General features: G+C 46.3%; 2 long non-coding RNA genes across 2 annotated transcripts; both read left to right on the top strand.

Annotated features, from left to right (window-relative positions):
- Positions 1 to 29,262: 29,262 nt before the first annotated feature.
- LOC150021767 (uncharacterized) lies at positions 29,263 to 88,372 on the top strand. The gene is made up of 4 exons (XR_016511268.1): positions 29,263 to 29,345; positions 30,243 to 30,372; positions 43,483 to 43,555; positions 85,461 to 88,372. It is a non-coding gene; the product is annotated as an uncharacterized LOC150021767 (long non-coding RNA).
- A 4,293-nt stretch (positions 88,373 to 92,665) lies between these two features.
- Positions 92,666 to 95,372, top strand: LOC150021766 (uncharacterized). Its single transcript, XR_016511269.1, has 2 exons — positions 92,666 to 92,816; positions 93,723 to 95,372. It is a non-coding gene; the product is annotated as an uncharacterized LOC150021766 (long non-coding RNA).
- Positions 95,373 to 144,179: the final 48,807 nt, after the last annotated feature.

Genomic DNA, 144,179 nt, shown 5'->3' with positions numbered 1-144,179 from the left:
GACTACACAGCGTGGAACTGTTTTGTGAAGCTGAACATGTATACACTTTACCATATACTTTGAGGTATATGCCTAGAGAAGTTCATACCATGTGCACTTGGACTCAGGTTCACGAACAGCCCCAAATTGAAAACAACCCTTATGGCCATCACAGTACACTAGATAAACTGTGGCCTAGTGATACAAGTGGAATACTATACAGCAGTGACAAGGACAAAGCACAGATACTCATAACTGGATGAGTGACAAAGCCACAATTTTGAGCAAAAGTAACCAGACAAATATCTACAGCTGAAGTTTATTGATAGAGAGCTTGAAAATAAGAAAGTCATATTGTAAAAAGTTGTTCAGATAGGTGATAAGACAGTAAGAACAAGAATAGTATGAGGTGGTAAGACAATAAGAACAAGAATAGTATGTCTTTCTATCTTTTTGTTGGACAGGTTACATATCACATTTAGGTATGTGTATGTGGGGTATGGGGGCATGGGGACAAGCAGGGACCCCAACCTATGACTGTGGTACCACCCGGTGGTATAGCCTCATGATAGCCATCCTAGCCACACAGGGCTTCTGAGCTGATAGGGGTCCTCCCACTCTCTCATTTCAAGAACAGAGGACCAGAGACAGAAAGGAACTTTCCCAAAGTTGAACAGCAAGTCAGAAGCCAGCAGACAGGACTGGAATTTAGGTTTCATGGAGCCCAAACGAGGGTTCTTGCCTCTTCCGTTGCAAATCATCTTTAACACCAAGCGCAGCAGACTTCTTTTTAGCACTTAACATTCTCTGAAATTCTTTTATTTGCTCACTTATTTGTTGTGGGTCTCCTGCTGCTAGACAGAATACTCGATAGATGGGGTTTTGTCTTTTTGACTCTTTTGGTATTATAGTTGGCACTCCATAAGTATTTATTGAATGAGTAAATGAATGAAGCTGACACTTCTATTTAGACTTTGAGTTCCTAGAAATACCTACTGGCTTCTATGATATCCCCAAAGGAGAAAATAAAAAATTACTGTATGACATTGATACACTTTAATAGAATTATCTTCATAATTAACTTAGGAGGTGGGCACTATTATCACCTCCATTTTAAAGAGGAGAAAACTGAGGCTCAGGGAGGTCTGGTGACTTGTCCAAGGTCACAAAGCTAGGAAGTTGAGAGCTGGGTTTTGAACCTAGTCCCAGAGGCAGGCTGGTTCTCAGCCAGTCCATACCTGAGACTATCAGGATCTGCACACTTCAGCCCTTCTTGTCTCCACACACACCCCAGACCTTTTGGGTGCTGATTACAACTTCCAAAGTACTTTCTGGTCTCTTCCAAACTCATTCAGCTCAACGAGGAAGAGGGATTTGCTGAAGTCACATGAAGTTCAGCTCTCTGGTCTCCAAGCTTCCCAAGTTGGTGTGTAGGATGATGACCACAGCAGATGCTCATGGATTTGCCACTGAACACTAAATTTCCTTCCTGCTTTGCTTCATACCAAATCCTCAGGGCCCTTGGCTAAGTCACATATTTGATCCTAGTTCAGCACCTGCATGAGCTGAATAATGAAATGTTCTCATAATACTCAGAGGCAATTGGCTTTATTAAAACCTGCTGACACCTAACATTTTTAAGAAACAATATTACCATCCTAGAAGTCAGAAGAGAAAGTCAAATACCATGTAATTTTACTTATAGTGGAATCTAAAGAACAAATTAGAAACAGACTCATAGATACAGAGAACAGACTTGATGGTTGATAGAGGGGAGGGAGGTTGGGGGTGGGTGGGTGAAAAAAGGTAAAGGGATTAAGTACAAATTGGTAGTTACAGAACAGTCATGGGGATGTAAAGTACAACATAGGGAATATAGTCAATAATATTCTAATAACTATGTATGGGTACTTGAAATATCGGTGAGACCACTCTGTAAAGTACATGACTGTCTAACCACTATGCTGTCCAGCTGAAACTGATACAGGATAATATTGAATGTAAACTGTAATTGGAAAATATATAAAATTCAAAAATGAACATATATTACCATCCTGATAGCTTTCACCAAGTCCTCAGTTAATAATTTTTAAAAACTCATTTAGCTCTGGCAGTCTTGGAGCTAAAATGACCCTCCAGGGCATCTAAACATAAATCCTCTCTCGGGCCTCAGTTTACATATTTCCAGTGAGAGGGAACTCACTACACTGTAAGGCAGCTTATTTCTGGTTTGGACTCAGCTAAGTTGAGCACAAAGATACCTCATATTAGCCCCTGGTGATAGGGACCAGGAGATGCCTCACCCACCTTTCTACCCTCAGGAAGTTCACAGTCTTGCAGAGGAGGCTATGTCATCTCAACAGTATGGGACACAGTACAGGCTGGAATTACCTTCTAAAGAGGCATTATATGAGGCCCAAGCTCCTGTACAGGATTATAAGTTCCACTGAAGGCACTGTGGATTTATGTGGATCAGCCTGGACTCTCTGCTCACTTGAGTCTGAGCATGCCTCCCAGAGAAATGGCCCCTCTGAGGATGTCTGGGCACATAGATACAAACTCAAAACTGTTATGAGTAGCTCTGAGAGGACTATCAACAGTGGTGGGTGAGAGGGTGCACTGCTGGCTTGTGGGCCTGACATCATTGTTTTAATATTAAGCTTCTAGAACCTTCAAATACATTTATGGGTGATTTTGTGGTTTTGCAGATGAAATGGGATAATATATGTGAGGGCCACCCATGACAGGGTCTGGCAAAGAGGAGTACAGGCTTTTCAAAATGTTTACTGGGGCCTTGACCAGTTGGCTCAGTTAGTTGAGCATCATCCCGCAAGGTAAAGGGTCGCCAGTTCGATTTCCGTCAGGGCACATGCCTGGGTTGCGGGCTCAGTCCTGGGTCCAGGCATGTATAAGAGGCAGCTGATGCACTTGATGTTCCTCTCCCTCTCCTCCTCACTCCTTTACCCTCTCTCTAAAAATACATAAATAAATAAAATTTTTATATTTTTGCTGGGTTTGAACTGCAAACACGCTAGATCAGAAGACCACGTATACACTGTTCTTCAAAGAGTCACCAAGAACTTGGCTGCTTGCATTCTGCTTTTCCAACTTGGCATTTGCTGTGGTAGCTTCACTGAATAGCCCAGGGAGGAGGATGTGAAAGAAAAGGGACCACAAGCGAGACCTAACAAGCGCAGGAGAGGCCTTACAAACTCAGAGACCTAAAGGAACTACACAGGATGGTCTGAAATTAAAACTTTCTAACTAAAAGCAGTTCATGGTGGGTATTCATGTCCTAGGCTAGAATCTTCCCTGACAAAAATCAGTCTTTACCTTAACTGAGCCTGTCCATTGTCTTTTTGCATCTATAATAGCATACGTCTAGAAGGTCAAATTTCCTTTTTCTGGACTCCTCAAAGCACAGGCACCACACCAGGGAGAGAGCACAAATCCCCTCATTGTTATTGTTATATTAATTGACTGTTAACTATCCTGTACTCACCTATATAAAAGTAATTATCTATCATTTTACTTTCTATCCAACCCCAGAGCCCCCCACCCACCTACTGCTTTGCTTCCTCTCACCTCCCTAATATATCACCAATGGATTTCTTGTAAACCCCTTATGCCTCCTCTTTTGGTTGTAATGTATAAAATAGGGTGCTATACTGACATTTTCCAGAGCATTTTCTCAACTTATTGGGGTTTTGCTTACTGGCAGTTGTCATCAGTTTGGCTCAGATAAACTCATAAAAATTCTTACGGGTTTAGACGTTTCTTATGTTGACAAGGCGGATCTTGAAGACTGGTGTCTCACCAGGGATCTAAAGTCAGTCCTACCTGTGTTCCTGCACACTACTCTCCTTTTCAGTGATAGTGGTACCCTGAGGGAATGATGCAGGCATGAGAGGGATAAGGATGAATAGAGGTTTCCAGGTGGCAGAGTGGGGTGTGCATTTTTGTAGCAGCCAACACAGGGCATGTCTGGGGTCAGTGGGAAGATGGTGGGCACTAGGAGATGCTGCTCCTAGAAGCAGGTTTGAGTCACACTTCATGGTGGCAGTAAACACTATGGCTGAGCAATGGCAATATGTGGAACCCCAGTACACACAGACCTCACCAACAGGATAGGCCTTCACCCAGTCTCATTCAAGTAAAAAATACCTCTTGATAGGAGTGAACAGCCCCGCTCCCTACCTCTAATTATGAAGGACCTTTGGGGACTGATGAGACATCAGGTTAGCCTTACAGGTTCATAGCCTCCTGACCAGTAAGTATTCAGCTCTAACTTGTATACCCCAGTGACAGGGAGCTTACCACAAGAACAAAGGATGGCTGTGCTCTTCTTGGCTAGGGATGCTTAGGTGCTCAGCTTACCCCTTGCCCCACTAATTAGGACACTAATGTGGAGGAAAGCTGAGGACACAATAGTTCCCAGCTCTGGCTTGGCCTTGGCACACCCCTCTGCACAATGGGGAAGAGACATGGCTGAAACCATGAGGATTGTTGTGAGGCCAGCAAAAATGGGGTTAGTCAGAGCAGTGGCTGTAAGGGCAGGCAGCCATGATTCCCTTCGAGCAGCCTTGAGAGAGTATGGCAATTCTGGTCATAAGACCTCAATTTACTTAATGTTTGCAGACTGTGCAGGAGCTAGCATCACCCACAGAGTAAGGTACCAGTCCTCTTCCTTGTCCCTCCACTGCAGGGACCTCTATGGGAACACTGAGTCCTCTGAGTATTCCCCAGGTAGTAACTCCCCAAGGATGGCTGGATTGCTGGAGAGCTGAAAACAGTATGATGTTGTGTGACCTTGGACTTGTCTCCACCTCTCTAAGGCCTCAATTTCTCCATCTCTAACAGGGTCCCAAGATGCTCCCTCCAGTGCTGATGCTCAATGGCTGGACTGAGGGCATTTGGGCACCTCTTAGATCATCTTTTCCTGCTTCTTGGGCCATCTGGAGCTGTTCCTCTTCTCTCCTTTAGAACCCAGCTGTTGGGCTCTGGCCACCACATGTGGGTGCAGAGGACTGGCCACCTTGCCAGCCCAAGTGAGAAGCCAGACATAATGTTGGGGGCAGGGGAGGATAACCAAGTGGCCATTCCTTTGTCACCTCAGTTCAGAGCTGCTCTGAGGGGGTTGCACAGGCCAGCAAGTGCACTGTCTGATGAGGACTGACCACAGAGTGGAGGAACAGTGGCTCATCCAAGTGCACAACCAGACTCCTGCTTCTAGTGCTGAATAAGTGCCCATCCCACTCCCCAATTATGGAGCATGCCCAGAGCAAAATGCACAAGTTGACCAGGCAGAGTGGACTGCTTTTCCCGTGCACCTGAGCCTGTGGACAAACCGGGGAGAGGGGCCACTATTTTGTCCTGTTTGTCTCAGGAACAGATCAGCTGTGACACACTTGAGAGTATGGCAACTTAAAGTGGCAATTGCCTGGCAGAAGCATGAGGGGGACTTTCCCTATGACTGGGTGTGGAGGAGACAGCCTTGACTTACTTCTGCCAACTATCCCTGCCCCGTCACAGCTGAAGAACAGCCAGTACTGGATAGGATGGGGTTTTCCCATACTGTAATCCCCTGGTCCTGGATGATCCCAACTCAGGCTGGCAGGTAAGACAGTCCTGACATCTGAAATAGCCCCATTTGTGACAGGGTCAGGAGATTGCCATTGGTTGTTTCAGCCCCCTGCACCATTTCCTAAACCGATTCCCAGCCTCATAGGGGTCTGACCCAGAGAGTCCCCCTCAAGACTAAGAACCAGCGTTTGGCCCACGTGATACCAGGAGAGGCTGCCCAAGGTCACATTGGGAGTCAGGGGTAGGTCGTAATCGGACCCTGCCCCTCCAGCTCAGACGAAGCTCCAGACTCCCTTCCAGGAGCGTCTATCAGATTTCCGGCGAGTTCCTGAGACGCCTCAACGACCTGCCTGCAGGGCCCGGACCCAGGACAGGGCTGCGGGATTTCTCCGCCAGGAGGCAGGAGCAGGGTGGGAGCGGAAGAGGAGGGCGCCTTTGCCCGGCAACCCTCCGAGCCTGGATTCACGTTTCCCCGCCCCCGGGAGGCAACCAACTGCATTAACGCGGAGATGGAGCACCCTGATTCCCCTTCCTCAAGACCGTGCTTTCAGCGTTCGCTCTCACGGTTTCACACAGCGTGAGGCTGGGCCGTCTGCATCCGCACCGCAGAGCGACACCCGCAGAGCCCCAGCCCGGAAAGGCCTGCGTTACCTCCCCGAGGCCCGCATACCTGGGAGCCCGACGGCCCCTTAACCCCACCCCTGTGACCCTGTGACCGTGGCCTGGGAGCCTCCCGCAGGGCCCGGCTCAGCCGCCAGCGACCCCCCACCCCTCCCGGGTTGCCGATAGCGACTCGCGCGTCCTTGCGGCTGCGGCCTCAGGAGCGGAGCTGCTGCCCAGGCTCTCAGCTGAGAGCTCCAGCCGCAGCGCCCCGCCGCCCGCAGCCCCTGCCGGCCCGCCCCCCGCCTCGCGAGTCTGCCAGCAGCAGCCCAAGCCGCGCAGTCCTCACCGCCGGCGCGGGTCCCAGCGCGGAGGAGGGGGGCCCAGAACCGCTGGAGAGCGCGAGCGGCACCCACCCCTCCTGCCGGCTCCACTACCTGCGCACAGTAACCTTGGCTGTGGCCTCCCGGCGCGCTGCCTCAGTTTGTCCCCTTCGAAAAGGGGGCGGAGGACAGGAAGGTTGGTTCCACCCCAGCTGCGGACATCACAAGAATCCGTGCGAGTTGATTTCTTGGGGGGTCGATGGGGCCGCTGCACAAAAGGGACCCAGGAGCTGGGTATGTACAATCCAGGCGTTTTGGAGGTCATACTGTGGCCCCAGCACTTCCCTCAGACTCCCCAAGACCCCTAAGTCGTTGGCAGCCGTCCGTCTCAAGAGACGATGGTGTAGCTTCTTAAGAGTCTATCTGCACCGCCGAGAATGGCTGTGCAGTCCGACTCGGGAGTGACATGGTATCTGTCTCCTCTCGTGTTGAATCGACATCTTGCGATGACGCTGGAGTGTCCTCTCCAGTGAAGCTGAAGCTACAGAGCCTGGGCAGGGTAATATGGAGGGTCTGCTGTTGCCCATGCAGCAGACCCCCCCCTCTCTTCGCAGCTGAAGGGTCCAAGGGAAAGACGGAGTCGATACAGCTTGGGTTCAGGTGCGCCGCAGGAGTTGCCGGTGTTGACTACAACGTCAAACCGCCTTAGGGACTCCGGCTCCGGATTTTCTGTCGGGGTTTACTCCCTTAGCCTTTCCCCTGAAGAGGTATGCCGCAAGGCAGCGGAGGTTTTTTGGAGTCAGAGTTTTCCTTCTCTGATGTGCCCTGACTGGAAGATCGAACCAGCGACACTTAGCTCGCAGGCCGACGCTCAATCCACTGAGCTAAACCAGCCAGGGCCAAACCCCTAAGTAAACACCTAGTAAACGCAGCTCAGGCCAAGTCCTCTGACTTCTACCGAGAACTGCAGCCCGGGATTGCAATGCCCAGTCCCCTCGTTCCCAGCCTCCCCAGTTCACGGATGAGAAGACTGAGGCTAAGAGGTGGGCAGCCATTGGCTCAGAGTCGAACATTATGTGGGGGTTGTTCGCATCCACCCTGACACCACGTCCCTTTGAGTCCTCTCCAGAACTGGAGCTCCTTACGTTTGGGGGAGGAGGATCGGGGCCTGCCGGTAGCACATCTCATCCTGCAGCAAACATTGACTCAGCACCAACTGAATGCTGGGGCTGGGCCTCCTTGACCTGGCAAGCCTTCTAGAGAATGGAATGGCACCGTCTTAACCGTGGCGAAGAAGTAGCAGAGATAAGGAGATAGGAGAGGCTGGGCCTAGAAGAGGCGGGAAGGGGAGGGTGCTCCAGGATGAATGTACCTAAGGAAAAAGCAAGGATGAGAATGCGCGTTGCCGGGTTTAGGGAAGAGGAGGCGGGTTCGAGAACCTTGAACACCAAAAGGACAAGGAGGGGCTTCCTTTCTACCCAGCACAGAGCCACCAATGGAACTTCAGTAGCCAGGTGTGCCCCCTGGTGGCCAGAAGGGGTGACACAGAAAGTCAGAAAAGCAAAGCTGCAGTGGTCCCCCCTGGCAGGAAACTAGGCAAGTGATGTAATGAGTCAAGAGACTGGAGTTTCCACTTCCCTCCAAGATGGAGGCGTACGTAGATATGCTGTCTCTCCCTCCACAACTAAGAAAGAATACAACTACCTCAAAGCTGGAGACAACCAGAAGTTCCATAAGATGGAGCTGCATCAAAGTGCAATCAACAAAGATATAAAGAAGAAATACTCATCCAGACAGGTAGGAGGGAAGGAGCTGGGATAGAGAGGACCTGGTGTGAAGGCAGCAGTACCAGCGGTGACAGCAGCTGTGGGCTGCAAGGGAAAACTGTCACACATTTTAAAAAAGTAGGAACACCCGGGAAGCACTCCCAAAATCAGACCAGACGGCAGAGCTCAGGTTTCCAGTGCTGGGGGAAAAAAAGCCTCATTGCTTCTGACTGTGAAAACCAGTAGGGGTTGGGGGGGGGTAGAAGAAACTGCAGGTCCCTCAGCAGTCTATTTGTTTAGAGGGCCCTCATGGACCTAGAACACCCATAAACCCACCCATTCTCGGAACCTCAAACATAGCAACGGCTAGAGAGCGGCAAGTCCCATCCGGAGGTAGGGCCTGGAAAAGGGGCAAGTGCTGACCCCTTTCAGACCGCTCACCACATACAGTGCCACAACATGGTGAAACAGGTTGCCGTGTACTGATGACTAGCTAAGGCTCCGCCCGTTATAACGTAACAGGTGCGGCACTTCTACCTAAGACACAAAGGAAAACACAGGAGGCTGCCAACTTGAGGAGACAGAGAAGTATGTCCCAAAAGAGGGAAAAGATCAAGATTTTAATGGGAGAATTAAGTGATGAGGAGACAGCCACTTAACAGATGAGGAGATAGTCAACCTAACAGACATAGAGTTCAAAACACTGGTGATAAAGATGTTCACAGACTTGACAGATATGCTTAAGTATGGTAAACGCATAAGGGAAGAAGTGAAGGCTATGCTAAATGAAATGAAGGAAAACCCACACAAAACCAATGGTGAAGGGAAGGAAGCCAGGATTCAAGTCAATGATTTGGAACATAAGGAAGAAAGAACAGTCAACCAGTACAGAATGAAGAAACAAGAATTGAAAAAGTGAGGAGAGGTTTAGGAACCTGTGGGAAAACTTTAAATGTGCCAACATCCGAATCATAGGGGTGCCAGAAGGAGAAGAGGAAGAGCAAGAAATTAAAAACTTATCTGAAAAAATAATGAAGGAAAACTTCCCAAATTTGATGAAGGAAATAGACATACAAGTCCAGGAAGCACAGAGTCCCAAACAAACTAGACCCAAAGAGGACCACACCAAGATACATCATAATTTAAATGCTGAAGGTTAAAGATAGAGAATCTTAAAGCAGCAAGAGAAAAGGGTTACCTACAAAGGGGTGCCTGTAAGACTATCAACTGATTTCTCAAAAGAAACTTTTCAGGCAAGAAGGGACTGGCAAGATATTCAAAGTGATGAAAAGCAAGGACCTACAATCAAGATTACTCTATCTAGCAAAGCTATCATTTAGAATGGAAGGGCAGATAAAGTGCTTCTCAGACAATGTAAAGCTAAAGGAATTCATCATCACTTAAGCACTTTTTATCCATGTTTTTAATTGTTATTCTATTACAGTTGTCCTATATTTCTCCCATTGCTTTCTCCTGCACTGCAAGCCTCGCCCCTCTCCTACAGTCAATCCCTACTCTGTTGTCCATATCTATGCGTCATTTACATTAGTTCTTTGACTAGACCCTTCCCCTTCTTCCCTCCATTCACCCCCACACCTCTGGTCACTGTCAGTCTGTTCCTTGTTTACATGCCTCTGGTTCTATTTTACTCATTCGTTTGTTTTGTTCATTAGGTTCCTGTATTAGGTGAGATCATATGGCATTTTTCTTTCACCACTTGGCTTATTTCATAATACTCTCCAGTCCCATCCATGTTGTTGCAAAAAGCAGGAGTTGCATCTTTCTTTCTGCTGTGTAGTATTCCACTGTGTAAATGTACCACAGTTTTTTTTATCTACACCTCCACTGATGGGCACTTAGGCTGTTTTCAGCACTTGGCTACTGTAAATAGTGCTGCTATGAATGTAGGGGTGCATAGATTCCTTTTGAATTGGTGTTTCAGAATTCTTTGGGTATAATCCTAGCAATGGAATTGCTGGATCAAAAGGCAGTTCCATTTTTAGTTTTTTGAGGAAATCCCACACTGTATTCCATAGCAGCTATACCAGTCTGCATTCCCACCAACAGTGCACTAAGGATCCCTTTTCTCCACATCCTTGCCAGCACTTCTTGTTCGTTGATTTGTTAATGATGGCCATTCTGACTGGTGTGAGGTGGTATCTCATTGTGGTTTTAATTTGCACCTCTCTAATATCTAGTGATGTTGAGCATCATTTCATATGCCTATGGGCCCTCTGTATGTCTTCCTTGGGGAAGTGTTTGTTCAGGTCCATTGCCCATTTTTTGAATGGGTTGTCTGTCTTCTTGGTGTGGTGTCATGCAAGTTCTTTATATATTTGAAGATTTAACCATTGTCTGAGTTATCATTGGAAAATATATTTTCCCATACAGTTGGTTCCCTTTGCATCTTGCTGATGTTTTCTTTCGCTGAGCAGAAACTTTATTCTGTCATCCTATTTGTGTATTCTTTCCTTTATTTCCCTTGCCTAGGAGATATATCAGCAAAAACATTGCTACATGAGATACTGAAATTTTCCTGCCTGTGTTTTCCTCTAGGACTTTTATGCTGTCACAGCATACATTTAAGTCTCTTATCCAGCTTGAGTTTATTCTGGTGTATGGTGTAAGCTGGTGATCTAGTTTCTTTTTTTTTTTTCTTTTTTTTTGCATGTCCCTGTCTAGTTCTCCCAGCACCACTTGTTGAAGAAGCTATTTTCACTCCATTTTATGCTCCTTCCCCCTTTGTCAAATATTAATTGACAATAGAGACCTGGGTTTATTTCCAGGCTCTCTACACTGTTGTATTGATCTGTATGTCTGTTCTCATGCCAATACCAGACTGTTTTGAATACTGTGGCCTTGCAACATAGTTTGATATCAGGTATTGTGACTGCGCCTACCTTTTTCTTCTTTCTCAAGAATTCTGAGGACATTCAGGGTCACTTTTGGATCCATATACATTTTTGAAGTATTTGTTCTAGGTCTGTGAAATATTCATTGGTATTTTAATAGGGATTGCATTGAATCTATAAATTGCTTTGCGTAGTGTGGACATTTTAATGATGTTAATTCTTCCCATCCATGAACATGATATATGCTTCCATTTAGTATCTTCCTTAATTTCTTTTTCCAATGTTATGTAGTTTTCTGAATACAGGTCTTTTACCTCCTTGGTTAAGTTTATTCCTGGGTGCTTTATTTTTCTTGTTGATATACTAAATGGGATTTTTTTTTCTAGTTTTTATTCTCTGGTATTTTATTGTTGGTGTACACAAATGCCTTTGATTTCTGAATATTGACTTTGTACCATGCTACTTTGTCAAATTCACTTATGGGGTCAAGTAGTTTTTTGGTTGAGTTTATAGGGTTTACAGGGTACACACACTATCATGTTGACTACAAATAATTACTGTTTTACTTCTCCCTTTCCAATTTGTATGCCTTTAATTTCTTTTTCTTGTCTGATCACTGTGGTGATAACTTCCAAAACTATGTTGCATAGAAGTAGAGAGAGTGGACATCCTTGCCTTTTTCCTGATCTTAGGGGAAAAGCTTTTATTATAGTTTTTGCTCATTGAGAATGATGTTGGCAGCAGGTTTCTCATATATGGCCTTTGTTGAGGTACGCTCCCTCTATTTCCACTTTGCTGAGTGTTTTTATCATACAGGGGTGCTGAACTTTATCAAATGCTTTTTCAGCATTTATTGATATGATCATGTGATTTTTGTCTTTCATTTTGTTTATGTGGTGTTTTACATTTATTGATTTGCAAATATTATACCATCCTTGCATCCCTGGGATGAATCTCACTTGATTGTGGTGTATGATTTTTTTAATGTGTTGCTGGATTCTATTTGCCAATATTTTGTTGAGGATTTTAGTATCTATGTTTATCAGCGATATTGGCCTGTAGTTTTCTTTCTTTGTTGTGTCTCGACCTGGTTTTGGAATTAGGATAATACTGGCCTCATAGAAAGAGTTTAGGAGTCTTCCCCCTTCTCGGATTTTTTGGAGTAGTTTGAGAAGGGTAGGAGTTAGTTCATCCCTAAATGTTTGGTATTATTTGCCTGTGAAGCCATCCAGTCCAGGGCTTTTGTGTGCCAGGAGTTTTTCTTTTTTCTTTTATTATTGCTTCAATTTTACTAGTTGTGATCAGTTTATTCAGATTTTATGCTTCTTCTTGATTCAGTTTTGGAAGATATGTATTTCCAGAAATATTTCCATTTCACTCAGATTGTCAAATTTCTTCTCATATAGTTCATAGTAATTTCTTACAATCCTTTGTATTTCAGTGGCATCAGTTGTGATTTCTCCTCTTTAGTTTCTGATTCAATTTTCTGTAGTATTGGTTGTGATTTTTCCTCTTTCTTTTCTGGTTTTGTTTATTTGGGTCTTCTCTCTTTTTTCTCTTGATGGGCCTGGTTGAACCTTGTCAATTTTGTTTATCTTTTTAAAGAACCAACTCCTGGTTTTATTGATCTTTTGAATTTTTTGTTTAGTCTCTATGTCATTTAATTCTGCTCTGATCTTGATAATTTCCTTCTACTTTCTCTGGGCTTTGTTTGTTGTTGTTCCTCTAGTTCTTGTAGCTATAGGGCTAGATTTTTAAATTTGAGATTCTTCTATCATTTTTAGGTAGGCCTGTATTGCTATGAACTTTCCTCTCAGGACTGCTTTCACTGTGTCCTATAAGTTTTGGGCTGTTGTGTGTTCATTATCATTTGTTTCCATAAACTTTTTGCTTTCTTCCTTGATGTCATTGTTAACCCATTAATTATTTAATAGCATGTTATTCACTGTCCATGAATTTGGATTTTTCTGAGCTTTTTCATTGAGGTTGGTTTCCAGTTTCAAGCTCTTGTGATTGGAGAAGATGCTTGATATAATTTCAATTTTCTTGAACTTGTTGAGGTTCTTTTGTGTCCTACCATGTGGTCTATCTTTGAAGGTCCAAGGCACCCTGAGATCTGCCTCTGTCTGCCAGATTCCAGTGAGGCTCAATCATAGAAATAGCCTCCAGCATACAGAAGTTGCTAGTTGTATGAGGCAGTTTCTCAGCGAGTCACCACGTAGGAGCGAATGGTGTTTACCATGTTGATATAAAATCAGATTCAGTGCCAGTGCTGGTCTGAGGCTCTGAAAAAGTCTCAGGGTGCACCAAAGCCAGCCACATCACCACAAATTTTAATTATTTCAACCAATGTAAAAAGAAACCCATCTATTTTCTGTCACTCTCTTGTCCCGCCTGTAGCCCCCAACAAACACATTTTCTTTCTCTCTTTATATATTTGCCTTTCTTGGCATTTCCTATAAGTGGAATTACATGGTATGTTGTTCAAAACCTGCCACTGGACAAAGGTCATTACAGAACAATAAAGGGATCAATCCAACCAGAGAAAAACCTTTGTAAACATCTATACAGCCAATATAGGAACACCTAAATATATAAAGCAAATCTTGAAGGCATAAAGGGAGAACTCAACAGTAAGAGTAAGGGATTTTAATGTCCTATTTATATCAATGGATAGATCTTCCAGACAAAACACCAACAAGGAAACAGTGACTTTAAATGATCCATTTGACCAGATGGATTTAATTGATATTTTCAGAGCATTTCATCCCAAACTGCAGACTATACATTTTTTTTCTAGTGCACATGGGATATTTTCTAAGATAGGCCACATGTTAAGCCATAAAAAAAGACTCAATAAATTTAAGAAGATTGAAATTATTTCAAGCATCTTCTCTGACCACAATGGTATGAAACTACAAAACAAAGAGAAAAACTGAAAAACATACAGACACATGGAGACTAAATAACATGCCCCTAAAAAATGAATGGGTTAACAATGAGATCAAGGAAGAAATCAAAAGATACCTTGAGACAAATGTAAATGCAAACACAGAAAACCAATATCTATGGGACACAGAGAAACCAGTCTTAAGAAGCAACACATAGCAATACAGGCCTACCTCAAGAAACAAAAATCTCGAATGAACAATCTAGTCTTAAACCTAAAGGAACTAAAAAACAACAAAAAACAAAGCCCAAAGTGTATAGAAGAAAGAAAACAATAAAGATCAGAGTGAGAATGGAGTCTGAAAAACAAAATAAAAGATCAATGAAACCAAGAACTGATTCTTTGCAAAGATAAACAAGATTGATAAACCTTTAACCAGACTCAACAAAAAAGGAGGACCCAAATAAATAAAATCAGAAATCAAAGAGGAAAAGTAACAGCTGACACAACAGAAATGTAAAGATATGAACAGACCAGTTAGACCTAATAAAATTCAATCAGTAAAAAACAAACAAACAAACAAAAAAAACCTCTCAACAATATGTGGGCCAAAAATTATACACCAGGATATTTCTCACAGTGGCAGTATAATTTAAGCATTGACTATAAATATAATGTTTGTTACAACCTAAATATTCATTAACAGGGAGTCGAATAACTGAATTACCATGCATCTATATATAAAAATAATATGTATACATTACAAAAACCTCCCAACAAACAAAATTCCAGGGGCTTCACAGGTGAATATTACCAAACAATCAAAGAACTAACACCTATCTTTCTCTTTAAAAAAAAAAATCTTTATTGCATTTTTTTCCATTATCATTTAGTCCCCTTACAACCCCCTCTCTCCAGCAATCACCACACTACTGTCCATGTCTGTAAGAACATGGAGGCAGCTAGAATGCCCACCTGGATTTTTGATATATGCAAATCAACTGTATGGAAATCAACCTGGTCCTAGCCGACTCCCACAGGAAATGCTGATGGATTTAGCTTGTTCCCAGAGGAAATGTTAATGGACCTAGCCTGATATGTTAACTAACCTGGTGGGGGAAAAGCAGAAATATGTAAATGACCTACTGAATATGTTGATAAGCAAACTCATCCTCACCAAAATGTGTGTTTGGCAGAAGCCCAGGCAGGTGATTCCTACAGGCCCCAGAGGTGGACCAGGAGTCACCTTTCCCCCACTTCCCTTGCTTCTATGGGCCCTTGAGTTGGTCTGGGAGTTTCCTCTTCCCTCCACCCCCTTTCCCCTTTTCCCTCAATAAATCCATTGTCTAATCCTACAGTGGTCTCTGGGTGATTTCTCAGAGCAAGTCTACCTGACAATGTCCATGAGTCCTTTTTCCTTTTTGCTCAATCCCTATACCTTCTAATCTCCCTTTCCCCCACTGGCTGTTATCTGCTTTCCATCTAAGAGTCTGTCTCTGTCTTGCTTTTTAGTTCAGTTTGTTCATTAGATTTCAGATATGAGTGAAATTGTATGGTATTTGTCTTTCTTTGACTGACTTACTTGACTTAGCATAATATTCCCCAGGTCCATCCATACTGTTGCAAAGGGTAAAATTTTCTCCTTTTTTACAGCCAAGTAGCAATCCATTCTGTAAATGTCCCATAGTTTGATCCACCCATCTATTGATGGACACTGGGCTGCTTCCATATCTTGACAATGGTAAATAATGCTGCAACGAACATAGGGGTGCTTATATTTTTTAAATTAGTGTTTGGCTTCCTTCAGATATATTCCTAGAAGAGGGATTGCTGGGTAAAAAGGCAGATCCATTTTAAATTTTTTGAGGTATCTCCATACTGTTTTCCACAGCGGCTGTATCAGTCTGCATTCCCACCAACAGTGCAAAAGGGTTCTCCTTTCTCCACATCCTCGTCAGCACTTGTTGTTTGTTGATTTATTGATGATAGCTATTCTGACTTGTGTGAGATGGTTATTTCATTGTGGTTTTAATTTACATTTCTTTGATGATTAGTGATGTTGAGCATCTTTTTATATGTCTATTGGCCATCTGTATGTCCTCCTTGGAGAAGTGTTTATTTAGGTCCTTTGTCCATTTTTTAACTGGGTTGTTTGTTTTTTTGGTTTTGAGTTTTGTAAGTACTTTATAAATTTTGGATATTAACCCCTTAGAAGATGTATCAGCAAATATGTTCTCTCATTCTGTGAATTGTTTTTTTTTAAATATTTTGTTGATGATTTCCTTTGTTGTGCAAAAAGTTTTTAGTTTTATGTAGTCCAATTTGTTGATTTTTTCTTTTGTTTCCCTTACTTGGGGAGGTATAGCTGATAAATTTTGCTATGAGCAATATCTGAGATTTTGTTGCCTGCGTTTTCTTCTAGGATTTTTATGGTTTCAGGTCTAACATTTAAATCTTTGATCCACTTGAATTTATTCTTGTGTGTGGTCTAGTTTCACTTTTCTTCACATATCTGTCCAATTTTCCCAGAACCATTTATTGAATATACTATCATTAGCCCATTGTATGTGCTTGCTTCCTCTACTGAATATTAGTTGACAATAAACATGTGGGTTTACTTCTGGGATCTATTCTCTTCCATTGATCAAGTATTTCAAAAAATTCAAGAGGAGGGAAGACTACCAAGCTTATTTTATGAGACAAGCATTATCCTGATTCCAAAACCAGGTAAAGACACTACAAAGAAAGAAAATTATAGGCTAGTATCCCTGATGAACATAGATGCAAAAACCTTCAACAAAATACTATTAGCAAACTGAATCCAAAAATCCATTAAAAATATTATACACCATGAGCAAGTGTGATATTTGCAAATCAATTAATGTGATGCACCACATAAGCAAAATGAAGAATGAAAATCATGATCATGTTAATAGATGCAGAAAAAGCATCTGACCAAATCCAGCACACATTAATGATAAAAACTCTCAGCAAAGTGGGAACAAAGGGAATATACACCTCAATATCATACTCACATCATATTCAATGGGAAAAAACTAAAAGCATTTTTGTTAAGATCAGGAGCAAGAGAGGGATGTCCACTTTCACCACCTTTTTGCAACATAGTATTTTAAGTCCTAGCCACAACAATCAGACAAGAAGAATAAATAAGAGGTATCTAAACTGAAAAGGAAGAGATAAAACTGTCATTATTTGCAGATGGCATGATACTGTATATAGAGAGTCCTAAAGATACCAGCAAAAATCTGGAACTGATAAATGAATTCAGTAAATTAGCAAGATACAAAATAAACACTGAGAAATTTGTGTCATTTTTATACACCAGTCATAAACTATCAGAGAGAAAAACTAAGAAAACAACCCCATTTACAACTGCATAAAAAATAAATTTAACCAAGAAGGTAAAAGATCTATACTGAGAAAATGAAAAGACATTGAAGAAGAAAGTTGAAGAAGATGTAAATAAATGGAAGTATACAAGGTTTCTCCAGAAGGTATCCAGCCAAGTAACATGAAAAATAAAGACATTTTTTGAAGAAGATACAAGATACAAGAAACATTGTACACAGGACAATCATACTTCAGTGCCCTTCAAAGTAGGCACCTTAGTTCTCCCAATTAACATCAGCTGCCCCGTTGTATTTTCCTGAATCTCATTGACGGTCTGAAATTTCTTCCCTTTCAAAGGTGATTTTAGTTTTGGTAGAAGCCAGAAGTTACAGGGTGCCAAATCTGAGCTGTAGGGGGGCTGAGTCACCTGGGTGATTTGATGTTTCATCAAAAAAACTGTGCATGAGACGTGATGCATGAGCAGGCATGCTGTCATGATGAAGCTGTCAATCACCAATTGCCCAGAGCTATGGCCTTCTGAATCATCAAAATAATTTCTGCCGAGGAATGTTCAAGCTTAATGCAAAATTTGATGCATGTTGGTTGCTCTACTTGCTCAGTCATTTTGAATGCAATGGCTACACAGTACACATGCTCACTCAACAGCATATACCACCCCCACTGACTAGTATAGTGAAGTCATCATTGTTTCTGCATGCACATTCCAGTTCATTCTCCTTGGCTTCCAGGTTACATAGATGTCGCACATATCTCATATACTATGCTCATGAATAGTAAGAATTAACATCATTAAAATATCCAAAGTACTCAAAGCAATGTATGGATTCAACATAATTCCTATAAAATACCAATGATGTATATCACTGAACTAGAAAAAATAATCCAAAAATTTGTTTGGAAACACAGAATACCTGGAAGAGTGAGAGTAACCTTGAAAAATAAGGACCAAGTGGGAGGTATCATACTACCTGATATCAAATAATACTTCAAGGCTACAGTAATCAAATCAGCATAGTGATGCATAGATGAATGGAACCAAGTAGAGAGTCCAGAGATAAACCCATACCGATATAGTCAATTAATCTATGACAAGGGAAGCAAAAACATAGAATAGGGTAAAAATTTAATAAATGGTGTTGGAAAGGTTGGGCAGATACACACACAAAAAATGAAACTAGATCACCTACACCAAATACAAGAATAAACTCAAAATGAATTAAAAGCCATAAATGGAAGCCCTGAAACCAAAGAAATCCCAGGAGAAAACATAGATATCATATTCTTTAACATCACTATTAGCAATATCTTTTTCTGACATATATTCTTCGGCAAAGGAAACAAAAGAAAAAAATAAACAAATGGGACTACATCAAACTAAAAAGCTTTTGTACAGCAAAGGAAGCCAACAAAACAAAAGACAACATATCAAATTAAAGAAGATATTCACTAATAATACATTCAATATGGGTTTAATATCCAAAATTTGTAAACACCACAGACAACTCAACACCAAAAAGCCAAACAATCCAACTAAAAATATGGGCAGAGGACCTGAATAAACACTTCTACGAGAAAGACATACAGATGGCCCATAGACATATGAAAAGATGCCAACCATCACAAATCATGAGAGGAATGCAAATTAAAACCAAAATAAGATACCACCTTATACCTGTCAGAAAGGCTATCATCAATAAATCAACAAACAAGTGTTGTTGAGGATGTGGGAAAAGGGGGAGCCTTCTGCATGCTAGTGGGAATGCAGATTGGTGCAACCACTATGGATAAAAGTGTGGGGTTTCCTCAAAAAATTAAAATAGAATTGCCTTATGACCTAGCAATTTCACTCCTGGGTATATATCAGAAAAATCAAAAACACTAATTTGAAAGAATATATGCACCCCATGTTCAATGCAGCATTATTTACAAAAGCCAAGATATGGAAGCAACCCAAATGTCAATCAATAGATGAGTGGATAAAAGTCAGTGGTATATACACAATGGAATATTACTCAGCCATAAAAAGAAATGAAATATTATTTGCAACAGCATGGATGGACCTGGAGAACATTATGCTAAGTGAAATAAGCCAGACAAAGAAAAGCAAAAAAAGTGAGCGGATAAGAAATATTTATTTGAGACTTCCGGCCAAGATGGAGGCTTAGACAGACACGCTTGGTCTCCCTCTGCAACTAGAAAGGAATACAGCTACCTCAAAACAAAAGATAACCAGAAATTCCAGAAAACAAAACTCCATGGAAGCCCAACGTATGAAGTTATAAACCAGTGGTGCTCGTCTGGACGGGTAGGAGGGGTGAAATCGGAACCAGAACAGAAAGGTTGGGCGGCGCTGTTTGTGAGAGCAGTGGGGATAGCGGCAGGGGGAGCAATCCTGGCTGCAGTCGAGTCCCGGCAGCTCATGACCCCAACACTGGGAAAAGCAGCCCCACCCCATTGCCTCAGACGGAGAGGCCCAGAGGGCGGGGGAATGGATCCCAGTCCCCCAAGGGAGAATAATGGCAGGAATCCAATTGGGCCCCTGCCCCCACACAAAGCGCCACAGCTCAGCGAAATAGGTTGCGGATCGCTGCCGGTCGCCAGATAGTGATGGACGAGTACACAGGGCTCCACCCCCTACAGCCTGCCCAGGAAGCAAAGCAAAACACAAATATGTCAAAATGAAGCAGACAACGATTGAGATCCCAGTGATGCAGCTCACCAGGCAGCAGATGAGGAACCTGACAGATGAACAAATAGGAAACTTTTCTGAGGCTCAGTTCAGAGCTATTGTTATAAGGTGGCTTACAGAATTAAAAGATTTGGAACAAGACAGGGAAGGAATGAAAGCCACTCATACTGAAATGAATGAAAACACAGGAGACAAGTGGTGAAGAAATAAAACCTAGAGATCAAATCAACAAACTGGAACATAGGGAAGAAACAAACAGTCAACCAGTGCAGAAAGAGGAAACAGAAAGTAAGGAAAGTGAGGAGAGGATCAGAAACCTCTGGGACAGCTATAAAAGACCGAACATTCGGATTATAGGATTGCCAGAGGGCAAAGAAGAAGAACTAGAAATTGAAAAATTAAGTGAAAATATAATGAAGTAGAACTTCTCGAATTTGGGGAAGGAAATAGACTTACAAGTCCAGGAAGCACAGAGAGTTCTAGAAAAACTGAACCCAGGGAGAACCACTCCAAGACACATTATAATCAAATTTTCAAAAATTAAAGATAAAGAGAGAATCTTAAAAGCAGCAGGAGAGAAGAAAAGAATCATGTAGAAAGGGGTCCCAATTAGACTATCAGCTGATTTCTCAAGGGAGACCCTGCAGGCAAGAAGGGACTGGCAAGAAATATTCAAAGTAATGAAAATCAAAAACATATAGCCACAAATATTCTATCCAGTGAAACTGTCATTCAGAATAGTAGGGCAGAGAAAGTGTTTCTATGTTGGTGGAAATCAAGTCTCTGGGTAGGGGCATTTCTTCATGCCCCTCCACCCAGGTGTCCTGTGACTCAGATAAGCAAGCTGGACTTGCTGACGCCGGCAGCTGTAAGCTGTTCTAGGCCACTGGGTTATGGTATCCTGAGAATAGAGACTTTGCTGAACACTCCATTACTCCCTTGTCCTATCATCTTGTTTGAAGCTTAGCCTTAAGGATTTATAGTTTGTTTTGTATCTAAACTAGTTAATGTTTGAACCCTGGCATCCTGTTTGCTCCTTAAGCAATATGGTGTGTATTCTGTAATTGCCACCCTCAGATTTCAATAAAAGGACGGTGCTTGCTCTGCTCAGTGCTGACTTGCCTGAGCATGCAGCAGCCCCCCGTTCGTCCACATTCTGCCTGCTGGAATTACCTCAGTGTCCTCGATCATCTCACATTTAATACAACACTTCCAGGACAAAATAAGACTGGAGTTCATTAGATCCAAACCACTATTATATGAGATGTTAAAGGGACTGGTTTAGAAGAAAGAGGATCAAAGCTATGAACATTAAAATGAAAATTGCATCACAAGGACCAACAACAGAAGCTAGGGAATCGAGACAACTGGAGGGAAGGGGGCCACCGGGTGGAGGGGAGCAGAGGGAAGGGAAATTGGGACAACTGTAACAGCAAAATCAATAAAACATATTTTTTTAAAAAAGAAATATTTATTGGTAGTTACAAAACAGGCATGGGGATTTTAGTTAAAACTTAGGGAATGTAGTTAACAACATCGTAATAACTATTTATGATGCCAGGTGCGCATTTGAATTATCAGAGGGAACATGTTGTAACCTATATGAATGTCTATCCACTGTGCTGTACATCTGAAAATAATACAAAAGAGTGTTGAATGTAAGCTGTAATTAAAAAATAAAACAAAAATTAAAAATAAATAAATAAAAATTTGGTGATATACTAGTAATCGTAAAACTATATACTTCAAATGAATGAACTTTATGGTAGATAAATTATACTTTAATAAAGCTTTAAGAAAAGACATGATGGACTTCCAGCCAAGATGGAGGCTTAGACAGACACGCCGTGTCTCCCTCCACAACTAAGAAGGAACATAACTACCCCCAAACTAGAAACAACCAGAATTTCCAGAAAATCAAACTGCATGGAAGTCCAGTAAACAAAGATATATAGAAGAAATACTCATCCAGACAGGTAGGAGGGGCAGAGCCAGGGCAGAGAGGATGCAGTGTGGTGGTGGCAGCAGCTGCGGCAGCAGTGGCAGGCTGGTAGAAAGCGCAGTCACATGTTTTAAAAAGTCAGGAGGGAGACCTGGGGAGCGTTCCCAGCTCCTCACTGGACCTCGCAGTCCATGGTCCCAGCATTGAGGAAAATCAAGCCTCATTGCTTCTGACTGTGCAGACCAGTGGGAGTTGGGGTGGAGGAAGAAACTGCCGGTCTCAGCAGAGTCCACTTGTTTAAAGGGCTCCCACGGTCCTAGAACATCCGCAGACGACCCCACTCTGGGAACAATGGCCATGGCAGCAGCTAGATGGGCGCGTGTGTTGCAGAAGTAGGAGAGGTGCCTGGAAACAGGGCAATTGCTGGACAGGTGCCATTGTTCCCTCTCAGACCCCTCCCTCACATACAGCACCACAACGTGGTGAAACAGGTCGCCCTGTACTGATGAATCCCTACAGCTCCACCCCCTTACAACGTAAGAGGAGTGACAGCTCTACCTGGGACGCGGAGACAAACAAACACAGGAACCTGTCAGAATGAGGAGACAGCGAAGTAGGGCCCAAAAGGGGGAACAGATCAAGGTTCCAGTGGGAGAACTAAGCGACAAGGAGATAGCCAACCTAACAGATGAGGAGACAGACAACCTAACAGACACAGAATTCAAAACACTGGTGATAAAGATGCTCACAGGCTTGACAGATATGCTTGAGTATGGCAAATGCATAAGAGAAGTGAAGGCTATGCTAAGTGAAATGAAGGAAAATCCACACAAAACCAATGGTGAAGGGAAGGAAACTGGGGTTCACATCAATGATTTGGAACATAAGGAAGAAAAAAAGTCAACCAGTGCAGAATGAGGAAGCAAAAATTGAAAAAAAAAATGAGGAAATCTTCCCAAATTTTGCGAAGGAGATGGACATACAGGTCCGGGAAGCACGGAGGGTCCCAGGTGAGATGGACCCAGAGGGGACCACACCAGAATGCATCATGACTGAGATGCCAAAGGTGAAAGATAAAGAGAGTCCTGGGGGCAGCAAGGGAGAGGTGGAGAGTTGCCTACAGGGGGTTGCCTATAGGACTATCAGCTGATGTCTCAGAGGATACTTTGCAGGCAGGAAGGGACTGGCAAGCAGTATTCAATGTGATGAAAAGCAACCTCCAACCAAGATTACTCTATCCAGCAAAGCTATCACTTGGAATGGAAGGGCAGATGAAATGCTTCTCAGACAAGGTGAAGCTAAAGGAGTTCATTATCACCAAGCCATTATTATATGAAATGTCAAAGAGACTTACTTAAGAAAAAGAAGATCAAAACTATGGACACTAAATTGACAATAAACTCACAACTATCAACACTGAATATAAAAAATAAAAACAAAACCCAACTAAGCAAACCAGAGTAGGAACAGAATCATAGGTATGGGGATCATTTGGAGGGTTATCAGCTGGGAGAGGGAAGGGGGAGAAATGGGGAAATGGTGCAGAGATTAAGAAGCATAATTTGGTTGGTACAAAATAGACAGGGGGATGTTAAGAATAATACAGGAAAGGGTGAAGCCAAAAAACTTATATGCAGGAGCCATGGACATGAACTAAGGGGGGTTGGATTGCTGGAGGGAAGAGGGGTACTGGGCAGAGGGGAGCTAGGGGAAAATAATTGGAACTACTGTAACAACATAATTAATAAAATATACTTAAAAAAAAAAAAAAAAAAAACACATGATGACTAAATGCAATGCAAGATCCTAGACTGGGATAAAAACTTATCTTAAAGGAACATTATAGGGACAACTTGTAAAATTTGACTATAAATTATATGTAAATTCTAGTATTGTGTCAATGTTAACCTTCCTGAATTTGGCTATTGGGACAAGGTTATATAAGAGAACGTCCTTACTCTTGAGAAATACAAGGGTGGACCCCAAAAAACCCAAATTTTATTTATAAAAAATTGTGTATTTATTCTTGCATGTTTAAACTTCAGTCACCTTCAAAATACTCTCCATTTGATGCAATACCCTTATCAAGATGTTTTTCCACTGCTCAAAAAAGTTTTTAAACTCATCAGTTTTAATGGCTTTTAGTGTTTCTGTCATTTTTTTGTTTCACGTCTTCTACATAAGCAAAACGTTTCTCTTTGAGGACTTTTTACATCAGAGGGAACAAAAAAATTTCTTGGGGAGAGATCTGGTGAACAGGGAGGGTGGGGCACAGGGGTCATGCCATTTTTGGTCAAAAACTGCTGAACACTCAGCACAGTGTGGGCAGGTGTGCTTGTAAATCACCCATCATGAAATGGGCAAACGTGTTGAAAGAATCTTCAAAAGAAAAAAACACCTGCCAGATGGTATGCTGATACAGATATGTTCCTAGAACACTCACCTAGTATTCTAGGTGGAAGCCTGTACTACAAAGAGCCCACTCTCCAGAAGATAATTCTGAGTTTTTTTGGGGGTCCCTCCTCATATACGCTGAAGTATTACTCAGGAGTAAAAGTAATCACATTGCATGTTTAAAACTCCCTTTCAAATAGCTCTAGGAGAAGAAAATGAGAGAGCAAAGTTCAGTAAAATGCTACTGATGATGAATTTGGGAGAAGGGTACATGGGAGATTTGTTCTGTATTATTCTTGCAAGTCTTATTGAAGACAGAAATTATTGTACAATAACTCAACTCTTTAAAAATCCACACATAAAAAAGCCATGTAACGCAAAGGAGAAAAAGCACTGATTTAGTTGTGAATACAGCTCCCACAGGTGGTGCCCCTTCTTATCACTTATCTGTGGGACCCCCCCTCCAAAAGAAGACATAGCCAGAAGCCAGAGGGCAGGGTTGGGACACAGGCTTTTGTGCCCCATAACATCCAACCATCCATCCACCCACTCATTCATCCACCAAATATTGACTGAGTGCCTACTATGTGCAAGGGCTCGAGGGAAGGGAAACATCTCAGCTATGCTTGGGCTCCAGCTCCCACCAGACACAGTGCCCTGGAGTGCAAGGATCAGTGTCTGAATCATCTCTGTTCCCTAAATTATAAAAAAGTCAACTTCTGTCCCCATACAGCAAAGAGGGTCAGAGCTTTCAACTCAGGCCCATGGCCTAGAGGGAACAGGCAAATACGCTGGGCCACCTCAGATCAGCCAGAGTTCAGAACATAAGCAGCGAGAGTGGGCTGTAGGGAGGGGAGCTGTGGGCTGTGCATGGGAAGGGATGCATGGAGGGGGCCACCTAACTGTCTACCATCTCAGAAACCAGTGTGAAACTATCCAAAGGGCTGGCACAAGAAGATCCCATAAGGTGACTTCCCCCACCCCTACACTTCAACCCTCCCCACCTCCAGCTGCTCATGCTCAGAGATTCCTGCTCTTGGAGGTTTCATAGAATCCCAAACTATGAGCCCTGAATTATTTTAGGGAATCTTGCATCCTATATGTATACTCAGCATGACTGATAGACAAAACAGTTATTATGTTTCACACATTAATACCTTTCAAATCAAAATACATGCTGCTACAATGAATAAAATTTATAGATTTCAAGTTCATCTGAAATGGATTCTTAGTGGCTCATTACAATTTTTTGGTCATGGATACTAACCCTCAGGTGTGTGTGTTGCGGATGGGGCTGAGGAAGTTTCTCACAACTTCTGGTGATGACAAGACACCCACCTTCCCATTACTGGGGAATGTACATGGAGCCCTTTGCTAGCGGTAGGAAGTACAGGGTTGGAGACAGGGGCTCCAGAGGGTGAGGCCATAGAGCCTCAGCTGGCCCTGTCTCCAGCAAATGTTTAATAAATGAGATGAAGCATCCCCCAACAGGACCCTCTCCCTCTCGTGCCTGGTGGAAGCAGGACCCAGTCTACCCAGATGCCCTCCCTTGAGAGTGGGAGCTGGAAGCCCTTGGCCCCTCTTACCTTTGAGCCTGAGTTCCTGGATAGCTATCTACTGTGCTCCTCCTTCTATAATCAGGCCCATCCCTTATCTATGCTGTCCACCTCCTATTTTGCTGGCTTCCAGCTGAAGTAGTCTCTGCCAAGTCATTTCCCACCCTATCCACAGTCTTTATCTTCCTCACTGCAAGTATGAAAGCATCTTGTTCTATTGTTTGCTTATTTCCTGTCAGCCCTGGTGAGGGAGGATCTTGGTCTGACTTCCTCATTGCTCTGATTAATGCCTGGCACATGGTAGGCACTTGGTGGGTATTAGCTGAAGGGTTTAATAGAATGACTTCATGTACTCTTAGGGCAAGAAGGGAAGCCATGGAGGGAAGGTGTTGTCCAACTGTCTAGTGGGAACATGACATGCCAGAAAATCCCATCCCATGAGCTGATCCCAGAGGTGATGACTAGTAAGCCACTTCCCAGATAAGGTAACTGAGGCCCAGAGAAATGACCTGCCCAAGGCCACACAGCTTGTTCACAAGAGAGCTGGATTTGGGGCTCAACTTTCTGAGAGCTCACCACACAAAGGAAGGAATTGTAACAGCCAACGTTTACTAACACCTGAGAGGCACCAGGCACTGGGTAAGGTACTTTCCAGTTTGTTCATTTGTCTACTCCATAAAGGAGTTATAGGTCCATTTTGCAGATGTAAAACTGAGGCCCAGGTTATCCTTGTAATTTGCCTCGGTCATACAACAAGGCAGCATCCTACTTTCCCATGTGATGACAGCCAGGTTAAGGTGTGCTATGTTCTCACTGCCTCAGTTTCCCCTTTATGGGCAGGATGCTCTCTGGCATGGTGTGATGCTACCAGGGACTCTTGCATGGGAAGTTTTAGGGCTGAAAAGGAAGCAAGGAGTGGCTGTTTCTCCATCCAGCCTGCTCCCCTACCTGACCCTGAACCAGGTGGGCAATCACCTCCTTTTGAGTACTTCTCCCAGAAATTCCCTAGGAAATGTCCCTGTGCCCACAGCCTAAGCATAAGTCCAGCTTACAGGCCCAGGAGCCTCACATTTTATATCCTCCCGCAAAGATCATCCCGAGTAAAAACTAGTAAACACAATAATCATTATGCATATATATTTGTGTGTGCATGAGTGTGTATTTACATATTGCTGTATGTATGTATGTAAATATATTGCTGATGAGTTAACAAAAGTATTTATCTATATAAGAAAATGACACCAAAGGCTAAGCTGATGATGGGTCAAGAACAAGGAGTTGTAGCGTACAACAGCTATATCTCTTAGAGCTCCCCTCCTCTTTATAGGCCTGGCACTAGCCTCCTGCCCCATTGTCCTCTTCCTTCAGTCTCCCCGCTGCCAGTCAGTCCTCCATTCAAGCTCCAGAGGCATCCTCTTCCAATTCAGACCTGATTACTGAAAGGCAGTGGGGCAGATGGCTAAGAGCCCGGGCTTTGGGATCAAGAAGATTTGGAGTTTGAGGCCATTTGCTAATCGTGTGACGTTGGGCAAGTGACTGCATCTCCTTAAGCCTTGGTTTTCTTATCCGCAAAACTGGGATCACAAGAAACCCTACCTGATGGGGCTAACAGGAAGGGATGATGCATGTCAAGTCACCTACCCCTGTGCCTGGCAGGTCTTGTCAGATTACAGTAGTGGATGCTGGAGGTATCTGCCTGTCCAGCTTTAATTCTCACTCAAGTGAGGCACCCAGTTTTCTTTTGTGAACCCCCTCCTCCACTCTTAGTCTATGTAGTTTGTGTCAGCTGACTCCATCCCTAACTACAGAGTATTCTGCCCCTTTACCAAAGTTATTAATCCAGGGATGGGTATGTGACCAAAGCTAGCCCACTGGCAGTCTGTCCTGAAAGTCCTGTTGAAATTGTTCCTGCTGGCATTATCAGCACTAAGACTACTGTACCCTGCAGCAGCTAGAGCTGCCCCAAGGAGTGAAGTCATTAGACATGAAAGAAGAGAAAAAAACACGAGGGTCTGGGGAAAGTGTATTCAAGCACCTGAATCAAACTGTACTAGAAGCTCTGTCTATTTCAGAAACAGAAGGCTATAAACCCAGCCTTTGGCTTAGACCAGACTGGGTTTTCTTACTTTTTTGTTTTTATCACTTGCAACCTTTTTAAATGAGCACTTCCTAAAGTACTAGTTAATACAACCTCCCCGCTCAAATCCCCTGACAGCTCCTCCGTATCCAGAGTCCAGCATTTGTCTCTGGGCTCCACCTGCTTTCCTTTTTGGCCTTAGGCTGGCCACGTGCCCGCCTAATCTAACAAGCTATTCCCTAAACATAACATGGGAACTCAACCTACAGGTTCCAACGAAAGTCTTCTTCACTCTCTCCACTTGGTCAGTGGATGTTACCTCCCCTGGAGACCTTCCCATAAACATCCCTTCACCACTCCATTATCAATGACATCTACTTCTGGCCTCCCACCACTCTTTATCCTTGGGGTAAAGTTCACAAGTTTTTTCTTTTTTCCCTTCAAAAATAATTGTCTCACTGTATCATTTGAGAAATGGACACATTGGATTGACTTGGGATTCAACCAATTCAAAATTTGGTTTTAACTCACCAAGTGCATCTCCTGAACCCCAGGTCTGGCTGGTGCGCACAGGGCTAAAGGACCCGGCACGTGCTCTCGGGGCTTATCATTTGACCCAAACAATTTCCCACCCAGCTCAAGTCCAGGATTGCAAAGATGACAGTTTTAAAAATGTTATAATCAAACCAAGAACATTCATTTTGGGGGTGAAAATAATCACTGACATTTATCGAGCCACTGCTTGATCATTGCATACGGGCAAGTTTATGCATATGTTATTTAATCCCCACCCTGTGAAATACTATCCTTATTTTACAAATAAGGCAACTGAGGCTCAGGAAGGTATCCCCAAGGGATTACAGCATGAAATGGGGAGCTTGGATCTGACCTCCTACCCATCGCTCCCTCCCAACACTGTTCTTCCCCTGGTCATCTCAGCAACACATAAACACACTGTTTGGCGGCAGCTTGGCAGTGGTTTAAAAATATACCACTTAAAGCTCAGAACCAAGCTGGTTGCCCCTGGTTACTCACAAGCAGGCGATGTGTATACCCACTTCTGCTCAGGAGTCTTTGGCTTCCCACTTCACGCCCAGCCTCTGGTTATGACATGGCCCCTGTTTTGCAGGCATCAGGTTTCAGATTTACTGTGTCTGTTTCCGGCTGTTGGTGTGATCAGAGTCTGGGTGGTTAGTCTGCTGGGAAGGTGTTTCAACACACAACTGTTTTGAATATGGTGACTTCCCCATATGTCCCTGCCATGGCTGGCATCCCAGTAGCCTCTTGATGGAAGATCAGAAGCCACTGAATCCAGCAAGTGGGTGAGTCCAAATTCTAAACTAATGGGGAAATATGCTTGGTTAACTTATTTAGAAAAAGCCTTCAGTTTCAGCACTTGTTTCATTCTCTGCAAAGTAGAAATGAAGAACCTCCTGGGGCTGTTGTGCGGATGAAATGAGGCATCATATGGATAGTTACAGATATACAGTAGGTGCTCACTATGTGCTCATTCTTTCTTATCCTCCCAGCCTTGAAGCTGAGCCATCTTTCATCCACATGCAGCCCCTGGCTCACTGGAGTCATCAGGAACTCTACACATGAACCAGAGGATGCTTTGCTGACTGAGCTCAGAGAGCAGCCCTGGGAGCTATCATACCTGATGCTGAGCCTCCCCCACTCCACCCCGATTCTTGAGGGCTGGTAGGGAAGATAACCCCTTTCTTAACACTGGAGTCCAACCCATTACTGATGGAAAAACAGAGACCTAGTGATGGGGAAGTCATGAGATCATTCACTCCTGCCCACTACAACCAAGACAGAGACCACATGATGCACTGAGGGGCTTGGACTCACTCTGGGTTCAAACCCTAGCTCCCCAACTTATACCCACAGTGGGATATTGTACAGACACACTAACGTCGCTGGGCCTGGGTTTCCATATAACCAACAGTGGTAGTCATTCTCCTTTTTAGGTTTTTTAGGTTGTTGTGACTGTTAGATGGAGAAGCAGGACTCAGTGGGGAATCTCTTTGAAGGACAGGTGGTCCCAGGTCCCCATCTCATCAAAGGGAACTTCCCAAGGATTAGTGCCAAGGAGCCTCATAGAATCTCTTAGTCTGTGTGTCCAAAGCTGCTTACCCACCCAGACACCCTCTCCCAAGTCCCTCCCAGCCTTGAGGAACTGCATGTCCTCAAGGTTATACTCTGTATCATTTCAGAAAGAAGCTGAAGTTAGTTGTCAGTGAGTCATGGGGGCTCCAGAGGAACACTGCACAGATGTGGAAATGGCCCTGAGAGCACCAAAGGAGAGACCTGTCAAAGGCAGTGTCATGTCCTCTCAGCACAAAGGTAACTCCGATGGACTAACAAATGGCAGGAACCACAGATTGTGGGTCCTGGGGAAACCCTTTGCTCCCTCTACCTGAACCCCTGTGTGCTTAAAGCTTATGGTCTGGGGAATGAAGGAGCAGAAGCTGAGGAAGGAAATTTCACCAACCACACTCCAGGGGCCTTGGGCATCTGTGTGACCTCTGCAGGCCCCAGTTTACTCAGCTGTAAAATGAGGTTGTCAAGAGCCTGTCTTTCTTAGGGTGGTTGTGAGTCCCCCAGACAAAGAACCATCCAGGGCCTGAGGGTGGTCTGATGCCCAGGGGTGTGAAAGAACTTCCCTCCTGCAGCTGAGGCCACTTTTCCAGGCAGCTGTGGAGAAATAGGTGGGGTTCCTGAGCCTGAGTACCATCCAGGCAGTGAGACGAGGTCACAGAAAACAGTTCCAAGAAATAGCATAAACCCTGACAAGAGCCCAGAGACCCTAACCATAGAAGGCAATCCTAATAGTCAGCAGCCCCTCACAGGTTTCTCAGGAAGCTGAGACCCCCTCCCTGCCCTGGGCCAGGTGGCAGGTACTCACAGTGTCTCAGGGGATGGGGTGGAGGTCTTCCTGAAGCCCCAACACTCTGCCCACCTCCACGGCCCCTGGGGACAAGCTGTGGCTCTCCCCAGCTGCTGGGCCTGACGTCTGACTTCCTCCCTGCTCAGCCAGGCCAGCATCCAGGAAACCACACCCCAGAGAGAGGGTGCCAGGCACCCTGGGGCCCCTGTCTGCCCTCCCACTGGGTCCCGGACGTGGCCCAGGGGGCTTCTGCAAGGTCTGGCCAGTCCAAATGAACTCACCAGGCAGGCCTCAGAGGCCCTGGTCAATAAATAATACAGCTCCCTTCTTGGCTAGTCTCTCGTGGCCGATCGAGTTTCAGGGCCACTCTAGTTTCCTAAAGCTGCTTTGTTCAAAGCACTGGGCCACACTGGGTCTCTGGCCATGTGGGTGCTAACACTCTCACTGAGGGCCAGCCTGAGAATGCAGGACAAAGGCAGCCCTGGAGAAAGACTGCCCTACTTACTTTGAAAGCAGCATCAGCCCAAATGGGACCCGAGGTGGCAGGGACAGGGCCATCAGTTAGAGGCCTCCAATGCATTCAGCTCACTACCCTGGTGATACCAACTGGAGAGCCTTTTCATCACTGCCCCTCTGTCTGACCCATCCCCCCATTCCTGGAGGTCATGCCCAGGCCCCTCCTCCAGGAAGCCTCCCTCCTCTTCCATCTGAATGACCACTATCAGTCTGCCAGTCTGTCTCCTTTGGGTATCAATCATCATCTCTCTAGAAGTGCCACTGCCTCCTGACTAGTCTCTCTCTCCCCTCAGTCCCTGCCCCTCCCTCTCCATAGCCTCATTTCCTCACAGTAACCTCAACGATGGGGAAAGCACATCTTGTCATTATCTTGCTTAAAACCCTTTCCTCTCTCCCCTCAGGACCCTGCCAACTGCACATTCCTTCCCAGCCCCTGCCTGGCCTTCCTAATGTGCCTAAGGGCCCTTGCACGGGCAGTCCCTTTGCACAGAATGCTTTTCCCAAGGCTTTACATCATCACTTCTTTCTGCTACTCTCAACTCAAGGCCACCTTCTCAGACAGAACCTTTTTGTTTTTTTTAAAAAGGATGTTTTATCAAGATATAATTCACGTTCCATAAAATTCACCCCGTTTACCACGTACAATTCAATGATTTCAGTATATTCAGAGTTGCTCAAATATCACCATAATTTAGAACATTTTCAATATTCCCCCCCAAAACCCCATACCAATTAAGCAGTCGTTCTTATTCCCCCTGCACTCAGCCCTAATACTTGCTAATCTACTCTCTACTGCAGACACTCACTCTATGGCTTTTTATAACTGGCTCATTTCACTCAGCACAATGTTTTCAAGGTTTATCCATGTCATAGCATATATCAGCACTTCATTCCTCTTTATGGCTGCATAACATTCCATTGTATGAATAGACCACATTTAGTTAATTCATTCATCAGTTATGGGAGTTGGGAGAGGTAGTTCTCAACCCAGATCACATGGTCCCTTCTGCCTCTCTAGCACCCCTCCCACTTTTGTCCTCTTGCCTCCACTCCCTGTCTGAACATCTTCATCTACTTGTTTTGCTTATTGTTTCTCTCCCACCTGAATGGCAGTCCCATGAGACAGACCATCCACCGTACTCAGGGCTGTTCCGCAGGGCCTAGCACAGGCCTGGCACACAGCAGATGCTAAGCCTTTTCCTCCATCTGTTGAAGTTGCCTATGCCCATGAAGCCTCCCTGCTGGCTCCGAGCTCTCTGAGGACAAGTGTCATACCCACCAAGGAGGCCTCACCAATAACCATGGCAGGAAACTAATCATGCAGGGCACTCAAGCCCCAGGTCCCTTGTCTATAGTACCCTTCACAGGTAGATGTTAGCATGTATATTGAGCACCTGACACAGTGCCAGGCACGGAGTGAAGTCCTGGACCCTGAATAATGAGTCTATGTGGGAGCAGGCAATGGAGCAGCATGGAGGGGACGGAGAGGGAGGGCAGTCTTGCTGTGCTGACACAGCCATGAGTCCCATGATGCAAAGGTACAACAGCCACAATAAGGACCCATGTGTGATTTGGGCAGTGCCCAGAGCAAAAGGGTGCAGCTTGAACTCTGTCCTGTGCTATAGTCAACTCTGAGTCCTGCCCAGAGAGGGGCAGGTATAGCCAAGGTGTGTCCAATAGAAAAAGGAGGTAAGGAGGATACTGAAGACCTGACCTCAGCTTCAGGGAGTCCTAGCTCCTGAAAGCTGTGCCCGGACAGTGGAGCAGATAAGTAGGGGACTGGGAGTGCAAGCCTGGGTGTGGCTGTGGTGGGGGCGGCATCATGGGGAGAGAGGTGTGGAATCTAAGCAGGGGCGGGTTTCCCTGCACCAGAGCCGCTCATACACGGCTCAGGCTGGGGGCCCGCGGGTTCTGGTCCCAGGCGGCACGTGCACACGGCCCCCTGCTGAGGGTGTCAGACGGCTCATTGCCTGGGAAGCCCCCTGGAGGCTCCCAGACCCCGGCTTCCAGTTGCTCTCCACTCCTCTTCCCTAGATGCACCACAGAGCCAGAGAGACGGGGGCAGGGTCTGCTTGGCAAAAGCCCTGCCCTGTTCCCATCTAGCATCCCAACTGAGCTACCCCTGACCATCAGGCAGCTCAAATGCCCCATTGGGCCTAAGGCACAAAAAATAAGGTTTTGTTCCCAACCTAAGGCCAGATGCAAAAGTGATTTTCCTATCTGGCCTCAGAGGCTAAGGATTACTGGTATCACAGACTAAGGCTTGTGACAGACAGGGGCCTGGAGGAGTGTGCTTAGAAACAGGGCCACAACACAGCACCAACCCTGCTCTGGTAGGCTCACAGTATCAATTCATTTAATCTCAGAGCAACCCTAAGAGGCTTTTATGCAGAAGAAAGGGGCTGAGACAAGTTCAAATTCAGGTAAGCCTGACTGCCAAGTCCATATTCTTCCCACTTCATCACTCTGCCTCCCTCAATGCTGAGACTCAGAGGGAAGAAGAGGACAAGGATTTCAGGGTTGCTTTCCGCTGGGTGCTGAGCCAACAGAACTCATTTCCCCGAAAGCCCACCCAGCTGGTACTGCTCTTCTCAACTTTACAGCAAGGAAGCAGGCCCAAAGTTTAGCAACTTGCCCACCACTGCATGGCTTACAACCTACTGTTGCTGCCTTTGGACCTGGAGTGCCCAACTCCTAAGCTATTCTGTCCAGTAGATGACCCAGAGCCAGAGAATCCCCTCTCAGGGATCTCAGGACAAAGACCCAGAGTCCCTGCCCTTGGCTTCTTGGCTGCAGTTACCAAACCCCTGGGCAGAGGGTCAGGACTGGCCAGCAGCAGTTGCTCCCCACTCACACCTCCTGCTTTTCCAGATGTAAGTGGGACCCGGCCAGGGGCAACAGGCTCATGTGGAGGGGAATCTGAAGACGCAAGTGGAAAACTATGTATTGTTAAATCGCACCCTCAGATTTGTCCCTGTGGCTGTCGCCAGCCCTGTCTCAGGCCACAGAGCTGCTGACTCAGGTCTCTCCTGGCAGCTGAAGGAGCTAGGATCCTGGGAAGGGCCAGATTAGTCTGTCTGACTCAGGGAGTGCTCTTAGCCCTCTTGGAGGTCCCAAACAAAATCGAGTAGGGGTCTGGACAGCAGAGTGTGTTTCCTGGAGCCTGCCCCCTAAAGCCTATTCTCCCCAACTAACTTTGGATAGGCTTTGTACTTACAGGTGCTAAGTGGGGGTTTGGGGCAAACCTAGTGCCAATTATGGTCCCCACACTCATGCTGACTGGCCGTGAGGCAGCCACCCCGCCAGTGCTTACAACAGCCTTTTGGTGCAGGCCTGCCCATCACCAATGTCTAGCTAGCAGTAGCCACAAAATTCTGCCACCATTTACCATGAGCCATGCAAGGCTCTACCCCACAGCCCTATTAAGTAGCTCTGAAGTGGTCTCCACTCTAGAGATGAGGAAACCGAGGCATGGAGAGGCCAGTCTGGGGTTCCATGAGGTTGTGCTACTCCTTGTCAGAGGGGGTGAGGACCTGGCCGAGCAGTGGGGCCTCCCAGTGCTGGACCCACTGCATCTTCTAAACAACCTCTGCGGTTTTCAGAGTGCCAGTATCCAGAAAACATGGAAAAGAATGAGATGTGGGAAAATCCAGCATGGTTAAGGGGGAGATACAGGGGATAGCTGTCCGTGCCCAGGGACTCATCCCCGGCCTGCTCTGGCCTCCAAGTGGTCTTTCCCAGGGCCTAAGGGGGGAAGATGGCTACTAACTCACTCTAAGGCGAGCTTTTTTCTCGCTATTCCCACAGCCAGCCAGCATTCCCATCCCAGAGAACCCCTTAGCCTTCACTTTCTGCCCTGTTTCCCTAAAGCATGCTCAGGCCTGAGGCCTATCCCTGCAGTGTCTCCCATCCTCACCCACCCACCCACCCAGGCAGAGGCCAGGGTCCCAGACACTCTCACTCAAAAGCAGAGACAGCTGTGGCCATTGTAAAAATGGCTTTATCACAGTGAGAGTGAGACACTGTCTGGGTCTCTCCTTTCCCTTTGGCTGCCAGGAAGCGTGGCAATTTTCACAACAGAAAGACCTCAGCATGCTACATATATCTATTATGTTCCATCCCACCTGCCCCCTGCCCCAGGTCATGACATCCTATTCTAAATTGTAATTTTCCTGCTCCTGATGTTTTATTATTTAATTTATTATAGGTGTTTCTTATAAATTGTTACAAATATTTTGGGAAGGAAGAAAAAAGGGAAGGAAGGAAGGAAGGAAGGAAGGAAGGAAGGAAGAAAGGAAGGAAGGAAAGAAGATGTAGTTTAATATATACCAAATAATGAGAGTGGCAAGAAAGAGGGAGAATATTCTAATTCCTTACCTTCGCTAAAACTCCTTTTCAAGTAAAAAATGTGCTCTTTGGTGGTATCTAGGTAGATATCTTCCAAGCAGGAGGCCTCCTCTAAGCCCCTCCCAATACCAACCCTGGCACCCACCAAAGCTCCTTTAGAGCTGAGACTGACCCCAGACTTGCCTGAGATCACGCAGGACCTGGCTTCCTGTTCCCTGGTCTGAACCCTTGTGCAGAGGCTGGAGCCAACCTCAGGGCTCTGCTCTGCCTTCCATCTCCACGGGGCCTCCGTCCAATCACACCTTTCATCCGTCCAGCTTACGGGCAAGTAGAACAGCAGCAGTAATCAGAATTAACACTTACCCAGCCCTTGAGGTGTGCCAGGCCCTGTTCCTTATGTATCACATCATTTAATCCTCACTAATCCTGTAAGGATTGCAGGTGAAAACTTTGACCAGATAGGTGAAGCCACCTCACACTGCTGATAATGCCAGAGCCAGTTTTAAACTTGGGCAACCAGGAGCCCAAGTCTGCTGTTGACAGTCATATAAAACAGTCCTGCACTGTGCTCTATCGGAAAGAGTGGGAGTCCTAATTTGATGATGGGTAAGGCTTGGAGAAGGTAAAAAATGGCCAAAGTCAAACAGCTGTGCTCAGTGACTCTGCATTATGTAACCAATGCCAAATTCCATGCACACTGGGAGTTTGCCAACCACACCATATTTGCCACTGGCACCCTCCATTAGGCACTGGGGTCCCAGCCTAGTGCCTGCACACTCCCTGACCACCCATCTAATTCTCTGCCCTCCCCCCTCCTCAGTAAGATTCTGAGTTTCTCCAGAGAGTGCCTGGCATGTCCTTTCCTGCCCTTCACCCCTGCTCCCCCCAGGCTGGGGCTTCCCTGGACCTCCTAGAGCAGCAGTTCTCAACCTGTGGGTCGCGACCCCTTTGGGGGTCGAATGACCCTTTCACAGGGGTCGCCTAAGACCATTGGAAAACACATATATAATTACATGTTGTTTTTGTGATTAATCACTATGCTTTAATTATGTTCAATTTGTAACAATGAAAATACATCCTGCATATCAGACATTCACATTACGATTCATAACAGTAGCAAAATTACAGTTATGAAGTAGCAACGAAAATAATTTTATGCTTGGGGGTCACCACAACATGAGGAACTGTATTAAAGGGTCGCGGCATTAGGAAGGTTGAGAACCTCTGTCCTAGAGCCTATGCAAACTGACTAGCCTGGTGCCTGCTTGTCCCCACCCAACATATGGTGGCCAGACAGAGCACTGGCCACACACATCCCCGGTACCTGAGGGTCCTCACAGAAATGCAGTACTTCCACATAAGGCTCCACATGGCGCTGCCACCACCCTTCATGCCTGGGTAGGTGGGGGAGTGAGTGACCAATGGACCCAAAGCCACTGCCCTCTGAGCCTGGTCTCCTCCTAGTCAGGACCTGGTTCTCCTTGTCAGCTGTCAGGTCACTTGCTTCTTCATGGTGGGAAGAAGAAAGAAAAGACCCAAAAGCTGGGGTGAAGGTGAGGCGTTGGCTTCCACAGGCCCTGCAGGGCCCAGCCGGTATGTGCTGACTGTCTGCTGCTCCAGACCCTCCCGGCTGAGTGGCCCTTGCACACCAGACTCCGTGACTTCTGCACAACCTTGTGCCTTCCTCCTGTCAGGAGACAGCAGTGGCGGGGGGCCAGGGCAGCAGTGAGTCACTTGGAGTGGGCTGGGCAAGGGGCATCTGCCCGCGAGGGAAAGCCTATGGGCCCGTCCTGTGTCCAAAGGCAGGCCTAGGAGGAGTGAGGCTGAGCCTAGAAGGAGGAAGGTGGGCGGGGAAGGAGAGGGCAGGCCCACATCCTCCCCCATTTCCCCAGAGGCCTAAACCCAACACCCGCCTGCCTGCCCACAGCCCTGCCTACCAGAAGCACTGGGCAGGACAGAAAGGGACTGTCTGCCTTCTTGGCTCCTGGAGGAAGCTTGGGGTAGACAGAAAAAACAAAGACAAAAGCGGGGCTGCTTCCTGGGATAGTGGTCAGCCCATGAGGATCTCCATCTAATGAGAGAGATGATGCTTCTAGCCCTGGCCAGGTCACCTTCTTATGTGAGGATGATGGATGAGGTTGACTTTTCTTTGGCCTCTCACCACCTCGGGCCCACAGAGCCCTGGACAAAGGTCCAGACTAACTCATCTAATTCTCCCAACAGGCTTACAAAGTGTATTTTATTATCAGTCTACTTTACACAAGACAAAACTGAGACACAGATAGGGGAAGTCACAGGCTTAGTGATGGAGATAGGATTTGAACCATGGCAGTCTGGCTGTAAGCCAGCTCTTCTGTGTAGAGATGGGGGTGGGTGGGTAAGAGATGGGCCTCTTTGTTCAGCCCTGGAGTCTGGGTCTAAGCTGGGTTTGCGTGTTTCCAGATTGGGGCCCCACTGGAGTCCCCACCCCTATACCCACCAGCTGCTCCCAGGCCCAGCCCAGGGAAAGCAGCTGGGGCTTCCCAGGCAGAGCCACCAGGGACAATGACTCACAGCTCAACATCAGTGCTCATAGAACCTACTTATCCCTACCCACAGCCCACCAGAGGAAGTCCCCCAGAGTGCAGATGGGCCCAGATCTGGGCACCCTGCAGGGCCCCCAGCATAATGTACTGCTGCCAAAGCCATCGTGTCCTCATTTCACCCACAAAGAAACCAAGACTCAGAGACGGGCATCACCTACCCACAGAGTGATCTCCAGGTCAAAGCCTTGCTCTGGCCTGTACAGGATGGGAATTCCATCTCAGATTCCAACCCAGTTCCCACAGCAGGGAGCATCAGCTGAATACTCATCTATTCCTCAAGCCAGGAAAGAACTTTTTATCTGAAACCAAGACGGGTTACTACAAAGATTGTGGCCTCCCGGGGACATAAGCCCAAGTTCCCTCTCTGCATTATAAAAAAAAACCTGCCACAGGCATTCCTCTATAGCACCCTGGGAAGTAGCTGCTCAGCCTTAGCTTGAATACCCCCAGTGATGGGAGGATTACTACCTATCAAAGCTGCCCATTCCATTATGGGTCTCTACTGACCTAAGGAAACTCTCCCTTGGACAGAACCCCCCCCCTGTACTTTTCATGCTGGCCTCACTTGCTTGTACCACACAGAGTAAGAACTCCATTCAGGTTTATCTGATCTGTCCTACTAGTGAAAGTTTTCCCACCATCTTTTGTGAGTGGAAGCAGCCTCTGTTTACACATCTCTATTCACTCACTCCCATAATCACACATCCATCTACCTGCCTACCTCTCCAACAAACCACCCATGGATTCATTCATTCATTCACATATACATGCACATTTTCTTCTCTCCCTCTTCCCTCTCTGCTGCCTTCCCTCCCTCACTCCCTTCCTGCCATGATTCATCTACTTATCCCCTCATCAAATTTTCCATCCATCTATCTATCCACTCATCCATCCCCTCACTTACTCCCCTCTGGCCTGAGCTGGCCCCTTGTCCATACATGATCAAGAAAGAGGTTGTAATAACCTCTTTCCCTTCCTGAGGCATCTTCTGGAGCCCATCCCTTCAGTATTCCTGTTAGCCCTTTGCCTCTCATGGAGGCCCCCCCAATTTCCATGCCTTTCACATCTCCAGCAAATTTAAGGCTTTTCTCTCTCTACCCCAAACCCTCATGTTGGCCACCAGGCTCTGACTTCCCATGTCTCCCGGGACCTACAGCCCCATCCTCTGGAGCAGACTTCCTGGGCATGGACTCAGCCCCTGGGCCACTCATCATGGCCGGCACCTATGGAGAGAGGCTAGTGGTACTTTTTGCCTCAGAGGTGATCTCAGATACAGGCGTCATTTTGAGGACCAGAGGCCCAATATGCTTGTAGGGGGTCCCTTCCAAGTTCCTCTTCTGGAAGATGCACCCTCACCAAACCTCTTTAGGGCCTGGGACCTCACTTCTTTGCTCCTCTTCTTGGCTGCATCCACCTGTGTTCATCACCTTTCTTTCTAATCATCACTCAAGGATATGTTTATTGATTTTAGAGAGAAAGGAAGAGAGGGAAAGAGAGAGAGAAAGAAACACAAAGAAGAAATATCGATAGACTGTCTCCCATATGCTCCCCAAGTGGGAATCAAACCTGCACACCCCTAGACAGCCCCCACCAAACACTCTGTGGTGTGACAGCCTTAGCTTCCATAAGCACCCTGGGACACAGCAGGGTTCTCATCATGTCCTCTCTCATTCTCTCAACAGTCCTGAGGGGCGCATCATTATCCCCATTTTATGGATGAGGAGATTGAGGCTCCCAGTGCTCTGAGGTCTCCTAAATGTCAACTGTTAGACTCCATCTGTCTTCACCACTGACAGTGGCTTATCCTTGAGAATGGAGCAGGCTCCTTATTTATCACTGACTCCCCAGTCCCTACACAAGTCATCTCATCTATCTGAGCTTCAATTGATCCCTACTATCTTGGGTGTGGTGAGGAGTAAGTGATCCCAGTCCTGTAGAATGGTGTGACCCTGGATGTGAGACTTCATCTCTCAGGCTCATCTTCTGTAGGACAGCAGGACCTACTATCAACTGTCATTTCAAAAGCACCTGGCGCTGCTGGATATATATGTTAGGTGCTCAGGGACTGGCTGTCCTTACTATAGGGGGACCAACAGCAGGAGGGCTTCTGTGGGCCATCAGAAGGAGGCACATCTGCTTGAAACATTCACACACTTATCTGTTCCTCTCCCCAGCCTCACAGCCAAAGCCAGGCTCTACAGAGAGCTGGCCTGCCCTCCCCACTCAGCCCAGTGATGCACACAGCCCACAGGGGATGAAGTCACTGCTGCCCAGGCAAAGAAAAGAATACATTTGATCCCTGGGAGATGGCAACACTATGATGAACTTGGCCAGCTCAGGGCTTGTGGTCACCTGAGGGAGGCAGCAGCTTCAGGATGGGTGGCAATGGGTGAGGACTCCATTAAGGAGGACATGGCCTGGGAGTGTGCCACTGTTCTGGGGGCCAAGTGACAGGCTATGAGCCTTGGGCCAGCCTCCAGGCATAGATGGGTTTGTCTCCTCTGTTTGCCTGGGGAGAATATCTGTGGTCCTTCGGACTTTGAAAGCCGCCTACTCTCTTTATGTCTGCCTGTCTCATCCACAAAATATGTGCATTCTACTCCATTCCCATCCTGTGAGCTGAAGGTGATGGTGGGGTTTTGAGGCCTAAATCAACCCCCTACCCACTCACTGGGTCTCTATGTGCACTCTCCAGTAGTCTTCTTGCCTCAGGTCCATATCCCACTGCCCATCATAGGGTTTTCTAATACCCACCACCCTCGCTCCCCATGGCAGACCTTCACTTACAAAAGAAAGACCAAGCCTTGGCTGGGCATACAAAGCCCTTTGCCATATACCATCTGCGCTGAGCTTCTGAATACCTGCAAGATATTTTGTTGTAGCCACAGACCAAGAACTCTTGGGCCTCCTGGTCTATCCACCGGGGGCCAGGAATTCTGCACATCTGGACCAGTTTCTCTCCACATGCCCTGCAGACCAATGCTTCATTCTGCTGTGGGCCATGGACAGCATAACTAGTCTCCTGTGCCCTCTGTCTCCTGTTGAGTGTGGCCATTAGGAGGCCTAGGCAGGAGAGCAGGAGGCAGAGGAGAGAGTGGTCAGCTAGGGTGTTCCAGTTCTTATCTTCTCCTGTGCTCCTCTGCAGCCACAGCGCCTGGTGAGCAGCCCTGTGCACACAGATTTCTCCTTCTGGGTTTATGTAATAGCTCCCTCCCACACCCTCAGGCCTGGGGTTGGTAAGGCCTCCCCACTGTTGCCAGCCCAGGTGCCACACCTTCTCCTGCAATCTTCCTTAACCCCCACCCACCCAGCCTCCTCTGCATGATGAAGCCCCAAAACAGCTAGCACTGCAAACTCAGTAAACCTGATGTATCCTGCCACGACCTAATACACTACCCTTGAAGGTGAAACTCAAAGGCCATCGCATCTAAGAAGCCAGTTGTTTGTTTGCTTGTTCCTTCCTTAATTTGGTATATTATATATTGACTGCCTGGGCTGACATTCTGGTGGAAGGCAGAAGGAGCACCACGTGAGCAAATAAATAAAGATGGTTTTCAGTTGTAATTTGTGCTATGAAGAAGACAAATAGAGCAGAAAATTTCTTTTGATGATAAGCTTCCCCTGATGTCCTCCTTTTTCACCCCATATACTCCCCATTCCCCGGGCCTGGGCTGTAACCATTTCTCATCCTGCACGCACATTACCTGTGTCTGTGTCCCTCCTTTCACTGTCTGAGAACCCATATGAAGGTAGGGAGAATTTCCATGCAGCTTAGGTCTTGGCACATATTATCTGAATGAGACTCCACAGTAACCCTGGGTAGTAGTAGCAGTCTTCATTATCTACTTTCACAGATTAACAATATTTGCCTAGGATGATCTCTAAATCCATCAGTGCCTATCTGACTTTAAAGAACAAGCTCTTTCTCCTGCTTCAGGCTGAGAACAAAATGAATCACCATCATTTACATTTGTAGTCTTCCATTGGTGCCCAGAGCAGGGCCAGGCTAAAAATGTGGACACTTGAAACACACCAAATTGGCTCTATATCGAAACCCTTTATCTTCTTGATTCTTAAATAGCATTTGCCTTGTGAGGAGGGGATGCTGGGATATCCCTCTTTCCAGATGGGACAGTGGCTAACAGCATTGTGTTATGTGGAACCACTGGTGGGTGGCCTGAGTTCTACCATCTTGTCTCAGGCCTAGGAGGCTACTAACACTTTTCTCAAGCCACTAGGAGGCTTAAGGAGCATGCAGTGCTGGTCACTGACTCAGGCCAGGTGTTTGGGAAGAAGCCAAAGAAGTCATTTTGGGATGCACAAGTGCCAGCATCCAGGTCCCTGACTGGCCATGCAGAGCCTTGCTTTGCTTGCCATGCAGAGAAAAGGCTGTAGGGGGAAGGGCAGAAGCAAGGACTAGGGAAAAGCTGATCCTTGCTCGGCCTAGTGGGGTAGGTAGCACTGGAGGTAGGGCCAAAGACTATATTCCATTTTTTAAAATTGACTTTATTGGAGTGATATTGGTTAAAAAATCATATAGGTTTCAGGTGTACAATTCTATATATAATACGCTATCTGTATATTGTAGTGTGTGTTCACAACCCTGAGTCAAGTCTCTTTTTACCACTATGTATCCCCCCTTTACTCTCTCCCACCTCCCTCTCCACCCTCCTTTTCCCTCTGGTAATCACCATATTGTTATCTGTGTCTTCGAGTTTGGACTGTTTTTTCTTAATCCCTTTGTCTTTTTAACCTAGCCCCCCACCCGCTCCCCTCAGACTCTGTTATAGAAACACTCTCCAAGTGTAGCTAGTAGGGTTTGCTGATAAATAAATGAGCAAGGCAGAGGAAAAGAGGAGCAACTGGGAGAACAGACATTCCACCAATGGTGATGGGGACATGGGGACAGTAAGTGGGGAGCAAGTGTGTTGGGGGTGATCCGGTGGAGACTATGCCTAGTCTAAAGAGAGAGTCGTTGTTCTGTAGGAATGAAATATCTGTTTTTTGCATAAAATCCCTTGAGTTTTAGATATTTGCAATAAACTCAAATTTAAAATGTCTAATCCCATGAAGGCTAAATAAAGCACATCTGCTTTTTTTGACCCCTATCCTTTGCAGAAAGGTCTAAATTCTTTGGATCCTGGATCCCAGCTACCTGAATTCTGACATGCTTGTCAAGACACTCAAAACAGTAAGTCTTGTCTTGGCTGTGTGTGTATGTACGCACATGCACACACAAAGCTCCTTCAGAGAAGACTGGTAAGGATGCACCACCATGGGCCAGGACATTACCTCCTCGCTGGCTTCCCTGCTTCCTTTCTTTTTTGTCCCTGGTTCAGGGTTGTTTCCCAGTACCTAGACCGGTCCAGGTCAGTCCCCTGCCTGACTTCGCCATTGCTTTCTCCATGTATAGACAGGTCCCCTGTTCATCTTCACCCCACCTTTATGGTTCAGACTTGCTCTGTGGGCATTCTAAGATTTCATTTAATAATACTACTTAATATTTTCTATTAAAAGCAACTAGCTTAAAAAATTGGACCTAAGTCTAAACAAGCTTCCTGATCTAACTCTTAGTTAATAGGAAGAAGTTAAATGACACTACTGGGAGAGATAATCAGGCCAAAACTGATGGTGGGACATGCTAAAGGCAAATGCCCAGTTTCCTTAATAAATAAATGGCAGGAGTGAAAAAGGAGGGGGTACTTCTAGATAAAAGGTGACTTAAAAGACACATGCAGTGTTTCGGTCTCATTAAGATCCTGGTTTGAACAAATTGACTGTAAAAAGACATTTTTGGAGGCCATTTGGGAAAGCTGAACATAAAAAATATTGTGGAGTGGGTGGAGGAAAGATGAAACACGCCCAGCAGAGCAACCACTTAGGGTTCAGCTATGGGATTCATGGTGGTATCCTCAGGAGTTGTCCTCTCTGCTTCCAACTGTGTTTCAAATTTAAAACAATAAAAAGTTAAAAACAATGTACAAAATACCAAATTAACTAGTTTTCACCCCTGAATATGTTTGTTTCAAAAGGAAACTTTATCACTCTTCCAAATGGAAACCTGGTATCACTTGCTGTAAGTAGAAGGTTACTGTGAAAACAAGACAATGTTACTCAATTTCAGGCAGATACTGTTTCCTGCCAAAAGTGCTGGGCTTAAAACCCGCCCTGTCTTTGTTTTGAAGAAGCTCTGGTAGAGGAGTGAACTTCCTCTCATGGGCCCACCTGTTGCACAATAACACAGGTAGTCAGTCAGACAACAACAGTCCGTCTTGTTTGTTTGTTTTTTGTTTTACTATTACAGTTGTCGCATTTTTCCCCCTTTGCTCTCCCTTGCTCCACCCACCTCCCCCATCTCCCATAGTCCATCCCCATCCAGTTGTCCATGTCCATGGGTCATTCAAACTAGTTCCTTGTCTAGACCCTTCCCTTTCTTTACCCTCTTCTCCCTCTTCCATCTCCCCTCTGTTACCTGTCTCTGTTCCCTGTTTATAATTCTGCTACTATTTCTCGTTTGTTTTGATCATTAGTTTCCTATATTGGGTGAGATCATATGATATTTATCTTTTGCAGACTACCTTATTTCACTTAGCGAAATACTCTCAAGTTCCATCTATGCTGTTAGCAAAAGATAGGAATTCCTTCTTTCTTTCTGCTGTGTAGTATTCCACTGTGTAAATGTATCACACTTTCTCTGACCCACTCATCCACTGATGGGCACTTAGGCTGTTTCCAGCACTTGGCTATTGAAAATAGTGCTGCTATGAACATAGGGGTGCATATGTTCTTTTGAACTGGATTTTCAGGATTCTTTGGGTATAATCCTAGCAGTGGAATTGTTGGATCAAAAGGCAGTTCCATTTTTAGTTTTTTGAGGAAATTCCACACTGCTTCCCACAGTCGTTGCACCAGTCCTCATGCCCACCAACAGTGCACTAGGGTTCCCTTTTCTCCACATCCTCACCAGCACATGTTTGTTAATTTGTTTATGATGGTCATTCTGACCATTGTGAAGCGGTATCTCATTGTGGTTTTAATTTGCATTTCTCTGATGGCTAGTGATGTTGAGCATTCTTTCATGTGTCTATGGGCCCTCTGTATGTCCTCTTAGAAGAAGTGTCTGTTCAGGTCCTTTGCCCATGTTTTAATTGGGTTGTCTATCTTCTTGGTGTTGAGTTGTATAAGTTCTCTATATATGTTGGAGATCAAACCCTTGTCTGAGGTATCATTGGCAAATATGTTTTCCCATATGGTTGGTTCCCTTTTGTCTTGCTGATGTTTTCTTTTGCTGAGCAAAAACTCTTTAGTTTGATGTAGTTCCATTAGTTTATTCTTTGCTTTATTTCCCTTGCCCTAGGAGATATATCAGTGAAAATATTGCTATGTGGGATGTCTGAAATTTTCCTGCCTATGTTCTCCTCTAGGAGTTTTATGGTGTCATGGCTTACATTTAAGTCTTTTTATCCATCTTAAGTTTATTCTGATGTATGGTGTAAGTAGGTGGTCTAGTTTCATTTTTTTTTTTTTTTTGCATGTCTTTGTCCAGTTCTCCCAGCACCAGTTGTTGAAGAGGCTATTTTCACGCCATTTTATGCTCCTTCCCCTTTTGTCAAATTTTAATTGAACACATAGACCTGGGTTTATTTCTGGGCTCTCTATTCTGCTCCATTGATTTATATTTCTGTTCTTATGCCAGTATCAGCCTGTTTTTATTACAGTGGCCTTGCAGTATAATTTGATATCAGGTACTGTGATTCCTCCTACTGTGTTCTTCTTTCTCAAGATTGCTGAGGTCATTTTTGGTTCCATATACAATTTTGAAGTATTTGTTCTAGGTCTGTGAAATATTTCATTGGTATTTTAATAGGGGTTGTGTTGAATCTATAAATTGCTTTGCGTTGTATGAACATTTTAATGATGTTGATTCTTCTAATCCATGAACATGGTATATCCTTCCATTTATTTGTTTCTTCTTTAATTTCTTCACTGTTCTGTAATCTTCCAAGTACAGGTCTTTTACCTTGTTGGTTAAGTTTATTCTTAAGTACTTTATTTTTCTTGTTGCTATAGTAAATGGGATTGTTATTTCTGGTTTCTATCTCTGATATTTTATCATTGGTGTACAGAAATGCCTTTGATTTCTGAATATTGACTTTGTACCCTGCTATTTTGCCAAATTCACTTATTAGGTCGAGTAGTTTTTTGGTGGAGCCTACACAGTTTTCTATGTACACTATCATGCTGTAGGCAAATAATGACAGTTTTACTTTCTCTTTTCCAATGTGGATGCCTTTTATTTCTTTTTCCTGTCTGATTGCTGTGGCTAGAACTTCCAAAACTATGTTGAATTCAAGTGAAGAGAGTGGACATCCTTGTCTTGTTTCTGATCTTAGGGGTAAAGCTTTCAGTTTTGCCCATTGAGTATGATGTTGGCAGCAGGTTTCTCATATATAGCCTTTGTTATGTTGATGTATGCTCCCTCTATTCACATTTTGCTGAGTGTTTTCGTCATGAATAGGTGTTGTACTTTATCAAATACTTCTTCAGCATCTATTGATATGAGCATGTGATTTTTGTCTTTCATTTTGTTTATGTGGTGTATTATGTTTATGATTTGCAAATATTAAACCATCCTTGCATCCCTGGGATGAATCCCACTTGATCGTGGTGAAAGATCTTTTTAATGTGTTGCTGGATCCAGTTAGCCAATATTTTGTTGAGGATTTTAGCATCTATGTTTATCAGCAATATTGGCCTGTAGTTTTGTTTCTTTGTTATGTCTTTACTTGGTTTTGGAATTAGGATAATACGGGCCTCATAGAAAGAGTTTGGGAGTTTTCCCTCTTCTTGGATATTTGGAAATAGTTTGAGGAGGATAGGAGTGTCAGAATATGGCAGTAAGGTCAGCGCGACCAGCAGGAGAAAGTGCGGCTTCTACCGTGGCTGTGCAAGCTCCACTCATGGTGGCTCATCCCTTCCTAAAAGGTTGTCCTTCCAGCCCAGTTCCTTCAGGGCATCTGTGTTGCCTATACTTTCTGTTCTTTCATTGTCAAAATATGGTGGTGGCTGGACTGCTGGCCAGCCTTTGACATATGCAAATGAGCCATATGCAAATTAACCCTGTTCCCAGCTTCCTCCATAGGAAATACAAATGGATTTTGCTTGTTCCCAGAAGAAATACTGATGGACCTAGCATGACGAATAGACAGGGGAAAAGCAAGGAAATGTAAATAAACTGTTGAATGTGTAGCTGGGTAAAACTCACCCTAACCAAAATGTATGTTTGGAAAGATGTGGAGACAGCACCTGCAAACACAAAGCAGGAGGCAATTTCTATGACCCACTCTGGGTGACTGGGAGTCTCCATTCCCCTTTCCTTCCCCCCTCTCGCCCCTTCCTCTCGCCTTTCTCTCCTCTCTCCCCTCTCCCCTTTTTCACCTTCTTTCCCTTCCTCCAATGGGACCCTCAAGGAGGACTGGGAGTTCTTCTCTATTCCATCACTTGCTCCTATGGGTCCTTGAGGTAGACTAGGAGTTTCCTTCTTATCCCTAATTCCTTTTCCTCTTTTCCCTCAATAAACCTGGCTTAAAAACCTAGACTGTTCTCTGGGTGATTTCTCAGAGGAAATGCAGCCTGGCAAGGAGTAAGTTCTTTCCTATATGTTTGGTAAAATTCTCCTGTGAAGCCATCCAGAGTGGAGCTTTTGTATGCTGAGAGGTTTTTGATTACTGCTTCAATCTCACTAGTTGTTATTGGTCTATTCAGGTTTTCTACTTCTTCTCAATTCAGTTTTGGAACATTATATGTTTCCAAAAATTTGTCCATTTCCCCCAGGTTGTCATGTTTTTTTTTCATACAGTTGCTCATAGTAATTTCTTACAATTCTTTGTATTTCTTGTGGTATTGGCTGTGATTTCTCTCCTTTTGTCTCTGATTTTATTTATTTGGGTTCTCTCTCTTTTTTTCTTGATGAACTGGTTAAAGGCTTGTCAATTTTGTTTATCTTTTTCAAAGAACCAGCTCCTGGTTTTATCGATCTTTTGAATCATTTGTTTAGTCTCTATCTCATTTAATTCTGCTCTGATCTTGATGATTTCCTTCCTTTTACTCTCTCTGTGCTTTTTGTTGTTGTTGTTGTTGTTGTTCCTCTAGTTCCTGTAGCTGTAGGGTTAGGTTGTTTATTTGTGTTTCTTCTATCCTTTTTAGGTAGGTCTATATTGCTATGAACTTCCTTCTCAGGACTCCCTTTGCTAGTCCCATAGGTTTTGGGCATTTGTGTGTTCATTATCATTTGTTTCCAGAAACTTTTTTATTTCTTCCTTGGTATTATTGTTAACCCATTTGTTATTTAATAGAATGTTATTCATTCTCCATGAATTTGATGGTTTTTGAGTTTTTTGCTTGAGGTTGGTTTCTAGTTTCAAAGCACTGTGATCCGAAAAGATACTTGATATAATTTTGATCTTCTTGAATTTCTTAAGGCTTGTTTTGTGTCCTATCATGTGGTCTGTCTTTGAAAAATTTCCATGTGCATTTGAAAAAAATGTATATTTCCTTCTTTGGGGTGAAAGATTCTGTATATATCAATTGAGTATATTTGATCTAGAGTGTTGGTCAATGCCTCAATATCCTAGGTGTTTCTTTGCTTGAAAGATCTGTCCATGGTTGACAATGGGGTGTTAAAGTCCACTACTATGAGTGTTCTGGTGTCGATATCCTTCCTGAAGTCCTCCAAGATTTTCCTTATATATTTGGGTGCTCCTATGTTGGGTGCATATGTGTTTACAAGGGTTATGTGTTCTTGATGGATTGTTCCCTTAAGTATAAAGAAGTGTCCTTCTTTGTCTTTTTTTTTATGGGCTTTGTTGTGAAATCTATTTTGTCTGATGTAAGTAATGCTACCCCCACTTTTTTGTGTGTCCATTTGCTTGAAATACTTTTTTCTATCCCTTCACTTTCAGTCTGTGTAGATCTTTTGTTGTGAGGTGGGTGTCTTGTAGACAGCATATATATGGGTCATGTTTTCTAATCCATTCAGCTACCCTATGCCTTTTTATTGGAGCATTTAATCCATTTACATTTAAGGTTATTATTAGTAGGTACTTATTCATTGTCATTTTTTTCCCTTTGTATCTCTATTCTCTCTCTCTCTCTCTCTCTCTCTCCATCTTCTTAAAGCAGTCCCTTTGGCATCTCTTGCAGTGCTGGTTTGGTGGAAATGTATTCTTTTAGCCTCCTTTTGTCTGGAAAACTCCTTATTTCACCTTCCATTTTGAATGAGAGCCTTGTTAGTTAAAGTAGTCTTGGTTGTAGGCCTTTGTTTTTCATTGTGTCTTGTAGTGTTTCTGTTGAGAAATTCACTGAGAGTTTTATTGGAGCTCCCTTGTATGTTATTTGCTGTTCTCTCTTGCTTCCTTTAGGATTTTCTGTCTTTGTATTTTGCCATTTTAATTATGATGTGTCTTGGAGTGGGCCTCTTTGGGTTTATCTTCTTTCAAACTCTCTGTGCTTCTTGGACTTGTGTGACTTTTTCTCTCCTCATGTCAGGGATGTTTTCTGTCATTACTTTTTAAACAGGTTTTCTATTCCTTGTTCCCCTTCTTCTCCCTCTGGTATCCCTATGATACAAATATTGTTATGTTTCATGTTTTCCTGCAGCTCTCTTAAACCCTCTTGATTCTTTTTCAGTCTCTTTTCATTTTGTTGTGCTCTGGGAATTTTTTTCTACGTTGTCCTCCAGCTCGCTGGTCTGATCCTCTGCTTCTTCTAGCCTGCTTTTTATTCTGTCTACTGTGTTCTTCAGTTCAGAAATTGTATTCTTCATTTCCTCCTGGCTCTTATTGATAGCTTCTATGTCCTTTTTAATGCTGGTGTAGTTAGAAGTAGGTTCCTTGTAGCTTCCTTGGAGTTGTTTGTAGTTTCCCTGGAGTTCTCTGTAATCCCCCTGGAGCTCATTGTAGTTTTCTTTGAGTTTGTCAAGTTCATTGAGCTTTCTTATAACCATTCTTTTGTATTCCATGTCTGATAGTTTGCTTCCCTCTGTTTCATCTAGCACTCTTTCTGGGGATTCCTCCTTTCCTTTTCTTGGGGGTTTGTTTCTTTGTCTCCTCATTTTAGGTAACTCTTCTTGTTTGTTTGTTTTTTTCTTAGATTTGTCTGCTTTGATTTCCCACCTTCATGGTGTGACCTTCTTTAATAGGAGACCTGTGGGATTCAGTGGTGCAGTCTCTTTGGTATCCTGAGCCTGGTGCTCTTGGGATGCCCTTTATACTGATTGTGTAGGCTATCTGGTTGTATTTTGCTTTTGGTTGTTTTGTTGCTCTTTGGTGGAACCTTCCCTTCAGCTCGCTGATTGAGAGTCAGTCTGCCTACCACATCTTGAATTCTTTTTTGGAGGTGTCTTCACTCTGTGTTTTTACTCCAAGTCCTCCTGCAATAGGAGCAAGCAGACAAGACTGCTACTTACTCTGCCGCAATCTTTCCTCTCAAGTATAGGAATTTTTAAGTGCATATATTAATGTATGGTGGAGGGCAGAATCGCTCAGGCAGCTGCCAGATTGAACAGTGCACCAACAGACTGTCTTTATGTACAATTTTGACTTTTGTTTAATTGATTGCTCAGATTTTTGGTGCCCACTCAGATTCTGCATTTGAAGTGCATGCCGCAGTCACTGCTCCCTCACTCATTGCACCCTAATCCCAGTGCTGACCACCACACACCAGACACATTGACTCTGCTGAGTGTATAGAGAATGTGCGTATACTTTGTGCTCAACAGAGTCTCATGATGGGCCTGAGAATGGGTCCCTGTACCACTTCACAAATGAGAAAGAGAGGTCCTATAGTAGTCTGTTTGGGCTTCCATAACAAAGTATTATAGGCTGGGCAGCTTAAACAACAGAAAAAAATTTTCCCCCAACAATCCTGGAGGCTAGAAGACTGACATCTAAGTGTCTTCAGAGATGGCTTCTTCTGAGGCCTCTTTCCTTGGGGTGTAGACAGCCATCTTTTCACTGTGTCCTCACGAGGTATATTAGTCGGGGTTCTCAAGAGAAAGAGAACCAAACGGATCTATGTGTATGTGTGTACTTACACGTACACACACATTTTTGTGTATTTGTGCACACACATATGTATGATGCATTTATGCATGTATGTACATCTATCTATCTGCATGTATGTGTTCACTTATTTATTTTAAGGAATTGGCTCATGTGATTTTGGAGGCTGACAAATCCCAAGATCTGCAGTTGGAAAGCTGGAGATCTTGAATTTCAGAACATCTAGGAGAGCTGATGGTGCATGTCCAAATACCAGGAGACTTGAGACCCAGGAGAGCCAATGTTTCAGTTTGAGTCTAGTTGCAGGAAAATACTGATGTCCAAGCTCAAGGGCAGTCAGGCAGGTGATGGTCTCTCTTAGTAGCCCCTTTGTTCTATTCAGGGCTTCAACTAATTGGGTGAGGCCCACCCACATTGAGGAGGGTAATTTGTTTTGCTCAGTCTACCAATTTAAATGTTAATGTCATCCAGAAACACCTTCACACACACACCCAGAATAATGTTTAGCCAAATATCTTGGCATCTCTGGCCCAATCAAGTTGACATACAAACTTAACATTCAGACCTATGTGTGTCTGTCCTAATCTCCTCTTCTGATAAGGATATAGTCATGCTGTAATAGGGCCACCCTAGTGACCTCTTTTCACCATAATTGCCTCTTTAAAGGCCTTATCTCCAAATATTGTTGCATTCTGAGGTACTGGGGTTAGAACATCAAAATATGAATTCTGAGGGACACAACTCAGCCCACAGTAGCAGAAGTGACTTAGTTTGTAAGTACGTGGACTCAACTCTTTCCTCCTCTGAGTTGGCTGGGCATTTGGAGCGCCTCAGTTTGGCATGTCCCTCCTGAGGCAGGTTGACCCATTCATCCATTGCCAAGATATGGCTGAGGTGCAGACAGTAACTCAGTATGGATTAATCTCACATACTAAATCTGACAACTACTGAAGGCAGGAAGTGTTTGTTAGGGACAGCCCAGTGAGGTCTTGTCACCCAAAGAATATTTCCCTGAATAAAATCTCCATGATCTTAACATCCATTCCCTCCCTCCCCACCCACCCACCTTCTGGCCATCAGTGGGATCTTGCTAAGACAAAAGGCTATTGGGAGAAAAGAGGTCATATATGGAAGACTGAAGCCTTGGGGCCTACCCATTCCTGCTGTGCCCACCTTAAACACTCTGGAGATGTACCTGGTGAGAACATGCTAATGCAGGCAGGCACCTTGTCCCACTCAAGGAAGTTAATTTTTCTCTATACATTTGGGCTAGATTTGGCTCTGGCTGCTTGATTCTTAAACATTTACTAATAATTTTGCTGAAGACAATTCTCAAGACGCCTGACAATTTGGTCAAACTGAGCCTTTTGGCATATATTTCACCCATACCATACTCTGGTCTGGCACAAGTAACTGAAAGAGGAGGACATGCTTGCAGGGGACACAAGGCATTCTGCCCTGTCCAACACACAGACTCCTTTATAATGGTCTTCTCATGTTGCTGTGAGAATGGCCTCTCCCACACAGAGTGCAGTGTTGGTGGGGTGGAAATGTAGAGGACTGTGTTTTGGGTAGAAGCTAAGGAGTTCCTGGGGCTCCTTCCTATAGACTGCCCAGCATAGTCAGTGGGTAGAACATGACCCAAGGTCAACCAATCAGACTCTCCTCTGAGATTTTTGCATCCTGAATGGAGACCTGTGGCTGTGGTTTCCCTTGGTGTGTGGACCATGTCATCATTCTGCACAGCTGGGGGCCTGAACCAGGAGGTACAAGATTCCTGTTCAGGGCCCCGACCCACTTTTCTAGCACATTACTGATCCTCTGAATTCCCAAGAGTGGTGCAACAAGGCAGACTGAACTTCCCAGCTGAGAGCTGAGGCCTGGGGCATTTGTATGTATTGAGGGCATTCTTGCAGCCTCTACCCAGCCCTGGAATCACTGCCTGTCCAGCTTCCTGAGCTGTGTGCTCAGAGCTACCAGTCCACTGATTTTGCTTACTGTGGCTGTGGTCTGGGAAGCTCTTCTCAAAATGAGTTTTTTACACTGCATTTTAGATACACCTAGCCTTGATTATTTCCAACAGAAGTGGTCTGTGAAAGTTGCTCCTCAGGAAATAAATTGACACTGGTATAACCTGAGCTAGTACTACATCTGAAACAGGACAGTGGCACACACAGAATGCTCGCTGGTGAGGATTCAAAGTCAGCTTGTGGGGTAAGAGAATATGCAGAGTTCCAATTATCCTTGGAAATACCTTCCATGGTGAATGTAGAACTATGCAGCCTAATGGGACAGCACATGCTTGTCTCCCTCCTCACTTTGGGGTGCTTGATACTGAGTAGACTTACAGGTGGAGTCTCACATTAATTACTGTTCTCCTCTCTTCACCTTTCTCTCTTTCTCTCCTTTATACATTAAAGGTATCATCTGGATTTTAATGCGAAGTGTAGGTAAGCATGTAGAGACACGGGAACTCTTACCCACTGCTGGTGAGGACACACACCGCTAAAACCACTTCTGAAAATAATGTAATGTTGAAGCGCTACAGAAACTCTGCACATGAGATATGTTCAAGAATGCTCACTGCAGCCCCACCTGTAGTTTCAAAAAATGGGAAACCACCTAGACACGTATAAGCAACAGAAAACATTTATAAATTAGGCACCATATTCTCCCGTTACCAGTGACTTCACTTTCTATGGTTTCAGTTATCCATAATACAAAAATATTAAATAGAAAATTCCAGAAATAAACAATTCAATTGAGTACTGTTCTGAGTAGCATGATGAAATCTCATGCTGTCCACTCTGTCCTGCCCACTGTATCATTCCTTTGTCCAGCAAAGTTGCGCAGGACACTATATACACTCCTCACCCATTAACCCATTAGTCACTTAGCAGCCTCTAGGTATCAGATTGACTGTAGAGGTATCTCATTGTTTGTGTTCAAGTCACCCTTATTTTACTTAATAATAGCCCCTAAGTTATTCCCATAGCTTTTACTGCAGTGTATTGTTATTTGTTCTGTTTTATTATCATAAGTACAGGAAAAATATAGTACTTATAGAGTTCAGTACTATCCTACGTTTCAGGCATCCACTGGGGGGTCTTGGAACATAACCCACCATAGATGAGGGGAGACTATTGTATTTAAATTGGGGCATAATTATACAGTGGAATACTATATACCAATGAAAATGAATGAATAAGAACTACGCATAGCAACATGAATTAATCTCACTGATAAAATATTAAGTGAAAAAAGCAAGTTGCATCTTGAAGAGATACTTACACACCCATGTTCTAGCAGAATCATTCACTAGAGCCAAAAGGCAGAAGCCAAGTGTCTGTTGATGGGCAATGGGATAAACAAAACATACCATGGAATATTATTCTGCTTTACAAAGGAAGGGAATTCTGACACATGCTACAACATGGACAAACCTTGAGGACATTATGTTAAATGAAATAAGCCCATGGAGAAGTCAAATTCATAGAGAGAGAAACTAGAATGGTGGTTAAAAGGGATTGGGGGGAAGGTGGAGAAGGGACCGGGGAGTTAGTGTTTGACGGGGACAGAGTTTCAGTTTGGGGAAGATGAAAAATGTTCTAGAGACAGATGGTGGTGGCAGCTGTACAATGTGAATGTATTTAATACCACTGAGCTGGACACTTAAAAAATGGTTAAGATGGTCAATTTTATGTTATGTGACCACAATTGAAAATTTTAAAAAGGCAAGTTTAGATTATAATATCATGTATCTAAAGTTAAAAAAGATGAACAATCTTTTCTGTTGGCAAACTTATGAAAATGTCACGGGAAATACACATATGAAAAGGGGAGGGCATGCAGCTTAGGTTTATCTCTGGCGCGTAGAGGTGGAATGGGTTTTGAGGGGGGTCCACAAGGCCATCCACCACATTGGTAATAGTTTATTTTGGGAGCTGGGTGATGGGTTCACTACACTCTCAATTTTTTCTGCCCCTCAACTATTTCATTAATGAGAGTACCTTGAAGTGCGTGGGCCTCTGGGAATTTGGGAGAGGGTTCTGTGTCCCTTCACAAAGGCAGTGACGCTCCCTTCCTCACCCCCCCGCCAGGGCTCAAGGATTACTTTACATTAATTTAACATCACTAATAAAGAATAATTAACAGCCTCAAGGGAGCCTGGCACACCCTGTGTTTAGAACTGGTGGTTAATTATGCATTGTCTGAAAAATACCCTTTTCAAACTATAATGTTTCAGGTCACTGTTTTAAACAGTGGAATGTGTTATCAGGAAAAAAGCCAAGTATTTCCATCCACAAAGCCTTCCTGGGGTTAGATCTATTTGCGCAAGGACAACCACCAGTTCTTAAGACCCTACTAAGTGCAGCGCATTAAGTGATTTCTTGGCAATGACTGTCAATCCCCATGGGAGCCATGGGAGGAGGGCTGCACCCCTACCCCATTGTACAGGGAAGCCATGGGAACCTTGGAGGGAAAGTGACATTCTGAACTCCCTGCCAGGATGGGGCCTGACCATAAAGCCGGAGTTCTCACCTACCTGGCTGACACGTCACTGGATTTATGAACACTAGCCAGTGAAAAGAGGATTGACCCCAGTCTCCAGAATCTCATTTACCTGAGCACGCAGTTAAAGCTCCTCAGCTGGAAACATGGGTCCTCTGTAGTGGACTACCAGGTCCAACCCTAGTGGTCCCACTGACAGGACATGTGACTCTGAGAAAGATACTTCTCTCTTTTGTGCCTCAGTTTCCTCACCTGGGAAATGGGATAATCACATCTTACATTTCTTGGGATTGGTGCAGAGTCAGGGCTTAGATGGTGCCTCACACATAGCAGGTGCTCAGTGAGCCTCAGAATTCTCCTTGCCCACCCTTCTTTCTTTTCATTCTCACCCATGACATGTACGCTCACCTCAGACCATTTCTAAATCACACCTGGCTCCATCCCCCCTCCACATGTTTGTTCATGCCATGCTCTCTGCCTACAGTGCCCTTCTTTGTCTGGAAAAAAATCCCACTCTTACATCTAGGCCCAATCTGATGACACCTCCTGCAGGAAACCTTCCTTGATTTCTTCTAGATGCTAGATGCCCCCCCCCCATGCTGCTGGAATCTTTTGCTACTTCTATTTATACCCCATTCTCAACTTTCATGGCTTATTAGTGGTTCTCTTTCCCCTTGTAGGCTGGGACCTCCTTGAGAAAAGAGCACTTGCTCTGCATAAGAACCTCCAACAGTAAGTGGGGGCCAAGGGAAGCCCTACTGATTCCCCCTGGAGTCTGAGCCAGGACTCTTACATGGGACCATGCCATTTCCAGATGTGACTCAACCTGCCACTCCCTACATAAGACCCTTTCTCCATGGGCTCCCATTATACAGCGCAAAGCCTGGTCCCTGGTCTCGGACTCCGGCATCCAGTGCTCCCCCTCACTCCGTGGCCCGCCTCTCATTACCACCTGCAGGCATTTGCCCTTTGAAAGCCTCTGGGCTTTTTTCCCCATGCTTTTCCCTCTGCCTGGAACACCCATCCTCCCCTTCTCCTCCCAGCCAGTTCCTCCAGATTCTTCACCATCGGCTTAGCTGTCACCTTTTTCATGAAGCCCCCCACATCTCGTCCCACTCCTCTCTCAAGGTTCTGACCATGATTACTGCCTTGCCCAGCTGAGCCCCTGTGGGTTAGCTGTGCCTCACTTGTCCCTCTTGCTCCAGGACCCTGAATCTGTGCAGTGCTCAAAAGAGAGTCCATCTGGGACCAAAAGATGGAATCTTTTGGCCACACTTACTTGTCTGCCTTCTCTTGGGTCTCATTCATTAACTTGCTAAAGGTGGGATGCCTCTTTTGTGTGGGTATTAACAACCAAGTAAAATGTCCCATTCTTGGCAGACACTTAATAACAGCTAGAATACTTCAGGTGCCCTGAGGTTCTAAGAACAAACATAAAGGCTGGTCACCTGACTGGTGCTTTGATGTTCTAGTGCTAATCAGAGATGCAGGATGGCCTCTCTCCCTGGCATCCATCCAAGAGAAGAAACCTCCTTTCTGAGGCTACCCTGAGACCCTCAGTGCCCACCCCCTTCAGAAAAAGCCCACTGGAAGAGAAGATGAAGGCTCCCCACACTTTCTCAGATCTGCTCAAATGCTAATAGCTGTGACAACTATTAGCTGTGAGTCAGGAAAAACCAATTCCCTCAGGATAGCTGGTATTCTAATTCCCTCTGCCAAGGTCCTTCATTATATATGACTTTGAAGGCAGCCACAGTGACGGTTCCATGATGCCCTTTCTGAATAACCTAAGCACCAGCGTATCTTGGTCAAGGTGTGCACGCAGAGATACACACATGTGGAAGATAATATCTGGTTTTTTAACATTTGGGTGGTGGTGTCTGGGCCCACATCATTTCAGGGAATAGTCCCCAAATCCCTAATGGTGGGGACACTGGAGCACAGAGAGGGAAAGTAACCTGTCTAAAGTCACAGAGAGAGAAAGAAGGGACTTGAATTCTGGTCTCCTGACCTTCAGACCACAGATCCCTCATTCTGCCTCCCCAAATAAGTCTCAGATCTCTGTTGGGGTTCAGTCACACCAGTTAGTCACAGAAGCTGTCAATGGGGTAGGAAGGAGTATATGTACTGTGGTGGGGCCATGCCAGGCACATCTGGGCCCACAGGGCTGCCTTCTTGTGGGGCTCAGATCTACTTTGGAGCAAATCCAGTCCAGGGCTGTTCCCAGAAGCAAGGAACAATGAAACTCAGCACTTGGTCACAGAGCACTTGGGAGTGAACACTTCTCTGCAAAAATCCTATCAATTCAGGGCTGGAGGGAGAGAAGGTTACAATTAAGCAGAATTGCGAAGTGACCAGCAGCAAATGCTGCCACCACTCTTGGCCAATTGCTGGGACCCTGTGCCAAGAGAAGGAGGCCCTGCAGTCGGCAGGCTCAGGGTGAACTTCTCTTGCAGCTCTGTTGCCCTAGTGACAGAGGTCCTCTCCAGAGGGTCTACATACCTCTGTAAACTCCATGCAGTGGATGCAGGCACAGAAATTGCCAGTAACCCAGGCAAAAGGCCTTCAACTTGAACATTTTCACCTTTCCGTCTCCAGCCACAGGACCACTGTGGCACCTCCGCTGAGATTGAGGTGGGAGTTTGGGGACTAGCCACTCTGGTAAGGACTAGCCCTACCACAGAGGCCCCAATCACGTGGCCCAGCCATGTCCGGCAGGGTCCTATAGCACAAGCCTTCAATACAAAGAGCACTGTGCACAAAAGCCCAGCAACTCCTTCATGAGGCTTGCCCCAGCAGTCTGATTGCTGCTGTCTCTAGAGGCTGATGCTTCTTGGGGTTCTTCTGGGGATTTCTGGGGCAAACCGACGCAACCTTGGTTTTACCAAGTTGTGGAGGCCTGGATACTGGGGCTCCTAACAGCAGCTCTGTGAGCCCCTTCTTTCAACCAGGCCCTGGGGCTCCTGGTGGCCATACCAGTCCCTGGCTAGGCAGTCACCCACCTGCCCGCCTGGCCTGGAGTAGCTGAGGCCAGAAAGACGCAGGGGAGTACAGGAAGGGAGAGGGTGAATGACAAACGTAGCCTTGTCTGCTAATTATGTTTGATGGAATCTCAGTCTGGCCTTCATGAGAGAAAACTCACTACATAGTCACATGGTGTGGGTGGGAGCAGCTCTTCTCTGAAAGGCAGCAGAGAAAGATTGACAGAGCTGCCCTGCACAGTTGCCTGGGTGACAGAGACATATTGATAAAATCTAAAATGTAACCTGAATGACAGCCCCTCATCGGCTTCTGGGAGGTGACTCCTATAGCTAGTGAGGAAGGGGGGGGGGCTGCTGGACTGGGAGCTGTGGACAGCCAGGGGCATTTGTTGGTCAGGGACGGAGGCACGGCAGGCAGAATGGGTGGCTCCGTGACTCCAGGTCTGGCAATGACAGATGACTGGAGCAGAACCACTGGGCACAGCCCCTGTCTCTCCCCATCCATTCTGGCAGGTCCCCAGCTTCTCTGGCTGCCTTCTGGTCACTCTCTACACATCAGCTGCAGGGACCTGAAAGCATCATACCCTCATGTGGCCCCTGCTGCTCTCAGAATACAAAACAAACTCCTGACCCATCACTGGTCCTCCATGACCTGGCTCCTGCTGACTATCTGACCTCTCTGAGGTTGCTGACATCTAGACCCCAGGCCCCCTTCATATCCCTTAATTCACCACATCCTTCAGGTCTTCCTCAAAGTCTGTCTGCCAGAGGGGCCCTCCCAGGTGGCTGATAATAATCCATCCAGTTGTGCCTCAAGACCTCCTCAAAGCCTTCCCTGACTCTCTGAGCCCCTTCATCTGCACTGCATCTGATTTTCCCTGTGGGACATGCCATCTTCTGAAATAATCCTGATCATTTACTTATTTACTGCCCCCACTCCACCCCCAGCTGCAGCACAAGCATCTCTAGGACATGGCTCCATATCTCTCTTTCCACAGCCCACCCCTGGGCTCAGCACAACGCCTGGCCCGCTGCAGGTGCCCAGTCATCAATTGTTAAAAGAACAAGAACCTAGGAGAGCAGAATAGGCATTATCTTAGAGCAATCACCCTCTCCGCTGCTTCAGGTTCCTCACCTGCTTATCGTCATTGACAAAGCTGTGGTCCCATTGCACACTTACAAGGAGACCTCGCTAACACTGCCCTGATCATAGATGAGGAAACAGAGGCTCAGAAAAAGACCATATCCCCGTACATGAGGAATGACATCCAGGAGACATGGGCCTCAGATGGGAGCTGGTTCTAGGCTTCCAAGGCTGGTGCAGAACCAGGGACATGATCCCAACCCTGATCTCTGGCAAAGCCAAAGAACAAAGTTACCAGGCTCAGGAAGGTGTTTCCTCAGTCTGTCATGGGCATACATGCTGCTTCCAGGGCAGTGGTTCTCAACCAGGGGCAATTTTGCCACCATCCCCTCCTTGCCAAGGAACATTTGGCAATGTCTAGAGAAATTGTGGGTTGCCATAACTGGAGAGGGAGCTGCTTCTGGCATCTAGTGACATGTCGTCGGCAGCCGTCCGTCTCGAGAGACGATGGTGTAGCTTCTTAAGAGTCTATCTGCACCGCCGAGAATGGCTGTGCAGTTCGACTCGGGAGTGACACGGTATCTGTCTCCTCTCATGTTAAATCGACATCTTACGATGACACTGGAGTGTCCTCTCCAGTGAAGCTGAAGCTACAGAGCCTGGGCAGGGTGATATGGAGGGTCTGCTGTTGCCCATGCAGCAGACCCCCCCTCTCTTCGCAGCTGAAGGGTCCAAGGGAAAGACGGAGTCAATACAGCTTGGCTTCAGGTGCGCCGCAGGAGTTGCCGGTGTTGACTACAACGTCAAACCGCCTTAGGGACTCCGGCTCCGGATTTTCTGTCGGGGTTTACTCCCTTAGCCTTTCCCCTGAAGAGGTATGCCGCAAGGCAGCGGAGGTTTTTTGGAGTCAGAGTTTTCCTTCTCCGATGTGCCCTGACTGGAAGATCGAACCAGCGACACTTAGCTCGCAGGCCGACGCTCAATCCACTGAGCTAAACCAGCCAGGGCTCTAGTGACATGTAGATGCTGCTAAACATCCTACAGTGCCCAGGATGGCCCCCACCACAAAGAATGCTCCTGCCCCAAATGTCAGTAGTGCCGAGGCTGAGAAACCCTGCTCTAGAGAGCAATTTTTCCTTGGAAACACCCTGTAATGGATGGCTAGAGCTGGAAAGGCTCATTTCAAGCCTCTTTTATGCAGTAGAGATCATGCAGGCCCAGTGTTGTTAGGATGGGCCCAGGCTGGATGCAGGTTGCTCCACACTGGGGTGAGATGAGCCACCACAGCCACCAGATAAGTGGGCTAAGAATCACGGGGCAATAGAGGCCATCTGCCAAGGGTGATGAGCCTCTTTGCCAAGTAACAGAGACTGGGCCAGCCAACCTGAAGTGCCACCCTGTCCCTCTTCCCAGACAAGGACATTAGCTTCCCTCTCATAACTGTGGTAGAGGAAACTGGTTATATCTTTGAAAGGAGGCAATTACTGACTGGGACCTCCTTTGTTTCTGAATTCCCAAGCTGTGAATAGGGCCTCCAGAACCTCCTCGGGATGGGCCTGGCCACATGGCACCACTGTCACCAGAGCTCAAGAACTGGGTTTCTCAGAAGCCCCCACAAGTAGCAAAGCTAGTGGCACAGAGGCCAGGTGGTGCTGGGAGGGAGTATGTGGGGGCACTAGGCCCTAGTCCTAGGTCTGGCACCAATACTCTTCTGGTTTCTGGATCTCAGTTTTCCTCATCTGTTAAATGGAAACATAGAGCCCAGCTCTGCCTGCATGAGGGTCAGAAATCAGCATACATGTGATGGTGAGATTGCCAGGAAAGGGGGCAGAGCCCGTCTAGCACCTGCCTCTTCGCTGTTCCCAAGGCAGGCTGAGTGTGCTCCACCTCAGGACCTTTGCAGTGGCCAATCCAAGCCTGGATGCACTTTCTCCAGGTAGTCACATGGCTTGTCCCTCTTTCTTTATGCTGTCTGGTTAAACAGTGCCTACCATCTCTATCCCCTGATTGACTTTTGCTTGTAGCTCTCATCATCCTGTGACACATTATATTAAAGACTGATTTCTTTGCCATTTGCTGCTGGTCTCCCTGCCTGACACAGTAACACTGCAAAGGCAGAGGCCTGACTGTTCACTGTGCATCCTGAGTAACCTATACCCATAAGAACTCAGGAAAGAACAGCTGAGTAGAGGAGGCGAAAAGGCAGAACCCAGGGTCCCTGCTGTTTCTGCCCTGACCCCCAGCTCTGTCCTCCAGGGCTGAGAAGGCACCGAGTCACTGGCTGTAAGATGAAGTGAGACCAGCCTCGAGGGGTGGTAGTTACTGTGGCGGCTCCCTGACCATGACTGCCTGCCTTGTCTGGCAAGAGCTGGGCCTTTGAAGACAAACTGAGTGGTCAAACCTTAGGAAGCAGCAGACTTGTACCCGCCCCCAACCAGCCCTAGACACCCTTGGACAAGAGACCCACCACTGTCCTTTAATTTCAGAGCTTTCCCCAGCCTGACCCCAAGCAGGGCACCCACATTACAGGCTGGCAGAGTGGATGTTTGTCTGCAACACAGATGGGTTTCAGGAGCCAGTGGTTCAGCTACTTCCAGAAGTTTCCTGAACCTTCTGTAAAATGGGCTAATAGTAGTTCTGCCTCATTGTGTAATAGGGAAGAAGTGGGGCACTGCCACCCACATTTTATCAAATATATGTGGCTGCTATTATTATATGTGGTTGTGGAGTGTCCACATCCAGGCTTATTTGAGAGTGTAAGCGCATGTGTGTGAGCACATGTGTGTACAATCCAGCTTTCTGTCCTCTAGCCCCGAGGTGGCTTAGGAAGCCACCTCGAGATAACCACTCTCTCGCCCCTTCTCACAGCCTCATGCCACCCCAGGGTTTCAGAACTGGTTTCTACGACCCTGTATAGCACACACTGCATCCAACACGTGGGGCTCAGGCACTGCTTGATGTCCCCACTGCCTTGTGAACCTCCTTTCAGGCTAGTTCAGAAGCCCCTCTCTGTCTGACACTCCATTGCCCCTGCTCCTTGTTTCTTCATGTGCTGGGCACATCCACTCTTCCCAGGTCCTCACAAACTATACGCTGTCCTGGAGGCAGCTCATCTTCCACTCCCATGCAACTCCCAGTCAGCTCTGCACTTAGCACAGACGGTGCTTCCTCCCTGGTGCACGCTGCTGCACTGGCCTGGCCCCTGTGCCAGCCTCACTGCAGGACCAGCTGCCTGTTAGCTGGCTTTCCTGCCTACTAGACTGTGAGCAGAGACCTGCTGCTTCCATCCAGGGGCCTTCCTCTGTGCTGCAGCCTCCAACTCTTTTTTGTGATAACAGAGAATACGTCCCTCTGAAGACATTTTATGGACACATAAAGATAAATGATACATGAGGGCAGAGACCTTCAGACATCCCCTACTCCCACCAAGTACAGTAAGAAAGGCAGTAGACCTCATGGGCTTCACTTTCTGTCTGCTCCAGGCCGGTTATTTGAGGACCATCATCTTGGGATCTTAGAGTAACTATCAGCTGAGCCCTGGTCCTGAGGGGACCTTCGGCTGAGCCTCTGTCTTTGAAGGGACCGCTCTTAGCTGTACTTGTTCCTGAAGAGTGTGTCAGCAGTACCTCTGGCTCCTGGGGGAATTTTAGGGCCAAATGGTGAGGTCCATCCTAGGTGCAGATGGGAAGCATGGGTGCAGTGGTCCCTGAGTGGGCCTGAGGGGAAGGAGCAAACCGTGCCTGGCGTGGTCAGTGGAGAGGCTGCCTCCAGTCTCCAGGGAGCTCCTGAGGTGGCAAAAGTGAGACAGGGTTACCAATGTCCCCCCATACAACAAATGTCCTTGAGCCATGCCAATTCAGGCCACACTGAGTGGTACCAGGACAGGTCCTAGGGTAGGTGGGCAGCCTTGGGAAGCATTTGGCCCTCACATGCAAGAAACCATGAGCTTTCTTTTCCTCTGATGGACCAGCTATGAAGCTGGTCCTGTCTCTACTCCATAAGCAGTTCAGGGGGCTTAGTCCCAAGAGGCCCTTGGCAACATCAAGTCCAACCGCTCTCTTTCCAGTGAATAAGCTGAGGCTCAAGGTCCCACATGGAGTCTCCTGGACATCTTTGCATTCAGAACTGATGGACCCACCCTGTGGTATATGGCCTGGACCCAACTGAGACCAGGTCCTGACAGCTCACAGCTCTGCCGATGAGTCCCTCTGTCACAGACAAACCCTTCCCATGCATGAGCTGTCCCTTGACTCCTCCCCCTTCTTTCATGCTACTCACCATCACCATCACCCTGACGGTCTCACTGCTCCTGTAACATGTCAATCTCATTCCCTCCCCAGGGCCTTTGTACTTGCTGTTCCCTCTGCATGGAATGTTGTGCCCCAATCACCACATCTGAAATTCACTTTCGAACTCATTGCACCTCCTTCCCAGCCCCTCAATACTCTCAACCTAGAACTCCATTTTATTTGTTTCAGAACCCATATGCAAGGAGCTGAGCCATTTATCTGTTTACTTGTTCACTGCCTGTCTTCCTACCAGTGTCTCTACCCCAAAGGCAGGGTCTTGTGCATCTATGTCACTGCTGGCCCAACTGAGGAGACTAGTCACAGCTGTGAAGGTATCTTGGATCCTTTCTCTGCTACAAACCATGGGCCAGAGGTGGTGAGTGCAGTCAGAGAGGGGAGGGAGTGCTCCCCTTTCCCTCATGGGTGATAAAACCAAAGTTCAGAGGGGAAGCATCATGGTGGAGTCTAAAATCTCTGAGAAGTGCACAGGGGTTGAAACTCAGGTGTGTTTGGCTTGAGACCACCAGGCTCCTTCCCCAGAGAAGACCTGGAGTTCTCAAAGACAACAGGCAGGGCCCAACACCTCCACAGCAGGGGAGCTGGGGCCCCTGCTAAGAGACTCTGCATCCAGCTCTGGATCTGGGCCTGGAGCTGGCCCCACCTGGGGTGAGACACAGATAGTCAGCCTCACCCTCAACTAGCCAGAGACTTGGTGCAAGTTCCTTCACCTCCCTGTGCCTCAATTTCTCATCTGTAAAATGGAAATGAGTAACAGTATATCACTCACAGGCATAAATAATGGATCTGGAACTACTGTGAAGAAACAAGAGCTTCTGTTTGTTATGCCTGGCAGCATCTCCAGCATCCAAAGCCATGGGCCTAGGGCATGCCTTCCACTAGGCAGGGGTCTGGCTACATGAGCATTGCCTTCCTCTGCCCCTCTGTAAAACAGCTGCCAGGACACAGGACACCCCTAGTGGCAGTGTCATTGAACCACACCTCTGCTCTTGCCATCACCACGGTAGCTGCCAACATGCTCTCCTCTCCCCAACACCTCAGAGGTCAGAGCACCTGCTCTGTATGGCCTGTGCTTGGCACTGTGGGCTTTGCCATTCTGAGCCCATACTGGGTGCCTGCCATAGACCCTCCGAGCTTCAGCCTGTGTTTTCCTCCTTCCCCTCACTGGAGCCTTGATGGAGACTCCTTCCACACTCCACACTGACCTGCTATTCTGCTACTTCCTGTCCAGCTCTAGCAGGGCTGGTTTCTGCATCCCATATTCAGCAGATTAGATTCCACAGAACCAAGCCCTGCCCCAGCTGAAGAGGCCGCAGCCAGGCTCCCCCACACTGGTAGCCAGAGTGTACCACAAAGTGCCCATACACTGTGGGCTCAGTAACTCTGCCTGTATGTCAACAGGGCCTTGACGAAGACCAAGAAGAAAAGAGGACATGAGGTAGGGTGCCAAGATGCCTTCCAGTCCCTTCCCTGACTGTCTGCTGTTCTGTATCCACTCTGGATGGGAAAGTTTTCTGGGAAGGAGAGGGGGAAGGGCTGGCAAGGCAGGGTTCTCTCCCTCAATCCCTCACAGACCCTCTCTTGGTGTGTCTGACTCCCTGAAAGCCCAGGTAGAACTGGCTCTGAATGCAGACCACCCTCCCTCCGTCTGTTCCTCCTTGGGTCCATGCAGCCTTGTCATCATAGGTTGAGGCCCTGTTCTCCCCACTGCCTTCCTTCAATGCTCAGCCTGGCTGTGAACAAGAGAGGCACAGGCCCAAGGAGGAAAAGCCCAGAGTGACTGTCAGAGAGGCTGTCTGGCCAGGCATGCTTGAACTCAGAACCAACCATTTGGCACATCACAGAATCTCCCTAGGCCTCAGTCTCCTCATCTGGAACCTTGGGTGACATTAACAGCTCCATTTTACATGGATATTGTGAAGAAAGATGAGATATTGCTCACACACAAAAAAGTGTTTTGTGAATCAGAAAATGATAGTGCATGCATACTTGAGATACATAACTATTATTATTACATATAATAGTGTATATTGAGGTGTTAGAGCTAAAAAGTTAAGACATGAGTTGTAGAGCCAACAGGGGCAGGCATCAGATCCTAGCTTTGCCACATACTAGCTACGCAACCTTGGGCCAATTAATGAAACTCTCTGTACCTCATCTGTAGTGTTTTGAGAAGATGCCAGGCACAGAGTCAGCATTCCATAAATGCCAGCTATGACTAATATAGAATTCAGAAGATCACTGCATTATTCAATATAACATATTACATCACATACACCAACAGTGTATAAATGAAATATTAATGTGTTACACTAACACGTTAATTCTATATTAATAGATACTTGTTTTATTCACATATATAAAATCCCCATTTTTTAAAAGGTTTTATTTATTTATTTTTTAGAGAGAGGGGAGGGGAGGAAGAAAGAGAGGGAGAGAAACATCAATGTGTTGTTGCCTCTCGTATGCCGCCAACTGAGGACTCGGACAACTGAGGACCCAAGCATGTGCCCTGACTGGGAATTGAACCAGTGACCCTTTGGTTCATGGGCCAGCACTCTATCCACTGAGCCACACCAGCCAGGAATAAAATCCTCATTTTATATATGGGGAAACTGATTCTCCCAGAGGTAACTTCCTCAATGCCACCCAACTTACTTAAGGCTTGCCAGCACCAAGTCCAACTTCCTTCCTCTGTCCCCTGTGCTGAAGCTGCTTCACCTCCCCCTCCTCAGTACCTCAGGATGTTTGAAGGATCCTGGACCAGGTTCAGGGACACAGAGCCTTTGGCCAGTTGGGCAGGGCTCCAGCTCCTTCTCCAGCCCTCAACTCAGGCTCAGGGAAAAAACACTCCATTGTAGTCACCCTGGACAAGTCCTTTCTCTGAATGTCCTTTCAGATCCTGGCTCCCCAGCTTCCAGCCCTATTTTATCAGGTTCCTGGGAGGCCACTTCCTTTTTCTCCAGAATAAATGCACTGTTCCAGTTCTACTCCTCGGCACAGCTTCTAACTAGCACCTAACCATATATACAAAGTGCAAGAACAGGAAAAAGTGTTCTGTGATGTAGGAAGTCAGGAGGGGTGGGGTTTGTGACTAGCAGGTGTTCCAGCGGGGCTAGTCATCTTCTCTTTTGGGGTCTGACTGGTTACAGCAGTGTACTTAGCTTGTGATAATTCAACAAGTTGGCCACTAATTCAATAAAAATGTACATTATAACAAAAAACTAAACCTTCCTGTTCAGCCCAAGCCTCCCACCCCAGCCGGGAGCAGTAGGCAAAAACAGTCTTGGGCTCAGTGGAGTCGGGGGTCAACCCTTCCTCCTGTAGTAGCTATGTGGCCTAGGAAACACGTCCCCTCTCTGGCCTCAGTTTCCCTCTTTTGAATGCGAATAATAGAGTGGTCAGTGCTTCTCTCCCTGGTTATATGGTAGACACATGGGCACTTTTAAGAAATACTGATGCCTAGGCCCTAACCCAGACTAATTAAGTCAGAACCTCTGAGTGTGTGTTCCTGCATCTTGGTTTTGTTGTTGTTGTTGTTATTGTTTTTAACCCTTTACTCTGAAATAACCATACTCACAAGAAGTTGAAAAATAAAATGTATAGGAAGGTCCCATGCACCCCTTCCCACTCTCGCCCTATGATAATGTCTTTCACAACAATAGTCCACCATCCAAACTAGGAAACTGATATTGGTACAAGCCACCAAGGTTATTCAGATTTCATCAGTTATACAAGCACATGAATGTGTGTGCACATGCATGTGTACCCCTATGTAATGTTATCACATGTGTAACTCTATATAATGCTCCCCAGCATGATCAAGTTACAGAAGGGTCCCATCATCATGCTCTCTTGTGCTACCTTTCCCTCTGTAGCCACACCCACTACTCTTCCCAATCCCTCACCCCTGACAATCACAGATCTGTTCCCTGTCTTCATAATTTTGTCATTTCAATAATGTTACAGAGATGGAATTTTATAGTATGTAAGTTTTTAAGATTGGCTTTTTTCACTCATCATAATTCTCTGGAGGTTCAATCAACTTATTGAATGTATCAATAGTTCCTTCTTTTTACAGCTAAATAATATTCCACTTTGTGGATGGACCAGATTGTTTATCCATTCTCCCACTGAAGGACATCTGGGCAGTTTCCAGTTTGGCAGCTATTATGAATAGAACTACTATGAACATTATCATACTGGGTTTTGCCTGTACATAAGCCTTCTTTTCTCTGGAATAAATGCCCAAGAGTACAGGAGCTGTGTCGTAGGGTAAGCATATATTTTCTTTTAAAAGAAACTATCAAATTGCCTTCCAGAACAGCTGTACCATTTTACATCCCCAACAGCGATGTATGAGTGACCCAATTTGTCTATATCCTTGTCAGCACTTTATGTTGTTGTTATTTTCTATTTAGCCATTCTGAAAGACATGCGATATCTCATTGTCATTTTAGTTTGCATTTCACTCACAGCTAGTGATGTTGTTCATGTGTTTATCTGCCATCGGCAAATCTTCTATGGTGACATATCTGTTCACGTACACCTTTGTTTTCTAAAGGTCCTGAGATGGGTCTAATAGGAAAATACTTGATTCCCTAGGGCGCACTAAGCTTAGAAAGTTCTATCAATTTTAAAAAGAACATGTTTGCTGCTTTAAGAATTCTGGGAACCCTTTGCTTTCAGGAAGGAGTACCTGAAGGGCCCTACAGTGGGGACCAGACTGCCACAGGTCTTTTGGGCCTGAGGATGGCCTTGTTTATTTCTGATAAGGAATGAGAAGAAAACAGAGAGAGAGAACAGGGACAGAATAGGGAAAAGGGAGACATTGGTGGCCATGTGGCATATGATGGGACCTCTCTTCATAGTCTCTGCCCCATGGAGTCAGCTCGAAGACCACAGGAGCTTCTATGAGTGGACTTGTTTATAGAAACCAGTGGGTAGCTAAAGACTGTGTTTGGGGTGAGGGCATGACTCAGGAGGGAGCTTGAGGCAAGGTGACTCTAGACTGTCACAGGCCCCACAGTGAGGTTATTTGTGGAATCTATGTCAACTTCCAAAGCAGTAGGCAGGCTGCACACCTCCTTGTTCCACTGTCCCTCTCCCTCTTATTAAATACATAATGCATATTCACTGTATTAACTGTAGGACATAACAGCAGTGCACAACAAGAAAAAGTGAAATTATATACCATCCCAACTCCTACAGATTAATCGGTGTTAACATCTGAGAATATTCTCTGGCCAGTCCTTTTTCTAAATGTGTACCTGTGGCCAGGTATATGTATGTTTTTTTAATACAAAAATATGCACCACCACCCCACTTAAAACTTCTCTTCAGTGTTTTAGGTCTTCACACATTCCGTCCTATCACGCCACTCCTCTGAATGCTGCCCGGAACCATGACATGCTTGCCTGTGCTCTAGAAGGGTGCTAGGCTTGGCTCCTTCTCCCGTCTCCCTCATAAACAGGTTGTGGAGTATCCCCTCAATTCAGTCCCTGTGTAAAGCCACCGATGTTGCTTTAGGACCTGTTTCTGGAATTTCTGGGTCACAGGGAGGGAAAGTTTTTACAGCTCTGGGTACACACAATGCTGATCCAAGAGGTTGGACCATGACAGCAAGTGTTTGGCCACTCTTGGGGCTCCAGAAACTTCTCTGTTGGGGTGGAGATGAAGGCAAGAGCCCTGTGTTTTGTCCATGGCAGGTCCACATGCATCAGCTGTGAAATATGTCACAGGTGTGGTATGAGCAGCAAGCAGTGCACTGGGGCTGTGCTTCTGACCACTTGGCCTGGCTGCTGATAGAGCACCCACCAGCAAGGATCAGGTCTGGGGCTCAGCCCTTGCCACTGCCTTGGTGAGTCAGTAAGTGGAGTACAGCCCTCTGTCCTCTGTGGGGCTCTGGAAGTGGAGATGCAGAGAAGGCAAGGTGGCATCTGGACTTGAACCCAGGAACACTTCTCCCCCATCCAAGTGGCCTTTTTATCTTGCCCCAATGTCATAAGACAGGGTCGCACAGACCTACTGGGATTCCCAGATCTGGCTTGTTTCAGCCTCCATTCTGTCATCTGTGAAATGGGCTGGTCTTTCCGCCTCAGAGGCTACAGCGAGACTCCCGGTAGCTGACAGGCTGGAGGTGCCTCACAAACCAGACAGCTGTGAGGTGCCGCTAGCTCACACCTGGGCTGTCCTGCTCAGGCTCTGACCCGCACCGTGAGAAGGACACAGGGGGCTCCTGCTCACCCCTTCAAATTTCTCATCCTGATTCTGGCACCAAGCAGTCAGTTTTCCCCATCTGCACATTAAGGAGGTTTGTCTAGAGAAGTGGTTCTTAACTGGGGGTGGGGGTGTCTCAGGCTATTTTAGGACAATGATTCATTCATCCTACCTACTAACCCTGCAGCTTCCACTTGGTGCCAAGCTCTCTAAAAGCTTAGTACTGAATTAACATCACATTCACCATCACCTTCCATGTGAGACAGTCTTATCCCCAATTTACAGATGAGGAAACTGAGGCTCCTGGACATGATCAGAGGCATTATGCAGGCACAAGATGATACGAGAGTGAATATGACAGACACATCACTGCCCGTGTGTAGGAAGGGGATAGATGAGCACACAAATTGGGTCAGAAAGTAGAAGCAGGTGTATGACACATTAGGGGCAGAGGTGGAAGGGCAGGGGCTGACCTCAGACACTGGACAATAAAAGCCCTTAGGAAGAGGTGACCTCTAAGCCAAGGTCTGAGTGACAAGCTGAGAGAGAGAGTTCCATGGAATGAACCATCAAGGGTCAAGGCCTGAGGTGAGAGTGGGCTAAGCATGTTCAAAGTGAGGGTTCCTGGTATGGTGCAGGGTTGGGCACAGGGGACCAGACCAGGAACCCGCTGCAAGAACAAAGACCTGGCTTGCAGACAGAGGCCCACCAAGACCCCCCAGCAGCACCACTCCAGCATCCCAACTTCTGCAACCCTGAAGGTCAGGGATTCTCTTCTTAAGGCAGAATCATCAGCTGAAGAGGTCTAGAGTCCAGGACAGCTGGCCAAGGCATGTCCAGCCTCTCCTGTAACTCCCAGGCCCAATTCGAACAGGGAGATGCCTAAGTCCAACATGGGCCAGAAAGTGAGGGGAGTGCTGCAGTTCTCCCCAAATCTCAACTCCTTGTCCTGCCAGAACCTTATCACTAGGGTAGTACAGCTCCCAGCAAACCTGCTAGAGTTTACCCAGCCTTTTGTAGGTGTGTGTGTGTGGTGGGGGGGTGCATCCTTCCTGGGTTTTCAGCCTCACACTACCAGTTGTCAGGCCCTTCAGGTGCTAACATTGTCCCATTTAATCCCTGGGATGCTGGGGTTTCTTTACCCCCATTTTACAGATGAGAAAACTGAGGCTCAGAGAAGCTGAGACCTGCCCAAGGCTTCTTGACTGGTAAGCAGCCCAACCTGGATTCTGACCTGGGTCAGCAGGGCTCTATACCCTGCCATCTGCTCCAGAGCAGTCATCTCAGGCAGATGACCTCCAAACAGAACATTCTGACCCCACCCAGATTTAGGGTAGATTTGCTGAGGCACATGCTCCCTGAGGGTGTTCTCCCTTTGGATATTCAGGAAATAACCTAAACCCAGCAACTTATATATTAAAAACATTTAATTTTAAAATAGATAATGTATGCTCATGGTTCAGAAGTAAAATAAATTATCAAGTGAATATCTCCTTTCCAACTGTCCCATATCCACCAGCCCCCAGAGTCCCTGTCATTAGCTTCTTAGGCATCCTTACAGAATTTCTTTGCGCAAACATAAGCAGACACATGCACAAATAGCTGTAGGTGGTAAATGCCTGTGTATGATCTGACTCCCTTGTTCTTTACACAAGGACCTTACCCTGGCACACTGCCTTGCTTTTCCTTTATGATGCATTCTGGAACGCACACCTCATGCCACTGTGGACGGAAGACTAAGTAAGCTAGATGAAGGGGACAAGCCCTTGGCTTCACAGCCCCTCTGGGTGTGAGGTGAAGGGCAACTCTCTTCTGTGGCAGGGCCCCTCACTCTGGAAAAGTGGGAAGGGAATGGTGAACACCTCCTGGATGCAGCGCAGGCCTGGAGCCATGGACCTCCTTGGGTGCTGCTTCTACTTCCATATCCAACATGGGGCCCACTGAACCCACAAACACACTCTCAGACCCTGTTGACCTCACATAACCAGGCAAATATATACACAAGATACAGTCTTACCATTACATGAGCACATGCATATACATACATGCCAGTACAAAAACACACATGCACATGTGTGCACACACATAAAACATGCACACTTGTATACTCCCATACACATCCATGCACACACATGATTATGTGCACGTACAAGGAGGAAGACCCTCCCAGCAAGCAGTGGGGACTAACCCAGCTGGCCTCAGACCTGGTCTCAAGCCACCAAACACAAGCAAGAGTTGGGCTGGGATGAGAACCCAGTACCCCTGCCTCCTTGCCCTGTACTCAACAATCACATTAAAGAGAATCTGCTCCTGGGCTTCCTTCAGCTGAGAGTCAGAAACCAGGAAGACATCGGTGATGACCATCTGAGGTTTGTTTTGTTTTGTGACATACAATATTATGTTAATTTCAGGTGTACAACATAGCAATTAGATATTTATATACTTTATGAAGTGATCACCCTGATAAATCTACCACCTGGCACCATACAGAATTATTATAATATTAGTGACTATATTCCCTGTGCTGTACTTATATCCCTTGACTACTTTTATAACTGGCAATTTGTACTTCTTAATCCCTTCACCTTTTTCACCCAATCGCCACAACTGGCAACCATAAGTTTATTCTCTGTATCAAGTGTTTTATTTGTTCATTTATTTATTTTTTAAAGTCCACGTATAAGTGAAATCATATGGCATTGTTTTTCTCTGTTTGAGTTGCTTCACATAGCATAATATCCTCTAGGTCCATCCATGTTGTTACAGATGGCAAGATTTCATTCTTTCCTATGGCCAAGCAATATTCTATTGTATATACGTACCACTCCTTTTTAATCCATTCATCTGTAAGTGAAAACTTACATTGGCTACTGTATATAGATTTTGATGTAAGATACATTCCATATTTGTGACCCTGATTTTAGTTCAAGTTTTTCATGCTGTGAAGTCTGACTAACCTAACTATTCTCAGCATACAAAACCATATAAACTTACACAATATAATCATAATGATTGTTGTCAGTAATGGCTAGAATGGCAATGATAACCAAGATAAATATTAAACTGGTGTTGGTATCAATTGTAAGCAATCAACCACCAAGAGGTATAGTTCTTGGCATGTACTGGATTCTTTGTCCCTTTGTCTTGTCAATCATTAGTACCTTAACTCGTCGGCAGCCGTCCGTCTCGAGAGACGATGGTGTAGCTTCTTAAGAGTCTATCTGCACCGCCGAGAATGGCTGTGCAGTCCAACTCGGGAGTGACACGATATATGTCTCCTCCCGTGTTGAATCGACATCTTGCGCTGACGCTGGAGTGTCCTCTCCAGTGAAGCTGAAGCTACAGAGCCTGGGCAGGGTGATATGGAGGATCTGCTGTTGCCCATGCAGCAGACCCCCCCTCTCTTCGCAGCTGAAGGATCCAAGGGAAAGACGGAGTCAATACAGCTTGGGTTCAGGTGCGCCGCAGGAGTTGCCGGTGTTGACTACAACGTCAAACCGCCTTAGGGACTCCGGCTCCGGATTTTCTGTCGGGGTTTACTCCCTTAGCCTTTCCCCTGAAGAGGTATGCCGCAAGGCAGCGGAGGTTTTTTGGAATCAGAGTTTTCCTTCTCTGAGTACCTTAACTATACTATAAAATATTTACTGTACCCTTGGCTGGGCAGCTCAGTTGGTTGGAGCATCATCCTGTTCACCAAAAGTTGTGGGTTCGATCCCCGGTTAGGGTGCATACAGGAGGCAATCAGTCAATGTTTCTCTCTCTCTCTCCCCTTTCTTCTCTCTCTAAAATCAATAAACATATCCTGGAGTGAGGATTAAAAATTTTTTTAAATAAAGAAATAAAATAAAATATTTACTGTAACTACTGTCTGGTAGCAGAGAATGCACAGATGGTTGGATTGCCATCTGCCCTGATCCTATTCATGTAAGTAACTTACCCTACAATAAATTCTACTATATTCTACGGAGTTGCTAGCCTCCTTCTTCAGTCTCAAGATACTTTCTCCTTATGGTGGCCACTATACATTTGCCTCACTACCAGACAGGGGTGTGTATATTTTTTCTAATTAGTGTTTTGGATTTCTTTGGATAAATACCCAGAAGTGGAATTGCTGGGTCATTAAGGCAGTTCCATTTTTTAATCTTTTTTTTTTAAGTATATTTTATTGATTATGTTGTTACAGTAGTTCCAATTTTTTCCCCCTTTGCTTCCCTGTGCCCAGTACACCTCTTCCTTCCAGCAATCCCGCCCCCCTTAGTTCAGGTCCATGGGTCGTGCATATAAGTTCTTTGGCTTCACTCTTTCCTATATTATTCTTAACTTCCCCCTGTCTATTTTATACCAACCGATTATGCTTCTTAGTCCCTGCACCATTTCCCCATTTTTCCCCTTTCCCCCTCCTAGCTGATAACCCTCCAAATGATCCCCATATCTATGATTCTGTTCCTATTCTTGTTTGCTTAGTTGGGTTTTGTTTTTATTTTTTAGATTCAGTTGTTGATAGTAGTGAGTTTGTTGTCATTTTAGTGTTCATAGTTTTGATCTTTTTCTTAAATAAGTGCCTTTGACATTTCACATAATAATGACTTGGTGATGATGAATTCCTTTAGCTTCACCTTGCCTGGGAAGCACTTCATCTGCCCTTCCATTCTACATGATAGCTTTGCTGGATAGAGTAATCTTGGTTGTTGGTTGCTTTTCATCACATTGAATACTGCTTGCCAGTCCCTTCCTGCCTGCAAAGTGTCCTCTGAGAAATCAGCTGATAGTCCTATAGGCATCCCTCTGTAAAGCAACTCTCCACCTCTCTCTTGCTGCCCCCAGGACTCTGTCTTTATTTTTCACCTTTGGCATCTCAGTCATGATGCGTCCTGGTGTGGTCCCCTCTGGGTCCATCTTGCCCGGGACCCTCCGTGCTTCCCAGACCTGTATGTCTGTCTCCTTCGCAAAATTTGGGAAGTTTTCCTCATCTTTTTAAATTCTTGCTTCCTCATTCTGCACTGGTTGACTGCTTTTTTCTTCCTTATGTTCCATATCATTGACTTGAACCCCAGTTTCTTTCTCTTCATCATTGGTTTTGTGTGGATTTTCCTTCGTTTCACTTAGCATAGCCTTCATGTCTTCTCTTAGGCATTTGCCATACTCAAGCATATCTGTCAAGCTTGTGAGCATCTTATCACCAGTATTGGGAATTCTGCATCAGTTAGGTTGTCTCTCTCCTCGTTTGTTAGGTTGGCTATCTCCGTGTCGCTTAGTTCTCCCACTGGAAGCTTGATTCGTTCCCCCTTTTGAGCCATACTTCTCTGCCTCCTTATTCTGACAGGCTCCTGTGTTTGTTTGCCTCCGTGTCCTAGGTAGAGCTGTCGCTCCTGTTATGTTGTAAGGAGACTCGTCAGTATAGGGGTGATCTGTTTCACCACGTTGTGGCGCTGTATGTGAGGGAGCGGTCTGAGAGGGAACAATGCTGCCTGCCCAGCACTAGCCCCTTTTCCAGGAACCTCTCCCACTTCCGCACCAGACTGTTGCCCCTCTAGCTGCTGCCCTGGCCGTCGTTCCCAGAGTGGGTGGGTCTGCAGACATTCTAGGACCGTGGGGGGCCCTTTAAACAAGCGAACTCTGCTGAGACCGGCAGGTTCTGCTTCCACTCCAATCCCCACTGGTCTGCACAGTCAGAAGCAGTGAGGCTTGATTTTCCCCGGTACTGGGACCATGGGCTGTGAGATCCGGCAATGAGCTGGGAAAGCTCCCCAGGTGTCCCTCCCAACTTTTTAAAATGTGTAGCTGTGCTTTCTGCTGGCCTGCCGCTGCTGCCACCACACCATGTCCTCTCCACCCTGGCTCCGCCCCTTCTATCTGTCTGGATGAGTATTTCTTCTTTATATCTTTGTTTGCTGGACTTCCATGCAGTTTGATTTTCTGGAACTTCTGGTTGTTTCTAGTTTTGAGGTAGTTGTATTCCTTCTTAGTTGTGGAGGGAGATGCAGCGTGTCTGTCTATGCCACCATCTTGGCCGGAAGTCCCCATTTTTAATCTTTTGAGAAAACTCCACACTGTTTTCCACAGTGGCTGCACCTATCTACATTATCACCAACAGTGCACAATGGTTCCCTTTTCTCCACATCCTCATTAACAATTGCTTTTTGTTGATTTATTGATGATAGCCATTCTGACTGCTGTGAGGTGATATCTTATTGTGGTTTTAATTTGCATTTCTCCTATGATTAGTGAAGTTGAGCATCTTTTCATATGCCTATGGGCCATCTGTATGTCCTATTTGGAGAAACGTCTATTCAGGTACACTGCCCATTTTTAATTGGATTATTTGTTTCTTTGGTATTAAGCTGTATAAGTTGCATATATATTTTTGATATTAACCCCTTATCAGATGCATCATTGGCAAATACCTTCTCTCATTCAGTAGGTTGTATTTTTGTTTTGTTGATGGTTTCTTCTCTGTGAAAAAATTCTTCAGTCTGATATAGTCCCATTTGTTTATTTTTTCTTTTGTTTTTCTTACCCAAAGTGACATATCAAAAAAAAAATTTCTAAAATTGATGTTAAAGAGTTTGCTGCTTATGTTTTCTTCTAGGAGTTTTATGATTTTATGCCTTCCATTTAAGTCTTTAATCCATTTTGTTTATTTTTATATATGGTATAAGAAAGTGGTCTGGTTTCATATTTTTGCTTGTATCTGTTGTTTTCTCAAAACCATTTATTGAAGAGACTGTCTTTACCCTATTGCATATTCTTGCTTATCTTGTCATAGATTAATTGACCATTAAGGCATGGGTTTTTTTCCGAGCTTTCTATTCTGTTCCATTGTCTATGTTTTTGTTTTTATGCCAGTACCATGTTATTTTGATTAGTATGGCCTTGACATGAGGTACTTCCAACTTTGTTCTTCTTTCTCAATATTGCTTTGGCTAGTCAGTGTCTTTTGTGCTTCTCTATTAGGATTATTTGTTCTAATTCTGAAAAGAGTGCCACTGGTATTTAGATAAGGATTGCATTAAATGCATAAATTGCTTTGTGTAGGATGGACATTTTCATGATATTAATTATTCTTATCCGTGAGTGCAATGTAGCCTTCCATTTATTTGTGTCTTTTTCATTTTCCTTCTTCAATGTCTTATAGTTTTTCAAGTACAGGTCTTTTACCTCCTTGTTTAAATTTATTTAGGTATTTTATTCTTTTTGATGCACTTATAAATGGGATGTTATTCTTAATTTCTCTTTCTGATAGTTTGTTATGGTGTATAGAAATGCAACTAACTTCTAAATATTAATTTTGTATCCTGATACTTTACTGAGTTCACCTATTAGTTTGAACAGTTTTTTAGTGGAATCTGTAGGATTCTCTCTATATCACCCACAAATGATAGTTTTACTTCTTACTTTCCGATTGAAATGTCATTTATTTCTTTTTCTTGTCTGATTGCTGTGGCCAGGACTTCCAATAGTATGTTGAATAAAAGTGGTGAATGTAACATCCTTGTCTTGTTCTTCATCTTAAAGAAAAAGCTTTCAGCTTTACACCATTGAGTATGATATTAGATATTGGTTTTCATATATGCCTTTATTATGTTGAGATATATTGCCCCCATCCCTACTTTGCTAAGAGGTTTTCTTTGACCATAAATGGATGTTGAATTTTGTCAAATGCTTTTCTGTATCTATTAGTATGATTATATGATTTTTATCCTTTATTTTGTTTATTGTATCAAGTTAACTGATTTGCAGGTATTGAGATAAGCTTGCATCCTGGGAATAAATCCTACTGATCATGTTGTATAATATTTTTAATGTATTATTGAATTCAATTTGCTAATATTTTGTTGAGTATTTTTGCATCTATGTTCATCAGAAATATTGACCCACAATTTTCTTTTTTTTTTTTTTCAGTTTAATGTGTTTTATTGATTATAATATTACATTTGTGCCAATTTCCCTTCCCTCTGCTCCCCTCCACCCGGTGGCCCCCCTCCCTCCAGTTGTCCCCCCCTTTTAGATCATGTCCATTAGTTGTGCATACAGTTCTTCTCAACCTCTCTCTGTCTATTCCATTCCCTCCTACCATGATCCTTAATTCCTATATCATCTCCCTCCCTCTCCCCATTCCCCCTCCCTGTTGACCTCCCCCCAATATGTTCCCCGTACCTATAGTTCTTTTTCCACTCTCGTTGCCTGTTTAGTTTTGCCTTTGTTTCAATTCCCTAGCTTCTGTTGTTCGTTGTTGTGATGCAGTTTTCATTTTAGATTTCATTGTCTTGATCCTCCTTTTTCTAAACCAGTCCCTTTAACATCTCATATAATAGTGGTTTGGATCTAATGAACTCTTTCAGTTTTATTTTGTCCTGGAAACACTTTCTCTGTCCTTCTATTCTGAATGACAATTTCGCTGGATAGAGTATTCGTGGTTGTAGGTTTTGGATTTTCATTACTTTGAATATTTCTTGCCAGTCCCTTCTTGCCTGCAGGGTCTCCCTTGAGAAGTCAGCTGATAGTCTAATTGGGACCCCTTTGTACATAATTCTTTTCTTCTCTCTTGCTGCTTTTAAGATTCTCTCTTTATCTTTAATTTTTGACATTTTGATTATAATGTGTCTTGGAGTGGTTCTCCCTGGGTCCAGTTTTTTTGGAACTCTCTGTGCTTCCTGGACCTGTAAGTCTATTTCCTTCCCCAAGTCTGGGAAGTTCTCCTTTATTATATTTTCACTCAATTTTTCAAGTTCTAGTTTATCTTCCTCGCTCTCTGGCAAACCAATGATTCTTATGTTGGGCCTTTTATAGCTGTCCCAGAGGTTTCTGATCATCTCATCGTTGCTTCCCATTTCCTCTCTCTGCATTGGTTGACTGCTTGTTCCTTCTCCATATTCCAGTTTGTTGAAATGAACTCTGGATTTTTTTTCCTCACCATCTGTCTCATATGTGGCTTTGTTCCTTTCGTTATGAGTGTTTTTCGCTTCTTTCTCATCTTTTTCCAGATCTTTTGTGAATTCTGTAAGCCACCTGATAACAATGGCCCAGAACTGAGCATCTGACAGGTTTCTTATCTGTTCATCTGTCAGGTTCTCCATCTGTTGCCTGGTGAGCTGTGCCACCGGGATTTCTATAGTTGTCTGCCTCATTTTGACAGATGCGTTTTGTTTTCTTGGGCCGGCTGTAGGGGGCAGTGCCTGTGTACTCGTAATGACCCAGCGACCGGCGCCGTTCGGCAACCTTTCTTGCTGTGCTGTGGTGCTTTGTCGTCGCAATCCAGCGACCGGTGCCTGTCCACAACCTATTTCGCAGCCCTGTGGCACTTTCTTTGGGGGCGGGGGTCCAAGATGGATTCACACAGTTATTCCGCTAGGAGACTGGGATCCGTCCTCCCGCCCCCCTGGGCCTCACTGTTCAAGGTGATGTGGTGGCTGCTTTCCCCAGCGTTGGGGTCACGAGCTGCCGGGGGTTCGACTGCAGCCGGGATTGTTCTCCCCGCCGCTGTCCCAGGTGCGACCGCAAACAGCGCCGCCCCCTTTCGCTCTTACCTGCCCAAAGGGCGCCGCTGGTTTATAACTTCATATGTTGGGCTTCCGTGTAGTTTTATTTTCTGGAATTTCTAGTTATCCTTTGTTTTGAAGTAGTTGTATTCCTCTCTAGTTGTAGAGGGAGACCTAGCGCGTCCGTCTAAGCCTCCATCTTGGCCGTAAGTTCCCACAATTTTCTTTTTCAGTAGTGTCTTTCTCTGGTTTTGGTGATAATGCTGGCCTCGTATAATGAGTTAGAAAACCTTCCATTCTCTTTATTTTATTGGAATAGTTTGAGAAGAATAGGTGTTAGTTCTTTGAATTTGTTAAAGTTCAGCTGTGAAGGTATCTGGTCCAGGACTTCTGTTTGTTGGGAGTTTTTTGCTTACTGATTTGATTTCATTAGTAGTTATCAGTCTATTCAGATTTTCTAGTTCTTCCTGATTCAGTTTTGAAAGATTATAAGTTTCTAGGAATTTATCGATTCCTTACAGATTGTCCAGCTTGTTGGCATAGTATTTTCTTATAATCCTTTGTATTTCTGAGGTGTTGGTTATCACCTCTTCTTTTGCATTTCTGATTTAATTTATTTTGGGGTCTTTCTCTCTCTCTCTCTCTCCCTCTCTCTGAACCTGGCTACAAGTGTTTTAATTTTATTGTATTTATCTTTGCAAAGATCAATATTTGATTGATCTTTTCTATATATATTTTTTAGTCTCTATTTCTGCTCTGATCTGTATTATTTTCTTCCTTCTACTCACTTTGGATTGTTATTGTTCTAGTTGCTTTAAGTGTAAGGTTAGATTGTTTAAGCTTTTTGTTTGTTTGTTTTTTGAGGTAAGTCTTTATTGCTATGAATTTCCTTCTTAGAACTGCTTTGGCTGTGTTTTCATTTTCATTTGCTTCAAGGTATCTTTTGATTTCTTCCTTAATCTCATTGTTAGTCCCTTCATTGTTTAGTAGCATGTTATTTAGCTTTGATGTGGTTGAGTGATTTTGAGTTTTCTTCTTGTAATTGATTTCTAGTTTCATACCATTGTGATCAGAGAGATGCTTGATATGATTTCAATATTTTAAAATTTACTGAGATTTGTTTGGTGGCCTAACATGTTCTAACTGTAAAGTATTCCAGGTACACTTGAAAGAAATCTATATTCTGTTGTTTTTGTGTGAACTGGCCTAAAAACATCTATTAAATCCATTCTGTTTAGTGTGCCATTTAAGGCCACTGTTTCCTTGTTGATTTTGTCTGGATGATCTATCCATTGATGTCAATAAGGTGTTAAAGTCCTGTAGTGTTATTGTCTCACTGTCAATATTTCCCTTTATGTTCATCAATATTTGACTTATATATTTGGGTGCTTTTATGTTGGGTGCAGAGATGTTTTCAATAATTGTATGCTCTTATTGGATTGACCCCTTTATCATTATAAAATCCTCTTCTTCGTTTTAAAGTCTATTTTGTCTTATATAGGTATTGCCTGAAATACTTTTCCTATCCCTTTACTTTTAGTCTGTGTGTGTCTTTTGATCTGAAGTGGGTCTCTAGTAGGCAGCATATGCATGTGTCTTGTTTTTTAAATTCATTCAGCCACCCTATGTCATTTGATTAAAGCACTTAGTCTATTTACATTTAATTATTAATAGGTATGTAGTTATTTTCATTTATTAATTTTTATTGTATTTTTAGTTTTTCTCTGTTCCTTTCTTTTTCTTTTGGTCTCTTCCCTTGTATGTTGATGGCTTTCTATACTGTTATGTTTGAATTCCTTTCTCTTTATTGCTTGTATATCTGTTATAGATTTTTGTTTGTAATTACCACATGCTTCGGATATACCAAGTTATGTTTTATAGCAGTCTAAGTTGATGTTTGTTTAAGTTTGAACACATTCTTAAATCACTACAGTTTTTACTCACTTTTTCCACATTTATATTTTGTCATTCTTTTTCTTACGTCTTTTGCATGTGTCTGTGTGTATCCCTTAGTTTGTTGTTGTAATTACACATTATCTTCTTACTTTTGTCTTTTAATCTTTGCAGAAACTTTATAGTTGGCTGATCCACTGCCTTTACTGTTTGTCTTTTTCAGTGAGATTTTTCTTTTCTGCATTTCCTTATTCATATTTTGAATGTTTTATTTTCTACTTTAAAAAGACCCTTTAAAATTTATAGTAATTCTGGTTTAGTGAAAATGAACTCCTTTAGCTTTTTCCTGTCTGGGAAGCTCTTTATCTCTCCTTTGGTACCCAGCCTTGCTGGGTAGCGTTCTTGGTTGTAGATTTTGCCTTTCATCCCTTGAAATTTTTGTGCCAATCCCTCCTGGCCTGCAAAGTTTCTCTTGAAAAATCAACTGAAAGTCTTATGGGAGCTCCTTTGTAAGTAACTAAATGCTTTTCTCTTGCTACTTTGAAGGTTCCTTTTCTTTAACCTCTCGCATTTTAATATGATGTGTTTTAATGGGGCCTCTTTTAGCTTCATCTTATTTAGGACTCTCTGTGGAATAGTTCAGGTTTAACTAACAAGTCCTTTCATTTAGATTTGTCACCCCTTCCTTGAGACTGGGGGTGTTGATTTATTTTAGTTACATGAAAGTGTGGGTGCTGGGTATGTGGTTTTTGTCCGTCTAATCACTCTGGGGCAGGTACTACTATAACTCCTACCTTGCAGAGGAGTGAGCTGGGCACAGAGAGGCTAAGGAGCTTGTGCCCAGTCATACAGCAAGTGAGGACCCTGGGCACTGCCCTTGACTGCAGCTCAGACTGGAGTAGGGAGTGGGTAGGGCAAAAAGGAAAGGAAGAGGAGCCATGTTTGCTCAGCTGATGGGGAACTCCAGTCTGCAACAGTAGGAAGCAGATCTCACTGTGTCCTGGGAACACTTTCTTCAGGGCTACAGCAGGGCCTGAAGATTTAGCAGGAGAGCCAGAGCTCTTGGTGACTCCAAGCCCTTGGATCTAGGGGTGTGGTGATCTCTGGAAAAATGGGATCCCTAACCCCTCAACCCTGGAGAGGAAAGAAGCTCAGCCTAAGAGCGGCTGTGTGGGGCTTCTATTTCAAGGGTGGCAAGATGCCATCACAACACACTTTGTTCCCATGTGTTTGGCCTCCACTTGGAACATGGAGCATTCTCCTACCAGATGGCTGTAGCTCTGGCAGAAAGCCTTGGGTGCCCTTGTCCCACAGGGTGGGCAGTAGCTATAGCAGCAGTAGGAAGAGTCTGTCCTTGGCCAGCTGGTCAGGGCTAAGATAGGAGTGGGGGTCCATTCCAGCCTTTGACCTCTCCCCACCCCAATGTACAGAATACTGAGCTAGATGCTGTCAAGCTCTTCCCTAGATGTCTTTTAGATATCTCCCTGCACCAGCAGCCCACACACTGGGGCCTTCCTCAGTGACAGCCCTGTCACCAACTAGCCCCCAGCCTTGGGCCAGACCTCCATGAGCACCCTGGTCATTCTCCTCCATCAGCTTCTTTGGCCTCGCTATCAGACTATCTCTGGCTTTTGCCTTCATCCCCCCCTCCCCTGCCACACACACACACATAGCCCAGGCTGGCACAGAGTGCCTACCCTCAGGCCGGTGCTTTCTGGATGAAAGAAAGAGACAGAAAACACTCAGTCTGAAGGAGATACTTTCCACCCACCCAAAAAGCACTGAGGGCTGCTCTGTGCCAGACGCTGGTCTCTCACTGAGGCCTGGCTTGAATGCCACCTCTTCTATGCAGCACCCCAGGGTCTCTGGTTCCTCGGTCAGTACAGAGATAGTTGCGGGGCAGCTACTATCTCCAGGCACTGCTCTAGGCCTGGACATCCAGTGGTGGGCCATGAAGACCCAGGCTGGTTACAATCTGGTGGGAAAGCCGGAACTAAAAGGGCAAAGGCCAGGAGATGGATACAAGATAGGCATGTCAGCCACAGAAATAAGGGGCTGTGGCTGTGGAGAGGGGGCAGGGCCTGGCCCAAAGACCTTATGTCGCACATGTGTGCAATGTCAGTGAGACAGACGTGGCCCTAGGAAAGGAGGTAAGCAATCCTGCCACCCCCAACCCTGGCTCCATGCCCTGGCTTTCTACTAATCGGTTGGGTGACCCTGGGAGGAGCCCCACCCTCTCTGGACTCATGTCCTGTCTAGACCTGGGGCTCCCTGGCAGAGATACCTGTCAGAGGCTTGATGACAGGTGAAGGGCATGTCTAAGGAGCAAGGACAGGAAAGAGGTAAAGTCACAGGCACAACCAGATTCTGAAAGGCTTCTGAGAGGGAGGAGACTGTGTGTACAGTCAGAGCAGCATCTGCCTAGTCCATGGGTTCTAGTGCTGGCAGAAGCCTCACCCATAGATTCCAGGAGCATGTGGCAACCCTGGCCTCAGGCCACAAGGAGAAGAGAGGGCACTTAAAGAGCAAGACATGGTCCAGGAAGCACATTGCTAAACCCAGGACCCAGACCCAGACCCAGACCCAGACCACCCAGGTCTGAATCCTCCTTCAGCCCAGGGGGTCCTTGATATGAGTTACATGCCTCCTAGAGCCTCAATCTCCTCTTGTACAAACAAGCCTCTGAACTCTGCTCTACCTCCAGGGCTCTCTGTAAACTGGCAAGCGTGGAGGACAAATGTGAAGGTGCTATTTGTTCCAGCTGTAGAATCCCAGGCTGTCAGTGGCCCTCACCTTTGCTGAGGAATTGCTCTTGCCTGAGCACCCTGTGTGCTGTCTGTGGTCATCCTCACCCTGGCCTCGGGCCACAGTCAGCGATGCTGGTGTGCCTGCTTCACAATCCTCTCTCTGCCTCTCCCTACCCTCTTCCTCCCTGGGAAGGCTCAGCACAGCTAGGAAGGAGACCCCCTTCCTGAAGTGCTGGTAAGAAGGATGTGAGGTCAATCTGAAAAAGATGATAAATTTCCTGGGTAACACATTGCTCTAGGCAGCCATATTAAAAAACAAACAAACAAAAAAAACAAAAAAACACAACACACTATTGGGAAAAGAAGAAAAATGGTATAGCAAGAAAAAGGGTTATTTATATGTCCTGGTTGGCAAAAAAAGAGAAAGGTATGTATCTGGGGGGTACGTAGCTGGATTCCAAGCATCAGGGGTCCTGTGTATGTACCCAGACACAACCAGCTGCAAACCATCTCCTCCTGGCCACAGAGCAAAGCCCCTGCACGCAGAGTCAATGCATCCATGCTCTGCACTAAGGCCAGAGGCCAGCCTCTTAAGCATTCAGAGGAGGCCATAGCCCCCACATGGTGGAGGGGAGGCAAGCAGGAGATAGTGATAAGGGTGTGGGAGCCCCTGGCCTAGTCACACTGAACCCGACCCGTAGGGTCACTGACAGGAACTGTTGGAATCCCTTCAGATTTGGGTTTCTTTACGACCCAAAGACTTTTGATTAATACACTCCCTCAGCCCGAGCTTGGCTTCTTTCTCTTTCCCAGATGACCCTGTTTCTTCAGTCCCAGCATGTCCCCAAGCCTATCAAGGTGCAGTGAGAATCCGGGGGAAAAAAGATGAAAATATTTACAGGTTTCAATTCTACCATGTGCTTGGTTACCTCTGAATCCTTATGGACACCTTGAAGAGTTAAAATTATTGGCCCCCATTTCACAGAGAAGGAATCTGAAGGTAAGTCATCTGCCTCAAATCACACAGCCACCAGGTGGCAGATAAAGAGTCCCATCTGAGCAGCTTCCTGGACGGTGACTGGGCCCTGCAGCAAGGGTAGGTACTGGAAAAGACCCCAATTACCTCAATACCTTGGCCCCCACCTATGCTGGGCCAATCTGGTCTCAAGGAGCTCCTCCAAGGTGTTCTGATCACTCAGCAGCCCATGAGATGGTAACAGACTGAAGCCCAACCAAGGATGAGGGATCTGAGACTCAGGAGGTGTCTAGAGCTATCCCCCCGAGGGCTAAGTAAAGTCAGCACTTCGCTCTTATTTGATAATGAAGAGCAAATCTGAGGAAAATGCTCCATGTTATTTTGGGGTTGGTAAGTGCTGTGACATTGGGTTGCAAACTTCAGGGTGAGTTATGATGACTAAAAATGCAAAACTTCCCTTAATAATTTCAAACAGATGCTGGGATCATCTTGATGAGGAATGAAACCAAAGCATCCAGTAAAACATCTTGCAATTAGCCATTCTCTGATTGGCTGCCTGTTGAGCTTAAGGGGCCGCTCTGATGAGATCCTTTTATAATCATTAGAATTCGTCCCTCTGAGGTCAGGTCAGTGCACCAGGGTCCAATAAGATAGGGTGTGACCAGAGACAGGGAAGACTCGGTATCTCTGGCTCAAGCCCAGCTCCTTAGAGTCCTGGTGTCCCAGCTCATCCCCAAGAAATCAGATAAACAGAGAAAGGAAGGCCAGAACCCTTCAGCTGGTGTGTCTAGAGAGCCTGGCCCTCGAGACCTCTGAGCTGATACAGCACCCAATCTGGCTTCAACCCCACTGCCCCCAGCCTCACTGACCTTGTCCTGGCTTTCCTGCAATATATGATGAGCCAATTTGCCAAAAGACAATTTACTGAATGATTTTCAGGATGACAAACTTATCAGAAGTACTTGTCAATTTTCATTTTTTCTTCAAAATGGCATTTGAAGGAATGTTTAGTTTGTATCTGTTCCAACTCCCTGCTGTTGGGTGAGAGGCAGAGAATGAGGACTGTGGGGCAGGGAAGAAGGATATGGGCAGAAGCTGGGTCAGTAGGCATGGGGGAGCAGGCAGGCTTACCAGAGGGGCCCCTGGGTGGGATTGGGCCCTGGCTCTGGACATGGTGGGCAAAACCCTGCTTCAAGGTCTCAGACTCACCACTGAGGGTTGACCAGGCCCCGTTGGCAGCAAAATGAGCTTATTCAGTCTTTCTTGGGGGAGGAGGATGGTCCCAATGCCCCTGGTAGGATTTAGCCTCGAGGAGGAGGGGTTAAGGGGTCTCAACTACCAGGGAGGGGAGGGCAGCAGAGGTTGGTGACCACATAGGCATTCCATGGAGGGACTGAGATTGGGGGTGGAGGTCACTGGCCTTCCTGTCCCACAGTCACCAGGGGTTTAGCCCACCAGACCCAACACACACCCCTGGCTTTTTTTTTTTTTTATGTTGAGATAACTATAGATTCACCTGTAGTTGTTAAAAATAATGCAGAAACCCAGTGTACAGTTTACTCCACATTCTCTAATGGTAATATATGGCAACTTGGGTAATACAAGGGATGGTGCCCTCGGTAATGTGATGCTCTGAATAGTGACAGCTCTTGGCAGGGCTCTGAACATGTCAAAGTCTAATCTTCCCTTGACATCAAGAAGAGCAGTTGTATTTCTGGAAAACTCAATATATAAAAAAGATTTATTCATTTTTAGAGAGGGGAAGGGAGGGAGAAAGAGAGGTAGAGAAACATCTATGTGTGGTTGGTTGCCTCTCAGATGCCCCCAACTGGGGACCCGGCCTGCAACCCAGGCATGCGCCCTGACTAGGAATTGAACCAGTGACCCTTTGGTTCGCAGGCTGGTGCTTAATCCACTGAGCCACACCAGCCAGGGCCTCAATATATTTTAAAATCATATGAAATGTAGTTATGGTTTAGATGTCAAATGGAGTGAGGTCCCAGGCTCAGGTAACTGCACATGGGTTTTCACTTCTATGAATAACTGGTGAGATGTTCGCCAAGTTCTCGGTACTACAGGTCTATCTACCACATTGTAGGGTGTTAGCTTCCCTGGTCCCCTGCCCATCAGACGACACCTGTCCTTGGATTCCCCTGAGAATGCCTGCCCACATCTTTAATGTCCCCCAGGGGGCAGTGTGGCCCTGTGGAAAGTCCTCAGCACACATCCTCTGCTGCCCACACTGGCAGCTCCACCTGCATCTGTCTCCCCATGGGCAGGAGTTGCTGTTTCCCAGGATTCAGCCTAGGCCCAGTACCCAACAGGTACTAAATAATGTGCCTAACAATTGATCTGGACAGAGAGTCAGCCAAGGTGACAATGGTAAAGCTGCAAATAGGATCCTAAGAGGCCTGGTGGGATCTTAATCTTGGGACACTTCAGAACCAGTCCCAACAGCCGACCCTCCCCTGTCATGGCTTTGCTTCCTTCTTGGAGACCCCACTGCAAGCAATGAGTCACAGCTTCCCACCAGAGGGAGACTGTCCCCTTTGAGGCAAGCTAGTCACCATGTCCCTCAAACTGAGCCTTTAATTGTCTCAAATCCAGAACTGTAAAGCAGTAATTGGAGATGAAACTTCTTTGTGTAACCAGCTGGTTGGGTGGTTGAGGCACTTCCATAATAAAGTGCATATGTAAGTGCACAGGACTGCTCCAGAGGACCCAGAGAAAATGTACATGGGGTGGCCTTGGGAAGAGAAACAGGGAGGGAGGGAGGGAGGGAGGTGACTTTGCACTGTGTGCAGACATTTTTATACCATGTGGATAAATTACTTCTCAATTACCGTACGTGAATAAATAAAGAACAATACAAAAAGATGGAAGATGGTATTACTTGTGTGGCTGAATTTTTTTGAGCACCTACTACATGCCAGGTAACCCCAAGGACCCAGCTCCATGGGTTACTTATGTATTGGAGGACTGGGATCTGGGTAGGAAGCACAGAGCCTCCTTTTTCCCTTATCCCTGCCATGAAACAAAAACTCTGACCATGGAGGCATCATCAGGTGTCTACCCCTCCAGAGCTGAGTGGTCCATCAGGAGAGAGGGAGAGCAAACTTTTATCAGTCACACTTCAAGAAAGGGTAAATAAAACCACAATGAGATGCATTGCACACCATGAGGACTGTGAGTGTAAAAGAAGACACCCCCAAATTCCTGCCAAATGGTAAGTGTTGGCAAGGATATAGAGAAATGGAAACTCTGTACACTGCTGGTAGGAACATAAAACAGTGCAGCTTCTATGGAAAATAGTATGGTGGTTCCTCAAAAAGTTAAATATAGAACTATCAAATAATTCAGAAATCCCACTTTTGGATATATATATATATATATATATATATATATATATATATATATATGCAAATGAATTGAAAGCAGGTACCTAAAAGCATTATTCACAGTACATAAGAAATGAAAGTAACCCAAGTGTTCATGAATAGATAAATGGATAGACAAAATATGGTCTATACATACAATGAAATATTATTCAGACTTCTAAAGGAAGGAAATTCTGGCACATGCTACAACATGGATGAATCTTGAGGACATATGCTAAGTGAAATAAGTCAGACACAAAAGGACAAATACTGTATGATTCCACTTATGAGGTCCCTGGAAAAGTCATAGAGACAGAATGGTGCTTGCCAAGGGTGGGCAGTGGGAGGGGGAAGGGGAGTTAGAGTTTGATGGGGACTGAATTTTAGTGTGGGAAGATGAAGAGAGATCTGGAGATGGATGGTGGTGATAGTTGCACAATTACCACTGAACTGGACACTTAAGCATGGTTAAAGTGATAAATTTTGTTACATGTATTTTACCACAGTCAGAAATAAAAGGGGTCTGGCGAGGCCAGGGCCACAGGGATGCTGGGAAGCAAAGGTAAGACCTCTCCTGGGAAGGTCCCAGTCTGGGGTGGAGATGAGAAGCAGGCAGTTGGTGATAACAGAAGGAACTGCACTGTGGCAAAAAGGGAGGACCAGTGATGCAGGGGCGCAGCAGGGAACCAATTTGCCTGGGGGAGTCGAGAAAGAGGCCTAAGTTGGATCTTGAGGCCTGCAGTGAGGAGGAAAAATGGCATTTCTGCAGAGGAAATAGCATGGACAAAAGTGGGGCAGTGTGAGCTCTCCTGAAAGGGAGGGCAGGATTGGTGTGTAGCGGCTTCTGTGGCCTTATTTATTGTGTGCGCCTTCTCTAGACTATTAGCTCCATGTGGGCATGGCCCAGCCTGTCTCACTTATGGTTATAGACCAGTCAGGCCTGGCACAAAGCCTGGCACAAAGCCTGGTAACTACTGTGGGTTGAATGAATGAATGAGGGGTGATGACCCCATGATGACTACAAGTGAAAGAGCCAGAACATCTGAAGTGCAGATTCTGCTTAGGACGGCCACTGGCCCCTCTCCCCCAGTCTCCTGTGTGTTTGAGCATAAAGAGACCCAACAAAAGCTGACCCTGCCATCTTGGCTCCAAATAAGATCACAGACCCAGAGAGAGCAAGAGGCTGACCCAGGGTCACACCACAGGCAAGAACATAACTGGATTAAAGTATCCTTCTCTGTGAGCTCCTTGGGTGTTAGGGTCTCAGAGACAAAAGGGCAGAGAGGAGTGGAAGGAGAAAGAACAGAAGGCAGAATTTTAGGGGACTTCCAGCCAAGATAGAGGCCTAAACAGACTCGCTGTGTCTCCCTCCACAACTAAGAAGGAATACAACTACCTCAAAACTAGACATAACCAGAAGTTCCAGAAAATCAAGCTGCATGGAAGTCTAGCAAACAAAGATATAAAGAAGAAATACTCATCCAGACAGATAAAAGGGGCAAAGCAGGGGCAGAGAGGATGTGGTGTGGTGGCAGCAGCAGCGGTGGCAGCAGCAGGCTGGTGGAAAGCACAGTCACATGTTTTAAAAAGTCGGGAGGGACACCTGGGGAGAGCTTCTAGCATCAGACAAGACTGTGCAGCTCATGGTTCCAGCACTGGGGAAAATAAAGCCCCATTGTTTCTGACTGTGCAAACCAGTGGGAGTTGGGGTGGAGGAAGAAACGGCTGGTCTCTCAGCAGAGTATGCTTGTTTAAAGGGCCCCCACGGTCCTAGAACATCTGCAGACCTACCCACTCTGGAAACGACGGCCAGGGCAGCAGCTAGAGAGGCGCCAGTCCCATACAGAAGTGGGACAAGTACCTGGAGAAGGGGCAAGTGCTGAGCAAGCATCATTGTTCCCTCCCTGATCCCTCCTCCACATACAGCATTACAATGTGGTGAAATGAGTCCCCCCCGTACTGACAAATACTTACAGCTCCACCTCTTATAATTTCACAGGTGCAACAGCTCTACCTAAGACACAGAGGCAAAAATAACACAGGAGCCTGTTAAAATGAGGAGACAGAGAAGTATGGCCCAAAAGGGGAAATGGATCAAGGTTCCATTTGGAGAACTAAGAGACTAGGAGATAGCCAACCTCACAGATGAGGAGATAGCCAACCTAACAGACACAGAGTTCAAAACACTGGTGATAACGATGTTCACAGGCTTGACAGATATGCTTAAGTACAACAAACACATAAGGGAAGAAGTGAAGGCTATCCTAAGTGAAACAAAGGAAACTCCACACAAAACTAACAGTGAAGGGAAGGAAACCAGAGTTCAAACCAATGATTTGGAACATAAGGAAGAAAAAATAAGTCAACCAGTACAAAATGAGGAAACAAGAATTGAAAAAAATGAGGAGAGGCTTAGGAACCTCTGGGATAACTTTAAACGTGCCAGCATCCAAAGCTTAGGGGAACCAGAAAGAGAAGAGGAAGAACAAGAAATTGAAAGTTTATGTGAGAAAATAATGAAGGAAAACGTGCCAAAGTTGGTGAGGAAAATAGACATACAAGTCCAGGAAGCACAGAGAGTCCCAAACAAGTTAGACCCAAAAAGGGCCACATCAAGACACAACATAACTAAAAAGCCAAAGGTTCAAGATAAAGAGAGAATCTTAAAAGCAGCAAGAGAAAAGGAGAGAGTTACTTACAAAGGGGTGCCTGTAAGACTATCAGCTGATTTCTTGAAGGAAACATTGCAGGCAAGAAGGGGCTGGCAAGAAGTATTTAAGGTAATGAAGAGCAAGGACTTACAACCAAGATGACTCTATCCAGCAAAGCTATCATTTAGAATGGAAGGGCAGATGAAGTGCTTCCCAGACAAAGAATAGCTAAAGGAGTTTATCATTACCAGGCCATTATTATATGAAATGTCAAAGGGCTTATGAAAAAGAAGATCAAAATTACGAACATTAAAATGACAACAAACTCACAACTATCAACAACTGAATCTAAAAAATAACAAAATCCAACAAAGCAAACCAGAATAGGAACAGAATCATAGGTATGGGGATCATTTGAAGGGTTATCAGGTGGGAACGGGAAGGGGGAGAAATGTGGAAATGGTGCAGGGATTAAGCATAATTGGTAGGAACAAAACAGACAGAGGGAAGTTAAGAATAATATAGGAAAGGGTGAAGCCAAAGAACTTATATGCACAGCCCATGGACATGAACTAAGGGGGTGTGGGATTGCTGGAGGGAAGAGGGGTACTGGGCAGAGGGGAGCAAAGGGAAAAAATTAGGACAACTGTAACAGCATTAGCAATAAAATGTATTATAAAAAAAGAAGAAAAAGAACAGAAGGCAGTGAGCAGGCATGGGGGAAGGGGCAGACGAGGCTGCCGAATCCCCAGGACAGCGGATTGGAGCTAGTAAAGAGAGGGGTCTGGAGAGTAGGGGCAGACCCTTCCCCATTGGAGTACTGCCAGAAGGGCAGGAGAAGGTACAAGAAAGCACTTTGCCATAGGTGAGGCAAGGACCAGCCCCCACACTGGTCCTGGCTAAGCGTTGACCTAACCTTTGGTATTGTCTTTAACAGGAAGCTGTGAGTCCCTTCTAGGCCACCTGGCACCAACCTAGACCAGACCTGACTTAAGTGTGGAGGTCAGAGGGCAGGTGGAGAGGTGAAGGGCCTTTCTCATTCCAGGGCACAAAGCTACCTTATTGACCACGACTGGGGGCATTCTCAGAAGCACCCTGACTCCCATCCATGGGCCTCAGAAAACCTACAGGAGACAAGCCGCACTCCTCCTCACCCAACCAGCAGGTAGCAAGCTCCTGTCTCCCCGGTAGCTTTCCTGACTGTCCCATATGGGGTGTGGAGGTCCAAGGCCATGGGAAGGGAACACTGTTGCTCTCTGGGGACACGTGTGCACTGCTGTAGGCATGAGAAAAGGGTGGTAGAGAGTCCTGTCCAGACTCTCCCCTCCAACTTCCCTCTGTGATGCAACAATGTAACCACGGCCCCTGGCCCTACTCAGAATGCTCAGTGGCTCGGCATGGCCCACTGCCCTCAGGGAAAGCCTCCTCCTAGCACTCCAGATCACTGCTGCCTTGAGTCCTGCTCACACCTCCTGTCTCATCTTACTTCCCTCACACTTTGAGCAAAAGCCTTCAGTACAACAGAGCATTAGAGCTGGGCTTTGGGGATTGACTGTCTGAGTTCAAGTTCAGCCTTTATCCCTCACTGGGTGTTGCCTGGCACAAGTTACTTGGTGACTCAGTTGCGTTGTCTAAATAATGGGAATAAGTAGCTCCACCTCCTAAGCTACTGCTTGCAAACCGCTTGGATCTGAGGACTAACTTTTGCACACCTGGAGTGCTCTTCCCTCCTTGACCACCTGGCAAACCCCTATTCATAGTACATGCATGCTGTAGTCTGTGGCAACCCTCCCCATCACTAGGTCATCTTTCTGTCCTGACCCTTGGTACTTTATACTGACTGCCCATGCCTGTTCTCCCACAGGCCTCCAGGGTCTCAAAAGGCTTCCAGAAGGCAGAAACTACTTCTTACTTGGCTCTGTGCCACATTGTTTAGGGCAATGCCCACACAGGATCCATAATTCATTCATTTAACAAAAATTTACTGAGCAATTACTATATTCCCAGTGTTTTTTTATGTGCTAGAGATAGCAGCAGCTAACACACTGTCAACCTTTGTGCCCTGGTACAGCTGACATTCTGGTGTCGAAGATGGACCAATCAACCAAATTTGGGCACAGCGGTGGACAGAGAGAGATGCAGGGAAAGGGTAAGAGAATGTCAGAGTGGGATCCGCAAGCTAAAGCTGGTTAGAGCAAAGTCCTGGAGGAACGGAAAAGGGGCCCCGGAAGTTGCAGGCAGAGTGAGTGAATGACTAAACAAGTGTCCCAGGGAGGCAGGGGACTGCCTTGGCTTCAGCCCCCACACCGAGTCCTCCCAGAAGCTCCGTAGTTCATACTCAGTGCAAATTTCCTTCAGTTCAACTTCCTGTGTACCCAGTACGATAGTGTGTACAATATTGAGTGTAGTGTCAGTCAGAAGAGGGCTGACCTTAATTAAGACACCATTAATTAAGCTGTCAGAATAGTAATGGCCTTGGTTGTTAGCCAGTTTGATTAAGGAACTGATTCTTGGAGGCTTCATGATTTTCCCCCATTTCATTAATAATCTTCTAAAATTTTCATTGTCATCCTTTATCTAATTCACCATGCCACCTCTGTAAGTGACCTGCTCCCCTCTCAACAAGAGAGTCTAGTTTCCAGAACACCATATTTTGACCCATACCAAGGGTTCTAGAGGGTGGAAGGGAAGAAAGTGGTAAACAGGGAGGCAGGGAAGCGATGGGGAGGGCCTGCTGACAGGGTTCTTCCTAGTCCCGCCATGCACAGCGGCACCAGAGCAAGTCTGTCCAGGTCTGGCATGAGGCATAATGGGGGAGAAATGTCATTTCCAAGTGTACAGCAGGAAACAGTCTTGTGACTCCAGTTAAGTTCTTATCCCTCTCTAATCCTCAGTTTCCTCCACTGAGAATCAATGAGGCAACTGGGCATGAGAAGGCGCTGAAGCCAGTGTGACTCTGATGTTGGTTATCATGATGTTGGCCTTCCAGTTGCCATGTCAGTTAGACATCTAGAGATACTCAACTCCCTGTTCATTCTCCATTTAAGAGCCCTCGTAACAATGATGTTTGAGCAGCAGATGCTGGGACATCTTTGGGCTTGGCTGTTGGCCCTACCACTGGCTCTGGATGAGGGTAAAATGGTGAGCAAACAAACATATGCTTAACAATTGCCTCTATGCAATCTCAAGCAAGGCCTTATCTACATATAAAAGTCTTTCTGTAAAAACAAGGGGACAATCCCTTCTTTCCAACCACCCCCTCCCTAGTCTCTTTGCAAACATATGGTGCCTGTAGGTTTGGTGATAGTATGTGGAGGGATGGTCTGGATGTCACGATGCCAGACTGAGGGTCTGAGAGCTGGAGAAGCATGAAAAGACCCACAGGAATGAGAGGCAGGGAACATGGAGCTGCTGATAGGTGTACCCCCTCACCAGCCCAGCCCCTCTCCCAGGCAAGCAGACAAGAAAATTTTGGCCCATTGTTCAGTGAACTTGCCAGGAGCCATGTGTTAAAGTGAAAGTCCCCAGTGGATTGAGTGCCAACCTGTGAACCAAAGGGTCACTGGTTTGATTCCCAGTCAGGGCACATGCCTGGGTTGTGAGCCAGACCCCCAGTTGGGGGATGTGCGAGAGTGAACCACACATTGATGTTTCTCTCCCTCTCTTTCTCCCTCCCTTCTCCTCTCTCTAAAAATAAATAAATAAAATCTTTAAAATGCAAGTCCCTGAGCCCCAAGCAGGTCTGTATTGGTGTTGCAAGGGGCACTGAACTCTGTATGGTAGCCGTATCTCTCGCAATATCATGATTAGACAGGCTTGGGAAGCATGGCCATGGGAAGCAGCCACACACATGAACGTCAACCAGAGATGTTCATTAAAGTCACATGGAGAACTAACAAGAGCCTGATGCTTGAGCTCTATCCCAGGCCCATAAACCAGAAGCTCTGGGGGTGGGACCCAAGCATAAATAGTTTTAAAAACTCCTCAAGTGAGTCTAGTATACAGCTTGGGCTAAAACCCCCAACACCAGCTAGTACAATCCAAGTTTCCAGGGGAATTTTTCTGAACTTCAGTTTTCTCATCTCTAAAATGCCAATCTTAGATAAGGCTGTTGTAAGGATCCCAGCACTGAGCATAGGTGACCAGGCACTAGGCCAAATGCACATGTTGGAGATTGTCGTATTTCACCCTGGTTACATCTTCCATCCCCCAGTATTTGACAACACCTGAATTTTGAGAATTCCTCTGACATGGGCTCCTGAGCCCAGGCAGAAGACAGCTGCTTTGGGAGGACCTATCCCTGAAGACAGTGGCAGAAGTTCCACACTGAGTAAGGATTAATTATTTGTCTCCAAAAATACCTCCAGGGTCTTGTCACAGGGAGTGAGAACTCCAGTGTGTTCTGTTTACATCAACAAACCAATCTGTGGGCTTTTCCACTGAAAGAGCAGATGAACATTATAGCAAACCATAGACACAGGCCATATCCATCACCCATTACGTTCCTTAACTCTCCATTAATGAGAGCTGTGTCCTCAATGGAGGGGAGTGCGTACTGCTTAATTAGGAGCTCCACAGGCCCCTGTCATGGTAAAGGGACCTGTGAGGCTTTGAAGTGGTCCCCCACATGCCTCACTATCCTTCTCCTGGGGACTGAACCCAGTCCAAGAGGGTCCAGCTCTGCTCTAACTGACAAGGTCTGAGGTCACTAAACAGCCCCATATGGCCCAGGCAGTGGGCAAGCTGCCTAGGGCATGTGGGGATGTGGAGCTAGGTCTCAACCCCTATGGCCTTGGGTCCCAGAGGAGGTGTCCTGCAAGGCCAGAGACCAAAGACTGCTCACCCCAGAAGAGCACAGTGAGAGGCCCAGAGAGCTACAAGGGAAGTTGGCATTCCAAATCCCAATGCCCCAGGAAAGCCTGACTTAATAGGCAAGGGCTTCCATTTCCATAAATACCCAGTCTTATGATGTCACAACCCCCTGCAGACTTTAACAGCTTCTGCCACTAGCAATAGGTCCAACAGACAGGTACTCTGCCACTGGCCCATAGAACACCTGGGTGGCACAGGGGGACACCACTGCCTCCTGCTCATGACAATGGGCTGAACCTTCCTGTCCCACCCCAACTTTTATGCCAACCTTCTATCAGGCATGGCTGAAGTGCCAGTCATGGATCAGCTGGGCACAAGAGGCTTTTTCTAAGTAGACATGCTGAGGTCTATACCAAATGCTAAACTGGTAGCAGTGGGTCTGGAGACCCTGTAAATGGATTCGGGGCAGAGAGGATTACTTACCCTTAGAGATAGGGAATTTCACAGCCTGATAGACACATGCTGACTAAACAGCCTTTTTGTCATCATCAGCACTGACAAACACAACTGCTGCAGGCGACAAGCACCGGTATCCTTGTAGGATGGTCAGCTCACTCTGCAAGCAACCTGCCCCTCCCCCCACAAGCACCTCACTCCAGCTCCAAGCTCAGCGGGGTCTCTTGCCTCAAAGGCTCAGGCATAAACCTGCCACATATACTCACAAATAACGTCTTCTGCAAGCCATCCTGCCTGGGGGCAGTTTTTCCCCTCTCTCCCTCTCCAGCTGGGAAGGCTCAACGTGGTTAGAGGAGAAGCAGGGTGCTCAGGCGAGAAGTAGAAGGAAATAAAATTAAATCACATTCCCGTGGGTGGCGGGCTCCTCCAAGAGGAGTGCGAACAGGGGGGTGGCAGTAGTGGGCTCCAAGGAGCCTCAGCATGCAGGGCTCACACCATGTCCAGGAGACAGAGATGATGTCGAGTCATCATAGCCGCCAGGTTAGGCGGGGGCAGCGGCCTCACTGCTACCTGGGACCACTTCGGGATTTTTCCCTCTTGCACACCTGCGTGGCAGGGAGTGGGGAGGAGGAGAAGGGGTGGGCTCGGAGAGTCTGCGCCCAGTTTGCTCTCGCAGCATCCGGAGGAAGGGCAGGAACGCGGTGGCCATCACCCAGCACTCAAGAAGCAACTTAATGCGGTAGCGCTGGACCAATCACCGTGGTGCTCGTCACCATGACAACTGCAGCATCCGGCGCGGCCGCCCAGGGGCGCCTTTGCTGCAAAGTCACCCACCAGAAGGAAAGTGCCACGCATGTGCTGTAGAGGGCACAGCGTTGGCGTCCTGGGTGAGGCGGACCATTCCAAAACTGGCCCTGCCTCCTAAGGACCATGAGACCTTGGGCAAGACTGCTGGGAGCCTTGACTTATGCTACTGTAAAGCATGATCGTAACAGCTGCGTTACAGAGTTCCAGGTAGGCTTACCACACACTAGCTGTAGATGCATAGCTGTTACATATAGGCTCGTTATGTCCTGGGGCTGGGAGAATTTCTGACCTGGCTGTGATGTCCGTTTGTTCATTCGCCCAGTAACTCATTCATTCCACAAACACCCAGAGTACCTTCCACTTATCAGGCACTGCTTTTGGACTGGCAGCACAGTGGTGAATAGGGCAAAGTATCTGTCTTCATAGTTTACATTCTAAGCGAGAAATAGGAGATCAACATGTAGTCAAATATATAATTTTGCATGGTAATACGAAACAGAATTTTTAAAAAGCCGAAGAAAGAAGGGAGGCAGAAGGGAATCTGATGTAGAGGGAAGCCATTTACAACCAAGGAAGTAGTCAGGAGACGCTTTTCTCAGGGCACATGGGGGCTGAGACCCAAATAATAAAACATTTGGGGGAGGAGCATTACAGACAGGGCAGAAAGCTAGTGCCCAGGCCCTGAGGCAGAAATAAGCTAAGTGTGTTTGAGTATCATTGAGGAGGCGGCGTGGCAGGAGTGGGTGAACCACAGGGGTTGAAGGAGAGGTCACATCCATCCTCTCTGAGATTCACTCCTGTTCACACACAGATTTCTCTTTATTCTTATCTGATGCTTAGTTGATTGGAGTCTGCTCCCTCATCTATAAAACAGGAATTCTACACCTGTCTCAGATACATGTATATATAAGTAATTTTCACATTCATAGTAATCCTCAGGACAACCTCAATGAGATTCAAGATTATTATCCTGGTTTACAGAGGAGGAAACTAAAACCAGAGGTTAGCAACTGGCCCAAGGTCACATACCTGGTGAGTGGTACACCAGGGCAGTCTGGCTCCAGAGTCTTGGCTCTTAAATGCTTGCAAAGCTTCCTCATTAGGAGGATTACCTGAGAGAATGGGGATGAATGTCCCAGACCCTAGTTGGCAGCTCAGAGAGCCATTACCCACTCCCACCTCCCACACACACCTTTTTCCCATTCTCTCGGACTCTCAGACACACTGAATTTAGGGGAAGGAAGGATGCTGCATCCCTGAGTTTTGTTCCTTTACAGTGGAGAAAATAGAGCTCTGAAAGGTAGCAACAGGTGCCAGAAGTGAGACTGGGACCCAGTCCTTCTGGCTCCATGTTCTCACATGGAGCTGGGGTAGAGCTGAGGCAGCTGGCTGGGTGGCCATGATGAATGACATTGGAACAACACGGTGCTTCCTGAAGTGAATCTTTAAATAACCAATCTTCCTACAATATAGACTTCCCTCCAGAGGTGAATACTGTCTATAAATGGGCTTAACATGTTGCACAGCCTGCTCCACCTCTCTCCTCACTGGAGTTGCACAAGATTTTAATAACAATGCAGAAATAACTACAACCACAAGGGATTCACAAGGCTTGTTTTGTTTCAGGTCCAACGTTTAGTGAATCCTCACTCTATACATGTGGGCAACCACTCCTCGTGGTTTAGGGAATTGTAGCCCCGGCCTGAGCATGACTGCCACTGGCATCCTGGTTGTGCTTGTCTTTAAGTCTCAACATAAGGCTGTGTGGGAGACATAACCGATAGCCACTCAGAGGGTTTCCGTGGGAATTGGATTTGAAAAATGCTTATTACGCTTTTATGCTTTAGAACTTGCTCTGCTTTCTTTATCCGTAGTATAACATAAACAGTTTCTAGATAGAAATGTATGAAATCTTGCACCTACTGCCAATGTGGTATCAAGACCCCGACACAGACTGGTCACTGTACCCTCTGTACTAGTACATGTAATCTGTTACTGTCAACTGTAATCCTAACGCCTCCAAACTATTGATGATTCATGAATCTTGACCTTGTATCTCTCATGTGTATCCTCCTCAATAAAAGGCATGAGGGAAGAAGGTCTAATTGCTGTTCTCCACTAGAGAGGCAGCCACCTTCCTTCCCCCAGACATAATGAAATGTCCTGGGTAAAAGTTTGTTCTGCCGTGGCCATGAAGCCTCTGCTGGACAGAGCAGCTTCCAACAGAGCCTAGGGTGTGTGAGGCACCTCCGCCATATATGCAGTTAGGTTAATTACAACTTCCACTCAGAGAGGCCTCACCTCTATGCAGTAGTGGAACCAAAACTTGAAGACTTGAACCTCCATCTACGTGACTTCCAAGACTGGGCCCTAACCACTCCCCTCATAACCTCCTCAAAGCAGGGATGATTTTATCAAATCTATTTTCCAGAGGAGGAAGCTGAGACTCAGAGAAAGGTGGACGACCCCTGATCACAGCGTCCTTTCCCCAGGTATGCCCTCTTGCTGCAGAGAACCTTCCAGGCAACCATTACAGCCATCTGCACATCCATTGCATTTTGGCAGTTTCTCCTGATAAGCTTACACATACTTTTCTTGTATATTATGCTGTTATTTCAAAGTAGGGCAAATGGCAAAGACCTGGAATTCAGAAAAAAATGCCATGAATATAGGTGTTTACAGGGCACCTGGACATTCTTTGCAGCACACCTCATCTGTTTTGATTTCTGATGTTGAGTGCCCAGCACAGGGTCGGGCACAAGGAAGGTTCCAGAAACTTTGGACCTAATATGCCAACTCTGAACCTGACTCCAGAACCCTCAGGTTTGTCCCTTCAGGAAGTGATGGAGGTCAGAAAGAATATCGGCACAGGAGAGCCCACATAGGCTGGGCATGTGCCTGGGCCTCACTTGCATCACACCAAGCCCTCAGCATCATTTTCTACTTTCTGAGGGTTGGGTTTGTTAGCCCAACCCACTTTCCTGAAGCCTGAGGTCATGAGAGGGTACTAGAGCACACAGTAGCAAGCGACGTTGCAGGACTTTAGACTAAATAGTGAGACTTTCCCAGCCGTAATCAGATGCCTGAGGTAGGTAGGAGGCAGCAGCCAGCCTTTCAGAACTGTAGCGGCAGGGTCACCCACCTCTGCAGGCCTGAAACAGGCACAGTGAGCATCCGTGTTGGCACAGCCCTTCACTGGGACAGTCACTCACACTGTGGGTTGCCTTGGGATTGCTGGCAATCACTCTCTGCCCCCACATTGTCACTGGGGACCCCTGGAAGCAACCCAGACTTAAAGGAGAAAGCAGCTGCCAAAGGGTAGTGTGGAAACATTTCACATCATAGACTCCCCTCCCAATAGGAAAATTCCAGCCTGCAGGCTGACAGTCACACTCACACAGGGAGCCTCTCCCTCTTGCAACCTGCAGCGGAAGTGTTCCCATCTGTTCTCAGCATGAAAGGAGCATGACAGCATTTGGGTAGAGGATAGATGGAAAAGGTTGGAGCACAGGTCATGGAATTGCCAGTCTGTGGCCATGGAGTCCCAAAGATGGAGCCTCTTCCATGGCGGTGGATGGAAGCCCCCATCTGCTCCTCAGGTTGTTGACTTGTTCTAATTGTGGACATGCAGAACCATCAATATTTTGACTCTTCAAATCTCAGAATTATAAATCCTTCAAGTCCTGGATTTTTTTCCCTTTTTGCTTAAGCTTCACATTTTAAAGAACCAATCTTAATTGCACAAATAACATTAAAATCTCTTTTCCTTAACCCTGGCAGGTGTGGCTCAGTTGGTTGGAGCATCGTCCCCTAACCAAAAGGTTGAGGGTTCGCTTCCCAGTCAGGGCACATACCTAAGTTGTGGGTTCTATTCCCAGTCCAGGTGTGTATGATCCCCAGTCTGGCACATACAGAAGCAACCAATTGATGCTTCTCTCTCACATCGATGTTCCTCTCTCTCCCTTCCTCTCTATCTGAAAGCAATGAGGAAATGTCCTTGGGTGAGGATAAAAAGAAATCTCTTCCTTAAACAAAATAAGATCTCTTTTGACCATTCCCCTCAATCTTATGAGGGGAATTGTACCCCCCTCTTCTATCTCGGCAGAGGTAACTGGCTGTTATCTGTTTGAAGCCCATCCTTCCAGAACTTTTTCTATGCATTTAGCTACATATAGACAAGATCTGTCCAGAAGGTATCCAGCCAAGTAATATGAAAAATAGATTCATTTATTGAAGAAGATGCAAGATTCAAGAAACACTGTACATAGGACAATGATGTCTCAGTCCCCTTCAAAGTGGGCACCTTGGGACCTCACACAATTCTCTCAGTCTCCATCAGCTGTCCTGTCGTATTTTCCTGAATCTCATCGATGGTCTGAAATCTCTTCCCTTTCAAAGGTGACTAGTTTTGGGAGAAGCCAGAGGTCACATGGTGCCAAATCTGGGCTGTAGGGGAGCTGAGTCACCTGGGTGATTTGGTGTTTTGCCAAAAAATTCTGCACAAGACGTGATGCATGAACGGGTGTGTGTTTGTGATGAAGTTGCCAATCACCAGCTGCCCATAGCTGAGGCCTTCTGAGTCATCCAAATAGTTTCCATAGAGGAATGTTCAAGCTTAACACAAAATTTGATGCAGATTTGTTGTTCTGCTCAGTCATTTTGAGTGCAATAGCCACACAGTACACACGCTCACTCAACATGTCTACCACCCCCGCTGACTAGTACAGTGAAGTTGTCATTGTTCATCCGTGCATTCCAGTCTATTTTCCTTGGCTGCCAGGTTACAGTGATGTTGTGCAAACTGCTCTTGTTATATTAATGATGGCTGAACTTTTTCTGGACAGACTATATATATATATATGCTTATAGAATATATAAAATATTATGTGGACCCTGAAAAAAGGTATCATATTAAGTGATGAAATTAAGCAAAAATTGATTACAGTGAACTCTTATGTACCCCTCCACACACACTACAAGAATTATAACATTGTATATCTGATGGGAGCTTCATTACCACCTCTGTTCTGTCCCCTCACCACCCTTTAGTTCCACACAGCCACAGTAAATTCACTCTCGTAATGAACTTTCCAATGCTGTTTTCCTGTGTAGATAGGTACTCTCAAACTGCACAAACACTTGCATATGTTTTTAAACTTTACATAAACGAATCGCACTGAATGTCATCTTCTGCAAGTCTCTTTCTCCACTCATCATTATATTTGGGATGCTGAATCAGGGAATGTCTAAAGCACAGACTTCCACGTGGAGGCTCCAGATCACAGGTTTTTCTAATCACAGATATGGGCTTGGACCAGCTTTTTACGTCCCTGCACCCCTGCTGTTCATGTGCTGGCTGCTGAGGAAGGGAAACATACTCTCTTCAAAGGTCTACAAATACCACCAAGGTGCTCTGTCTCCAATCCTGGGGAAGAAAACCAGACTTTGGTCCCAGGACAGCTAAGCAGGTATCTGTGGTGTGCTCCTGAAATGCCATGGCTGCCACTTCTCCATGCTATTTTGGAGCCCTGACTGATGGAGCTCTGGAAACCCCAGTGCTGACATCAGTCCCCATTCTCCCTACACTATGCCAGGCTTGCTGATTCCACCAAGGCCCAGAAGAAATGGGGGAGTCACAGCACACAGATGCTCCCCACAGAAGCTCCTGCTGCATTGGGGCTGTGCTGCCGGGGAAAGGAGGCAGGGTGGACAAGTGCTGCTGACGTGTCTGTTTCTGCAAGACTGGAATTCTGCCTCCTACTCACCCAGAGGGCAAGAACCAGCAGGAGCAGAGGGAACAATCTCAGCCATTCTAAGCCTGTGAGCCACAGGCCCCTGTGAGATGGAGGGTGGGTGTGAACATGAATGAGAGGCCTTATTGGTGGTTCTGAGGCCTGTGTGGGGAGTGGAAGGGCAAGATGGACCAGTCACAAACACTAAGCCATAGACAATGGGTCTCAGTGTACCTTAGGGTGTGGGCTCCCTCCCTCACTCAGTAAGTGCTGTATTTCCTTCCCACATCTGCTACCCCTCCCCAACTCCATGCACCTTTTCAGCAGGCAGTGTAGCCTGGTGGTCAAGACAAAAGAGCTGCCTCTGCCACCAGCTGTGTGATTTTGAGCAGATAACCCAATCTCAGCCTCCTCCAAAAGTGTTAGCTAATGTGTTTGTTGCTCTTCTTGCAGAGTCAGGCTGGACTGCTAGAAAATCCATGGAACTAAAATTTGCTGGGCTCTGGGGTGAGGAGGCCTGGGCTAATTCTCCCCACCCACAACCTTAGCTATGAGGCTGAAAGTAGGCGGTGTACCCTAAAACTCCATTCTCTATCAACCTCACAATAGCTCCTATTTCTCACCCTTCCTATATTAATATTTGCCTAATGTTTCCTTTAAATCTAAAATAACTTTTATTTAAAAGCTAAACTCTGTCACTAATGTAAAGCCTGTATTCCACAGGCTAGTCACTGCCCTCCACCAATCAACATTCAAGTGCATATGGTTCTGAAAGAAAAACTGCTCACCTGAGGCCCTCCCAGAACCCCCAGGGTTCAGGCGCCCTGTCCCGGGAAACCCCACGCTGGTCCTGGGGCCATCGGGCAGGGTGGGTGGAGGGCAGCATCAGCGCAGGCAGCAGGTTGAGTTGGGGTGGACCAGGGACCTTTGTGGCAGAGCTTATTGAAGGCCACAGGGCTGCACGTCGTCACTGCTGAGCTGACTACTCCTTTAGCTTCCGGAAAACTTACCTGCCCTTCTCAGCTTGAGAGCTCTGGGTGTGTGTGTGTTGTCCTTGGTGCTCTGCTTTGATCCTTGGGGACAGGGTGACGACACCTCTGAGATCTATGTGAAGAGAACAGCCATTCCCTACTGCTACCTTGTATCATCCTGAGGGCTGGTCTGCAGGATTTGTCTCCTCTTGGGTCTTCACAGGAATCTATAAAGCTGCATTTGGGCTCTGTGTGTGTGGTTGGGGACCAGCCAGCATGGGTCATCCAGTGGGGGCCCCCAGCCTCCAAGGCCATAAGTGTTCTCCAATCAAAAAGCAGCATTAATTCTCCATCCACTCTTTCTTCATGCATAAAATGCTGACTACTGCTTGCTTTGGGCCAGGCACAGTCTAGGCTGTGGGGGTACAAAGGTGAGAAAAAGCCACACCCCCTGCCTGGAGGAAGAGAACCCTCTGTCTTGAAGCCTGTAGTGGACAGTCAGCACTTCCCTCCTGGCATTCACCCCTGCTCCTCTCAGTGCCTGGGGCTCAGGTAGGGCTGATTCTACCTGCTCCCAGCTCACAACCAGGCATGGAGCTCAGGCTGAGCCTGTGAGAGGCAGACCCAGACTTCTCTGGCATTGTTGGGAGAGAGAAACTCTCAACTTGAACTTGAGATTAAATCTGAAAGATAGAAGCACATTTTGTACACAAGACCGCTTGAGAAGGAAGCTGATGCAGGAGGAAGCCCAATTGAAAGCAGAAAAGAGGCAGGTCCTAGTGCCATCATCAGAGTCTTTGGATTCAGTCGTGTCTGAAAGCTTTGAGGTTCTGTGCACTGATAACCCTATTTCATTTAGGCCAGTTTGAAATGGGCTCTCTGTCACTTGTAACCCAAAGTCCTTAATACATGTGTCCTCTAGTAGTTATAATTCTGAGTAACTATTGTATATAATATTGAGCAATTGTATCAATACAAGCATACACAGAATACTATGTGAGTACGACAGGAGGAGAGCTAAATTCTGCGGAGTAAAGAGATGTAGGAAGAGAAAATAGAAGCTTCCTGGGGAACAGGATGTTGGGGCTGAGCCTTGAAGGATGAATAGAAGCTTGTCAGGAAGACAGTGCATGGAAAGGCATTATCTGCAGGTGGAAGAGCATGCACAAAGGCCTGTGAGAAGCAAAGTATAGAGGCTCAAACTACTGAGGGGCTTGGGCTTCATTGTGAGGGCAATGTGGAGTCCCCACACGTTTCTGAGCAGAAGAGAGATCTTTCATTAAATGTGATTAAACAGAGCTCTTCCTAGAGGATGGGTTGGAGGGGGAGAAATTAGAGGGGGTGCATTTCCTCTGAAGAGAGGTGGAGCAGGAGGCCTGAATACAACATGGAACACAATGGGGGAGAAGAGGTGTTTTGGGGAGAAGTGTAGGTAATGTATGAGGAAGAGGCAGGGACAAGGTCAACACCCAGGTTCCTGGCCTGAGCACTGTGTTGATAGTGCTTCCATTTACCTACAGGAGGACACAGGATGAGGTACATAGTGGAAGGCGAGATGACCCCTGTCTTTTTGGATGTGTTGAGGTGTACTGCCTGTTGGACATCCAGGGGAAGTGCCAGGAGGCTATAAGGGTCTGCTGAAGGATCAGCTCTGGAAGAGAGGAGAGGGAAGAGTGTGAGGGGTGAGGAGGGGAGGTCAGGCGGAGCCCCGGCATATGCACATTTAAATGAAGAAGCAGAAGCCAGCAAAGGAGGTGGAGAAACCCAGTGACCCCCTTGCCCACAGCTGTTTACTCGCACACCTTCCATCATATGGTCCTGGGCTGGGTAAGCGAGCTCTCTCCCAGCGCTGTGGCCCTTCCTGGGAACCGCCACCTGCCTGGCCTATCACATTGAATCAGCCCCTGGCCCTGTTTCTGAGGATCTGAGAAAACACAAGAATGTTATATTTAAGAAAAAAAAAAATCCAAATAAGCACTAAGCTTTATGCTTAATGATATTTATTACAACATTATTTACAATGACAACAAATAAACTAGAACTCCAAACAAATAGTATGGTAAGTGCCCCATAGTGGGAAATGGTTAAAAATAAATGGTAAAAGCAAGTGATGGGGTATTATGTACCCTTGAAAAAGGGATGTTTGCCAGCAATGATATTGACAATCATTAGTAAAAGAAAACTTGGCAATCAAAGTGTATATTCAGTATGAGTAACACAACTAGAAAAATTCCTGGAGAACACATCAATGTGCCATTAATAGTCGGCACCTCTGAGGGGTGGAATCATGGGTCAACTTTATTTCCCTTTATTTTTAAAGTAGATTTTATTTGATTATGCTGTTACAGTTGTCCCAATTTCTTTACCCTTTGCTTCCCTCTGCCCAGTAATCTCCTTCCCTCAAGCAAACCCACCCCTCTTAGTTCATGTTCATCGGTCATGAATGTAAGTTCTTTGGCTTCACCCGTTCCTATATTATTCTTAACTTCCCCCTGTCTATTTTGTACCAACCGATTATGCTTCTTAATCCCCGTACCATTTCCCCCTTTCTCCCCCTTCCTCCTCCCACCTGATAACCCTCCAAATGATCTCCATACCTATGATTTTGTTCCTATTCTGGTTTGCTTAGTTGGATTTTATTTTTATTTTTTAGATTCAGTTGTTGTCAGGTGTGAATTTATTGTCATATTAATGTTCATGGTTCTGATCCTTTTCCTTAAATAAGTCCCTTTAACATTTCATACAATAAGGGCTTGGTGATGATGAGCTCCTTTAGTTTTACATTGTCTGGAAAGCACTTTATCTGCCCTTCCATTCTAAATGATAGCTTTGCTGGACAGAGTAATCTTGGTTATAGGTCCTTGCTTTTCATCACTTTGAATACTTCTTTTCAGTCCTTTATTGCCTGCAAAGTTTCTTTTGAGAAATTAGCTGATGGTCTTGTAGGAACCCCTTTGTAGGTAACTCCTTTTCTCTTGCTGCTTTTTAAGATTCTCTCTTTATCTTGAACCTTTGGCATTTTAATTATGATGTGTCTTTGTGTGGTCCTCTTTGGGTCTAGCTTGTTTCAGATTCTCTGTGCTTCCTGGACTTGTATGCCATATCCTTCATCAGATTTGAGAAGTTTTCCTTCATTATTTTTTTGCATAAATTTTCAATTTCCTGCTCTTCTTCTTCTCCTTCTGGCACCCCTATGATTTGAATGTTGGCATGTTTAAAGTTGTCCCAGAGGTTGCTAAGCCTCTCCTCATTTTTTCACTTCTTGTTTCTTTAATTTGTACTGGTTAACTGTTTATTTCTTCCTTATGTTCCAAATTGACTTGAACCCTGGTTTCCTTCCATTCACCATTCATTTCATGTGGCTTTTCCTTTGTTTCACTTCACATAGCCTTTCCTTCTTCCCTTTTGCGTTTGCCATACTAAAGCATGTCTGTCAAGTCTGTGAGCATCTTTATTAACAGTGTTTTGTACTCTTCATCTGTTAGGTTGGCTATCTCCTTATTGGTTAGGTTGGTTATCTCCTCATTGCTTAGCTCTCCCACTGGAAACTTGATCTGTTCCCTCTTTTGGGCCATACATCTCTGTTTCCTAAACTTGACAGGCTCCCGTGTTTGCCTCTGTGTCTTCGATAGAGCTGTCGCATCTTTTACTTTGTAAGGGGCAGAACCTTATGTATTCGTAAGTGCTGGTGACCAGTTTCACAGCCTTGTGGTGCTGTATGTTGGGGGGATCAGAGAGGAAACAATGCCACTTACTCAGCACTCTCTCCTTTTCCAGGCACTTCTCCCACTTCCCTTATGGGACTGGCGCCTCTCTAGCTGTTGCCCTGGCCATGGTTCCCAGAGTGGGTGGATCTGCAGACGTTCTAGAACTGTTGGGGCCCTCTAAACAAATGGACTCTGCTGAGAGACCGGCAGTTTCTTCCTCCACCCCAACCCCACTTGTTTTCACAGTCAAAGCAATGAAGCTTCATTTTCCCCAGCACTGGAACCATCATCTGCACAGTCTGGTCTGGTGCTGGGAGCCCCCCCACCCTCAAGGTGTTCCTCCCTACTTTTTTAAATGTGTGACTGTGCTTTCCACTGGGTGGCCACAGCCACTGCCACCACTGCTGCCTCCACACCCTGTTTTCTCTGCCCCAGCTCCACCACTCTTACCTGTCTGGATGAGTATTTCTTCTTTATATCTTTGTTTGTTGGACTTCCATGCAGCTCGATGTTTGGAACTTCAGTTTTGAGGTAGTTGTATTCTTTCTTAATTGTGGTGGGAGACAGTGTGTCTACCTATGCCTCCATCTTGGCCGGAAGTTCCCTATTTGCCTTTTTGTTTTCATTTATTTTTCAAATTTTCTACAACATGTTTAACTATAATAAGAGAAAATATTGAAAATAATTGTTCTGTCATCTAAAAATGACTAAAAACACCAATGAAATAATTTTTAAGGAAAAAATTAGGACTCTGCAGGGCCAAAGCACAGGTTTATAGTTAGATGTGGGTTGAATCTGGCTCTCCCACCTGCTGTCACCCCTCAGCCTGATTCTCCCTCCAAGGATGGGTTCCCATCCACTCCCTCACAGAGGCTGCTGGGAATACTGGCTGAGTAGATGCATGCAGCACACCTGGGAGAGTTGGTGCCGCCCTGTGACAGGTGTTTCACAGAAGGGACCAGAACTCCCAGGGGTTGGAAACTCAGGATTCTGTGATGACAGCTGGCTGGGCTCTCAGCTGCAGCCTTGAGTGGGTCCTTATGGGACTGAGTGCCTGAGGCTGGTAGAAGTGCCACCTTCAGAGCCCCTTTTATAGTTTTCAAAGTTGTGTGGTAGTCATTATCAAGTGAGACCCTCTTGCAGCCTCTGCAGTGACCCACAAGCCACCACCTGTCCCCCACTGGTCTTCTGCCCCTCTCATCCTTGCTCAGTCTGTCCCAGGCACAATGGCCTCTTCCTTTCTCCAGCCTTCCTGGCCCTCTCCTGCCCTAGGCCCTTTGCATGTGCTATGCTTTTTGCCCAGGTGGATATTCAGAATATATAACAACAGGCACTGACACTGACCACTTATAAATACCTTTTTTCCATGCTTCAAAGCTGGAGGTCAGGGTGGGCCTGTAGAGCAGGGATGACCCTGGGGTGCCCAGGCCCTGTGGTATCCTCTCACCCCCACCTCCAGGTGGCTGTGGTTTTCCCTCTGTCAGTCACCTGCTCAAGCTTACCCTGGGAAGGGATTTGGGAAGGGGCTCTTCTCTGGGCCAACCTGGGCTGAGCCGGGCTAGCCTATGCTGGAGGGCTGGTGTCCCAGGTCACCCAACCCCAAAAGGCACAGCCCCCTCTGGTCCCATGAGGGTTGTTCCTGGGATGGGTTGGGATAGGCTGGGGGTACAGTAGGCATGGACTATGCCTTCAGGCCTCAGCTCAGTTTTCAACCCACTCTTGGCCTGCTGTGTGACCTTCGGCAAGTAACTGCCCATCTCTGAGCCTCAGATTCTAACCTGGGAAATAGGAAAAGCAGAGCCCTCACAGAGAATAGGCATAAGGAGTGTTATAGGAGATGAGCCTGCCACAGCACACATTCTGTGAGGGTATGCCTAGCATCAGCATCCTTGCCTTGAGAGCCTATCTTTGTGTCAATGCCAGGGCAGCACTTGCAAGGGTCTAGGAGAAGCTGGGCACACAAAGACGCCCCAGGGTTAGGGACAAGCAGGGGTCTTTTTCCTGGAAGGGCCAGGGTCTTTCCCCATCGTAGCTGGGTTCACTATTAATACTATAGCATGTCATCTTGCACAAATGTAAATTAGATCCATCCCTCTCTGGCTTTACACAGCATTCAGAATAAAATCCACATGCCTGGAGTGGCATCATGGCTCTACTACCCTCTTCACCAACAGACAGTCATTCCTTCACCAGCTCCATTGCATGCCAACCTTGTGCCTACCTCAGGGCCTTTGCACACACTGTTCCTCTATCAGAACACCCACCCCCCAGTTCTCTGCAGGGCTCATTCTCTTCAGGTGTCAGCACAGAGTTCACCTCTTTGGGAAGCATTTCCTGAGCACACTTACTGAAATGACTTCCTCTTCTCCAGGAGCCCATTTATTTCATGCAGAGCATTTTAAATCATCCTGTTTAGTTGGGTTTTTTTCAACATCTGTCTCCACTCTATAGAATCTTGTGTCCACAGGGCAGGGTCACCACCTGTTGGTCATGACAGCATTCCCCAGTATGCTGATGGGCCTGGCACCCAGTAGATGTCCTAAAATTGAATGCAGTGATGGCTGTGCAACTCAATAAATATACTAAAATTGTACACTTAAATATTATATTTTTAGTTATGTATTCTATTTTTTGGTTTGTCCCTCCCCCTCACTACTATGTTAACTCCATGAAGATAGAAACTTTGATCTGTTTTGTTGACTGCTGCATTTCCTGTGTTAGGTACACAGTAGGCACTCAATAAAATGTTGAATGAATGGAATTTGAGCATAAGGTGGAGCTCCACAAAGAGTCACACTGCTCAGACACACTCTGCTCAGTGTCCACATCAGCCTCCCCAATGGCTGTGAGCCCCGTGCAGGATGTGCCTGGGAGATATGGAATCTGAGAATACGGTATGGACTTAGTGGAGATCTCCAGTTTAGACACTTGGCCCCAGGAGGCCCGTACCCCACAAGGCTTGGCCAGGGACACTCAACACAGAAAAACTAAGACTGGACCCCAGTCCACAGGCCCTGTGGCTGCCTTGACCAAGAACCTTGTTCACAGGAACAGCATGTAGGGGCCTCACTGTCCTCCCCTGCTCATGGCTCAGATTTCTATTTCCTGATAGTTCACTCTGTGCTTAATTCTTATTGCCTTCCTCCAAAGTGGTTTTAATATGAGATTTAGCTGAGGGATGTATAGCGGGGCAATGAGCCTAAAGTAGGAGGAAAATAAAGAGCCCTCCTGGCTGAGTCAGTGACCCAGGTGAGGACCTTGGGTGGGATTAGGGGAACCATCGCTTACCTGACAGCAGGCAGGAGCCAAAATGGGTCTCTTTAAATGAGCTTTGAATATTTGTTTCCAGGGGCTACTGAAGGCTGGCATGATGCAGTTATTTTTAAAATTTACTTTTTTAAAATGTACTTTCAGGGTACATTTGTAGGATTCAAGAGCAAAAAAATGTAAAAGGTTTATAGTGGAAAGTTTAGTTCCCTACCTCTACTCCTACTGTCTCAGCTCTGTGGCTCCCATCCATAAAGACAACCAGTTCTATTAAGTTTGTTGGTAATCATATTTGATTTCAAAATCAGGCAAATATGGGGCAGTCTGAGTAGACAGTTCTCCAAAGAAGATATATAAATGGCAAATAAGCACTTGAAGAGATGCTCAACATCACTTGTCATTAAGGAAATGCAAATCCAAATCACTGTGAGATGTCAATTCACACCCGCTAGCATGACTAGAATAAAAAACAGACAGCAACAAGTGCTGGTGAGGATGTGGAGCAACAAGAATGCTCATGCCCTACTGGTGGGAATGTGAAATGGAGCAGACACTTTGGAAACCAGTTTGCCATGTGACTCAGCAATTCCACTCCTAGGTATATGCCCACAAGAATTAGAAGCATACATCCACACAAAAACCTGCACATGAATGTTCACAACAGCATTATTGGTGATGGTCAAAAAGTGGAAAGAACACAAATGTCCATGAACTGATGAACAGATAAACAAAATGTGTCACATACTACAAAGGAATATAATTTGGGTATAAAAAGGAATGAAGTACTGGTAGATGCTACACTGATGAGCCTTAAAAACATGTTGTGAAAGAATCCAGTCACAAAAGACCACATACTAAAAGATTTCATTCATGTTAAGTGTCCAGAAGAAGCAAATCCAGAAAGATAGAAAACAGATTCATGGTTGCCAGGGCTAGGGGAAGAGTGGTGGTTGGAGGGTGATTGCTAGTGGATATGGGTTTCTTTTTCGGTTGCTGAAAATGTTATTAAATTGATTTTGATTATGGTCACACGATTCTGTGAATATACTAAAAATCATTAAACTGTACACCTTAAATGGCTGAAATCTATGCTATATGAATATCTTTAGCTGTTAAAAAACAAGCAAATATATATTCCCCTGTATTTCAACCTGGCTGTTCTTCTCATCATTTAGGTCTCTGCTCAGAGAGGCCACTGCTGCCCACAAGTCCCGGCCATTCTCTATCCCCTTACTCTCAAGCTGTTATCTTCAAAGCATTCATCACTCCCTGAAAGCATCTTGCTTATTTGCTGATTGCCTGTCTTCTCATTAAAGTGTAGACTCCATGTGGGCAGGGTATTCTGTCTGTTTTATTTACCAGTGTAGGCTCAAGTCTTAGGACTATGCCTGGAAAATAGTACGTACTCAAAAAATAGTTGATGAATAAGCAAATGAATGAATGGATGAATGAATAAGTGAATCTGCTTACATGGCAGTTAAAGATGCTGGCCTTTTTTTCTCAAATAATTGGTCCTTGTCCTCTGCCACCAAGCCTGCCAACTTCCCTCCTCTCTTCTCCTTTCCTCTTGGCCTTGCTGAGGACACCTTTCTTTGCAGCTACTGCAGAAGCAGGGGCGGGGACCTGGAAGGTCCTGGAAGCCCATATGCTCCAGAGAAGCCCCCACACCTGGCTTTGCTGCAGCTTCACCCCAGCTGGCCTCTCACTCCATTGCTTGGCCCTTCATTCACACCTGGCCACTCCCCAAGACCAGCCCTACTGTCAACCTCCCTTCAGTTTCAGGGAAACCAAGAGGAACCCATGGCTCTGACATGGAAACAGAGACACAGGCAGATTCAGAAGGTCTGCAGGGATTTTCCTGAGAAAGCCACATCCTCTATGGGGCCTTGGCTGTTCAGACTTCCCACCAGGTCTTTTTGGTCAGGGACTCCCATATGAAAGACTGACAGACATAAGGCAGCTTGAGTGGAGTTAGAATAGGCAGGGCTTAGAGGAACTGGAACCCAGCCTAGAGCAGGGAACACTGTGTGTGTGTGTGGTGGTGGTGGGGGGGGGCATGGAAGTCAGTGATCCCAGGCCCTGCAGGCAGTCCTGAGACCTAGAGGGCAGAGCAAAGATCAAGAGGAAGCCAAGTGCAAGCCCTTCTGTGGTCAAGCTGATCTGTGCTGTGAGACAGGTACTGCAAAACAGACTGCCTCAAAAGGGGACGAGCTCCCTCTCCCTAGGGCTAAGTGAACAAGGATCTATCAGGATCAAAAGAAGAAGACCTTGGGAGTCCCTGCCAGCCCGGAGGACCTTGGATCCCAGGGATATTCCCTTGAAGTTCTTAGGAAATTCTGGGGTTGGTCCAGCCAAATGCCGTCAGATGTAATACTCAGATATCCCAGCACAGGACAGCGCTTGGTTGCTACAAAGTCCTGCAAAACCCCAAAACCCCACTTCCCAAGGAGCTCCAGAGAGGTCCGATGGACCCGTACCTCCCAAGAATGCCTGTGAGACCACACCCCTCCATGCCCACGCCCAGGCCTCATTTCCTAGCTACAATGCCATGTCCCAGTCTCTGTCTCTGACAATCCAAATTCATTCTGTTCCTTCATGTTCCTAAAGAGTCAGTGGTGCCTGTCTGGCCCCAAGCCCCACCCATGAGTAGAACATAGTCTGCCAACACTGCCTCCAGGCCCTGCATGCTTGGCCCTAGCCCACCTCTTTGGGCGTCCAACACATGGCCCCTCGCCCTCAGGCAGGATGTTTTGCTTTTTACCCTACAGTCAGTGCATTTCAAGCCTCAGGGCCTTTGCACTTGTTGCCTCCACTTGAAATACCCTTCCCAACCCCATCACTGAGTTCTTGGCCCAAATGCCATGGGCTCAGAGGCCCTCTCTGATCACCCAGGTGGTGTCCTTCCCAATGGTCAGGGTCTTGTCACTAGATCACATTTTTGGTAGCATCTCAGTACTTGGGATTATTCTACCCCATCCAGGTCCTAGTCACCCCTCAGTAACCCACTCAGGTCCTAGTCACCCCTAGGGGACACACCCAGGCCCTAAATTCCCACTGCATTCCTCTGCAGCTTCTCTTTCTCAGAACCCGGGGAAGTAGGCTGAGCCACACTCACCTTGAGGATACTTAATTCAGCACTTACTGATTTCCATTTGACTCTTTTTCTTATGTTTTACCCAAGACATTTAGAAGCCTGTCTCCCCCATTGCTACATAGGCCAGGTCTTGCCCTGCCTGTGCTTGGGAAGGTCCCACCCCAGGTTTGACCCTAGAGGCCCACATTCAGGGTAAGCATGATGGACATCATGCCCAGAGAGGCCACTGAGCCCTCTAAATCTCTGCTTCCAAAGGAAGAGCGATGTCTCAGAATGAGGACTGCTACTGTGTGGCCCTAGGGAATCACCTCACCCTGACCCTCAGACCCCTCATGTGCTAAAGGGGCACAGGGCAGTGCCAATCCTGCTCTGAGGTTTGCCATGAAGAGGTGCCAGCAGAGGAGCAACTTGTCCACTGACAGGAGTTGAGGGAAAATTGTAGTAGCTTCTTCTTTCTCCTCAGGTCCATAGTAGAGATGCAGGAGCTGAGGACAGAAAAGTCAGGGGCCCACCCACGGCCACAGTGCTAGTCAGAGGGGCACAAGGACAAAGCCCAGGCCAAATGACTCCAGCAACCACAAGCTCCAGGGTCTTCTCTCAGTGAGTACTGTACCCCTAAGCTGTGTGACCTAGGGAAGAGTACATAAACTCTCAGGATCTCTGCTGGAAATTCAGAGAAGGTGGGAGAGTTGAGTTATCATTAGCTCTCCAGGTAGGGTATGCATTTAGACAGCACATGAACACAATTCAGTGACATAAAATCACACACTAGAGAAGCGCTCAGGGCCTGGCACACAGCAGGGGCTCCAAGGGATGCAGCTGCTGCTATTTTACGAGGCTGGAGACTACAACAACTGGTTTGAGCTGGGACCAGGGCCAGGCCTTTCTCTCTGAGCATTCTCCCTTCTCTGCACCTCGCCCTTGGCTTACTGCAGCTCAATAAGGGTGGTCCACAGTAACTGAACCAGAAGCTGCCCTCTCCCTTGTCCCTGAGTATTCCCTGCCTTCCCCAGTAGTTGACCCTAGGCCCAGTGTGGCCCCACGCTCTCTGAAGCTCCCTCATGGTCCACAACCACATCCAAAAGCATTGAAAGGGATCTTGTGAGAATGGGACCCTCTTGCCTCATCCCAGATCTACTGAACCAGAATCCAGGGTGGGCCCAGCGCTCCGGGTGTTAGCAGTCTTCCCCATGACATCCGTAGGGGAGGCACTATCTCCAGGCCTTTTGGCATGCACAGAGCAAAGGATATTTTAGAAATGTGTTTCCCACTCAGCGCACACCAGGTGCCTTCTCAGAATCTGAGCCCACTTCCTGCTCAGTGATAATTGCTGACAAACCCCTCCCTCCCCAGCCATCTGGGTTTTTTTCCTGCCACTCCAAGGCTCTGAGAAGAGGACACTGAGGATGCAATCACCGGCCTTTTAGGAACTGGAGCTTGTGTACAGTTTCTTGCTAAGGTTGCTGGGTGAGCCCTTTGAGACTGGCAATTTGCAGGGCACTCTATATGTGGCAGGACAATGGGGTCTGATTGGCAGGAAAGCAGACATGGGGGAACCAGCAGCTGCAGCTTCAGAGCAGGGAAAGGTAGGGGTACAGAGGGCTAAACAGGAAAATCAGGGGGGTTCCTGCAGAGGCATTGGGAGGGACAGGGGAGCCCCAAATAAAGGCACTGAGTCAGCTGCAAAGGAGAGGAGCTTGGGGAGGGGGCAAAGGAGCTGGAGTGAGATGGAGAAAGGTGGCTGCAAGGTTCCCATGAGAACTCAGTCATTTGTTCATGCATTTGGTCACTGCTCTATTCACATGGGCAGCATTAACCCCACTGGAAGGCCGTCATGATGAAGTGGCAAGAGCTCTCAGAAGCGTGCAGACCCCAAGGTTCAAATTCCGCCTCCTGCACATACTTGGCTCCCTGTGCCTCAGTATCCACACCTGTGAAGTGGTCTTAGTATAAGGCAAAGAAGAATTTCACGGGTGAAAATACCCAGCACCATCCCTGGCTGTTCATAGGTGCTTACTAAACATGAGCACAGCTTTTCTGTTCCCTCTTTTCTTTCTCAGGCATTCTGACATCTGTCAAGTACCTAGCGTGCACCGAGAACTGACCTGGCCAGTGGGAGACAAACATAGAAAAGATCCCCAGGTCAAGCCCTGGTTCTTACTGCTTTCACAGTCTTGGAAGCAGGTGGTGGTAAGAGACAGGCCTCTAAGTGATCTTAGGGCAGGGCTATTTGTTGTGAAAGCTACTAATTCATTTATTCAGTCATTCTTTTTCTTATTCTTCCAACAAAACTTATATCACTGCATACTAGTCTGCATGAGGCACAGCCCCTTTCCATAGGGATTCACAGTCTAGCAAGAATCAAGTATTTTTGGAGCACAGAAGGCAAGAAGCTGTCTCAGTATTGAGAAAGCACCACAGAGGCGGTGCCATGTGTAGTGAGTTTTGAAGGATGCACAGGAGTTTCCTGGAGGGAGAAGGTAAGCGAGGAGAGCACAGTCCCAGAGAGGGAACAATGTGAGTAAAGGCATAGTAGTCTCCTAGTACTTTGAAAAAACTGTCCTGGGAAAGGGCAAACTCAACATGGCTACAAACCCAAAATACTGTCTTTGTGCCCCATGAAGGTACAGAAGCAACCTCAGCTGCCTGGTGGGACTAGTTCTGGGCCTTCAGACGCCTGGGAAGATAGTTATCATTTACTGAGCACCTACTTCACGTGGAAGGTACCCTCCCACGCCTTTGCATACATGGCCTCCCTTAATCTTTGCAAACCTTTGAGAGGGGCCTGATTTTCTCATGACTCAGGAAGAAATTGAGGCTCAGAGAAAAGAAGTGACTTGTCCATAACACCATTGGTTGGGAAAAGAGCTGGGATTTGAATCCTGATCTGACTGACTCCTAAACAATGCTCTTTCCTTGCTCTGCATTCAGACATGGTGCCAATGTCCTCAGTCACTAAGTCCTCTGTGTGGGATCTAGATTCTGCCTAGCTGCCCACTATATCTACCTCCAGGTCTTGCCTTTGGGTGTCCCAGTCCCTGGCCACACCCCTGGGCTGGTATTAACCTGTCCAGATTTCATGCCACTGCCCTGGTCTAGCCTTATTCTTGCCTCATCTTTGAGATGGGACCTGCCCCCTTCCAGCTCTACATTCCTGCACCTTCCTCCCACTTTCTGCACCCATATCTGCAAAACCCTGATAAACCATCTCTGGGCCTTTAATTTCTCCAGCCATGCTTTTCTCTACACTTTAATAAGCTGGTGGCAAAATTGTTGCTTGATACTAATCGGTAAGAATGACAAGGATGTGGGGCCCAACATTTTTTTTTCTTGGAATCTCTTCTGGCTGTGCACTGAACTTCAAATTTATTAATAGAATATAGGCCCAACATTAATTATCAGCCATTTGCCACTCAGGCAGGCGGGAGTCCACATCCTGTTTGTAGCCATTTTCTTCATGACCAGCTCCACGATATCCTAGATGTCTATCTGCCCAACATGGCACAAACATCCTGGCTGGCCTCAGCCCCTGTGCCCCAAGCACTGTGGGGTATTCTGGAAGCCAAGACAAAGCATCCCAGGGTGATTGTGCTGCTGATATCTGCCATCCTAAGGTGGCTCATGGCCTTGCCTGACCTTAAGCTGGGCCTGAATAAGCTAAGGGGATACCTTAAAGACCCCAGAATTTCTTCATTCATTCAACAAACATTGATTTGAGCAACTATGATGTGTGGCCATCTTTCTGAACACTAAGGGTACAGCAGAGAAAATACAAGGCCCCTGACTTTTGGGGGAGGCTGATAACAGAACAACAGTGAAGTGCAAACATTTCAAAGGGAGTTAAAGTGTCTGAAGAGAAGCTGTCAAGAAAGAAGGGTGAAAGTTAGCCACATACATAGGGGCAGGAACAATCTTGCTGAGGAGGGGAGTGAGGGAAAGAACCACAGAGGATCTGGGGAAGAATGTTTGCAGCAGAGGGAGCAGCTGTACAAAGGCCCTGAGGTAGGGGGAAATGGACAATTAAACATAACACTTTGCAACATGAAAGAAGTTAATCACAAAATACCAGAGCTATGGTTCCAATTATATGAATGTCTAAAATAGCCAAGCCCATAGTGATTGACAGGGGCTTGGGAGAGGGGGGCAATGGTTTCTTTCTGGGATAATGAAAATATTCTGAAATTAGATAACAATGATGGTTGCACAACTTTGTGAATATACTAAATCCACTGAATTGTATACTTTAAATGCATGAACTTTACAGTATGTACATTATATATCAATAAAGCTGTTACAAAATACCTAGTCATGTCAGATAGTGATCAGGGCCACAAAGGAAAAAAAATTGGAATAAGGGGATAGAATCGGGGGTCAGGAACAGTGCCCCAAGGAGATGACATTTGAGCAGAGACCTAAGAGGACCTTTGGGTCCAGGAGCAGAGTGACAGCTGGACTAACCTGTCCCACAACTACCATCTGGAGCACTGCCGTGTGCGCTCTGGGAGGGGTGGGCAGGAGTGGGAGCCAAGCAAGCTGTTTGGAGAAGGTGAGACCAGAGTTGAGCATATGGGCCATGTCAGACTCCACTTGGGGATGCTGTAAAGTACTTGGTGAGGTGTGAGAACACAAAGTTTCAGGTGTACAGCATTGCATTTTATGAGAATTTGACATTTTAAAAACAGTAAGAATTGCATCATACCAAAGCTGGTGGGACATTTTTCAGCATAGGTCACTTGGGAGCTCACCGAGATCACCACCAGTCTCTGCTCAGAAAGAGTGAAAATGGCACTATTTAGGGCTTACAGGTAGCTGTGATTCCTCACCTTATTACCCATTTGTGCATCCATAGCCCTTAGGAGCCATAGCTTAACTCATGTCCACAGCAGAGCTTGATATCCTAGGAAGTAAAGGCCAAGGTGAATAAACGCTACCAGATCACCTCAGAGCTCCATTTCTGGGAGGGTTCCTTGGCCCCAGTTTTGGAAAACAGCCATTATTGTTTCCCAAAAGGCTCCCCCTGGGGTAGTCCCCTCTACCTCAAAACATTCAGTGTTCATGCCTCACTCACCTGCTATTCCCATACAAGCATAACCATCAATGAAGGACGTGGCTGTATCCTAGGATTCCTGGTAGCGGGGTCAGTATGTGCAAAGGCCCTGAGGTGGCTATGTGCCTAGCTGTCCCGTGAAGAGCAAGGAGACCAGTGTGACTGGCACAAAGGGTGTGATAGGACATGGGGGAGAGGATATCAGAGGTAACAGGGACCATATTGATGCAGGCCTTGGATGTGCTCCCCAGAAAGCAACCTTTGAGCTGAGACCTGAACAGTAACAAGGCACCAGCCTTGTGAAGACCTGGGGCATGTGTGGTCTAGATAGGAAGCATTAAGTGCAAACACACTGATGCCAGAGGACACCCTCTGTGCTGAAAAGCTGCAAGGAGAGTACATCAGGGAAAAGGAGGTGGAGGGAGAAGCAGGGCCGGTGTGGTTGGGGAGTCTGGATTTTAAGCTAAGTTCAGTGAGAAGCCATTGGTGGGTTGCAAGCTGGTAACAGGATGTGGTTTGTGTTTTTGAAAGCCCCTCCTCCCCACTCCTGCTGGCTGCTGAGAGGGTAGAAAGGAAATAGGGAGAACTGGGAGGCCGGGGTCCTCTCCCTGATCTATGTCCCTAGCAAGCCCATGTCCCTGGGCAGGTCAACTTAGGAAGGGGCTAAATCAATTCCTGCTGCCTCCCTGAACCAGAGCTGTCTGCTCACTCAGATTCCACTGGCTTCACTTTTATAAGATCAATAGTTTCCACTGGTTTGCAATTTGTGTTTCCAGAAATTCACCTCCTAGCTACTTTTTTAATTAACTTCCCTCCAACACACCTGAGGTATCAATAGATCACCCTCTACTACCAGCTTCTCAGACCACAGACCAGGGGGTTCTAAGAGATTTGGGGGAGCTGAGGTGTGTTCAAAGTTGACCAGTTGCAATTTCCCTGTCACTGGAGGAGCTGACCATGTTGCCTGGGTGCCCTCCAGGCCTGCCTCCTGCTTTTCTCCACAGCCCAAAGGAAGGGACTTGGTCACCAACCAAGGTTCAGAGAGGTCAAGGCAGTGCCCCAAGGCCTCTCAGTTGACGAGCACCAGGCTGAGTGTGCCTGTTGAGGCAGACAATTTACCAAAACTCTGCAGATGCTGCAGAACAACAGGGGTCATTGGCAGTGGAATGGAAAGGCCCATGAGCTGTGGCTTCCAAGCAGGGAAAGGTTGAGGAGCATGAACCTTGGAGGGGCTGCTTCTTGCACCTGGGTATTCCTTGGTATTCAACATTGCTGCTTACATGGTACCCTGTGGTGCCCACTGCCCCACAAGGGCAGGAGATAGTGCCTGTCTTTATCACTGCTCTATCCTCAGTGTTTGGCACATAGGAGGTGCTTAGTAAATTGTTGCTAGATCAACAGTAATACTTGCTAACACTTAGAACACTCCCTTTGCACTGGGCATTGTTCTAACATCTTCACTAAATTATATTATTTCATTTCAACAGCCATCCCTTAAGTGGGCACTACCAATGTCTTCATTTATAGGGAGTAAAACTGAGGCATAGGGAGGCTGAATGACTTGCCCAAGGTCACACAGCTGGTAAGTGGTAGAGTGGAGATTCCAGCTCAGGTCATCTGACTGGGACTCCACTCCATTCTCCCTTACCCGCTCTCCCTTGCCTGTCAGCTCTGAAGGTCAGAGACTGGCTCCTGTGCCTCTTACTCTTATAACTTCTGTGACATACACTAATCACAAAGATGTGTTCTTGAGTGAATAAACAAGAGAGCACTTCACTCCTTGCTTTCTTGGAAACACAGTCAAGCAGTCTTTTGGGGCAAATCTGGAGTGCTTCTGGCTGAGGATGAATGGTAGAGAAAAGGTGCATCCCCTGAGGGAGCCTGAGGTGACAAGCCACACTGTAAAGGTACACTTGGGGGCCATTACTAGGAACTTCTGATTCAATCCCATCTTCCTCCTCACCAATTCCTATATTTGGGCTCTCTGGGCTCTATATAGCAGAATCAAAACCATGATTTTATTTTTATGTGGAGTCTTAAAATTTCCAGGGAGGTAAGTGAATGATCACTGTTGACCCAGCATCTGAGCAGAGACTACCCTGGATATCACACTTTCTTTCCTTGTGCACACTGAGGTCCAGATCTTAGCCATAGGAGCTCAGAATTCTCCTTACTTCATCCTCTCCCCTCCTCCCAGCCCCCTTTCTGTGCCCTGGTCCTAAACTCAGTGTCTCTCATGGGATCACAGGCACAGGGTCCATCATGACCCCCTCCTGTTCATCCCTCACGTTAACCACCAGCAGACAATAGCTCAGACAACCAACTAGGTCCTCTTGGTCTTCAAACCCTTCACAGTGTCTCTGCCACATGTGGCTGAACTGGATTCACAGGCACTAGTTGGGTGGGGATGAGATGAGCAAGGTGGGGCAGAACGCACAGAAAAGTCTCTCCTGCAGGGGCAGAGACTGGTCTGGAGCCCAGAGTCCTGAGCACATGCCCAGATTCCTTCTGCCGCTTTTGAGGAAGCTCAGCATACAAGATGCTACTCAGAGACAATCTCCCTTTTCCCCATATTCCCACCCCCACCAGTAAGGGATAGAGAGGATGGAGCAAAGTAACTTCAGGAGCATTCTGAATACCTTAAAACACTTGTTCAAGCTGGCATAAGTGTCATCCAGTTACAACTCACCCCCCCCCCAACAAATATTCACTCTCTTACCTGCCATTTTGTTTCCATCCCCTCCCCCTCTGTGTCCATTTGCCATTTCGCCAGTTTCAGCAAGGCATGGGGCTGACCAGTGAAGTATGGCCCTGTGACTGAATTCTAGCAAGGGAAATATGTTTAGATTCTTCGCCACAGCTTCTCTTTCCTCCCCTTGGGGGAGGGTGGAAGTCAGCCTCCATCTCCAGGGAATGGCAGAGTGAAGATGATGGGGCTTGGGTTCCTGGAGCATCAGTGGAGCGGAGCATCAGTGGGGCAGAGCATCACTCCCCAGCACTGCCACCACTCCTGTGACTCTTAACAGAGAGAAACAGACATCTATCAACCACCTAGAACTCATTCCTCACCTTTACGTGGGGTTCCCAAACCAGACTCCTATAGGAAGCCCCTATCCCTCATGGTTCCCACTGCCTTCACTCCTCTGAGTCTCCACCAGGGCTCCCACTGCCAACACTCCACTGTGACTCTCTGCCTTCTTTGGCCCCCCTACTTTCATGCCAGGTCCTCAGGCACAGCACCCTGCTACCTCCCTTTTTATCCCCCAGAAGCCAGCATTCAGTATGGGATAATCAGTGTCCTTTTTGAGTGCTTACTATATGTCAGATATGGTTATTAGCTCTTTATCTCATCTATTCCTGAGAACAACCCTGTTAAATTGTACAGATGAGGAAACAGGCCAAGTAACTTGCCCTAAGTTGTACAGTAGTAGGAGGCAGGGTGGTGATTCAAACTTCAACCACTCCACACCCTTAGCTGAGAAGCACTGCTCTGGGTTGGAGCATGAGCAGTATGTGATTGCGTGGATGAGTAAATGTTGGAACGGATAACTGAGCAGTGAAGAATAAGTAACTATGCCCTGTTTGTTGTGTCCCGTAGACCATGAGACCTATCCTTTTCTATCCCCATGGGTGAGCTCAAATGATGTTTATAAAATGAACGGCTGAACAAACCTCCTGCGGACAACCATTTTTGGAAATCAGACTATACTGAAGTTCATCACCTTAAAATCCTAAGCATACATCCTCCCCCCAAATATATGACTTCGAGTCTTCTTGAGAAGAGATACCAAATTCCAGCTTCATAGCCCATTAAAGTTAACAGATGTAAAGAGTTAGCAGGAATTATAAAAATGGTAAAAGTCTTGGTGGTTTTGTGGAAATGCCAAACCAAAGTAACGATGAACATGTGAAACACCACACAACTGGCAGACTCCTGGCTGTTTCTCATTGCTTAAACTTTTTAAAAAAGTATGCTTTACTGATTATGCTGTTACAGTTGTCCCAATTTCTTTTCCCTTTGTTCCCCTCCACCCAATGACCCCCCTCCCTCCAGTTGTCCCTGCCGCTTAGTCCATGCCCATTGGTTGTGCATATAGTTCTTCTCAACATCTTCCTGTCTATTCCACTCCCTCCTACTCCATCGGCAGCCGTCCGTCTCGAGAGACGATGGCGTAGCTTCTTGAGAGTCTATCTGCACCGCCGAGAATGGCTGTGCAGTCCGACTCGGGAGTGACAATCCCTGCCGCACTTGTTACAGGTGAAGGCAGATGGCTGTTGTTGCTGCTGTTGACGCCGCTTCCGCCTCGATCTTTTCTGGACCGCCTCCTCGTTGCGCGCAGCCTCTGCGCGTGACGTACCTTGCCTGACCGCGAGCCTCCAGGCTAGGCGGTCGTCTGCTTGAACTTCCCATGTGTTGAGATTGATGGAGCATTGTGTCATGTCCTTTTTGCAGATGTCTTTGAACCGCAGTTTTGGGCGCCCTGTCATCCTCTGGCCTTCTGCTAGCTCGCCGTAGAGGAGGTCTTTGGGAATACGGCCTGCATCCATTCTTTTGACATGGCCGAGCCACCTGAGGCGTCTCTCACTAAGAACTGCATGCAAACTGCTCATGTTGGCTCGCTTCAGCACCTCGGTGTTGGGGACCTTAACCTGCCAGGCGACATGCAGGACGCGTCGCAGGCACCTCATGTGGAAGCTGTTGAGTTTCCTTTCGTGCCTTGCGTAGGTGGTCCACGTCTCGCTGCCATAGAGGAGAGTGCTGAGTACGCAGGCTTGGTAGATGCGCAGTCTGGTTTTCTCAGTGAGGCTGGAATTGTTCCACACTCACCGGTTCAGTTTGGCCATAACTGTGGCTGCCCTGGCGATTCTCCGGTTGACCTCCAAGTCAACTGACAGAGAGCTCGAGATGGTGGACCCGAGGTAAGTGAAGTCGTTGACAACCTCCAGGGTGTACCCGTCGATGGTGATGCATGGGGGAGTCCCCGTGCCTTGAGCCATAACGTTCGTCTTCGTCAGGCTGATGGCTAGTCCGAACTCCTTGCATGCGTGGGAAAGGCAAGTGACTAGCTGCTGGAGTCCCTCTTCGGAGTGTGATGTCAAGGCTGCGTCGTCGGCGAAGAGCATCTCACGGATGAGCACCTCTTTGACTTTGGTCTTGGCTCGTAGACGGGCCAGGTTGTAGAGCTTGCCATCGGATCTGGTGTGAATGAAGACACCCTCGCTGCAGTCCTTAAAGGCGTATTGGAGGAGCATGGAGAAGAAGATTCCGAACAGCGTAGGCGCGAGGACGCAGCCCTGCTTTACTCTGCTGCTGACTGGGAAGGCCTCAGAGGTTGCGCTGTTGTAGGACACCGTGCTGTGCATGTTGTCGTGAAAGGACATGACCACAGCAAGCAGATGTGGTGGACAGCCAATCTTCCGTAGCAAGCTGAAGAGTCCGCTTCGACTGACCAGATCAAACGCCTTCGTGAGGTCGATAAAGGCGAGGTAGAGTGGTTTATGCTGCTCGTGACACTTCTCCTGTAGCTGGCGTAGGGAGAAGATCACGTCCACTGTTGATCGGCCAGCTCTGAAGCCACACTGGGACTCTGGGTAGACGCGGGAAGCAAGGGTCTGCAGGCGGGCAAGAGCGACCCAGGAGAATACTTTGCCGACGACGCTGAGGAGAGAGATGCCCCGGTAGTTGTTGCAGTCGCTGCGGTCTCCTTTGTTCTTGTACATGGTGATAATGTTGGCGTCTCTCATATCCTAGGGGATGTAACCCTCCTTCCAGCAGAGACAGAGTAGATGGTGGAGCGGCTGTAGCAGGACTGGTTTCCTGCTCTTTAGGATTTCTGGAGGGATTCCGTCGCTTCCTGGTGCTTTCCCACAAGCGAGGCGGTCGATGGCTTTGCCGAGCTCTGCCGCAGTAGGTGGGGTGTCTAGCTCCTCCATGACTGGTAGGTCTGGGATGGCATTAAGAGCAGTGTCTGTTACGGTGTTCCTCGTTGCGTACAGCTCGAAGTAGTGCTCGGTCCACCGCCGCATTTGCTGTTCCTGGTCAGTGATGACCTCACCTGTCTTGGACTTAAGGGGGGCGATCTTGGAGGGGATTGGGCCTGTTGCCTTCTTGATACCCTCATACATTCCTCGTGCGTTGCCTATATCGGCGGCTTCCTGGATGCTTCTGCACAGGTTTAGCCAATAGGTGTTGGCACAGTGGCGGGCGGTCTTCTGGACTTTGTTCCTGGCAACCCGTAGAGCTTGAAGTGTACTGGGAGTGGGCGTGGCCTTGTAAGCCAGTAGGGCCTTCCTCTTAGCCTCGATCACGGGTTCCATTTCTTCCCAGTGAGCCTCGTACCAGTCAGCGTTCTTCCGCTCTTTCTTCCCGTAAGCAATAATGGCGGAGTTGTATATGGCGTCGCGGAGACGTGGCCAATTGGATTCGATAATGTCATCTGCCGCCATTCCCTCGCCGAGTGCATCTTCCATCCTGTTGATGAATTGCTGGGTCTTAACTGGGTTGCTGGCACAACTGGTGTTGATGCGTGGGCGACCCTTCATCTTGGAGTGGTGCAACCTCTTCCGCATTATGCCCACCTTGCTTACCACGAGGGCATGATCCGTGTCGCAGTCTGCACTGTGGTAGCTGCAGGTGAGGAGGGTGCTGCCAATATCCGTTCTTCTGGTGATGACGAGGTCAAGCTGGTGCCAGTGGCGGGAGCGGGGGTGCCTCCATGACACCTGGTGGATCTCTTTGCACTTGAAGAATGTGTTTGTCACGCACAGGCCGTGGTGACACAAAAGCTCAAGCAGTCGCTGACCATTCTCATTGATCTTTCCTCTCCCAAAGTTTCCGAGGCAGGTGGGCCAGGCCATGTGGTCGGCTCCTACTCTTGCGTTGAAGTCTCCAAGGAGATAAAGAGCGTTACTTCTGGGGATCTTGAATAACGCTTCGTCCAGTGCATGGTAGAACTGTTCTTTCTCTTCAGGGGTGGCGCAGAGGGTTGGGGCATACGCGCTAAGAATGCTGACTGGGCCAAAAGTTGTTGACAATCGGAGGGTAAGTAATCTCTCCGTGCCTCCCGTGGGTGGCTCTATGGAGTTAACAAGCGTGTTCTTCACAGCGAACCCAACACCGTGCTGTCTTGGTTGGTCCGGAGACTTCCCTTGCAAGTAGAAGGTGTAGTTGGTTTCTCTGATAGTTCCGTTGTCGGCCAACCGGGTCTCCTGTAGAACCGCAATGTCGATGTTTAGTCGTGCCAGTTCCCTGTCGATGATGGCGGTTTTCCTGGCACCATTGATCCACGGAAGGTCTGCAGTAAGTCCGGGACACATGGTCCTGATGTTCCAGCTAGCGAGGCGAAGAGCTGGAGGCTTCTTTCTTGTTGTTTGCTTGGAATTGCCTGAGTGTTTTGTGGCCCACTTTTCAAGAGACGCCTCTCTGATCCCCACGCACCCAGTGGGGCAGGCGAGCCATGGCGAGACGGCACCTAATTGGCTGGGGGCTGCCCAGCTTGAGGCGGGCGGTAGCTGTCCAGTGAGGTGCGATGACCTCTCCCACCGTCAGAGGAGACCCCTGGCGCTCGTTTCCTTCGCCAATCGGATGAGCTTATAACCGGTAACTGTCTCCTCCCGTGTTAAGTCGACATCTTGCGATGACGCTGGAGTGTCCTCTCCAGTGAAGCTACAAAGCCTGGGCAGGGTGATATGGAGGGCCAGCTGTTGCCCATGCAGCAGACCCCCCCTCTCTTCGCAGCTGAAGGATCCAAGGGGAAAGACAGAGTCAATACAGCTTGGCTTCAGGTGCGCCGCAGGAGTTGCCGGTGTTGACTACTCCCTCCTACTATGCTTCTTAATTCCTGTACCATCTTTCTCCCTTTCCCCCCTCCCCCCTCCCCGCTGACCTCCCCACAATATGTTCCCCATTCCTATAGTTCTTTTCCCTCTCTTGTTGCCTACTTAGTTTGCCTTTGTTTTGATTCCCTATCTTCTGTTTTTGGTTGTTGTGATACAGTTTTCATTTTAATGTTCATAGTTTTGATCCTTTTTCTCCTAAACAAGTCCCTTTAACATCTCATATAACAGTGGTTTGGATCTGATGAACTCCTTCAGTTTTACTTTGTCCTGGAAGCACTTTCTCTGCCCTTCTATTCTGAATAACAGCTTCGCTGGATAGAGTAATGATGGTTGTAGGTTTTTGCTTTTCATTACTTTGAATATTTCTTGCCAGTCCCTTCTTGCCTGTAGAATTTCTTTTGAGAAATCAGCTGATAGTTTTATTGGGACTCCTATGTATGTAATTCTCTTCTCTCTTGCTGCTTTTAAGATTTTCTCTTTATTCTTAATTTTTGACATTTTGATTATCATGTGTCTTGGTGTGGTTCTCCCTGGGTCCAGTTTTTTTTGGAACTCTGTGCATTCTGGACCTGTAATTCTATTTCTTTCCTCAAGTTAGGGAAGTTCTGCTTCATTGTTTTTTTACATAATTTTTCCATTTCTAGTTCCTCTTTACCTTCTGGTAACCCTATGATTTGGATGTTGGCCTGCTTATAGCTGTCCCGTAGGTTTCTGAGCCTCTCCTCATTTTCCTCACTTTTCGTTTCCTTTTTCTGCACTGGTTGACTCTTTGTTTCTTACCTTTGTTCTGATTTGTTGATCTGATCTCTGGTTTTCCTTCCCTGACCACTTGTTTCGTATGTGTTTTCATTCATTTCAGCAGGACTAGCCTTCATTCCTTCCCTGTCTTGTTTAAGATCCGCTGTTAGGTCTGTAAGCTTTCTTATAACCAGAGCTCTGAACTGTGTCTCAGAAAGATTTCCTATCTGCTGGTTCGGGAGATCATATATTTGCTGTCTGGTCAGCTGGGTCACCGGGATCTCTATCACGAACCCTGCCATCCTGACAGTTTCGTGTTTTCCTTTGCTTCCTGGGTGAGGCTGGCACACCTCCTACGTTACTACCAGGTGACCCTTCTCACCACACTGTGGGGGCAGGGGTCCAAGATGGATTCCTGCCATTCTGCTGAGAGACCGGGTGCCTCCTTCTCCATTCCAATGCCCTCCAGCCCTCACAGTCTGAGGCAATGGGGGTCTGCCTTCCCCAGCGTTGGAATGACGAGCTGACAGATTTGGTCTGAAGTCAGGGGTGCTCCCCAGGTGCTTTTCGCCTCCCCTTAAATACAGGTGTCTGTTCTTACCGCCGTCCCACTGCCGTCACCGCAGCTGCTGCCGCCAACACAGCTTGACCTCTTTGCCCCGGCTTCGCTCCTCCTACCCGTGCGTATGAGCACCACTTGTTTATAACTTCATACGTTGGACTTCCATGTAGCTTTATTTTCTGGAACTTCTGGTTATTTCTGGTTTTGCAGTAGTTGTATTCCTTCTTAGTTGTGGAGGAAGATGGAGCATGTCACTCTAGGTCTCCATCTTGGCTGGAAGTCCCTAAAATTTTTTTTGATGTATAAAAGGTGTGACCTCATCTCTAGTGACCACCAGGAGGAGAGGCCTAGAGGCCTCTGTGCATTCCCTGCAGGTGTCTAAAGACTAATAGTATCTGGCTCAGAGGTCATCAAGAAGCCTGAAGAAAGACTAGGCAGAACTGGTCTAATCAGTGGCTAGATAAAAATTAAGCCATTTCCCACCTTGTGATCCAGACCCCTAGAAATCATTCAGATAAGTAAAGGCAGCAAACATTACCAACATGACCATCATTCCTGTGGCTGCTACAACAAATTGAGTACCTACTATATGGCCGGCACAGTTAGATGCTTCTTATGTGGTTAATCTTTTCAGTAAACAGTTCAGGTAGGTGTTGTCATCTCCACATTATGCATGAAAAAACTAAACTGAAAGAGGTTGAGTGACTTCCCAAATGTCACACAGCTGGTGACAGATATCACAAGATTTGGGCAAAGGCTGGTTCCAACATACATATTCTAAGAGGAAGCTTTGCTTAGACCGAAGACAGAACCCGAAATATGGCAACTGGTATATCTGCTTGTGTCATGGTGGTCTTTACTTTATCAGTTAGCATTGTTTTGCCAGGACCTCCAGTCATGGTTTACAACCTTGCTGCTGACTTCCTGAGCCCCCCAAACCTTGGGCTACTGGGTCTGACACTCCAAGTAAGCCTCAGTGGGGATAGACATGGTGATGAAGTCCTTGTCTCTCTGCCAGCTGGCCTCAGAACCTGGGTGGCAGGACACATGAGGGACCCATACCTCTTATGGTGTACATCAGCTTGCCTGCAATGGCCCTGAGCAGGGTTCCCTGATCCCACACACAGTGGGCACTGGAGGACCAAACCCTTCCATGCAGCCACTAATATCTAAGAGCTTTTTAAATCTAAAACTACAGAAAAGTACAAAAGGAACAAAAGTCACTTGTAATCCCACCACCTAGAAGGAAACACTCGGCCTGTTTTTGCATTTTCTCCCAGTCATTTTTTCAAGATATTTGTTTTCATCTAACTGATGTCCTGCTGGAGTTTTTAGTTTGTTCTTCTGCTTTTGAAAAAAACTTTCTTATCACCAAAGATGTAGAAATAATATCAATTACAAATAAAATTCTTATTTTTAGATATGAATGTTATTGTTAATATTTTGCAATTATAAAAGCAACTTGGTGAGGCATTCCCTTGTTTTTATCTATGAGGAGTTCCTTTAAAAGTGTTCCAAGAAGCAGAATTATGGGTCAAAATGTAGAGACAAGTTGAGGACCCTCAATCCAAATGCCCACACTGTCTTCCAGTCTGCCATGAGTGTGCTCTTTCTGCTTTTTTCATTGACTCATATCCATCCCCTTTTGCGAAAATATCCACTCTGAGGGAATGGCTTCACTCCCATTGTAAGCTGGTCTTGGTGGTGATGTCTCTTGCTGGTTCAGGGTGTCCAACTTTTCCCTTTGAATCCAGAATCCTGAGCTGAATGGCTCCAAGGTGGAGAACCCACCAGAGACATCTTTTAACACAGACAAAGCTTGAAAGTGATTAAAATGGGGCATGTTGCGAAAAGATAAGCACAATCTGATAGAATTTGTATATATCTCACAAATGAAACAGTAGCCTATGAACCACACAGTTCCAATGCTGGGGATGGGCTGGGGGGACCTGCAGGTTATGGATACCAATTCAGGAGATGACCTGATGGCAAATGTGAGGAAGAGTGGACAGGATATGGGTGGGGGGGATGTGGCTTCCTCCAAATTCAGGTGTCACATGGGCACTATGTTCCTTTGGGGCCTTTACCTTGGATACAGACCTACAGACAGGAAGGGCATGTCCAGTGCCTGGGTAGTAGAGGGGTTACAGAGAATGTCTACTCCAATCCTCCCATGCATGGGACTCCATGGCCAATGCACACACATATGCAAGGGAATGTCTACCTTGACAGGAGCGGGGGAAGTTTTGAACAGTAGCTTCTTCTCCCTCCTTTCCTCCCTTTCTCCTATCTACCCTTTAAGCCAAAATATAACCACCAGGTAATCTAGATTGTGGTTGCGTGGATGTACAGACCTCTCTATCCACACTGCTAAGTTTAAATTGGACTCTGCCCCTTTCCAAGGAGTTCACCCAAGTAACAGCTCTGTGCCTTAGTTGTACTTGCCTCAAAGGGTCATTATGAGATTAAAGAAGTTTTTGTTTATTAAATGCTTAGAATGGCTTTGGATACATGGGAGGTATAATCTTGTGTAGGCTATTTAAAAATTTTTTTTCCTAGGTTTGAAATACAGTAGGTTCTCTGTATCTCAAGTTTTTGCACCTGCAAATTCAACCAAATTTGCATGAAAAGGATTTTTAAAATATGTCAGAAAGTTCTAAGAAGCAAAACTTGAAATTGACACACACTGAGAACTATGCTGGATCATGGGAATGAAGTGATATGTAGGCGCATCTGCTGCAGCCTATGTGCAAATATAGGTTATGTGCAAATACTACTCCATTTTCTGTAAGGGACTTGAGCATATGCAGATTTTGGTATTTGCCAAGGGGGAGGGGGGCAGTGGAATCAACACACCCTCCACCCCAGATACTGTACTTGGTAATCTGAAAAACAGGGACCACTGTACTTTGTAATCTGAAAAATGCATACAACTAGAGCTGATTACAACAGGGTGTCCTTACAAGCCTGGTCACCAGTCCTTGCTCCTGAGCCGCTGGGCCACACTGGGCTGCCCTGGCTCCGGCTCCCACGGGCATGGCTCTGCTCCCACTACACCCAACCTTGTGAGCAGCGCCCCTCCCCTGGCCCCATATCTAATTCTCTTTGGCTTGACTTTAGCTAAAGTCAGTTTCTTTCTCTTGAACACAAAAACCCTGCCCAATACCCGGGTCATAGGCATTTCCTAGGCTGCTGAGTATCTGACACAAACGCAGAGCAGGCTGCTGTCCCAGCCTCTAACACCTTTGAGAGTTGGCAGAGTTTGTGCTCTGCACTTACTGCCCTGGGTTTAGAAATTTACAAGGCATCGATTAAAGGGATGAAGCAAACGAACACCATCTTAAAGAACTTACCAAGGAACAGACAGGCAGTACAGTAAACAATGTTGGCTTGGGGGGGACTACTGTGCCCCGTGAGGAAAACACAGAGGGGCCTGGAGGAACATGAAAAGAAGGGTCCAGGAAGCAGGTAAGAAACAAAGGGGAACACTGGGGCTCAGCCTTCCGGGGAGGTGTGTTGGAGAGCATCTGCACCAACTTCCTGCCTGCCCTACAGAGGCTGGATTGCTCAATCTGCAGATAGAATTGTAGATGTCCTGACCTGGGCTTCTGGCACATGGAGACCTGCTGAGAGCTTGTAGCTCCAGACTTTCCAATGATGTGTGTAAGCACCAGCTCCTTGTATTAAAATTCTTTCTATTACAGCCAAATTGGAGACACAGGGAGACACACTTTGCCTCCTTGCACAACCATAAGGATTACAACTATCTCAAAACAAAACAATAAAAACCAGCAGAACTTCCAGAAAACAGAACTGCATGGAAGTCCAACAAATAAAGATTTAAAGAAGTAATACACATACAGATGGGTAGGAGGGGTCAAAACGGGGAGTGGGGGTGATGGGGAGTGGGGGTGAAGAGGATGCAGTGTGGCAGCAGAGGCAGTGGTAGCAGCAGTGGCAAGGTAGCAGCTATGGCTGGCTGGTTAAATCAGCAGTCACACATTATAAAAGTCAGGAAAGACACCTGGGGAGTGATCCTAGCTCCAGGACAGACCGCTCAGCTCATGGTTCCAGCACTGGGAAAATAAAGCCTCATTGCTTCTGGCTGTGAAAACCAGAGGGTGTTGGGAAAGTGGAAGATACTGCTCTTATCTCAGGAGAGTCCATTTAGAGAGCCCCCACAGTCCTAGAATGCCTGCAAACCCACCCACTCTGGGATCCATCACCAGTACAACAGCTAGAGGGTGGCCAGTTGCATACAGGAAGCAGGTGAAGACACTGGAAAAGGGGTGAGTGCTGAGCAAGAGGCATTGTTCCCTCTCTGACCCCTCTCTCACATACAGTCCCACAAGGCTGTGAAACCAGTTGCTCAGCACTGATGAATACCTAAGGCTCCACCTCTTACAACATAACAGGTGTGACAGGTCTACCTAAGACACAAAGGCAAACACAAGAGGCTGTCAAGTTGAGGAGACATACAAGTATGACCCAAAAGATGCAGCAGATCAAGGCTCCAGAGGGAGAACCAAGTGAGGAGGAGACAGCCAACCTAACAGACACAGAGTTCAAAACATGGTAATAACGATGCTCAGAGAAATTATTGAGAAATGGCGAATGCAGGAGCGAAGAAGTGAAGTCTACAGTAAGTGAAATGAAGAAAAATCCACATGGAAACAATACAGAAGGGAAGAAAACCAGGGTTTAAATCAATATTTTGGAACACAAGGAAGAAATAAACAGTCAGTCAGTACAGAATAAAGAAACAAGAATTGAAAAAAACAAGGAGAGGCTTAGGAACCTCTGGGACAACTTTAAACGTGCCAACATCTGAACCATAGAGGTGCCAGAGGAGATGAAGATGAGCAAGAAATTGAAAACTTATGTAAAAAAGATAATGAAGGAAAATTTCCCCAATTTGGCAAAGGAATAGACATACAAGTCCAGGAAGCACAGAGAGTCCCAAACAAGGTGGACCCAAGAGGACCACACCTAGACACATCATAATTAAAATGCCAAAGGCTAAAGATAAAAAGAGAATCTTAAAAACAGCAAGAGAAAAGATGAGTTACCTACAAAGGGGTGCTTATAAGACTATCCACTGATTTCTTTAAAGAAACTTTGCAGGCAAGAAGGGACTGGCAAGAAGTATTCAAAGTGATGAAAAGCAAGGACTTATAACCAAGATTACTCTATCCAGCAAAGCTATCATTTAGAATGGAAGGGCAGATGAAGTGCTTCCCAGACAAGGTAAAGCTAAAGGAGTTCATCATCACCAAGCCATTATTATATGAAATGTTAAAAGGACATATTTAAGAAAAAGAAAATCAAAACTGTGAACAGTAAAATGACAACAAATTCAGAACTGTCAACAAATGAATCTAAAAAACAAAAACAAAGTAAGCAAACAACTAGAACAGTAACAGAACCATAGATATGGAGATCATATGGACGGAGGGTTATCAGCGGGGAAGGGGAAGAATGAGGGGAAAGGTGCAGGGATAAAGAAGTATAATTGGTAGGTATAAAATAGACAGGGGAATGTTAAGAATAGTAAAGGAAATGAGAATCCAAAGAACTTATATGCATGACCTATGGACATGAACTAAAATGGGAGGGCAACTGCTGGAGGGAAGGGAGGTACCTGGCAGAAGGGGGCAGAGGGGAAAAAATTGGGAGAACTGTAATAGCATAATCAATAAAATATACTTAAAAAAATACCTCTTTCTGCTTAAGTTAGCTGAGCATATGGACTGAATGTGTCCCCCCAAATTCAGATGTTGAAGTCCCAACCTCCAATGTGATGGTATTTGAAGATGAGACCTTTGGGAAGTGATTAGGTTTAAATGAGGTCATGAGAGTAAATCCCCTTACATTAGCACCCCTTATAAAGAAGAGAGACCAGAGGTACTCCTGGCCTGCCCCTTCACCCAGATATGTGAGGGCACAGCAAGAAAGTGGCCCTTTGCAAGCCAGGAAGATAGCCCTCACCAGGACCAGAATCCACTGGCACCTTCATGTCGGACTTGCAGCCTCCAGAACTGTGAGAAGTAAATGTCAGGTTCTTAAGCCACACAGTCTGTGGTATTTTGTTATAGCAGCCTGAGCTGACTAACCCACTGAGTGACTTAGTTTTCTCCCCAACCATTACACTGGGCAGCTCTCACCATCTCCTCTCACTGCCCCAGCCCCACCACCTTCATCACTGTTTCCTGTACTTGCCATGCCTTTGCACATGCTGTTCCCTATGCTGTTCCCTTTGCTGTTCCCATTCATCTGCCAGCTGGACTCCTACTCGGCCTCCAGGGCAGAGCTGATTCGCCACCCCTCCTGTGGTGTCATTCCTGACATCTTTCCCCACATGCCAATGCACACAGAGCAGCTCCTCACAGGCCCTGCACATGCACAGTATTCTTGAGTGCGGCAGTCAGGAAATACTGACAGGGCACTCTGCTCACCAGTCATGCAGCAGTGTTCTCGCACTAAAGCTGTGTGGTGATGTGCATGGATGGGCCAGGAATCCACCCAGCTTGGGTGACCTGGAGCGGTTCCTGGACTTCTGTGTGCCCCATCTGAAAAGCGAGCCTGTCTGAGACTGTTAGCCCCTGTAAGCAGCTTTGCATTGTCCCAGCACAGGTGGAGTGCTACCCAAGTGCCAGAGATCACTCTCTGTGGGAGGGACAACTGAAAAGTAGACAGACAACTAGAAAGCTCCCCTAGTCCTGAGAGCTACAAAGAGAACAATCTTTCTAGGGTGGTCAGGGAGGGTTTCCCTGAGGAGGCAATACTTATGTGATATGACTTAGACACCTCTCAGCATCTGCCCTCACTAAATACAGAAGCTCCTACGGCTATGATTATCACTAGTAGCAGGCCAGGCAGTCCATCCAGCAGAAGAGAGTGGGGTGGTGGACCAGAGGGACACCTGACGGCCCAGAGCCAGGTGCTCCTGGTGCTGCTTGGAGGGAGGGAACAGCGGGAGAGTGACCTTGGGCAGCAAGTTAGGAGATTCTTACCACACCCATCCCATGTCCCTCTCCCTAACTCACAACAGAGGCTTCGCCTGGCACACAGTAGGCATGGGGGAGGTAAAAGAAAACTTAGCAACTTGGGGGCTCAAAAGAACTGAAGCTGCCCCCAACCACCACCACCACATCACCATCAAGGCCAGGGAAAGCCAAGTGAGACTCCAGAGACAACATTGTCACATGAATCAGCATTTGAATATGCTAAATTTCATCTTGCTGTGATTAAAAATCAGCTAGATCTGACAAACTCACTGTGGCTTCAGGCTGCAGCAGCTGAACATCAGTTACTTCATAGGCAGATGGGCCCATGAACTGCTCTGGGCAAGAGTGGGGAGCAGATACTGGTACTCACTTATTAGGCTCCTATTGTGCACCTGGCATTGTGTGGTCTTCTCCAATGTCATTCTCCACAAGAAGTGTTCTGCTAGCACCCTCTCTCATGGTGAGAAAGCTGAGGCTCAGTGAAGGCAAGTAATCAGCTGAGGTCACACAGCTTGGAATTAAACCCTGGTCTGCTGCCCCATCGCCTAGGTCCAGTGAGGCAAGAAGGCAGGTGCTAGTAAAGAAAGGGCTGTCACTGAAGCTGGCTGCTGTGCTGCAGCAGGTACAGTCAGTTCACTTGGGCCCATTTAATATTGAAGAGGCAGCAAGCAAGTAAAGGGAACAACCTGAAGCCAATCTGCATGTCCCTTGCTGCCATGTGACCTCGACCAGCCCTGCGACCTCTCAGGTCACAGTTTGTGCATCTGTAAAATAAAGATGACACTTGCCCACCTTAGAGTGGTGTTGTGAGGATTAGAGAAATTCCAGCACATAACCAGGACCCTAGAGATGTTGCCTCTCAGTTTTTCTGACGGGGACATTGTCCTAGGCATGGGGGGACGGGGTGGTTCAGAGTCTCCTCAGGGAGCTGCAGGAACGTTAGGGTTGGGTGCCGGCAGGAAGGGGCCCTCTCAAGCCTCCCACACTACCAGTGGGGCAGGAGCTAATCAAATAAAAGGAAAGCAGAGCAGGAAAACCACATGGATACCCCTCCATGGGGGCCTAAGATGGGCTGTGGTTCATTCTGAGCTGAGGTCACAGACGACAGACAAGGAAGCACAAAGCCAGCTGCACAACTCTCCGTATGCAATGTGGTTCTGCTCATGAGAAAGAACACATACACAGAACACTGCCAGCTCAATCTGTGTGTACCTGAAAAAAATGCACATTCTGCAAGGGTGCACTCCAAACAGATGACAGCAGGGACTTGTGGGAGGGGCACACTATTTCAGCCTCCTTCCAGCCTTAATTAGTCAGAAAGAGAATGTGCTCATGTGTTGCTAATTAAGTATGGACATGGGGTGGATGAAGTTGCTGAATTAGTGTTGTTTTTCTCAGCCGTGTTTCCCTAGGACAATGTCCCTGATCTCTGGTGGATGTTTGCCCAAGTGTTGGGGTGGAGTGTCATGGCATCCAAAACCTGCAGGCTGACAAAAGGGGGGGACACATGTGCCTATTCCCAAAAAGAGATGGAATGGCCTTCAGAAGTGCTATTAGTCAGGGAACACGAGTAAGGTCTATATGGTTATTTATTATGTTTCAGCTTTTTAATGAGTTTGACATTTTTCACAATAAAAAAATTAAGAATATGTAACCTTGAAGAGATGGTACTGAGGGCCAAAGAGGAGGGCCAAGCTCCAGGAGGATTCAGAAAGGAGGTGGCATTTAAGTCAGTGGGTGTGGACCTCACGGCACGGCTACAGGAGAGATCAGAAAGCCTGCACGGGAGATGGGAGAAGCGGGAATGGCTAGTCTGAGCAGCATGGTGAGACCCTGGGGGTGATAGGAGGGTGGGCTGCAGGGACTAGAAAGCTCTGGGGAGGCTTTTAATGTAGGGCCATGGGTTTGGTTTTCCTTCTATTGTCCGTAGGGAGTCATAGATAATTTTTGAGCTGGTGTGTGCCATGGTTGAGTGGGTAATGAAATACCCAGAGCTTCTGGCCCAACTTCGCAAGTTTTCTCCCTGCAGTTCAGGGGCAGTTGCCCCCTGCATCCCCTCCACTGTTCCTCTATCCAAACCTTCTTCCTTCTCGCTTTGGTGTGTTCTTCCTCACAAGGCACTCGGCAGACCTCAATTTCAGGATGAGAATTGGTGCTGAGTCACAGTGTTCCTCAGAGGTCTCTGCCCCGGAAATGTTCACTGGTGGGATGCCCCATCCCCTCTATGACTGTGGATAAGTCTTAACCCCCAATGCCAGAACTCATTTACTCATCTGTAAAGTAGGGATACTAATGTATTCATTATCTTGTCCAGAGTGGTGCTCACTGGCAGATGGACTTGAGATTGTCAGAACATTTAGCCCCTATTACTGCATTCTTGGCCCCAACAAGTACACAGAGCCAGCCTCCTGGAGTGGGCACTTATCATGGGCCATGGCCTGCCTTCAGACCATTTTACCAGATGAGGTTGGTACTACTACTGAGGGCTGATGTCCACTGTCAAACAGTAAAACACCCTCATCCTGTTGGTAAGTAGCTGTTGTCCTAAGTGCCTCCCACTGTGTGGCCACCTGCCTTGACCTGCTCCCCAGTTTTTCCACAATCCAGCAACTAAAAGGTTAATGTCTGGTGCAGCAGGAGCCTCCAGGAGGCCCTGAAGTGGTTTGGCTATTCCTCTGCCTCTCAGTCTCTCAGTCTCTCCCCGCCCCCATTAATAGGGAAGGAAGGGTCTTCAGGGAATGAATGGACCTTAGGGAATGAATGAAGCCTCTTGTAGTACTTTAACCTTTTTTCCAGCTTTTCCTTGGAGAATGAACCAAGCCAGAGACAACTGGATGTCCTCTTGGTTCAAAAGAGGACAAGAAACCAACAAGGTTGAATGAACACCTCTGTTTTTGGCCTTGTGCAGTCTTCCAGGTGGGGAAGTGAGGAGTGAGTTCGGGGGGCAAAGGGGGGAGGGGGGAGGGAAGTAAGAGGAATGGATGAAACCAGCCAGAGAGCTCATGGCCCAGGGAGGGTTGATGGGACTCAACCAGGGTGTGTGGTCAGAGGGCTTTTGACCTCAAGAGCCAAAAGTTGTTTGTTGGAACTGCTCTGAATCTGCCATTTTCTCTCAAAAGCAGTTGTAGACAATACATAAACAGGTAGGTATGGCTGTGTCCCTGTAACACTTTACTTAAAAAATAGACAGTAGGGGGTGCTGGGCGGAGGGGAGCAAAGGGGAAAAAATTGGAACTATTGTAACAATATGATCAATAAAATATACTTAAAAAAAGTGAACTCTAAAAAAAAAAAAAAAAAGAAAGAGACACACTCAGCGAATGGCAGCACCGCTATACTGGCTATTAGATCTGTAGAGTGAGGACAAGCAGAAAACATTATAAGTGCCTCTATATACCAAAATAGTAAATCCAAAGTAATACCACATTCCTGGGGAAACTGTAGAAGTTAGTGCCATCATAAAGGACTTAAAATATGCAGGGTTGTTGATTTTCAACATGTCTTTGTTCAACTCATCTGTTTGGCCTGAGTAGAAAGAAGGTAGATGAATCTTAAAGAATGACAAAGGATTATTGTAAACTTATCAGATGGTGAATACAATTACAACGGCTGTTCCAGATGTGGTTTCATTGTGGGAGTAAATCAATAAATCTCTTGACATTTATTTGAAAAAAAAAAAAATAGACAGTAGAATAGAGATCCCAGAAATAAACCCTCAAATACATGGTCAAATAATCTTCTACAAGGTGCCAACACTGTTCAGTGAGGGAATGGTCTGTCTTCTACAAATGGTGCTGGGAAAACTGAATTCCACATGAAAAAGAATGAAGTCAGACCAACACCCAACACTGTACACAAAAATTAATTAAAAATGGATAAAAAATCTAAACATAGCTAAAACTATAAAAATCTCAGAAGAAAACAGAGTAAAACTTCACAACATTGAATTTGGCAATGGTTTCTTGAATATGATACCAAGGGCAGAAACAAGGAAGAAAAATACTTAATTTGGACTTCATAAAATTAAAAACTTAGATAACTTAATTAATAGAGTGAAAAGAAAACCCTCAGAATGAGAGAAAATGTTGTCAATTCATAAATTTGACAAGGAATTGATATGCAGAATATATAAAGAATTCCTAAAACTCAGCAACAACAAAAAAAGCCAAACAATCCAATTTAAAAATGGGCAAAAGGTCTGAATTGATATACAGATGAAAAAATGTTCAACATAACTGGTCATTAGGGAAATGCAAATTAAAGCATTTCATACCATTATCAACTCCCCACCCCAACCCAAAACAAAACAAAACTATCACAGAAAAAGTGATGGTGTGGATATGGAGAAATTAAAATCCTTGTGCATTGCTGTTGCAGCTGCTGTGGTTCCTCAAAAAACTAAACATAAAGTTACCCTACAATCCAGCGATTCTAGTTCTGGGTAGCTAACCAAAAGAATTGAAAGTAGGGTCTTGAAGAGATATTTGCACACCCATGTTCACATTGTTCGGTCCTTCCAATCTTATCCTTAAATAGAGACCTGGAGATCCCTTTTTACAGATAAAACTTCTTTATCTGTAAATCTGCTTCGGTTAACAACAGTTTAAAAAACAAACTTTTAAAGACGGTTTTATGGTGATGAAAGCAGAGTGAGGGGAGCTGATTGTAGGATCTAAGATGCTTCAGTACAGTCTCCACATTGCATATTACTATGGACATACTTTTAACAGGAAAATAGGCAGAAGAAAGGCCAACAAAAATCCTAACTTGTTTTGTTTTGTTTGTTCATTTTTTTTTGTTTTTTAGTTTTGAGGCTGCAAAGCAAGAGATTCAGAAGTGTGTGCACTCACAGACCCACATGCCACAGACAAACCCACTGGATATCTGATCCCAGCACTTAAAATAGAAAAACATGAGTCATCTTCTCAATAAAGGATAATTCTTTAGATTCCTAACTCCCAGACTAGACACTTCAACTTGATAAATATACAGCCTATCCCTTGAGTATTTTCTTAAGTCTCAATGACTTGAAGGAGTGTGGTGGGTGAGGGTCAGAGAAGCCCAATCCAACAGTTAATCACATTTATATTTTAGGCAAACAGTGAGAATGTAAATTTTTCTTAAAAGCCTTTAATTTGCCTGTCAAAGACAGTGTAAGAAGAAAAATGCAAATGATCCAATCTGCTGTCATAGCTGACTGGCTGTGAGAGAGGGCCATGTCACCCAACCCTAGTGGTCAGTGAATAGATTTTAAAATAAGGCATATGGCCCTGACTGGTGCAGCTCAGTGGATAGAGCACCAGCCTGCAAACCAAAGGGTCGCTGGTTTGATTCCCAGTCAGGGCACATGCCTGGGTTGTGGGCCAGGTCCCCAGCTGGGGGCATGCAAGAGGCAACCACACATTGATGTTTCATTCCCTCTCTGTCTCCCTCCTTTCCCCTCTCTCTAAAATTAAATTTAAAAAGATCTTTTTAAAATAAAATAAAATAAGGCATATGCTGCTTTGTTTTGTTTGTTTGTTTTGTTTTCTGTGATGATGTATACTTTCTAAGAAATAAATGTCAAACCTTTCACAAAAGAAGAAGAAAGCAGCTGGTGGGCTGAATATGGCCATGATTTATAGACACAAGTGCAAAGCTCCATGTGGCCCAGAATAAAGGTGGTTGTAGATGTAATGATCATAATGGGTGACAAAGAAGCTGGTGAAGGTGTGGCGAGATCAAATGTGGATCCAGAGCCCTGATTTTGCCATGTGGCACATGCTCTGGTTTGTAAGATGGCCTGGCATTTCTGGTGGCCTCTGTAAGAATGGAGGACCATTGCACAGCTTCTTCAGTTCTCTGTGGTCCTGCCTGGGTGGGGGAGCAGGATGGACCCAAGCTGTTTTCTGCTTCCCCAGGAAGTCTTTGAAAGCTCTTTTTGGCAACAGTGGCATGTCCCTCAGAGGCATTTCCTTGGTACTGGGACAGCGTGGGAGCTAATGTACACAGGCCTGCTGCCAACTACTCCAGCTTACTACTGATGAGGGTGTGTGCAGGGCAACCTGGTCATTCTACGGCAGCAGTAACTTTTAGGCCCCCGAGAGACAGGACAAGGACTCTCTGTCCTCCCCTTCCTTCTCTCCTCTGTCCTTCTCCTCTTCCTTCTCCCCAACCTCACCAGAGCCTTGGGATGACCCTGTGGTAATGGTCACTGTGCACAGTTTACAGATGACCAAACTCAGGCTTGGTGGGAGAGGGGGATTCTCCAGCCAGGTCTCTCTGACTCTAGCCTATGTGTCCCATGTCTGTCCTCTCCCACAAGGATGAGACACAGGAAAGACAGGGCATGGGGTCTCAAATCCAGATCTCAGCTCTTCAGCTCTTACAGTGTGTGCCCTCAGGCAAGCATATAAGCTCTGTGGGCTACCTGTACTCCTCCCCAAAGCCTCAAGTGGCACACACTCAATCAATGTTAATTTTTCTGCTTTCCTTCCCAAAGGAGGAGCTGCTCACAGTCGAGAGGGAGAACGCAAACATTTAATTTTAAAAAACTACACAATTTGAGATGGGATTGAGTAGAACAATGAGCGGAAGGATCTCAGAGCACCAGGGAGGGAGCCAACAAGGACTGGACCAGCAGGGGAGTCTCAAGGGCAATGAAGCAGGATTCCAGTGGATCCACCAGGGCTGGGCCCTAAGCCATTCTGCTGAACACCTGGCTCTGACAACCAAGGGGACAGATCAGGTCTGCCTCTTGAGCTGGTTGTGTGCAACAGAGAGCAATCCTTCAAAACTGCCTGCAGGCTCAGGGCACTGCTGAGGCAACAGGAGACTGAAAGGGGCCCTCCATCTAAATTAAATGTCAACTCTCTTATGGCTGGGTATAAATAAATCAGGTCAGCTAGGGACATACAAGAACCCTCAGCACCTGTCCTGGGTCAGGCCTGCTAATGGTACACTTACTTTCCAACAGGGAGATGACAATAAAGTAAATCCAATAAATAGTGACATTCACTGTAAATAGCAGTTGGATCTCCGGGAAAGGTCCAATGCTGTAGATGCAGATAGGCTGGTCAGGGAAGGCCTCCATGAGATAAAACTGTGCAGAGACCAGAAGGGGGTGAGGGAGTCACACAGGTGTCTGGGGGAAGAGTGAGAAAGGCTGAAGGCACAGCAGTGCAAAGGCCCTGGGGCAGGAGTGTGTCTAGAGCAGAATGAGAGACAAAGATCCCAGGAAGAGCTGAGGGCAGAGAGATGACAGGGAAGGTAACCAGGACCATGAGCATTCCTGAATGGGACTTGTCTCTGTGAACCGTGGGGGATCCTGGAAGGGCTGGAGACAGGAAGGGCTTGGACAGACTTGGGTTTTATCAGGATCCCTCTGGTTGTTCAGTGGGGAAAGGACTGACAATGGGAATGAACAAATGAAAGAAGGAAGAAGCCAGTGAATGAATGAATATGGAGAAGGAGGGCATTGGGAACCAGGAGCCACCCAAGTTCCACCCTCAGAAGACACCCAGAGGTGAGAGCAGTGTTCAGGCTGCATGCTGCTGACCATGTCCTGCAGGTGCCTGTCTGATACCTCAGAGACGGAGCTCAGCACAGTCCCCTCAGGGAGCACATCCCACCAGGTAACTGGTACTGGCTTCACCCGGATGCCAAGGGCCCTGAGTCTCAGAGAGTGACAGATCTAGCCAAGGTCACAGGTGATATTATGTGAATCCACATCCTGACCACAAAGGCAGACTTCTGAACCCCCCAGGGGTATCAGCAACCCCACTCTTCTGACCCTCCAGGAGCTCCTTCTGAGTCAGTCTAATGGAAAAGGGGGTCCTGGAGAGCCCCGAGGACACAGGCTGGTGGTCCTGCTCTGTGGGAGGAGCTCTCCTGTGTGCTCCCTGTGTAGGTGTGTGAATGTCTCCCAACCCCTGAGCAGGGCTGGGGGTCACTACTCTATTTTAGTAAGCTATTCAAGACCCTGAAAATTAATTTCCCCTAGGAAGATAATTACATGTCAAGTAAAACACCGAGAAAATGATTAAGAAAAAACCCAGCCAAGAAGCTCTGTGCAGGCTAACTCTGTGATAAGTGAGTTAAACACAGAGGCCTTAGAAGGTCATTATCTGGGGGCAGTGTCGAAGGATTGATTGTTCTCAGTTGTGCACAGCCAGCTCAAGAGGCATCCCTGATCTGTTCCCTCAGTTGTTGGAGCTAGATGGTAATGAACATAGGCAAGCAGGCCAGGGGAGGGAGTTAATTTCTAATTTTTGGGCCCCCTCAAAATTTATTTCAAACCTATAAATAGCATCTGTGGGAAAGCCCAGCTTCTCATCTTCTAATAGAAGAACATTCCCAGCACTATCACATGCCAGCACAGGAGGAATCAGATATCCCCCAGATTAGGGGAGGCAGAGGCATGTGGCCTGTGGCCACTGTCAGCCCCACACAGGTGAGGCCGGCCTGAGTTCACATCAAAATGTGAACTGGTGATTTCTGAAATGTTGAGG

This window comes from Furipterus horrens, unplaced genomic scaffold (assembly GCF_987537825.1).
Source record: "Furipterus horrens unplaced genomic scaffold, mFurHor1.1.pri manual_scaffold_1, whole genome shotgun sequence".
Lineage (NCBI taxonomy): Eukaryota > Metazoa > Chordata > Mammalia > Chiroptera > Furipteridae > Furipterus > Furipterus horrens.
The sequence above is the reverse complement of the archived record's forward strand: the minus strand, read 5'-3'. Positions and strand labels throughout refer to the sequence as shown.